This window comes from Megalops cyprinoides, chromosome 2, assembly GCF_013368585.1.
Source record: "Megalops cyprinoides isolate fMegCyp1 chromosome 2, fMegCyp1.pri, whole genome shotgun sequence".
NCBI classification, from domain to species: Eukaryota; Metazoa; Chordata; class Actinopteri; order Elopiformes; family Megalopidae; genus Megalops; species Megalops cyprinoides.
In genome coordinates this window covers 16,150,430-16,277,974 of record NC_050584.1, presented here as the reverse complement: position 1 = coordinate 16,277,974, position 127,545 = coordinate 16,150,430, and the positions used below count along the sequence as shown (strand labels likewise).

General features: G+C 38.2%; 3 protein-coding genes across 4 annotated transcripts; 1 reads left to right on the top strand and 2 right to left on the bottom strand.

Moving 5' to 3' along the window:
• The first annotated feature begins 24,913 nt into the window (after nucleotides 1-24,913).
• On the top strand, nucleotides 24,914-82,517 carry dok6 (docking protein 6). The gene is made up of 8 exons (XM_036522329.1): nucleotides 24,914-25,067; nucleotides 53,450-53,557; nucleotides 59,626-59,740; nucleotides 67,961-68,080; nucleotides 69,969-70,158; nucleotides 71,322-71,460; nucleotides 72,753-72,861; nucleotides 82,230-82,517. Exons 1-8 carry the CDS (start codon nucleotides 25,002-25,004, stop codon nucleotides 82,391-82,393), a joined length of 1,011 nt encoding a protein of 336 aa, XP_036378222.1. The 5' UTR covers nucleotides 24,914-25,001; the 3' UTR covers nucleotides 82,394-82,517.
• A 3,463-nt stretch (nucleotides 82,518-85,980) lies between these two features.
• On the bottom strand, nucleotides 85,981-90,093 carry cd226 (CD226 molecule). Of its 2 annotated transcripts, none has more exons than XM_036522544.1 (6): nucleotides 90,016-90,093; nucleotides 89,051-89,377; nucleotides 88,617-88,955; nucleotides 87,843-87,951; nucleotides 87,325-87,379; nucleotides 85,981-87,023 (listed from the first exon to the last, which is right to left on the bottom strand). In XM_036522544.1, the coding sequence occupies exons 1-6, from the start codon at nucleotides 90,080-90,082 to the stop codon at nucleotides 86,898-86,900; spliced, it is 1,023 nt and encodes a 340-aa protein (XP_036378437.1). In that variant the 5' UTR covers nucleotides 90,083-90,093; the 3' UTR covers nucleotides 85,981-86,897. The 2 variants fall into 2 exon arrangements, with proteins under 2 accessions (XP_036378437.1, XP_036378438.1); XM_036522545.1 differs by having other exon boundaries at nucleotides 85,981-86,230.
• Nucleotides 90,094-91,604: 1,511 nt separating this feature from the next.
• On the bottom strand, nucleotides 91,605-122,469 carry rttn (rotatin). The gene is made up of 49 exons (XM_036522122.1): nucleotides 122,310-122,469; nucleotides 121,647-121,834; nucleotides 121,114-121,309; nucleotides 120,793-120,894; nucleotides 120,446-120,536; nucleotides 120,123-120,237; nucleotides 119,019-119,163; nucleotides 118,749-118,914; nucleotides 117,747-117,928; nucleotides 117,540-117,655; nucleotides 116,694-116,861; nucleotides 116,373-116,585; nucleotides 115,890-116,002; nucleotides 115,595-115,721; nucleotides 115,319-115,444; nucleotides 114,896-115,012; nucleotides 114,306-114,445; nucleotides 113,815-113,983; nucleotides 112,959-113,058; nucleotides 112,040-112,128; nucleotides 111,651-111,768; nucleotides 110,855-110,951; nucleotides 110,584-110,649; nucleotides 110,267-110,458; nucleotides 108,921-109,160; nucleotides 108,576-108,720; nucleotides 107,658-107,812; nucleotides 106,374-106,593; nucleotides 105,576-105,704; nucleotides 105,293-105,403; nucleotides 104,804-104,962; nucleotides 104,445-104,522; nucleotides 103,842-104,028; nucleotides 103,453-103,544; nucleotides 103,118-103,214; nucleotides 102,834-103,026; nucleotides 102,640-102,730; nucleotides 101,543-101,693; nucleotides 101,043-101,180; nucleotides 100,370-100,575; nucleotides 100,097-100,202; nucleotides 99,640-99,737; nucleotides 99,139-99,216; nucleotides 98,646-98,772; nucleotides 94,030-94,223; nucleotides 92,958-93,225; nucleotides 92,227-92,330; nucleotides 91,824-91,893; nucleotides 91,605-91,711 (listed from the first exon to the last, which is right to left on the bottom strand). The coding sequence occupies exons 1-49, from the start codon at nucleotides 122,338-122,340 to the stop codon at nucleotides 91,629-91,631; spliced, it is 6,687 nt and encodes a 2,228-aa protein (XP_036378015.1). The 5' UTR covers nucleotides 122,341-122,469; the 3' UTR covers nucleotides 91,605-91,628.
• Between the last annotated feature and the right edge of the window lie 5,076 nt (nucleotides 122,470-127,545).

Genomic DNA, 127,545 nt, shown 5'->3' with positions numbered 1-127,545 from the left:
CATAAATGGCCATTAAAACTAAAATGACAGCTACTTGTTCACAATGTTGACATATTGTGGATCTCCTTGGCATAAATCCTCCGTGAGACTTCAAGAAAAAAACAATGCTATTACAGATATATAACTTCAGTGATCACCCTGGACATGATCTAGACACTCAGATTTCAGTGCTTGCTGGAACTTGTTTCAACTGTGCCATTTCAGAGTTAATATTTGTTTAAAGGAATAAATTAGGTATTTTTCTTCCTAAAACTTTCAGAGAAAGGTTCGTTTTACATAAAGAAACAACTACAACAGTATAAATTAATGAGAAGAGCATATTTGGGTTATGACCAATGTAGTAAATGCAAATAACAACACTTTGATCTGTCCATCTATTTTTTGCAAAAGATATGGAAGAACTGTGACGTGATCAAAATAAGCTACAGGTGGGAATACACTGAACACAATGTGAATTGATAAAGATTAGTATACCTTCAATGAAATCATCATAAGTCAATTTATTAATTTATTAAAATAGCAAAAAGCATGTCAGCTCAAGATGAAAAATGTCATCAAATGTCAAGACAGCACTTCTGTACTATATCTTTTCAGGTTGAATTTTGAACATATAAGAAAATGTTTCTATTTACAGAAAAGGAAGAGCAAGATGTGATGTGAGTTGTTTGTTGTTTAAAAAGGTCTGAATGGGGGGTAATTGTTTTATAATGTTGATGCTGATATTTTAGCAACAGAACAAACCATATTGCTGGAATACTGTGTGGAAAGACATTGTGTGTGTTTTTGCCCATGGCCATTTGTGAGGTCAGTGTCATCTTGGGAAGCTGAGGAAAGCTGTTGCTCAAGCCCATCTTTGAAAATGAAAACGATTCCCTCCCAGGGTTTCTGTGTATGCAGATGACCCCTTCCTGGGTTAACAGTGACACACTGTCTGCTCTCAACAGAAAAATAGCCTAGAGGTGTGGCAGGGTGTGGGAAAGGGTGTGGTTAAGAAGCGGTGTCTTCTAATTGTTGGCGGCATTTGGTTTCTCTGCAGTTGGGGAGAAGACCCACTAATCACTCAACCATATTAAAATCTCCATTTTGAAGTGTCAAAATAAAGACTTGGGTCTGCACACAATTTTGTGTACAGAGAACCCACTTTTACTTCTACAGGTATCTTCAAAAATATCTTCAAATGTATATTTGGTACATATTATAGGAATTGCTCTTTGCCTCTGTGATGACAATGCAGATTTACAACAGTATTAAATATTGATACAGTAATGGCAGTAATTCCAAACTCACACCACATGTGGTTACAGACAAACACTGCTGTGACTTTTAAGGTAAGATACACTAAACAATAAAATGTGCTCCATCCTTCTCATGCTGGATTCACAGTTTTGGCCGATTGCAATGTTTCTGCACTGCTCTTGGAGCAAATACAGACAAAGTAATGCCTATCATAATGTTAACAGTCCATACAAATACATTTTATAAATACATTTCCATGGTGGTCTCATCATGATATTCCTGCATCACCTAAACAGTGTATGCAGAACGTTAGTCTTCTGGTGATTGATCTACCTTCATTCACTTGTATTTTTTCCATAAGGTTAGAATTTAAACCCTTAATATTGTAAGGAAAGAGCAAGCAACATCATAACAAATGAACTTTTATAGGAAGTGCTTTTGAAGTAAGTGGGTCTCTTGGTTGAACCTCTGGCTTTGTTACTGCCACATGCAAACAGACACAGACTGCAGACAGGTAGAAATCCTGCTATGATAGACGAAGACATTCACTGGGTGAAGGTATCATTCCAGGGGTCCGACAGGCTTCCCTAAAATAGCTGTCCAGATGGAATTTAGCGAATATCAGTCTAAGACCATTTGTGTTGCACCATAAGGGTTCATAAGCATTCTCCATACTTGAAAAATAATAATTTTATACAAAGGTGAAATAAAAGATATTCACTTAGCAACACAGTGTTATAAAACCAAACTATGGATAAAAGTATTTTTATTCCACACTCTGCATATGGAGATTTATGCCATGACAGGCACATATACTGTAGATCACTTCACTGTGCATTATTTAACAAGGTTTAAGGGTTTCTTATCGGCCCCTTATTTTTTTCCTTCAATGTTGAAGGTGCTAATTTATACACTGTCAATAAATCATATAAGTGATACATTTTTCAGCAGCTGTCACAGTACAAAGAAGTTGATTTTTTTGTAATATTCTAGTCACATGTTTCAGACATGGTTCCAAAAAGTTCCACAGGTCCATTTTTTCCTCTTTATTTGTCACATTATCATTTAGTCATGAAATTTCACTGGACAATGTGCAAAATTATTTCAAAAGATGAACTACAAAAAATGCAAATATACAGTCATTGTCACAGTGCTGTATATGTTTTTAATGATAGACATTTGCTTTCAGATTGATCTCACATTACACAGCAATGCAGATCATTTTGTTGGATCTCCCCTAAATCATCAAAGCAGATTTTTTTTCTTTGCTCAGGGACAATACTCTTGTAGAAAATGTATACCCTCTTTTCTGACCATCTGCACAATGCAATGCTACCCCTTGTGAAACGGGGTCAGCTGCATGCTTGGCCTGTAATATGAAACTGTTTCACTGACAGGCATTGATCCTTATCGCCCCCTGGGGAAGGTGGCCTAGGTATTCACTGCGCCACTGTGAACTACCCCTAGACTAAGCATGTCCGGCCTTTGTTTGACTGTCTTGTACCATCTGTTTCTCTCCCTTCAGTGCAGAAGTCACATACGCCATGTTTTGTATCCATACATTTTTAAAATGAGGAAAAAGCTAACACCTTGAATATTTGATTTTATCCTCCATAAATGGTGATGAGGGGTAGCAGTAGAAGCAGGAAATGGCACAGCATATCTCAGAATGACTATATTATCAATTTTATGTCTCTGTTCATGCTGCTCAAAACTGTGATTCAGAGGAGGGACTGCAAAGAGTTGGCAAAGGACAGCTTGCTGAGGGGTTGTGAAGAGAAAGGAAAGTGGCAGAATGCCATGCACACTTTACCATGCAAACCCTTCAAACCATAGGATACACATTCCTTCAGATGTGGATTAAGCACATGCTACACACTTTACACACATGATAATTTCATATTCTGTCATAATTTTGCTATCCTGAACGTCTGTATATAAAAGGTCGGTTTTGACTTTAGGAACCAAATGATATTCTGCTGTCCTAATCATAGGCTTCTCACATTCATACACACCTGAGAGAAGGCAGCATTTCTCAGTGGAGTGCTGTCAGAGCTTGTACATTTCACCAGTGGAAAAGACAGCATCAGCATTACATTTCGTTCTGATGGTGACATTCCGAACCTCCACAGATTTAAAATGAGATATTTCAGTGATCATTAAGCCTCTTTATCATTTATTCCAGCAGTGTATGTTTGGTACTGACGTGAGCTTTAGTGGGACCTCTCTAATATGTGGATTTTCCAAACTGAAGTTGTTTGAGTGTGACAGTTCAGAGAGAGGGTGTGAAAATACATTACATTACATTACTTCATTTAGTGGACACTCTTACCCAGCGTGACTTCCAAATAAGTGCATCACTATGCTGAGTAGTTATCGCAAAGTATTACAAGAGGTCAGTAAAAGTTAAGTGCTAAGCTAGTGTAGAGTGCCTTTTTTTGAGAAAATAGTGATTGATAGGATGGATAGACATAGATAGAGACTTAGAGAGGAAGGTAGGCTAGAGATACAGCTTGAAAAGACGAGTTTAAATTTTTTTTTTTAATTTTAGCAGGTGTTCATTTGGGGAAAGAAATACAGAGTGAAGCATTATGGGGGTTGTAGACAGTCAGGTCCTTCAGGTTGTTCTGCAGCCTTCCCAGCCCCTGTTTGCAGTCTGTGAGAACAGTGGTGTATTTTTGTTATATAATTCATAATTTATCCATATACATAGTATCAGCAGAGCAGAAGAGTTTGGGTTACCCCAGCCAAAACTCCCCAGAGCCAAAGAACCTCATTCTGAGCAGATTTCAGGTTTCATGGACACTGCTCAGATGTGGAGGTTCAGCGAGAAGTGCAGGTTCAGCTCATGAGTTCAGGTTGTTAAAACACAGAGGTCACACTGAAAACATATAAAACCCCTTAGGTGATTTGTGGTGTGGTGGTATTCTGCTCTTTTATTCCTTCATCCGTACAGTATATGTTCACCATCCTTGCACAAAGACTCAGACCCGCTGGAAACAATGGAACTCCACAGTCACCACAGTCTGTGTCACATTTTGATCTTTACGAGTCCTGAGGGCTTGCACATTGCTTTTCCACACTACTGCATTTATTGTAATCAACAAAATCCTTGTGGAACACAGAGCCTTACAGTAGGCATAGTAATGAAGTGGAACAAGGAAGGACCATAGAAAGAGAAAGAAAGCAAGAGAAAGAGAGAGAGAGAGAAAGGGGGGGGGAGAGAGAGATAGAGCGAGTGGAGAGAGAGAGAGATATAGAGAGAGAGAGAGAGAGAGAGAGAGAGAGAGATGATGTAGGCACTCCACTGGAAGAAATGTGGCAAATATTTAAAAATAAAAGGACATGAAATACTCAGGCTCACCTCATTTGACTATTTATGCTTTGAATTCAAATGGGAAGAGAACTACTCAGCAAAATAAATCTCTGCGGCTACACTTTTCCCAATGGGATTGATGTGGGGGTGGTGTGAATCAGGCATTGTTTATCAGCACTTCACTGCTTGATGGATCAAATTATGAATCAAGAGAATTCTGCCCCAAAAATGTACGGAGAAATTCCAAGTTTCATACAAATGGCTGTTTTCTGGCCAAAGTAAATGGCTGAAATTACTAGCATGTGCTTTCATATCCCGAACCTCAGAAATCGCTGTATTTGCAACTTTTTTCTTTTCAGTTCAGGGGCCAATATGTAAGTAAGAAGTGTTATGTACTCCAGAAAAGTAATGACAGCCCCCTAATGTTCATTTTTACTTTGAAAGAAACAAGTAGTCAATGACCTTCTCATAAATCTCCACACCTAATATTTTTTACATAAAGTTTGAATAGCATACAGTGAGATGAGAAAACACAGGGTTAAGTTACATGAAAGAATTCTTTGGTTTTGTGGCATTGGAATAGTGCTTGTTCAGCTATTGTAAGGTATTGGAGGCTAAATTGTTCAGTGTAACTTCATTCTGATGTCAGTAATTTTAAACAATTTTTTAAAATAGGCTTATAGAGGATATCTGTTCTGTACATGCAAGCAACCTGAGCAGTATTCATGCCCTTCAAATAAAGCAAATCTCTTTTGAATATTCATAGGACTACCTTGGCACAGCACCTCAATTTTGTGGAATCATAATCCACTTTATCTACTGAGTACATAATACATTATATTTTGTGCCCTAATGCATCATGTCTATTGTCATCATTTATTGCATGAGTCATCAATAAGCCATTATGAATATAAACAAATTATGCTCAACATTTTTACATATTATGATACACTACAGCTATGGTATAAATGCATGAACTAAGATACAGCATGCTTTATAATCACACCCATCAAAAAAGTGTTATGTGAAACACAGCAATTGTCTCCTAGGACAGTACTTCTTGTACAACTTGCTGCTACAGTACATTACATCATCATGAACTTGAATAGTTTTTTTTTTTTTTTAACAGTTGCTATAGGATATTGAATCATGAGTAGGTTTTGTGGCATTCAATATTTGGTCATAAAATGACATTATAATGCATTATTTCTTTTTGTTACATATTATTTGAGTAGTTATGACAAATTAAGTCTGATCTTAAAATCGTAAGGTATGCATTAGAAATTATTCATATTTTATTATGAATGCATTATAATACCTTTGTGTTATGAATGAACATTATATGTGTGCAGGTGCTTCACGGAAATTTTTACACACATCTTTACACCAGAGATGTACAATTAATATAAGAATTCAAGTTGGTCAGCTTAACAATTCAACCTAGTAAGATATTTTATCATTGTGTTAGGAGATATTTTGACTAATGACTTTGACTAATGTAATGATGCACATGAACAACTGAATCTGAACTACCAGACAATGGCTGTCATTGTCTTTTGTAATGTTATTGTTGGTCTGTGAATCATTACATAATTAACAAGTAGAATATTATTACTGACTTGAGATTTTTAATCAGCCAGAAGAACAAACCATTCCATTGTCTTACCAACACGGGTGGTTTCAAACATCAATCCACTCTTATAACGTTGGCTGCTTGTCACAGTATTTCAAAAAATGTCCCCTTGTTCCCCTGATTATAATATATTTCCAGATTTTGGAAAAAAAAAATAGAAAATGACCAAAAAGGCTTAGAACATAATATGACAATTTAATCCAAATTCTGAGGTAAAATATACATGTGTTTCATAAGAATCTAGTAATCTATTGTGAGGGATTGGATAACGGATAATTAAAATAATTTTTTGGAACATATCATCTAAGGAGGCTGGAGTACTGTTATTAGCACAGTGCAGGTCTTTGTTTGATGTAAGTCTCCTTGCTGCTGCAAACTGGAAGCACACCATGCTCCACTGCCTTTTATTAACTGTTGCTTTGGAACATTTTTCCTAACCCAACACAGCTTTTCCCATCTGATTTCTCTTCCATGAAAGAACATGAGGTGCCGCTGTTTGTGATACAAATTGATTTTTCAAAACCTTTTGTTAGAGTACCTGTACAGCTGTTTGAGAGAACATTTGAATCCTCAGCAACCTGTCCACTGATGACTGCAAGTAGTTTGAAGTGTAGTAGACCAACATAGCTACATTGCCGAGGCAGGTATCAAGGCAGCGTGTGTTGGAAAGCCTTGCCAGTGTGAATTATTAAGGGCCAAGGTGCCCATGTGAAATTCTTGTCTTTTTTTGCTTTTGTACACTGTGAACTTATTTCTACATACATTTTTACAGTCAGAACATTTCTGTTTTCATTTTGTACAATGAACATGAATGATAAAATATGTCCCTTTATTTTCACAAATAACTTCGCTTGAATTTAACATAAAAAGCATACAACCACAATGTTTATTACAGTTTCTGTCTGTCAATCTTACAAATTCATTTACCTTTGATTCTGAGGCAACGCTTGCATTGTTCATTGTCAAATTATATCACATAGCTAATATCTATATAATGACAATCTGCAGCTAGGCTAAGACATGCAAGCTGCTAGTCTTGAAAGATTGTTGTTGTTTCTGGACACAGTCACAATGTAGCTATTTATCTGCATCTTTGTGCATACTAGCTATCTAGCTCATTTGACCTATATTTCTCATTACTGAGCTAACAATCTTTGAATTACTTGTATAAACTTTGATGCTCCCTGTACATAACCTTAAAATCTTATTTGGCAGGTACTTTAGCTAACTTGTAATGCTCTTGCTAGCTAATGTTAACTACTGTACCTAGCTACCTCGGTTGTGTGATGGTAATTTCTGTGAAGTTCCTCTAGAAAATCACACAACTGAAATAAAATCTGTTTTTTAAAACAAAGGCATTTACACCAGGTAGTTGATATAAAAGTTACTTACATTGCCATACAAGCTTCACTGCCTCCAGTAAGCAAGCTCTGTAACCGTGTGTAATGATTCTGTGTCAATTAGCTAGAAATGACATGGTCAACATCAGAGAGAATTGCTGTTATGAAAATCATTCAATGCCCACTAGTCCCCCATCTTACCAGGCAGTTAGCTTATTTTGGGGCTAGCAGTGAAAAAAAAACTCCATTCATGTCTATGGGGGTGCATTGTCAGTAAAATCTAGTTTTAATAAAATCTACAACATCTATAATCCTAATATAATTAAAAGGTACTACTCTGCCACCATATCTATATTCAACTCATTTGATGCAACATGGTTCAATCAAATGGTTCAAGAGGTGCAAAAGCACAGTTGAAAATGCTCATTTTTAGTGATTCATTTATTAAATAAAGCACTTAAATAAATAAATAACTTAAACATGATTTATGCAACCCTGTTTTGGGTTGTCTAATTGTATTCCAGGCTCAATAAAGAAAGCCAATTTGTCCCACTGCTGTGGGATCCCCACCATCATTGGCTGATGACACATACGAGGTCAAACCCAGACCACAGAACCTCAGCTTTTGCTCCACACTATTGTTTTAATCACTGAGCTTTTCAGGACTCCAGCATGATATCTTCTCAAATCAAAGTATAAATTTGTGAAAAACTGACAAATAATTTCTCCTCATCGCCTTTGTTAGTATACAAAATTTCATCAACATTGATGCTGTAGTGACAGAGATTCGGATTTTCCGATTTGAAATAAACATTCTGTCCAAGTATTATCAAGTGCCCTACACTAATTATAATTAGCACTGACTGCACTAAACAATACAGTTAATTAAATAGTGCAATGTTTTTGAAGGGTTTCCAAACATCTCAGTGATCAAACAATTCTATGCCCCAGGCTCAACCCCAGTGGTGTCAGCCAATGATGATCAGGATCCCACAGCTGCAGAACAAATTGGCTTTGTGGGGATAGGTATGGGTAGGTCAGCCAAAGTTTGAGCATCTTGTCACTCACCAGTGACCCCTGCTGGTCCACTGGGTGACCATAAAGTCTGCCTGTATGAAGCTGTGCATGAAGTGTCTTCCTCCACCTTAGAGCTGTACAAGCTCAGCATGGGGACTACAGTGTGTAACAAGAAGCAGTGGCTGAACTGATGTATTTCGGCACAGTGTTTGCGCACTCTTGGATTGTTAGTGGGGGTTGTGATGAGAGGCATCTCTACAATTAAACATTCCAAAAGGGAAAAATGACTTTGCATTTCAAAATTAACAAAGAAATGTTTTGGAGCATTTGTTTGTGTGTAATTTATTAGATCTGATGAGTCTGGGGAATGCCATTTATTAATTAGTTGTGAAATTACCCTTTTATGCATAAACAGTTAATGTAAGAAAATATAATCATGAAAAATCAAGGTAAAAAATTCCAGAAAACAGAAAGTGTAGTGACAGAGTGTAGTTGATTTAACATTTGGGTCTGCAGGTTTTCCACACTCTCACATGCTGTGCACATAAAAAAAACAAGTTAGATGATGTAATTCTTAAGAATTATTGCAAGCTGTTGTATTCGGACGTCATTGGAACCCCTACACGTGGCTTCAGATGTGCACCACATGTAAAAACTACTTAAAACTAACAAACTGAAAGGCCAGTGGTTCCACACCTACAGTAAGGCCAGTATTCTATTTATGTATCAGGTAGTCCCATTCAGCCTCGGGGCTGGCTTTTGGAGTATAGCTATAGTAACACAGACCCAAGAGCAATATGTTTGGCTGGAAAAGCAAGGAGAACTGACATTTTTGATTCAGTATAGTGGTCTTCATCTGCAAAAAAACAACACCATCTTCAATCAACCCCAATATATATTATGGGATTTCATCAAGGCACAATTGTTCATGTCAACAAACTGTTTGGTGTGCAGTCAAACAAAGTTGAGAACTAACTACCAATAAATTTGGTTAAACATAGACAGTTGCATAATACACATTGTTGCTGTATGTTTCCGAGACAAAATGAAAGTCAATGTGCACCATAAATGTTTATTATTATGTTTCATTATTGAGACAACATCCCATTATACAAATCCAATGAGTCTGTTGTCATGGGGATTTTTGACCATTGATCTGCCCTTTCAATTATTATTCAAGGGATGCTTGACTTTTTCTGTGGCATCTGACACTGGATATGAACTGTATGAAACTCCAATCATTTCTATATGCATGATATTTTTTGCTGGGAGAAATGTATTCACTCACATTGTTAAGCACAACAACATAAAATACAGACAATTTTGTGCAGGGTTTTTATACTCTATAAAGCCATATTTTATACTCTACAGTATTTTAATGTTATACAGCTCTCAGTGACACCCAGTTCAGAGGATGAGTGACCCTTCCTTGGTTTTTGTCCTCTCAGATTTCACATTATTTCTGTACAGCATAACATTCTCTGCAGACATAACAGATGGCATAACTGCCAGCCTGGGTCAATGGTATTGTTTTCAGCAGATCACATGACAGAGGAAACAAAGTACAGATGCATAACCAGTTGATGAGATGCACATGTACAGTATTGCTGCTTAATATGCATGCTGTATTAAGACTGCTGCCATGTCTCGACAAATGAGGCTGCTTATGTACTCTTTTAATTACATATTGGGCGGAGGAGTTTTCACCTTATCATCGCGTAGCATTTTTCATTAACTTCAGTGAATGATAAACTTGTCATGATGTTTAAATATATAAGGTCGGTATAAAATACATGACACTTACATAAATGCATTATTTAAAAATATTTGCTGGTGTTTAGACAGAATTGGAAGGACTATATATAACCAAGCTTCTCTACCATATATTCCCCCAACTGTATAATATAAACCTTAATATGTAACTTATCATGCAATACTATACCCCCCCCCCCATGCAATACTATATCCCCCCCCCCAGAAACACTTTGAACATTTCCAATATTGTAGTTCTATGAAAGGTGTATTCACATGCAAGCAAAGCTTTTCCTGAAACTTTATCATTCTACTAATGTTTCCTTATGTGCAAGGATGCATAAAGGGCACTGATTAATGAATAGGCATTATAAGAGGGAACCATAAATGTCAGTGAGTTCATTTTGATCTCTGAAGCTCAATTAATTAAAATAAGAGATGCCAACTCATACATTTTTTTTTTATAAATCTAATGCATTCTGTTTGGTCTTTGTGAAAATGCTGAATGCTGTTTCATCTCTGAAGAGGGTCATTGCACCGGCCGTGGTGCTGATTAACCCAGGCTGGACTCTGGTCACGGTATCGGCAAAGTGGAGCCTGTTATTGCAGACAGCCACGGTGCGGAGTTGCAGCTTTGTCCAGTTCAGGATGTCTCTTGTGAAACAACAGTTTATGCTTGGCTTTACCCCGGGAGGTAACTTCAGTTAAATGAATTATCTAGCCTCACTAATCAACTCGCTACAAGTTGATTAAATCAAGAGTCTAAACAATTATTGGACCTGAGGAATAGCAGTTAAGATTTTGCTTCACAGTTGCCTTTCTGAAATTAATAAAAATGCCCTAGGCAATTTAAATTAGTTATTTATTTATTTATTTATTTGTTCTTTCTTTCTTTCTTTCTTTCTTCTTTCTTTCGAAAGCTCTGGATTGCTGTAGAAACTGAACCCAGTCAGTGTACTGGTAATGGCTGCTTTTTTCCTGATCAGTTCCTTATGAGGCCCTGGGTGGATGGCAGCTATGTTTATCCATTGGATCAGGCAAGGCTGGAGAGATGATGCTAGCTGTAAGCTCTGGCGTGGTATGCAAAATGCTGCTGAAATAGAACTTCAGTGTGATAAAATTCTGACAGTTGATTCAAATTTATCCAAAGCATAAGAGTAATAAAAAAGCCAGTCACAAAGCATTAAGAATACTCCTGTCAGTGACTTCGCATGAGTCCTCATGAGCTCTTCTAACAGCAAGAGTAGCCAGCAGATGGCTACAGTAACAGGACAGACAGGGACAGCTAGCAACAGAAAGAATGTTTTTCAACTACGCATTGTGTACTACAAAAGCACAATCTTAATCAGGAAGGAACTGTGTTTGCCTCTGACCTTTTTGGGATTCCATAACTTCAACAAAGTAAAGAAATGTTGCACTCAAGGCTAAAATGAATGTTGTGGTGACTTTGGGTTTCCTGGTTATAAATGAAATATACCAGTGCATTAATGATGTTTTGGGGCCATCCCAATATATGATCAACAGGGTCATAACCCAAGGGGCATCAGCTTGTTAATTATGTGTATTTAATAAATACTCAGATGTTGATTTTCCAGGACTAGTATTGTCGGACAAACAACATCTGGAGTTTGTCAGAGTTATTACAGTGACATTACATGAAAATTACTGACATGCCTAATTTGCATATGATTAAAATATCACATTCTCTGGTAAAAATGACATTACCTAATATTTTCTGGTAATACTAGTCCTGTCCAGACAGAAATTCTGTGAATCTGTGAATGCAAGGTCCCACAAAAATAGGCCTTGTTGACTTAACAGCCTATATTCATTCTACCCAAAATGAACATTAAATATTGAACATGACTATAATGAGCATTTCTTTCACAAGACTAAAAATAATTTTTCAATTAAATAATAAATAATCAATCCTATGGACAGTATTGTTTAAAAAAATCTTCATATGTGTTAGAAAAACTGTCATATTGCTACATGCTATAATTACCCACCAGACCATTTCATTCTAGCATTACTGTAGAACCATCCTTAATATTCTCAGTACATTATGGAATATTTTGTCATGGTTCAATGTGTCCAAGTAAAATGATACATGTTCTGACCTGTGCTGTCAAACTATAATATCACATCTTGGCAAACGTCCAGGCATAGTAACCTAAATATGCTGTAAAACAACCTACATTTTCTCAATCAAAACACAGCTGAGCTCAACAGAATGAATAACATAGATGTGAATATAAACGGGCGCTAGAAGAAATCCACTATAAACATTATGGGAAAGACTTTATGTTGTGTCTGACTTTTAATATCTGTTAACTTTCAAGAAGTATATATTACACCTAAAGCAATATTGACTGAAGCAATAGGTTACAATGTGCAGAGTGGACTAGTCATATAAGAACTCTTTAAAATTCAAGGGCATCACAGTTTTCACAGATGTGCTATCTGGAATTTGAAGGAAGAATAGTTGTTGCCTATGTGAATGTAGGGTTATTTGTATTCAGAAGTATATTTACTAATGTAAAAGCATCATACTGCAATATAAAATAATTACAAACATAATAGCTTGAAATGGAACTAGGCATTTCCAACATCTGTTTGGAATCTGGGACAAGACAGCCATGATTTGTCTCAGACAAGACAGCTCTTAATAATCTATTCTGGAGACGTGGGACCATTCAGCACAAAGTCTTTCGTGACAAAGGAAATAGCTTAAGATTCATAGACTGATAGAGCCTCCAAATTTAAAACCAGGAAGCGCCACAGAACTAAATCAATTGAAAACTTTGAATGTATTTGAAAAAAAAAAAATGCACAGCTAATGGAAGAATTTGGTTTGGATCTTCAGAAAAAGAAAGGAAACGTAAGCAAAAAAGTTTAACAGCATGGTTATTTAAGAAAGATTATCTCTATTTTGCTGTTTTATTATATTTAAACACATTGTTAAAAAAGAACCTTCTAGAATGGAATCACCCAGTCAGTAATACATTTAATAGTTCTACAATTACAAAAGGGAATGTCAGCAATGCATCAGTGATTCAGACTTAATGTTTCAGGACAGCATAAACATATTGTATACGTATGATGAACTTTTCACACTGTAAGACTTCTTTCCTCTGTTTTTTGCAGGTGAAGTGAGAAAGTTGTAATGTACTCTAGCATCTACTGTTTAATTAAAGTAAGACAACAAATACAATAGCACAATAAGTACAACTGATCAGAACTACTACTACTAATATTTGGCAGCCACCTATATTCAGGAGATTATACAGAAGTTTCATGATATTAAGATTGGAGTAATTAACACTACTAAGTTAATCTTGCAGGAGATTTCTAACTTCTAGTTGTAAGTGATATGCCATTTTAGTGAGGTGCATTCCTTAGTTGAACAAGCTTGCAGACTGTTTTTATGTCACAGCCACATTGGTTCCCCTCTGCGGTAATATGCTGAAAGATTCCTGTAGGTAATGGTCACTGAAAGTGGACATAATGTTTGTAATATGATTGCTACATGCTAATGCCATTTGCCACTTTTTAAATTTAAGTTAGTAAGCTAGCTTTTTCAGGTAACTAATATTGCATATTGAAACAGTGTTTCTGTTTTTTTTTTTTTTTTTTTTAACTCAGACACACTTTTGTTATCTGAATAATTTAGGTGGTGTTGTTCAAATAGGTTTCAATTAAAATCTTTCATAACTAATATATGAAGTCATTCATGTGAGCAATATCAAAATGTCATTTTTCACATTTGCAAATTTAGTTACAACCTACTGAATGTTGCCCAAATGTTCTGCATTCAAAGTGATTTATGAATCATTCAGTGCTGTTATATGTATCAAACATCTGTCTGCTGGCTGTTCATCTTAAAAATTAGAGAGAAATTTATGTAAAGTCATGAATAATGTCATCTCAGATAACCTATAGTATCTCTGTTAAATTCAGTGCTAGAAATACATGACACTAAGGCCAGTTGTTTGTGGCAAATCCAGCAGTCAGGGGCATATAATTTTTTCCGCTATACCACAGCCCAAATGTTGACTGTACAGTACAACACAAAATGCAACTGTACTGAATTTCGATGTCACCTAGCCCTGCGTGTTTTAGGTGTTTAGTTTCTTGGTGTGTAAATAAAATTAAATGCTGCAAATAGACCTTTCCCACAAAATAATATCAGTGGCCAGCCTTCACTGCCCACGTCATCTCTGACCTTTTTATGTTTGCAGAAGTTATTTCATTTCGGGTCTTTTTTTTCCTCATGGTCACACATGCACCATTGTAGGTTTGATGTGGATGTAAAAGAGTAGCTTTGTCTTGATGAAATGATGGCGCAGGCGCATACATTTCTGCCAAACCATAAAAGAAGGTCCCATAATGAGCTGCAATGTGGAACCCCACTGTTGTCACCTGTTTTTTTCTTATCAAACCTGTCAGATCAAATAAAAGCATCAATAAACTTCCTTTGATGCAAAATTTACCAATTGCAACCTCCTCTTCTTTTATTATTTGAGGTTTCATGTTGTAACTTGAGGAAGGGAAACAGACGTTTTTGGACAAACAGTATTATCAATAAGTAGATTGATAGATTTATAATTGTCTAATTATCAATTGCTTTGTCATCTAATAATGCATCACAACAAAGTATTTAACAATCAGTATTATTCAAGGTATTCTCTGTAGACCTTTGTGGTGGGAATGTTTTGAATAATTGACAACAAACTCCACAACAGCTCCTGCTGTGCTTCTGTAGCTATTCATGGAATGCATCTCCCGGAAACATTTCAGCAATCAAACATATGAGGGAATAATTGCCAAGTGTGAGTCACAATGACTAATAAGAGTACAGTATTTTGTTTTGACATGATCAAGTGTAAGTGTTGTTGCTACGTCAAGCCCTGATTTTAAAACACAAATGACAACACCGCCCCCTAAAGGAGACTTCTCTTCAGCACTGAATTATTTATAACAGTAGACTGTTTCCTAAAGGCACTCCTGAAGTTCTGAGGAGAGGGGCTGAGGAGAAAATTGTTCTCCTGACTTCTTGACTTTTACAAAATTGTACTACAGAGCCAGCCAATTTAGCAGACTCAATAGCCATTTATGACAGGAATCTCTGCTGTTCTTTCAAAAGTTGCTGGAGCTGACGTTCTGCTCCCTAAGCAGCATTGACATGAGCATGTTTGGTAATTGCGGTCACAGAGTATATCCAAGACAGGGGAACCTGGAGGAAGCTGCTTCTCCCCTGTCAGTGCCTGTGAATCTACAGTTGTTCCATCTTTCATAGCATTAATTGAATCATTTTAATTTGTTTGATACTGTTTCATTTTTTTATTCACAGTTAGGAACAAGTAGGTTATGCCATTGTGTTTTTCAAAAAGGCCTACTGGAAACTTGATCTTTCAAAATTCTTAGTGATTGAAAAACTGTCCTGTGCATGTTTGCCCAGGTGTGTACTAAAAAAACCCTTAAAACAATCTTCCTTTTTTTCCTGGTTTAGACTGAGTTCAGTTTCAGCATTGCCAATTCATTTGATCATAAAGGACCTTTAACACAGTAACCACAGTCAGGGGTCTAAGTAATGAAACCTGGGTTTCTGACCTCACTGCATACGTTTTAGGCATTTTATGATGCCTTTACCCAGATTATTAAAGAAGAAAAGGCAAATGCAGCAGAACTGTGCTCTGACCCCAGGGAACAACCTTGCGCCCAGCTGCACTGAGAAAATAAACCCAAATTTATCATTCTGAACCTGATTCCTTACCCTCGAATGTTCTCCCTCAATATAGAGCACACTGGGGCTTACAGTTTTGTTTTTCAGACCTACTGTAGTCCAGAACAGTACAGATACAGTTGCTAAAACCCACAAATGTATAGGGTCAATTTTACAGCAAACAGGCACATTTTATGTAGTCTTAGGGATATAAGCACCTAAATTGTTGCCAAGGACTAAAAAAAATCTGCATTGAATTTGTAAACATTTTAATGTGCCAGATGCTGTGAATGAGGTCATAGTTTTACTATGCTTATTGTCTTGCCAATAAATTGTGTTATCCACTCACAAGGACGGATTTTAAACAATTGATTGGCTTCAACTGCTTTGTCTAGGGACTACAGAAATATTTCACCTAGGATTCAAAGCCAGACGTTGAACCCATGAACCTAAGGTTCTGAGTCCGATGCTCTGACTTGGGAGTTAACAAAGTATGACTTCCAAGGGAAAAAATATTTTTTTGTAAACAATATTTCATGATTTTTTAAAGCTAAACTGCCTTTAAATACCATAAGTATCACTGTGACTTTTGGATAAAATGAGAATCCTCTAAAATCCATTTTCAGATTTATTGCAAGCTAATAATATCATTGTGTATACTGTATCTTTAAGAAACTGCAGCAAAATCACCTTGTATTTGATTTTCAACACTGAAAGAGAGAAACAGCAGATAACCAAAGAAAGGTGATCTTTGCCTAAGGAGTGGAGGCATTATCAAGAGACTGGAGGAGTTTTTAGTAAAGCCCTTCAAACCAACCTGAATCCGTCGTGATCCAATGAAACATGTCAGGTTCGGGCTGGTTTGGGCCTGTATTGCATTACAGCATTTGTGGTTCTGTGGGGCAGGCTCAATGTTTCTGGATATAAAAAGGATAAAGCATTAAAATATTTATTTACTTATTTACACAGGAACAACTTATTCTCTGTTGAACTGTTGAGAGGAATTTTCCATTTTTATTTGTTTAGTTGTACAGACTTTATTCACTGTATATTGTACTGTTTTCCTTTTGATTCCTTTTTCTTTATTTCATTATTATCGACAGCCAGCCAAAATCGCCTCAGTAAATATCCATAAAGTATCCATAAGTTTAAGTGGATAAAATCCACGTAAGTTGCTCTGGAAGAGTGTCTGCTAAAAGGCAACAATGTAATGTAAAGTGCACGCTTTCCCATGCAATCCCTCATAATTTTGGTGCCCCCTTCTTTAACATCAACTCTACACATGCAAAGTATACCATTTCAGCTATGTCTACCTAAGCATAATTGCTTGTGGTAGAGGCATTTAGGTATTCCACACACACATGCATTATTTGGAAGAGTCAGCCCAGGAAGGTTTTCTGGTTATTGCCTTTATGGTCCCAAAAAGTAAAGGACAATGAGGCCCTCAAACCATTTTCCATTTTAACAGTCTCATGTAAATCACACATATGCCACTTCAGTCCCCTAGGAGGTATTGCACAATGGGTGTGTGGTGGTCGTGCAGCGTCCTCTGTACAAGGCCAAGGAACTGGCGACAGTTCTCCTCTGTGTTCCCAGCCCGCATACCTAAAGGCATTGACATTTAATCAAACCCAAGGCCCTTGTGCTCATTTAGACATCAGCTTGATGTGCAGCCCTATTAAGCTGGTGAGGGAACCAGGGACCATTACCATAACTCTGCCTGCATGCTCACTCATTAACGGCTTACTAAGCAATGGCTGAATGTTAAGATTTTCTTTTTGGATCTTTTAATTATTTATGGTTTTTGCGTAATTGAAGGTGTGCTAAATCATAATGGCAGGAAGAGCCTCAAGCACAGGACTGCGCCATGAGGCATAAGATGGTTTCCAACGGCAGCTGGGAACACAAAGAAGGACAATTGTTGGTTCATTCTCCGTGTGGCGACTTAGCTGCCTTTACAGTTGACCATAACATTATAGCTGCCTGCATTAAGTTGTGCAGTACAGTGCATCAATTATAGACCAAGCTCAGTGATGTAATAGGTGTTGAGTTTCTTAGAGAGTATGACCAAGATTGCAATAGTAATCACCAAGGACACAGAGGAACCGGATCCTGATGTATAATGTATGTAACAAATTGCCATGCCCATCATTATCATCATTGATGAATTGCCCAATTGAAGGCCAGTGTTTATTTGACCTAAGAAAGCATGAATGTCATTTGCATGATCTTGGATAGAGGTTCTCCAGTTCTAAAATGTCTCTCTGCACACTTATACTTATTGGCATTCTTTCACGGAAAACATAACCATATTAATCTCTAACAGCTGTATAGAATATATCAATGTATACCGCACAATATGTCAGTGATCCAAATGCAATCATAGGTGAAATACATCAGACATTTCTCTCCCTACCTTGCCCTTCATGTAGAGTGTGATGGCTTTGATGTTGTTTTCAGAGATAACCGTAGAAGTCAATACTGAAAACATGAAAACAATAAAATAAAGTGACTCTGATTTTACAGGCAAAAACAGACCAAAATAAATTCATGTAACAGTAATTTAGTCTGAATAGAAAAATATTTGTACATATAAGGTTATTCAGGTCTGTGTATTCTAAGGAATGAGGCATTTCAACATAAATGGCAAGTTGATGCATGTTTAGAATTTAAAAGCTCTTCAGTCTCTTTCATTTTCTCTCTGCAAGCACATATTTAGTGCTGATTATCCACTGATGAGACAACAGCTCCTTTCGCAAATTTTGTCACCAGTATGGGAATTGTAATTGGTCTCACTAAAGATGTAGTATGCACCTAATAAAATTGAGTATCTTCATATGTAAGTAAAGGCTAATAGTTGGTTTCATACTAGCATACTTGCCAGCCGGTACAGACCTTTGATATTGCACTTTTGATCACCATTATCATTTATGAAATTAATTGAAATAAAAAAAAAACAATTCATACAGAATATATAATGGTTATCTGAAAATCACAAAGTCCATGTTCAACGAAAGCAGCTGGGGGTCAATTGAAATATTATGTATGTGAGAAAAAAGCATGGCATTAACAAAGGACTGGAAAATGTACAAGGAAGATAAAGAAAATGAAGAAACTGTGACAAGCGCAGAATATGCTGACACCCCAGGAGAAAAACAACAGCTATCAAAGTCTGCTTGTTTGTTGGAAGAAGGTCTCTGAAAGCATAACAAACATGGAAAATAAAGTGAAGGCACAAGTATTATGTTTTTGCCTTCAGTGCAAGCTGACACTTGACAAATAATAGTTCTCAAAGTGCCAATCATCCATGCTACAGTGAATAAGCCTTGTCTTTCTTCTGTATTGTTCCAAGCATAGGTTAGAAAAAAGCTGCTTTTATTAGTGGAAAACAGAATCCTCAAATAAATGGAAAAATAATGATCACAGACAACGGAATAATCATTCAGTAAACATGTGACAGCATAATCATCTGAAATGTAGTCATAGGTTTTGAAAACAAATTCGGAAACACACTCTTGGGGAATCTAAATAAACTTCTATAACCTTAAATTCTTGCTTTTGGAAAACAATTTGTGTGTGTGTGTGTATGTGTGTGTGTGTGTGTGTTCAAGGCATTGTCTTTGAGGAAACAAGGACTTTTGCTTAATCTCATTGTTTACTTTCTTACATAAATATCCCTCCGCTCTACAAATTCAATCAGGAGAACCAACACAATCCCCTTCCATCTACATTACATACCTGAGCCACCTGCTCATGTAATACCCCGGATTTTAGTTTTCATATTCACATTACCAACAACATTGCTTCTTTCTTCCATATCAGGATTAAAGGTTTTAATGTAATTTTGGATCTGGGGGATGATGAACAGTTTTTATTTTTGTCACCCGCTTCCAAGGAGATATGTGGTTACGAGGTTTCTGGTTCGTTTTCAACTCATTTGATCTTTTAATCCTGCAGATGCAATCACACAATAAAACAAATCTCATGGCAACTATTCACAGTCACCTCATGGCGGCACAAATTGCTCACAGGCAAGAGCAAAATGGGATTTCCTGATTAACGTGATGCATCATGCAATGAGCAGAATAGAATTTAGAGTCAGGCGTCCAAAGAAATTATACAAAAGAGAAAACATATCACAACAACTATGGAACACCAACCAATTTTTTCCAATTTTTGCAATACGTTTTGTTGTTATATATGAACCAAAGGAAATAGTCAGAGGTAGAGAGTGATTTATTATTACATTATCTGCACTTGATGCCATCTAAAGTGATATATTCTTCAGTTGTTCACGCACTCCTGAGCTAAAGTAATTAGACTCCGGGACAATTACATGCATTATACCATACATACAGGTAGTAGCCCTAAATTTATTTCCCAATCATTACCTCTAAGCCCAAAAAAGGATCAAGGCAAAACTGAACATGTGAGAACATGCATATTAGTATATGAAAAATCTGTAATAAATTTAAATCAGTATTTATTCTATACTTTATATTTTATTTTATAACTTTTATGTCAATTTATTTTAAAATGTTATGGAGCCATTTATGTTGTCAACCTAATATAATAGTTACATTGCATTATATTTTTCAGTGTCTTCAAAAATAGATGAACTAATGCTTGTCTCTTACATGAATTTTATTTTCAGAATTGCTCACAATTTATATATATAATCTGTATCCTTGGAAGAGGTTGACCTTATAATACAAAGTGATTGTTTTACTTGATCCCTGCACACTTGAATACAAGCACTGCACCTGGAACTCTGCCAAAGGCCAGAGACATTGATTTTTGAAGATATGTTGGAGAGCCCAAAGATTTTCAGTCATTTTGTCTGTTGTACCCCTGCTGATTGGATCTCCAGAGCCCAAGCAGAAGATTAAAGAGAAAGACTTTAAAAAATGAAAGTGCAAAACCAATACATATTTTCCTTTATTCCTCCTTTTAACAGAGGGAAGGGAGAAAGAGAACAACAGCAATGTATGAGACATTGCTAAAAACAAACAAAAAATATATATGCTGCAGTAAAACAGTGACAAATCATAAATTACTAAATGATTCTCATTATCCAGTGTGTTTTTGATGCAGTGAAAAATGATTGTGAAAATGTGGTGTAACTGGTCACCTCCCACACTGTGGTCCATTATTAATGGATTGTGTTTATCTGCACCTTTTTGAGAGCTTACATTTTGCTGGCTGTGAATAACCTAGCTTGTGTGTAAGAACTGATTTTGTCCAGCACACCAAAGTACCTATGGCTTGAGGGCATTGTGCTCTTGATAAGCGAGGAATATTGGTTACTTTCAGTGTTTTTCTTTCCTTTTCATCACACTTCACTTTGAACTTGATTAAGCACCTCTCGTACATCTACTGTATGCCTAATTTCCATTCTTACTAAAATGGTATCACAGTCAATCATGAATGGTCGATTCGTAGAAATTGACCCCAAACATATTAAATCAATATATAAAATCTTTACACTTACTTTTTATGTCCTTCAAGAAATAGACTGACATACTTCTGATACCCTGAATATAACTCAGGTAGTATGCATGGTTTATGAAGAGTAATTAAATAACCGCACAAGGTTATTGTAGAGGATGGTACAGTGGGATCTGTTAAGGCAGGCAGTTCTGGTAGACTTGGCAGGACTGGTCTTTAAAACTTTTAATATGTATTGTCTGTGTATTATCTTACATATTTGGGTTTCTACAGTCTAGCTTAAATGGTTTTGAGTGAGACCAAGACTGTATGTGACCATACCTGTCAAAATAGAAGGACACCTTTATGGCTAAAAGTCACTTGATAGAAGAGATTGGCAACAGCTAACTACACTTAACATCATACAAGAAATTCACTTTGTCGCAAAGGGATACCTGCTTTCCCCTGAAAAGACATGCAGGACGAGGAGGCTAGTGTGTCAGTCATGGCCCAAATATAATGAACAAACAATCATCTACTTCAGAGAAACAATTAAGCTGGCTTACAAAATGAGAAATTACTGTTAAAGTTGTAAACTTAATATTTCTTCTTCTTATTCTTAATCCATTTGATTTTCTGTATGCGTCTCCTCCTACAGCTTTTCAGCTACGGTTATGAAACTCGGCCAAAACTTTCATTTAGTATGGGAATGCATTGTTTTTGCTTTTTGTGTCAATACCTAAAATACTTTTTCAGATAACTTCCCATTGACTAACATGGATAGAATGCTCAGAATCTGAACATTCGGTCATGCGCAATTGACATCACAATGGGCCTGTTCCAAAGGCCACAGATACAGACTGTCTCTTGAGCAAAGCTTACTTGCTGTAGCAGCCACAGATACAGATCATCTCTCAAGCAAACGTTGCATGCTACAGTGGCTACAGATACAGACTGCCTCTCAAACAAAGCTTGAGACTACTAGCTACCACGACTTTAGGATTTTCCAAAGCAACTTAAAAGTTCGTTCTCAAACTTTCCTTTCTAGTATTTCTTTGTTCCTACATTAAACCTGGTGTTCATCCTTGAAGTAAACTATTCTATCAAAAAGGCTGCACGCTATATGCATTTTATCCTAAAAAATAGTAAAACAGCTTTCATATTTGTACGGTGAATTACCACTAATTTTCATTTACATTGCCAGTGAGAATGATCATTACATTTTTTGCTTATTTTTTTTTTGCTTTAAGGTGGTTATAGAATAGTTGATGTTAGTGTTTAACATGGAGCATAATATTTTCCCCTTAGAGCATTGAATACATTCCCTGATTTACACTATGTATAAAGCAGTTATACCAGCAAAGAGTACTGATTGTGAGAAAATATTTTATATTTTTATTCTTTCAAAAATCTCCCTGATGTTTGATACACATTTTACTCCCATATGTTGTCCATCCCGTTAAAAGACAAACCCACTAAAGGAACACACATTCTTCCTATAATATGCATTTACCCCACTTAGGCAGCATCAGTATTTGAGTTAGTGAGCCGTGACTGTACACTGACTGTGGAATAAATATTTTGACTGGGAATTTATATTTACAAAAATATTGCATGAATTGACTTATACCTAAAAAAAAAAAAAAAAACAATAGTGATCTGCCATTTTGACAACATTCCACTGTCGATTTACTATAAGATGCATGCCAGCTGCAGGATTCGGCATTTTACAGTATTTCCTTTTCGCCCCTACAGTCTATCACTTACAGTTTACAGGATTACAGTATTGCCTCCTTTTTCTTATATACAATTCAATTTTGGGTCATAAATCCCATTATATAATAGCTTCCAAGAATTATAATAGCCATAAAGAGATTATGATTGTTAGATTAATAGTGCATGGAAGCAAACAATCGGCGCCTTCAAGGCTGTTGACATAATGTGCTCACTGTTTGCCTGTGGCATTACCACATTTTCTGGCAGTGATTTCAACCTTTCTGTGTCGAGGAACTTGATATGTACTTGTTTATCTGAATACATTAAGACTTTTATGAAAACATATCAAAATAATAAACAATTCTACATTAACTTTAAAGGTGGTTCCACTAAAATGGGGCATACATTATCATTATTATCAGCATTTTATGCAAGTAACATGCAACATTTTAAGGAAGTTACTTTTATGTAACTGACCACATAAACCTTACATATTTAGAAAAAAAAATCTGTTTAGCTGGTAAATGATGTAAATAAAGAAAAATATTTACAAATTGCTATGAAAAATCATTGTAAAAGCGATAATGCCCTGGCGGCTCTATCATATGGCCATATGCCAAAAGATCTTTATTATCATCATTATTGTTTTATATTTATTTGAATAAGCAACTTAAAAAGATGTCAGGGGAAAATCCATTAAATACCTATCACAAAAGCAAATACACCAGGAACAGGAACATCTAATAACACAGTAAATAAGCATTAAACAGTGGTAGAACATTTGCATACAACAGTCGTTGTTTTAGTGTGCAAATGGTGGCATAACACATGTGCAGCTTCTGGGAACCAAGGTGATATCTGAACAATCTGCCATAGTCAAAACTGGTAGATAATGGAGAATTGTATAGTTCTGACAGTAACAGGTTGCTCATCCCACCACATCCCACCCATCCCAAAAAAATATCAGTCAGGCATGTGGGGGCACAGAAGAACTGTCAGCTGAGGCTCAACAACATTAACTTCAATTTAAAACATTTACAATAAAATTAAATTAACAAATTTAATAGCAACTCAGTCGTCCTCTCAACTCATGCATTAAATTTAACAATGCTACACTCACAGTGACTGACGGGTGAATTTGTGTTTTGCATCATGGTGGGCCATGATTTTTCATGAATTTTTTTAAAGCACAGAACACAGGTGATGTCTAGTCGAACTTAATGTGTAAAACAACCAAGCATCATATGTTTGAGAGCATCAGTTGTATCAAAATACGCATTTGTTCTGTACAGTTGCAATAGATCAGAAATATAGCATATGGAACTAAGCAACATTTTTAGGGTGGCACGGTTTCCTAATGAGATGGATGGGGGCTTTTAGATAACCAGGTTAATTTATTTGTGGAATTAGATACATATAGATGTAACCCATTGAAAGTTGTGATTAACTTCCCTAGTAAACCAGTACATTTCACATTGAACAGACTGAAGCAATCTAGCATGGAAGCCCACGACAGGTCTCTTCGAATGTAACTAAACTTTGCCTCAGGGTATCACACAGTGGCAAGGCAGGGAACGTTAACGGCACCGTCTGAAATTGTGCAAGTCTTACGATTCCACCCCCCGTCCGTTAGGAAAGATGGTGCGATCCAGGAAGCGGCGTTTGTGCTGAATTAAATCAGCTGACGGAATGCGTCTCCCTCGAATCAAATGGAATGAACCGCAGGAGCCGGTTGCTCGAACGCTGTCACCGGAGCAGGCTTGCTGGCTGAATGCTGGACTGACTAAAGAAGGACTCAGCTACCAAAAGGGGACTTTTTATTCGGGGCAGGGAAACACGATGGCCTCCAACTTCAACGATATTGTGAAGCAAGGATACGTGAAATTTCGTAGCAGAAAGCTGGGGGTGAGTAACACTTGCTGTCAGTGCGGCTACTAATTGTCAGCAGCAGCTGGATTAAAAAGGGTTTAATTGCTGTATGGGATGCTGCCCTGCTGTGCGCCCTGGAAAAAAGAGGCATTCTGATTTTTTTTTTTTTTAAGTTGCTGTATTTCCTATTATAATGTGTTTACACGTGTTTGGATTATTATAAAAAATACAAACATTCTTATTCTTCTTATGCGTACAATTTAGGTCCCTAAGATTGGTAACATTAAAAGATTGAACAGTGCTATATTGCAAAAAAGGATAACAAAAACTTTAACGTCACTTTAAAGTGACAAAGTAGTTTTTACAATTGGGGACGTTACCATCCACGTTTTCTGTGATGGTTTGCTTTAAAGTTTTATCTGTTCATGCGGATAGCTGTAACAAAAGTTGAATTGGTTTGCCAGGTTCACCCTACGGTATGCTGTTTTTATTTTAATAATGCTTTGGAGTGTCTCTTAATTTGTTCCAGTTGGTTTACATTTGGAGTAAATTGAACTGGGAAGAATGTTGTAAAACATTTTATTTAAATGTCAACGGTATGCTCATTCACGGCTAGAGTTCTAAGTGTTTGTTGCGGATGGAAGTCTGTTCGGTTTGGAGCATGAGCCATTCCCACATTCGCTGTGTTTACACCGTTATCTGTGGTGCAAGATCTGCTGCAGCAGGTGAGCTCAGGTGAAGGAGTTCGCTGTCAGCTCCAGGGCTGTAGTGATCTGCTGGATCTTCCTGGTAGCTGCCCACATGCCCCTTCTGTAAGGAAATAAACCCGATGATTAATGGTCCTTTGAAATTGTCTTCTACCAAAAGAGATATTGCATTTCCTGCAAAGTGAAAGAAGGGTGATTCAGGAGCCATTCATGCTTTAGGGGTGTCATATTATTCTGGTCTGAGTAAAATTTTTACGAACAGAAGCTTTTAGATGCAGTTAAAGGCTGGAAAGCATCAGAAAAAAACAGCGTTCTCTCTGTTGCGCCCCAACTTGCCAACAGATTAGTTATGTTACCTTCTTTAATGTAACAATATATCAAAGCATTACAATCTGAAATAATTTATATGTTGTGCTACTGTTTAGATGTGTTTTCATTGGCCACATAAAGGCACGTTCAAAATTGTCCTTTGTATTTTTGTTGAATTTCCACAGCCTCACCTGATTTTGAATCTGTTCCAGTTGGATCAGAGGTTAAATGTCACATACCACATGCCAAGCTGTTCAGAGAGTCTGACAGATTTCCGTTTTTTGCTCATCTGCATATCCCTTACAGTTGTCTGTATGGAGACTACCTTATCAAAAATGTGGAAACTAAAGATACAATGCAATAATGATAAATTAGACTCAATTTAGTTAATTTTGCAGCAGTGTGGTGGTATTAGCGTGCAAGCATAGTTTTACAATAAGTTATTTTGCAGTAGGTTTTAATATGCTTATTTGAGGAAATCAAGGATTTATACTTGGGTCATTTCCTGGCTACATCAATACCTTAATGAATGACCATTCGTTGACCACTTAGGAATACGCACTGCCCCTGTTTAGGATTAAATGGCAAACCAAGTATTGCACTCCTAGAATCGATTATTTTATTGTCTAATCCACAGAATGCTGCTGTTAAAGAGCTCTTTGCATTCACAGGCAATTGGAGAGCTGTAAATCCATTACAATATGAGTCAATAAAATGGCAGTTATCTGATGAATTTTCTATTTTCATTTGGTAATGCAGAAATGCCAAATACAGTGACATTTCTGTTCTCCTCTGTTCATTGTTGGGAAGTGTGTGTGTGTCCTCAAACTACCTGATTCTGTTTTCGGTAAAATAAAAAAGACCTTTGGTGTCATTTGATGATTTGGTCAGTCTGTACTTATAGAGTATAGCCAATGTATATAACCAAAACAGACATGTGTCTGTAAACAAGTAATAAATTGTTTGTCATTTGTTTCCTGTGACATGAGTTTACTGTTGAATAGCACATTATAAAATATGGCATCCACTTGTAGATTAATCCAAGTTTTTTTTTTTATTATAATAAATCCAAATATTTATTTTGATTTGCTGATTTAAACGCTGTCATTCTAAATGTCAAGTGACTTAAGATCTTGCTATGAGTTTGTATCGTTGCAGTTCCCAAACACTGTACAGGGAACTGGCACTGTTTTGTGCCAGGGGCCTGTGGCATACTTTTTGTTAGGCGCTCAATCATAAGCAACCGCAGTATGCAACCAAATTATTTATATATGACCACCTTATTGCATATATTTTGTAACAAAATTTATGCACAATCATAATGCAGAGAATAGTTATATCAGTGCAAGATTTTTGTATATTTTTTTTCCCACTTCCTTTTACCTTCATTGTTATCTATTACTGTTATATGTTCATGGCCTTGAATTGAGGACAAGTAAAGCAGAGCATGTGGTCAGCCTCCAACATTACACTGTCCATTTTTATTGGCCCATCTACAGTAGATTAGATACTTAAAAGGTTTTCCCAAACATCTGTCCATATGTACTTTTTCCCTGGAAGATGCTGAGAAGAGTGAAAGATATTTGAAATTGTCCAGATGTTCCCTAGATTCCGGGCAGTAGATTACAGAATTTACTAATTGGTGTTATCATTAAGTTTTATTTTTGGTACAACACGCAAGGTGTGGATGAGGTTTTGAGGTTTTGATTTTCAGGGAGTGTTTTCTACAGTTGTGCATTCAAATGAATACTGATTTTGCACTGTGACAGTGTGCCAACTGCGACGGTTTGTCATGTATAATGAACACTCATTGATCTTAAAATTTAAAACTACTATATTGTTTGAGGGAGTTTATTATACTGTCCAAGAGAGTCTAATTTTCTTTGAATCCATTACAAAAAAATTCATAGTACGTGAAATAAGGCACTTGTCTTCAGGCTCATAAAAGACTCCAAGAAATATTAACTTCTACAATTGCATCCACTTTTTGCTGTAATTAATTACATATAAGCTATTACAGTTGCAGTCAGTTATTTGAGAACATAAAAATGTTTTTTTGGAAAAGGTTACATAAACATCCTGCTGCATACATTTGTAACATTTTCTGTAACATTTCAGTGTAACTGCCATCAGTACAAGCCAGTGGCACTGCAGGCAGTGACAACCATTAAAGACTGGAGACATCTGGAAAGACATATGACCGTGTGGAAAGACATACATTGGGAGACATGGGTTTGTAGGCTAATGTGTCAGTCTTCATCAGTCAACACTGCAGTGATCAAATCAGAAACTAGGAGCAAAGTGTATGGCCTCTCTGAGAAGTGCATGGAACATAGGTCAGATAGGAATGGTATTCAGTCACTGGCTAGGATCAGTATAAAGACACACGGAAAGAAACCTTAGGCACTATAGAATATATGAAGGTTTCAAGAGACACTTTAAAATTTATTTATTTAAAGGGGTGAGGATCCAACACAAGCAGAGTTAATATCTGAGTTATCAGTTGCCGGTAGTGATACCTGTGAGACAGTGAGCTGTTGCAGAAAGGGGTTTGGTGCCAAAGGAGGAGAAGAGTTAGGGGATTGGCCAGTTTAGACACATGTCTCAAGTGAGCGTAGACAGTACACTTTTCTGGTTTTCAGAGAAGACAACATTGTGTGTTCTGTGGATTAAATACATTCATGTGTCAATCCATAAAGAAGTGCCAGGATTGTTAAGCAGCTTGGAGCATATAGCAGTGATTACACAATTTCAGTTAAAGGGGTGAAGGCATAAAGAAGGGGTTGACCAGTTTGATTAGAGCCAGAAGCAGTTAAGTCTCACACATTTGTTAAGAAAGACTTTTTTTGGAACTACTGTGGAATTACTGTATATCATACATGATCCAAAAATGATCCAATCACATGCAGGGAGGTTGAACATGAAGTTCTTCACAGATTATTTCAGAATAGCTTTGCAGCACCTGTAGAAGGGAATCAAAACAGGGTTCTGGATATCAGTCATGCTTTTTGGTATTGTTATACTTTGAGTCTGCAGCTGGTAAGGAGTTAGATTAGGGGTCCCTGGGGAATGGTGGTAATTCCATCACCATGCAGAGCACATTAGGGGAATGTTACAGTTGTGGCAGGATCATCCGGGGTGACAAAATGCCTTCCCTAGCAGTTGGAGGAAATGTTGAGCTGGGCCATGCCGCTGTTCTACAGTGGGTGGATAAGTCAAGGACTCTGATTATCCGCAGGTGGGTGGTTTCAGTGTGTTAGTATACTGTTCGAAAGCAGTGTGTTCCGTCTGTCGTGGAGCAGGCAATGGAACATGTGAGAAAATGGTGAAAGCCAGTCCTGTCATGAGTTGCTCATTCAGCAAAGATTGCAGAGATGTTGCAGGAGTAAAAACAGGTGGACGGAGGGGATAGCGTGGAGTTGGCTACCAGAGGAAACTAAAGGCATGGATGTGTCAACGTGGGGTTCTGGCGCTGGGTTAGCCTTTGCTGTTGCATGACATCACCATGATTGTGGCACAGAGGCTGGAGAGCAGCTTGAGCTGTGTTTGAGGCACCATGTTATACAAGTGTGCCGCTCTGCAGCAGATTTGTCAAGCTAGTCCTACCACACAAGTCAGTGACCCTGACCTGGTGACCCTCCTGTAGCTAGGATAAAATGATGCAGGATTTGTTGAAGAGGATTTATACAGGTCAAGGGTGGGCTTTATAAGAGGAAACAAGAGAGGCAGAGTGTTTAGGGTCAGCATGGAGAGATTGAGGCTGCCCTCTGCAGAGGAATAAGTAGGTTAGAAGACTGTGGTCGGCAGAGAGGTTTGGCAACACAGCTGACCAAGAAAGCTGATACGGCAGAGGGAGGTTCAGGTTCAGGCTGTACAAATGACAGTTAGAAGGAGCCTGGACAAAATGGAAGCACGTGCCTCAGAGACAACCCACATAGAAGGAAATTTGGGAGCCAGCAGCAAATAGGATGGAGCGTAAGGTCAAATCAGTGTATATTCTGTTACCATCTCCAGCAAATCCCAGGCAGTGAGGAATCAGAGGGAGTTAGAAAATGAGAAGAGTCAGTGATGAAAAGGTCAGTAGATGGTCTTTGGATAGGAAGGAGAAAATACAGAAAAGGGTCAAGGAGAGAGAGAGAGGCAGGCAGATTGATGAGTGCTGCAAGAGACTGGAAGCTAATGGTGGGTTTCCAATGTTCCCAGTGCGCAAACTAAGCATTAACTACTTTGGGACAAACAAGCTGTTTTATGTTTATATTTGAATTTTCAAATGACAAGCTTTTCCTTGGTCTGTTGTTCTCCTAATACCTTGGATCCAATGAACACCTTATCTGCAGGGTTTGACAGTTGATTCATCTCTATTTTCTTCTTTAGAGTGCTGAGTCTTTTCCTTCTCTTCTTTCTTCCCTCCCCTCACTTTCTTGAAGCAGTTAATCATTTAAAACAAATACTCCTATGTGGTAGAAATACCCTTACCACTTTTTAAGACCTGTAATAAGCATTTTTGAAGTAGATATTGCCATAGAGTAAAAAGAGGTAGAGAGTTAGTATGAATATAGCAATTAATGTCTAAATGTCACATGCCATCATCTCTGGCAGGACCTGATCAACTCCTGTGGCTCTGCTTCTAATTTCACCTCTGTCCTGGCAGTACAAAAAAGTAAAATCCCACAGTAATAAAATCGTATGATTATTGAGTTTGCCAGCTGGAGATGAGGTGGTGTCAGGCACTGTCAGATCTTTCTATGTTAAAGGTAAATGTTCTGATTACAAAGCCGAGCAAGTGAAATGCACCAAGAATAGGTAAAAGAACTGACCTTTCAAAACCAGACCTTCATAGTGCTGACCTTTCTGCCCAGAACTGTGTATACCGTACATTTCACATCAGAGTGACAAAAGAACTACCCACAGTTGAATTTAATGCCACCATACTGTACATTTCATGGCTAAAGACATGATTCTTTTTTAAAGAAAGGTCATTCTTGGATAGCACTAGAATATGAGAATTAGTTGGTGATGAAATTATTTTAATAAGGATGGGAAACCCAATTACAGTGTTTTAAATATGCACTAAATCTTGCCTGCCTTTACAGAGCTCTGGTGAACAAGTTCCTCATTTTAAGATATTAATTTGTGGAACTTCAGTTATCATATCTCCCAGTGACCAAAGGTCACCTACAGCTTTGATTTCCCTTTGAATAAGTGTATGAAATTTAAAACAGTCAGACTACTTTAAATTTATTTTTTGTGGTCTCAGTTGCTGCTATTTTGTAAATAGGCATTGCAATTATTATTGATACAGAAGCACTGTGAAGATGGCATTTTAAACCTTTGAAAACAAAGCAATGAGATACCGCAGACATATTGGTTGCAATGCCTTTACAGAACACCTTCACAGTTTTGAGTTTTGTATTTTTTTTCCCCATTTTAGTCTCACAGTTTCTCTTCCTAAAATGTGGAGACTGGAACAAGCCACTCAGCCATGCCGTCGAGGCTGGCTCCCTGAGAATTCAGGGGAAAGAACTTGTTACTTGTATTCTTGGATCAATGATGCACCAACTGCAAAAAGAGCAGGGGAGACTCAGCTCACCCTCTTTGGTGTTTAATTATGTATCCCCATTGTTATGGGATGCAAAGACAATTTTTTTTGTAGAATTTTGTATAATTAACACTTCTCACATGAAAAGCAAAGGTGGAGGTGTTTGTCATTGTATTAGTAGGGGACACTTTTTTAGGAATGGCCTAAGAGCACTTGTGAAACCTCACTTGTGGGGTTTGTTGGAAAATAATGCTCACTGTAGGCAATCTCATGGTGAATATTAAGAGTGCAGATACAGACTGGGGTCTTCATCCTGTAAGTGAATATGCATTGGTTTGCCAATACTTCCCACTGGTAATAAAGTTAATCTCCAACCTTAAAGTTCAATATGTCATAAGCAAAATGCCATGCCTATAGATCTTGCTATTTCATTGTAATGTTACAGTGTTATGGATTATGGATTGCATTATTAGATTGCATATTGTGCGTACTTCTAGAAATCGGTAAAATGTCATGCGCTTTGCCTCTCACAGTTGTTAGTGACTCAGCTTGCTGTGCTTCGCACACATTCACTTTCCGATAAACTTTGATGCTCTGTAAATGTGTAAGGGCACATGAAAGACGAAGCTCATTTGGAAGGCTTAAGTCAAGATGACATTAATATAAAAGAAATCTGATTGTTCTTTTGTCTCAATTGAGATTTGAGATTCCTGTCTCTGTAGCATGCATTTGGTATACATTGGGTATATATTAATTGTATGTATCTATTATTTCATAACATTATATTTCATACTGTTTCATTAACCATGTGTGATTAAGTGATTCAGTTCATAGATGTTTATTCTACATTTTCAGCTACAAACATGAAAAACTGACTGGAAAGAAGAGAATACTTGCTGCAGTGTACCGGCCCCATGCTATGCTTATACTGTCCCATTCAACAGTTATTAACTTGCCTAACCGTTTTCTTTTGTTTCTTGAAGGCATCTTTCTTATACAAGGGGGTTTTGTCCTCTGCTTTCAGAGGATTGTATATTGAGAACATGTAATATAATAGAGTGTGTTTTGCTGCCAGCATACTGTAAGTAACAATAGCATTGACAAGTACTGGCGGACAATGGTACTATTGTCTGCAGGACAGTGGACATGCCTATTCAAGAGTGAGTCTTCCCTTGTGCTCCACTAGTGTCAACAACGGCAATACTTAATAGTCAAAAAAGATGGTTGCCTGAAATTTGCAATTATGTACTGCTTTAGGTTGGAACGTGTGAGTGAGAAGAGGGGTTCTGCTGGGTTCTGAATACGTCTCTGTGGGGCCTGGTATGAAGAGGAAGAGAGTGGGGTAACGGCACCCCGAGCACAGACAGCACTGTGCACACATGGCTATATTGTGAATAAAATCATTTGTTTTGGTTTCATCCAATTCATTCGGGCAAAAACCTAAAAATGAATTGGGGCTCCTTATTGGTGTTGATGAATGGCTCCTCCGAGAATTCAGGAACAATATTACTAATGTTATTCACAGTGAAAAATGTCTCACTTTTATGCAGTCGCTTTCAGAAATAAATCCCGTCTGAGACCATAGTCGCACATTTCACATCATTGATTCCCGCTGTTCTTAATTATCAAAAAAGCTTTTACTCTGAACAGGGACAAATGTTACTATTAGCAGTTCACTGTGTCAGGAAGGTTAAGATTGATTAAGTATTGCACAGACAGAAAGAGCGGTGGTCACAGTGCCTTATTGTGTGCATCAGTATTGCTTCTCCCTTGCTTCCATTTTCACATTATCCTCTTGAACCCACGGTTCTCTTTTAAAATTTCTTTTTGAAAAATACACTGTATATCATGGTGACACTCCAAACAACAGCTTTGTGTTTCCATTTTTTTATGGATGGCTTACTAAGTGCAAAGTTCACTAATCCACATGGAGAGTCAAAGCTCATCACTTACTGCTTTCTAACAGCAATTTAATTTCTATAATCCTGGGCCCTTATGCCAGAATAGCACTTAACTGGAAACCACATTTAAAATCACAATATCATCTGCAGTAGCTTCTATAAAAATGGATGAAATATGTTGTTGTTTTTTTTTTTACTTTCTACATGGTTTTGATTAAGTAAATGTATTCCTTCTGTTGATTAGCTCCCAGGTAAAGCATCTTACTTTAACTTGAGGAATTTGTCAGGATATATGAAGTTGAATATAGTCTGTGGATGTAGAGTCCTGTTTTTCTATTGTCAGCACAAAAGCTAGGCAATGCACCAGTACTTATGGGAGTGCAGCCTCAAGAGGAGTCATTTTGATCAGATGGGGACACAACTGCCTTGGCACTGCATCCTGGCACTAAGCCTATTACCCATGAGTAGATTTGGAGATTTGCAGTCCAATCAAGAACAGCAACATACCATGTAAGAGCTCATTAATGTTTGGGCCAGGACACTTACTGGATTAAAGGAATAAAAAGAACTCACTGCGCCACTGTGTCTAGGAAACATTTCCAGTATTCTAGAGGAGGTTACTAACAACAGTAACCCTCGGTGGTCGTGGATGTTTTGTGTGAAAACAAATAGTTCTTATTCGCAGGAGCCTCCTTTACATATGAATATGAAAATGGAATATTTCAGCTCAAAATAAATCCACTGCTAAACTAGAGCCTCCATCTACACAGCTTCTTTAATCCCTTTATCATTTGAAAATCGGCAATCATCCCACCATCCCCCCGGGGCTGTGATCATCTGGGTTTCAGCCTAGTCTCTGAGCGGTAGGTGCTTACAGCTAGACTAATGGCAGCGGCATCAGAGCTAGGGAGTTGTGAACTCAACAGCCTTGCTGTAATGAGATACCATTGCCTCTCTCTTCACATCACCTCTCCGATGACATGGCATACATTTTCCATTTGTAAGGCATCATTTTACTCTCATCCTCAAAAAATGAGTTTTTGTGGTAAGCTTCAGCAGAAAGTAAGTGCATGGCCTCTTTTCTGCGTGGACTCTGATTCAGATCACATCTTATGATGTTCCTCGAGGTGATTTTTCTGAACAAATCCACTTCTTGAGATTCGTATTTCACCTGCCAAATTTTTTTTCCAGCCCACACAAATCATTCATCCCACAAAACTGCTAATAAATCCCACTACTCAATGTCCCATTATTATACTGTTGTTTAATTTTGTCAAGATTCATAAAATCCCCCTCTGCAATAATAACATGACTGTTAGACTGGAAGTATGTGGTGCTGAGGAATGTGAAGGGACACAATAGTTGCTTGTGTATCGTGACCTTCTTATAAAATGTAACAGACATTAATGAGCTACATGATGGTCATGTGCAGAAAAACTGTAACATGATCTATGTAGTATGAGACTGGGTTTGTTTCCGCTGCAGTTATTGTTCACAAATGAATTTTGGAAAAGGGCTGCCAAGGGGAATGCTATATCGGGTATTGTACCCTCCTTGGCAGTGCTGCTTGTGAAAACCATTTATTGAATGTAATAGAGAACAAATGATTCACACAGCAATTCAGTGATGGCAAATAGATCATATTTTTGGACACATCTAAACTAAAGAACATTTTTTTGATAAATGCCATACACTACATATAAACCTTTAATATTTGCAGAACCTGGTAATAGTTTGCAGCCATATATTTTTTTCATTTTCAATGTACTGTTTTTCAACAGTAATGCTTTCTTACGGCTTGGATGACCGTGGCCTTTTTTTTGCTGAGCAGATCATATGACCTACATACAGTGCACCTTTGAATGGACACCCAAGCTAACTCGTTTCCAGCTATAGCCCACGGTTATACTTGGCAAATGTATTGTTTACTTGTATAAAGCAAACTAAACTGTGGCTGAATTAGAACTATTCCCTGAGCTGGCCTGATGGAGGTTGTTGGTCCTGCTTTATTATATATCAGTGCAGAGGATTAGATATTTTAGAAGACAAGGAAAATGTTACAACATGCAGTATTAGATGTTTCCTCTTCCAAAAATAAATAAGTCTGAAAAGTGTTGCTTAAATTGTAACATGCATAATTACTACTACTACTGTTAGTACTACACCTGATAATAGTACTGATCATAATAATATTAATAACAGTAATATAAATTACATATTATTATTACTACTACTGCTGCTGCTACTACCATTAATAATAATAATAATAATAATAATAATAATAATAATACTGATGATGTATCATATGAGATGCAAAATGTAAGTCATCATTATTTGTGCAGAACACTATTCATATATTTCTTCATTTGAAGGGACCTGTAGTACATGTATCTAGTGAATGACACTGGCCCCCTGTTCCACTGTGTCCAGCAGTATTACTGGTAACTGATTACGCCCAACAGTAATTGTGAAAACATGGGTGGCATGGTGGTGCAGTGGGTAATCCTATTGCTCAAGGGTCCAAGCCTTTTGCCCTGTCCCTGGCTTGACTCCAGCTCAATGCAGTCCACTGCAGAATGAAGCAGCCAGTGTAAATGGATGGATGAATGGAAAACAAACATATAAAATGTGAACATCATGTAAAGAGTCCTCTCTATTTATGGGATTAAAAAAAAAAAACTACAAAGTTGCTCTGCAGTCCTACAGTTCAAATCAATGACTCTGCTAAAGAGATCATACCTTTAAATACACATATCCCATGTTGGTGTTTTTTTTTTTTTTTGAATAAATAGAGATTCAGTGATATCAGTGATAGAGATTTTGTGCCAGTCCAAAATAAAGGTCTAATTATATTATATTTTGTTTGGGGTGAAATAATTAGAACTCATAATACTAGGATTTCTGAATGACTGCTTATGACAGCTGTAAGCTCTCTAACTGCTATGCAGTTATTGTCAGCAGTTGTGGATCATTTAAAAAAGCATGCAAGAAAAGAAAACAACATGTAAAAGGCATTCCAGTTAAAACATTTTCCGTAAAACCATTGCATACATCAGTAGTCATGAATATTAATAACTGTATATAAATGTGCTATTTTCAGATTTCGTGCTAGCTGCCAGCTTACAGGAAGAGCTATGCTTTGTTTGTTGACGCAAATGCTGTATAGCAAGCGAATGTTACACATCCTTGACCTTCTCTGACAGCCCTATATGCTTGCAGTCTGTTTGGGTATGAGCGCTTATTCAGTATGAAACTATGATCTGATATACAGTGCAATGCTATGCTGTATTTGCTTTTCAAATGTCATAGCTTTAAGCCAATACAATCATAATTCAAATCTGTGGCAACATATTTCTGTGTATCGTAAATTCGAATAAGAAAGCAGCATCAGACTATCTATTTTTTCAATGAAACTGGACAGACACATCACATCTGTCCTCAAAACCTCTCAGAATTTGAATGAAGACAGAAATCTTGCGCATGCGAAAACTAATATCAGATCTTCTTGTGAGTGAAATGTTCTTCCCTGATTGCAGGGAATGAGCTGAGGAGATGTTTTAACATCTGTTTGCTTACAGTTCCCCTCCTACCATATCTAGCACTGAAATCTTTTGTGAGGTTGTGGTTTGTTCAGCTGCTTTGTCTTTATTGATTTTAGTTTTGGCCTAGATGGGGGAAAAACACCTCCTTGGATAGTCTTCTTAGCCAAGCAAAATTACTGGACAAGTCAGGCAAAAAATAGTAACCCCCTAGATGAGGATATATCTATGTGTACTGTATTCTGACCCTTACATGAGAATCAATGACTTACACATTTTGTGAGATGTGAGGGTATTTTTTCAGAGCCTTAAGAAGCAGATTCTCTGTCAAGCTGTTTCATGACTGCAGTGACCTTCCACATATTTCTCACACAGCAGTTTCAAGTGGGGATTAGCTTCCCACACCTGCGCTGCTGCTACCACCAAATATGCAGATGTAAATGTGCAGAAGGACTCATATACCCCAGAATCATAATAAGGATGGAATATCATCCACACTTTTTTGTGTTCTTGCCCTACTGTTGTACAGAGGACCTCATCTAACATTGTATTGGTTAGTATTTTTCCCCCACATCACTCCTCCTGAATTTAATAATCCAGCCTTTTGGTTTACATGTAAATCAGGCTTTTCATAGAAGTGCTGACCAAGCGGTAGTGTTCCTTTTTTTTTCTGTGATTGAAAATGAAAATGCTCACTTTGTCAGATTTGTCAGATGAGTTTAAATATATTCCAGCAAGATGCAATCAGCAGGTCATGCAAGTAATCGAATATGGAGTCAGTTGCATGACAGGACAGCTGTCCTTGCTGCCACATCTGAAAGTGTCTAATTAAATGTCTAATAAAGTGTGGCTCATATTGAATATGATGTGGAGGTGTCTATTTAATACGTCTTTTTTTCACTAGTACAATTTGGCCAAAAAAACTGAGTGTTTTTTTTTTTCAAACAATTAATTATCTACCTTTTATATCTTGCCACACATTCATATATATAAATATAGCCTACAGTCTCATCAAAATATCAAAAATATACAAAAAGAGAATTTAAAAATTGTATTTTTTTTTCCAATCTAACAATTTCTACCTCCCAGACACCTCAGAATAAAACTGATATATAAGACAATTAGTCTAATCTAAGAGTTAAAATACCCCTGTCCATTATCAGAATGATTGAGTTGAGTTATATATGTGAAATCTGCGTGTGCTATGCTGTTAGTCAGTGAAATCCATTCTGACTTTGACATTTTAACAAATGTCCTTGCCATAGGCCTTCTGGATCAAGATGTTCCTTTGTTTATTTTTGGGTCAGTTGCCAGCCACTATTGGCTAGAATGGGGAAAACCGGGAAACACATTTTTCTGGTTTGTTGACAGAATTTCCCAGAGTGAAACTGGTTATCTAAATTTATGGTGTACTAATGGGCTGAAGAAAGCAAGACATTTTTCTCTTCCCTTGGAAAAAAAATAGCCACATCTGATGTTGCTGTGAGATATATACACACACTTTGGGGTTTGTTTTCTCATCACTCGCCTTTAACTGGCTGTGAACAGTGTTTATCCTGCCTGTTCTTGTCAGTAAATCCTTTTAGATTTGATTTCGATGGACCTATTAATTTTATAGACCGAGTGTAAAAGGGAAGTAGCGCCGAGTTTGACTGGAGTCGAGTGGCTGACTACAGTCATTACAGTTATGTTGTCATTGCGTCGGGTCTGGCAGCAGCAACTCTACCTCAGCTCAGAGCACCACTGTGATCCAAGCTGTGTCACCTCCAGAGCTGTCTCTCCCCCGGTGCTCCAGCTTCTCAGCTCTCTCACTTCACTGCGCTGTATATAGAACCTGTCCCGGCTGCCTGTGCTATCAGCATTAGAGATCTCATAAGGCTTCAGTTTGAGTTAGGCCTGCAGTGTCCTGGCCCACTCATATAAAAATGACTGGATGAATGAATGGTACTGCCTGTGGTCTGTGGCATTCTCTGTGAGGTTTGGTAAAGACATGACCTACCCTTGTTATGTAGGATATTCCCTATCATTGTGACTCTTACTGTAGAATTATATTTCTGGACTTAGTGAGCCTATGAATGTTTTATGAAAAGCTCCAGCCATGCATTGGAAATGAGCCGGAGAATGATACTGTGATTACTTGTATCTGAGGTAGCACTGCATTTTAGATGAGGATAGAAATGCCCTAGATAGAGTAATAAGCCCACCGTCTATGATTAAATAGAGTCAGGCAGTTACACTACCCTAAAGAACAGCTGTAGTCAGCACTAATTTCAAGTAAGTAGGTGAAATATAAACACATTTTATTCAGGTGAAATGAATAGGATTGATTATCGATGGTCAGTCATCAAAAGTAAGCAACGGGTATATCATTTTAATATTGAGAGCATTCTAAGATGAATCAAAGAGGCCATTTGTTTTGGGTGGAGTTGTCAGGTTGAGGGTATGATTTTCTTAATGACTGTTCTTGTCCTGTCCCATTGTTATTCATAAGTATCTAAGATAGTTTTCAGTTATGACCTGTCTGGTTTCCAATATTAACTGTTCACTGACATGAATTGTACTTAGTTCCAGAGCTTTGTCTTGGGCTTGCTTTGGTGTTTCATTTAGCCTCTATCCCAGACATGTTGGATAGCTATTTAGTTATTGAACCTAACATACCATGATAGAATTTAACGATCAACTATATGTGGAAGATGTTAAAAATTAAGTTAATTAAATATTACTTATAATCTCATTTTTAGAACAAGTTCACAGCTTTTAACTTGATTTTATTAAACGGAAGGGTTGTTTTGCGATATTTTCAATTCCTCCCTATACAATTATCTTTTCCATGACACATTTCAAGAAAAGTGACTCCAAGGAAGGAGTGGTCATGTCATGATTGACAGAAACATTTTTATTTTTTTGTTTTTTTTTTACCTCATGCTCTGCTGTGTATCAGTGTACAACAAAACTGTCAGTGTGATGAGCCAGCAGTCAGTTTTTATAGGTGATACAGGTACATTTTTAGAGTGACCTTTCCTGTTGTCAGCATGGACCCCAGAGAACACTGGAGAGACGTTTCTTGATAATGACAAAGCACTCCAGCAGTCAAACACACACATTCTGCTGATTCTCCAGAATTTTCTGTGAAAGTTACATAAGTATAGATGAATAAATATCAATAAAAAGTGAATTCTACAGTTTGGAAAGATGTAAGGCCATGACCTCAGTGTGAGTTTTCAGATACTCTTGTCACGATTCATAAATTATTACCAACATTTGCAGATTTTTCTTTCTTTTGTGACTCTCAGAAGCTTGAAGTGTCACATTACACTTGCTTCTGTCTACAAACGATATAGTTTGTGCAGAGTTTTATAAACATGTACATATATGCCTACTCTTACTTTGCTTGGCGGCGTGTGGTGTAGTGACAACATTGCTCCATTTTTGTGGTCCTTGGCAACTTCCTCAGGAGTGACTGTTCTGTCTCAGCAGTTCGTTGCCAAGTTTGGATTGCTTGCAGTCACGTTAGTATTTTGGTCGGATGAGTGCCTCTGGCTTTTCCAAGCCTTTTGTGGATGTCTTTACTGACTCCGCCATCACTGTGAATGCCGCCGTCAGGGTATGTAAATACGTGGGTGAGCGAACCCTCTGCGTCTGGTCACGGGTGCTCTGCTCGTAGTGTTTGCCTGGCGTGGTTAGCGGATTCACTGCCTCTGATTCTTTAGCCAGAGCTGTTATATGGCAGAGCGAGAGCATGGGGCGAGGTCATCTGCACAACGTAGGTCTTAGCGGGTTGAGAATGTTGCCCATCTGATTCTTCACAGCAGATGCTGTGTGGCAGTAACTTTATTTATTTACTTGGCAGACGGCATTATCTGGGGTAACTTGCATTGCTTATATTTACATATTAGTCAGATATGGGAGGTGGACATTTAAACCAAGCACTTCAGGTTAAGTGCATTGCAGAGAGGGTACAACCACAGTGCCTCAGCTGGAATTTATAACTCTAAACTTATGTTCATGATGCTAGTTCCGTCACCCAAATCGCAAATTGCTGCTGTATCCAGTCAGTGGTAATGCTGAAGAGTTGACTTGACATATCACATGCTTATCTCACACCTGCTTGGACGATGAAGCTGGTTATCCTGATCCTATGTCATATTGTAGGACTACTACTGTATGACGTTTAGTATTTTGTATGATGATATTCCTTTTAGAATTTGCACAAAGGGTGCTTTAGTATTGCACAAGGGCTGTCACTCTGTACAAGACGTATTGTTTCTGTCATTTCTAGTAGTGAACTATTTGGTTACGTTTTGAGTGTTAGACTAAAAACGTCATCTGAATGCGTGAACTCTATTCCAATTCTAAAGCCTGTCAATGCTGTTTGCACTTTTGAAATGCCATTTAAAACTACATTATCATAATACGCATTTTAAAATAAATATGTTCAGTCATTTTTGACTTTAGCAAGATACCATCTCTGAAGGTTTCATTTTGGAGAGGAAAGGGATTAATTTTATTTTATCGCCGGAATTTTTATTTTATCTCCAAAAGCATAATTTACCAATTTATTCAAAATGCTATAGGACTAAATGTGTACTAACTTCATATGAACACATCGTGTTTGTTTGTATTTCCTTTTCATACTGGATATTTAGTCAGTAATGTATTTGATGTGGCGTGTGCCCTGCGGTTGTCTGATTGCGTTCAGGGAACAATGCAGCTGCCTGCATGCTGGTGTGGTGATAACCTCCCTACTGCTGAGGTGACTTGTAAGACAAGCGACAGCCTTTCTGCTGGAAAAGTGAACCTGATTGTTCAAGACAGTGGGGTGGCTGCTGTAGTGCCTTATGTAACTAATGAGATAACTTTCACCTCTGAGCAGCTGGTGACCCAGCAGTCGTATTTGAGAGAAATTACATTTTAGTGAAGTGAAGTATCAGTCTTTGTGCCAACATACATTTGTTCCTGCAACAAGGCTGGTGTATCTTCATGGTGGCGCATGAATAGGTCGTTTTATGGATTTGGTAATCACTGAATAATAACACATTAATAGAAGTCTCTGTTTACACCAGTGGTGTCGTTAGGCCTGGGTGTCTGAGGCTACAGCCCCAAATGTTTTATCAATAGCCCCGGATCTCAAAAAAATTTTTTTTTTTAAGAATAATTTAAAAAATAGCCCCGGATCTATTCTTCTGTCATTCCAATCATGCATTAAATCCCTCGAAAATAATATGATATCGTTGATCAAAAACACAAGCATGTTTTGAGTCCTCTGTGTGTCATTCAAGCAGCAGATCTACTCCACACTACTTGGCACATGCACATTTTGTGTGAACACTAGAGAGAAAGAGGGAGAGAGAGAGAGAGTGAGAGTGCGCACTGGCTACAGGGCTTGTCATTGTTGGCATCTGGTGGTAGCTAGCTAGCTAATTCACTAAGGCAAGACTTGAAGGTTATGGATATAAGAAGCGTTTTCAAAAAGAAAAAGGATGAAGGCAACGAGGCGCAGGGGAGGCTAGAGGAGGTGGAGGAAGAGTTATTTCATGTTGCTGTAGCAGCAGATGAGTCAGGACATGAGAGTGCCACTGCCTCATCTACAAGCTCAGGTTGGTGAAGAAGAGGGCTCTTTAGCTAGCTAGCTAGTCTAGCTCAGTGGTTCTCAAACATTTTTTGTCACAAAGGTACACCATTTATGAAAACAAGTATTTCCAAGGCACAACTTTTCATAGGATTATAGCTATGTAAATCATCATAAAATAAGACCAATTCCAAGGCACACCTGGCCAGCTCCCAAGGCACACCAGTTTGAGAACCACTGGTCTAGCTAGCCTGCACTCACTGTGATATTAATGTGGAACATGGGCTAAGCATAGAAAGAAAGTGGGATGGCCTTACTTTGCCCATGTAGAATCCAATTGATATATAAGTCCTCAAGCCATAAGTTGTTTCCCCTGAAGCATGTGTATGAAGCATATGCATCTGTGCAACTGATTTGGTAATTGAAACATGTATTCCACTCAGATGGGTAGCTAGCTAGGTAGCTACCAGGCTACCATTGTTCAACGAAGTTGAATGAGAACTCAGATTGCACTCATTTTGTTTATTTTGATTTCATGTTGTGAAAGCCAGCCAACGCACCTGACCGGAACCTTTTGGCAGAGCAGTGTCTCACATCTTATATTAATTTTACTCTGAAATTACTTGAAAATGGTGGAATTATTGGGTGAAAATCTAAAGATTTCTGGGCTGGGCTAAGCCTCCAATGTTTCAAGATCCTAACCATGCCTCTGGTTTACATACATATCTATTCCACAGTGCTTCCTCTACACATTGTACATTTTGATGGTGCAACTCCTTTGCACCCCAAATCAGGATTACAGTATAGTCATCTTCTTGTTTTGTATAGCCCATTATCCTTTCTTTTATAACTTTATAGCATATTATTTTGTTTTTAGAAGTTAGACTTTTATGTAGGGGGGTTCTGCACTCATGCTGAAAAGCTAGATAAATTAAATTTTAATAAGTGTAATTTTTCTTTCATAAAGGATTGTCTTTGCATGATTATTCAGTTTAAGTTTTGTTCAGGCATCACAGCATTAATGATGTTTTAGAACTCACAACTGAGAGCTTCACTAACTGGAAATGTGATTAGGAATACTATTCATGATACGATACAACAAATCATTAACTTAATGTCTTGTCAATCTCCCTTTTGTTAAATGACAGCTTCACACCTCTCCGCTATGCTGTTTAATTAGTTCTTGAGGTGTTCCTGTGGTAGCACAACCCATTGTTTACAATTCAGAGTTTATAGCATGTCCCAGGGTTCTGTACATGTCCTGTGCCTTATCGGCGATTTGATCCCAAAGGTTCTTGGTGAAATGTAAGTGGTGACTGAGCCAGCCAGCCAGCTCCTAACCCAGATTCATTTTTTTTTCAAACCATGTCTTCACTCTGCTTGGATGGGGACAAGGAGTGTTATTGTGATAACCTGTGCCTTCATGATGTTCTGTCTGCACTAATCTTAGGAAAGGCTTCACATACTGTGTATTGTGCACTTGGGTCAAAACGAACTGCTCAGCACAGTTATGAATTCCTGTATGTGATAAGTAATTCTTTTTGTTGTGCTTCAAACACATACAGCCATGTGCTTATTCATTCTCCAAAGCATTGTCATAAGTGGAAAATAAGTAATGCTGTATTCTAGATGTATTATAAGCCACATCATAGTTGGCAGTCAGGAGGAAAAAGTATGGGGTACATATATTATTATGCGCCCAATGTTAATGTTTTGTAAGGAGATTACATTCATTTCAGGCACATCTTTTGTGTAATAACACTAGATTAATTAGGCTGATATTTGAATGCAGAATTTGGACAGTGTTTTTTTTTTTTTTTTTTTTTTGTCAGAATCTGTGGCCATACATACACATGGAGATAGTCATTACCAGGACACCATCTTACATCAGGTCTTACCTCACACTCCTGACAAGGCCACATGTTCAAATCCATGGCTCTTTTATATACATTTAACTGGTAATTGTCACACTATAACGTTGAAGAAAAACTTTTTTTCTCTAGCTCATGTGAATGTTTTGCCATGGGTGAAATTCTAACTATGTATCTTTTTTGGAGAGGCTATATGAACTTGGTTTACTAAAATTGAGAGGAAAAGGCTCTCATATGCACTTCTAATTTCACACATTTGGAAAGAACATTGTGCTCCGATTCATAATTAACCAGGCTACTACAGAGAGGGAGTTCTATTCATTAATCAGGCTTTGAATTTTCAGTGTGCAATCAGTATGCTCCTAAAGGTACAGTCCATCTTTAGCTCTTAGACTCCTATTGAGAGACAATGTTAGGCAGATAAAAAGGGCAATGATTGGTTATTCTTTTGTAACCACAAAGGTGCTCCAGTTGTGGCGGCATCGTGATGTGGACATCAAAGGGCAGTTCACTTAAAATCGGTGACCAAAATGTACTAAACATGCCAGCATTGTGCCCTTTAAATTACTTTAGTCTTGATCCATATTGGAAAGATTAGTTCTTTTGGGTAACGTATTTATTGTATTCAGTATGGTTTTTGTAACATTCTCTGCTAACACACCAGGAAAATGAAAGAACCAATTAAAAGAGAAAGAAAATTGCCCCACTGTAATGTAAAATTATGTAACTTTTCATTGGTGGCCAACCGATGAAAATAAAGACAGTGTAGACAATTCACTTCATGACAGCCACAGTTTAATGCAAACCAAGGTTCTCTGTGACCAGTGTTCATAGGTGTTTCATTTTCTAACACTGAAAGCTCTCAACTCCGCATCAAAAGAGGAGAGAGCAGAGCTTCGAACTGACTTCATACTCCAGCCCTTTTCGTCTGAAAATGAGTTAGAATGATCAGTGGCTGGAATCCACACCGGTCTTCTCTCTCTTGCTGATTTACTGCTAGTTGCTTTTGTTTTGCTTGCCTGTTACTTGCCTTTTGGACTTCTGCCTACTTCAGTATTTCTATTTGGTTTCTGTTAACATTTTGGAGATGAGTAATGGTTTTATTTGTTCCTCCATTTTGATTTTGGTCTTTTATCCTTGTGACACAGCTTGTAAATGTATCGTATATGTACAATGTCTCTTCTCCCTGGTCCTGAAAGCTCAAGAGCAGAGTAGCCCATGACTGATGTTCAAGTCTCCTATGTATTGCAAAGTTGACTGTTTAATCAAAGGTCAGATCTTCATTCTGAAGTGCATGGAGCTTGAAAATAAAGGGGCAAGAGAAGAATGTGAGACATGAGGATGTATTTGTAGCGAGCAATGTGGAAGCAATTTGTATAATTAAATGTCCTCAGTGTTTTAAATTTCAGAAGAGGAATGCAGTGACGGACAATGCAGTATGTAGTCTGGAGTCTGAAATACAAATGGAGTAGGATGTATAAAATGTAGGTAATTCTGTAAAGTTGTAAATTTTATTCCATGTAAGATTTATGTTTCTGTGTTTTTATTTACTGTCATAAGTGTAAGCAAAACTACTAATTCAATCAGTTGAACATGACATAAATAAGCCATTACTTTGATTCAATAGAGGTCAAATACAAGAGATTGGTGCAACAGCCTGTCACTTTAACCATCCATATTTCTGTGGAATACAGAGCATCCAGTGAGTTTTTACCCTCTATGTCTGCCTCTCTCTAAGCCCATGTTAGCCCATTATCAATCAAATCCGTAGAGCTAAGGTGCTAAGAACAACCCTGCCATTTTTACTTAATCTGTCATTTTTATTTGACAAGTGCAACTGCAAGTGATGAAAAATGACACATTTGGAATTTGTTTAAGATTAATATGCATTTGAATAGCACTGTTTTAAGTGTTCACTCAGGCCAAATGTGTTATTAATGGAAATATCAGGTATTGGACATGGATGTGTCTGTGAAAATTCAAGCATTGCTTTAAATGCAGAGAAATTCAGAAGCTTTCATTTTTCAATATTTATGGATTTTTTTAAATACTCTCTAAGTCAGACTTTATTTTAACCTTTGAAATTTTCTCTCCAAAACTGTACCTTGGTACTATGATGTTCCATGTTGTTACCAAACAACAAGAAGTGGTTCAGTTGGAGTCTTTAGATGTAAAGTATATTCAATGTGCACTGATGGCAGTGCTCTAGTAATAGCATATAACCTACTTTAATAGTTGTGTTCAATAGTAAACAATAACGTGCCAGCTAAACAGTGACCTTTAAAGTTGTAACACCAGCACTTTCAATTCAGTTTGTAATTCATTTGTAAACGCACTGTTGTCTCTTTCTCCCATCTGAGGCTCAGTTTAAAAATAGAAAATGTTGTGATATTTAGCTTGGTGAAGAATGCATGAAAGGATCAAAGATTATTAAAATAGGTTGCTTACCCCAGAAGTGTCCAAATTTACTAATCCAAAATAACTTTAGAGAAAAGCTTTAGCTTTTTTTTTTATTCTTAATGTCATTATATTTGGCTGTATGGAACAGCTCATGACTTCAATATAAGTGACACAAAATTAGCAGTTTTACAGTACTTTCACATTAATAATTTATATGCTGTATGCATATTTAAGTCGATCATCACTAAACTCAGTTAAGTGCTGGTGAATATATATAGATAGATAGATGTTTTTTTTTTCAGAAAGCTTTCCTCAAAGGTCATGGCCCAGTAAACTGCATCTTTGCGCCAACAGCTCAAGCTGTGTGTCCGTTCACCTTCACAGTTTCACCCGTGCCACAGCCGTGTCCAAAAGGGTGTTAAATTCACTATAGCGAAAAGCCAATCCGCCAGCCCAACAAGCAGGTCCTTTACAAATACAAATGGCTTACAAATGGCTACATGTTAGCACTGCTCAGCATTACCGTGAATCTAACGTAGGCTGAGTGAATTGTATCGAGTGGATGATCATCTTTATATATATATATATATATATATATATATATATATATATATATAATCAGAAAAAAGGAATATGATGACCCTTGTATCCTTTTTGTTGGTAATACGTAGTTGCTAGTCCCTTTCAGCACTTTTGTATTTGCTTTAATTTGCTGTTTCTGTGTAATGTGCTGTGAAGCCCTCTAGGCACTTTGCTTTAAATGGATTGTATTAAATGAATGATTGTTTGAAACCCAAACAAGTAATATATAAGAGGAGAACCAAAACATGCGGTAGAGAAAAATGACTACGAGTGCTGACTTTTCTGTTCTGATCCTCTGTCTCTGTAAAGTCTCTGATGTATCCACTAACATTGAAATTTATATTATACAGTCAATAATATAGTCTTCTATATAACCACTGTTTTGTGTCCTTACCTTTTGAGTATTGAGTCGAAACAAGCAGTTTATGTATTTTATTCATATCTATTTTATTTGTTTACTTAAAATTAGCAAAAATAAATAAAGTACAAACTGCTAATGCTAAACACTACTTGCCCTTAGGATATACATACCTTACATTTTATTTCCAGACACTCTTATCCAGATCCAGACAGGCATAACTTAAAATATTACATGTTATCCATTATTATAGCTGGATATTTACTGAGGCAATTCAGTTAAGTACCATAGAGTTCAACAGCAGTGGACCTGCTGGGATTTGAACTTGAAACCTTTGAGTTGATGATTCATATACAAGATGATTCAGCTGATTTCCTTAATAATGTAGTGCAGTAAGTTAGTTGGTTATTGTTTTTTTTTTCCACCATGCCTTGCCATCAGTATGAAAATTTCCTACAGCAGAAGGTGAACAACTTAATGCAGATTGATATCAATGTGACAGTTGTCACTCTAAATCCATCAAATAAGGCACACTGATGGTTTTCTGTTTACATGCTTTGAAACATTTATTCCCCCGTAGTTAGTTTTGAAAAGTGGGCAGCATGAATTATTTTGCCATAATGGAAATTAAAGTTTAAATCTGTCATAATTCCACAAAAAAAAATCATTGTGCCACAAAAGACAGCAGATACAGTGATTTTATAGATATGGTGCTTATTTAAGCAAAGGCAAAGCCTCCTTGACATAAAATAAATTTCCTCATGCTTTCACATGCTTTTTTTTTACTGCCTCATGTTATCTATGCAAAAAGAGCTACTGTTCACCATTGTAGTGGGTTTTTTAAAACCCATTTGCATATTGTAATGACATTCAGTTTCAGCCTTGTTTTACGTGTGGCTCAATGGACACACCATGAATGGAGGATTCAGACAAAGGGTTTGCAAACTGCTGAGCAGACAGAGTGAAAATGTTCTTTTCACCCCCTTTTGTTCGTGTTCATGCGGTGTTTAGCTGGTCCTCTGTCTCTGTGTTATTGTAATAATATAATTCATGTTTTATTCCTGAAACAAACTGTTCCTTTGCATAGCATACCTTAATTAAGTTACGCAAAACACAATGAAACATAACACAGTTTTTTTTTAAACTGTAGCCTGTAGTACGTAAACTTGAATATCCGCTGTGAAAGGGGACATTCATGGCATAATTCCTCAAGCTGTAAACAACAGATACTTCTGAAATATTTCACATTATTCAAATAAAATAAACTGAAATAATCTCCCTGTGCTTGCATTAGTTTAAAATCCATTTATGGAGGATGTGTGACTAATAATCACAACAGTGCCAAAGCTCTTTAATTTAATCTTCATTCACAGTAAAGTAACATATAATATATAAACTTTTCTGAACTGTTTTTAAAAAATCATTTTAAATTTACTTTTTCTTTGAGTCTATTTACAAGCATACATTTTCAGGCCTTTTCTGCGTTGATGATATTTTGCTTTCGTATCCCTTGTAGGTCAGGTATGTATAACATGAGTGAGTATTTTCTATGTTAAAGAAACAGAGAAGTAGTGTTTATTTATTTATCACATTCCACAATCCAGTACACAATACAAATTGCAAAGAATTAAATGCAGCATGTCCCATACCAAATAATTTCCTAATAGGTAGTGCATCTTATCCATTTAAAAACACACATCCCTGAGTGTAACAACTCCAATTTATACTGTAATTATAATTACTCGTCATCACCATTAGCAATCACTCGTGAAGGAGCAGAGTTGTCTTCCAGGGATCTCAGCTGCCGTGTGCATGTTGCTCAGCTGCCAAATCCTAGACCCACATGTCCTGATGCGAAAACAGGTGTTTTCACAAGCTGCAAGCAGTGTTGCTAGGTGAAGTGTTATGATGTTCCAAATCGCATACTTTATAATAGTTTGTGCTAAAATACTTGAGCAATAAGGGATGTCTTAATATGGACGCTATAACCACCATCAATGACTTGCTGATTTGAACCAATCATGGTTCTTCACAGGCTCAGCGCCAGGAGAAAATACAGAGGGGTGCAGTTGCAATCCACGGGGGTGCACAAAAGGTCATAAATGCTATGTAGACTTTGGGATATAAGGAGACAACTTGGGGTGCACTGAGGTCTGTCTGGGGGTGCAATGCACCCATAAGCACTCCCACAGCACCGGGCCTGGTTCTTCATATGGACACCCTTCTTCTGATTGGTTTATATGAGTCAGAAATTGAGAGCACACTGTGGATCCAACTATTGATTTCATGGAGTATCAGTCTTTGATGTCAGGTATTTTGACAGTCTTTTCACATGCCTCTTCTACACCGTCTCAGTGTTGAGATCCTTCCCACAAAGCCTTGCTCCACTTCAGATGGTCTTGAGCAAGAGTGCAGCAAGTGCCAATATAAATGTTGCACTTTTTCATGGCTTGAAGGCACTGTTTTGTCCCTTTCAGCTGCATCGGCCCTTTTTCAGCTGTGGAAAAAGACTCTCATCAGGGGGTGGGAGTCTGCCAGGCAGATGGCTAGACCTGTCTAGTGAAGTTAGTGGTGGCTGGCAGATTTTGTTTCTGACAAGTTGCTGGTGTCTGTGCACTTATCCTCCCAGCTGATTGTCAGCGTTTGAGTGTTTCAGTGTCCTGAGGTCTATCTAGTGCTTCTCAACTCAAATCAATCAATCAGTCCAATTTTATTTGATATAGTCCGTGTGTGTGTGTGTGTGTGTGTGTGTGTGTGTGTGTGTGTGTGTGTGTAGAACGTGCTGTTTGTGCTGATCAGGGGATGAATTCCTTGCGTGGACCCAGAGTATATTTTGAAGTGTGGGATCTTGATTATCACTGCAATGACCTGGATCTGATCTCTTTTTTTGTGCATTTCATGATCTGAAAACACATTTATATTAAGGACACAGTTACGGATGGTTTTGCCGTTGTGGTGAATGTAAATGTGATCAATATATAAATAATATATTTGTATTTAAGGTGTAAATGGCAACTTTTGTAAATTGCTATCTTGCGCTCAACAGGACTGTGACCTGCTTTATTTTCCCAGCGTGAGTGTGTCTGTTAGAAAGTAGATGGAAAGAGATGGGTTGCGAAACGCATCAAATCTTATTTGCTTTGCAGATGCCCTTATCTGGGCCGGCTTACTGAGCTTACATTCTTACAACTCGTAGAGGTTCAGGCTGCCATTTGCCCAGCTGGGTTTACAGGAGTAATCGTGCAGATAGGCCTTCTGAGCCTGTGACCCTCTAGCTGTCTTAACCACTTCCCCCACTTCCCCTCATAGTTTCTGTGGTATAGACGATGTGCCATTTTTCTTAAAGTTGTTACCGAGTGCGGTTGAATATTATTGAGTTTCAGGTAACAGAGAAGAGGACCTCAAAGGGCTATTCTGTCCTCGTCTGCTTTGTGGTGTGTCAGTAACTCTGAATTCCTGAAAGTATGGAATTGAAAAACTGAAAATGTTATTATTCAGAACAAATGGAAGTGCATTGTGGTTGGATGAAAACATAATTTAGAAATATTTTAAGACATATTTCCTGAAACAGTACTTGGATGAGCAGCTCTGCGTTTTTTCATTCATATATTGAGCTTTTTCTGTTTCCCCTGGGGAAACCTGTCTGATCCATCTAGGATTAATTGTTAAACTGCAGTGATTGACCACTTAACTAATAACTGCCATTGGGCTGATTACATTTTTGGTTGATTACTTTCTGGCATTAGATAATTAATTTACCCATTAATCACTTTGCTGTCATACCCATGGTTCTGCAGTCTATACCTGATGTAATAAAGTAATGCAGTATTTGTAGGATGTAATTCAGTACTCTTTCAAGCAGAGTATCATATTTACTGCATTGTTAAATGCTGTAATTTTGCCCATGCCTATTGAAATATTCAGTAGATTGTTGAATCAATGTTCTGTTCAAATGAATCAGTTATAAGATTGTCTTTTATCAAAGCTTTCCAATCAGCTGTCAAAGCTTTAAAGCAAGTCATTGAATTAGCTTGACTGCATCAGGATCATAGAAAACATAACTTCATATAGTGAGAATGACTTTGTGAGAATGGAGTCTATGATGTGGACTGTAGGATGCAGTGTTTTAATGCTAATATCATTCAGTGATTTAAGTGGGTTGCACAAGATTTTCTGTCCTTTTGTTCTGTGTGCATATCGTGCTTAAACTCCTAAATGGTTGACTGCTACATCAAGAAGAACAGAAGATGACACAAAAATCTTCTCAAATCAATGTTTTTGAATGCCAAGTTCAGTTTTTTTTTTTTTCTCAGGAAGACCATTAGTTGAGTAAACAAAATTAATCTTGCTCATGGAAGCAATTCCAATTGAAAAGCTGTGAAGAATAAGCATACATCACACAAATGAAGATTGGCTGCCGTGAACAGGAAATGCACGCTGCTCCTGAAAATTACACTTCAAGTCCATGCTTTAAATCCCTAATAGGATTGTTGGGCATACATTTATAATGTGTTTCTGTAAGCACGATGATAGCTTGAACATATAATGTTGATGGAGGAATTTATTTTTAAACTACTTGTTTTCAAAGTGCCATAGGAATATTATTCTCTAGCGTAACTAAATCCAGGCAGTAATCAGTGCTGTTTCTGAGACCACTCTCCCGTATTTAGCACAGTCACCGAGTCATCTGCCATGTTTTAAGTATAACCTGTTTAATATGTAACATGAAGATAAGTCACTGGGATTATTAACATTAGAAGAGGCCATGTGGCATAGCTTGGTGAGTATGACACCTACGGTTTTACCGATTACATAAAACAATGTCTTCCCTGAGTGTGCTGGCACTTTGTGTGGGCTGAGTGAGTAAGAGTGTCCTCATTTCTGGGCTGACCTTGGAGCGGTCCAGAGGGTAACAGTAGCTTTAATCTGATAAATCTCACTGGATCCGGGGGGAGGGGCAGGAATACCAGGCAGAATTTGGGGCTTCCAACTACATGTTTAAATCGATATATGGTAACCATTCTAAGAGATGTGGTAGAGCAGCGAACTGGAATGGAAACACCTCTGTCGAGGAAAGGGGGGGGGGGGAGCATTATGAAGATGAATTGCTCTTGGATTGGTTTTAACTTACTTATGTATGCAGTAGTATGGCTTTGAATTTTAAAAAGAAAGAGTGCAAAGAAAGTGAGGCTTCAAGTGACTTAATATACAAGATTTGCTTTCTTAAACTATGATGCTCCACAACAAACTACAACTTTTTCAGTTATCTTATTCAATTAATTTCACTAATGAAAAGAATTCTGCATATGTAATATTAATAAATAAGTAGTGAAGTTTACCATATAATGTTTTAGTCTATTCCGTAATTATTATTCTGTCTCATAGTCATTTGATTTGTCTTTAATTTCAGACATTATCAAAAGGAAATATTTTATCCTCCTTGGTGGAATGTTTTTCTCCCTTTCAGGACTGGTTGACATGCATTCGATGCAGTCCCTCCAACCAAATGAATCCTTATCAAGCTAATGCCATTATATCCCATTGCCTCCACTATGTCTGCGTGTTGTTTTTCGTCCTTTAATTGCTGGTTTTGAAGACTTGGCTGTCAATTTGCTAATGTCATGATTTCCATTTCTTTGACAGATCTTCAGGAGATGTTGGCTGGTGTTTAAGAAGGCGTCAAGTAAAGGGCCACGAAGATTAGAAAAATTTCCTGATGAGAAAGCAGCTTACTTCAGGAATTTCCATAAGGTGTGTTGACTTCTTTATTATTTGGGGTTCCTGATTTAGAATAAAATACTAAGACATAAATTTTACATTGAACTTTTTATCACTACGTTTCACTTAAAAACCAATGACATTTAGATGTATAACCTTTTTCCATCTGAACTATGGCATGAATGCTGGGGCCATGTAAGGGAATTCTTTCACATGTATGTAAAAAAAAATGTATTCTGCTGTTGAATGACATTCCCTCATGTCTGTTTAACTGTCAAACTTCAAATTACATCGACCAGTGTTTGGGTACTAGTTTCTGCAGCAACAGCCTTGAAATGCTGCTTATTTGCAGTAAATCAATCATTGAGGCTAGCATTTTAAAAAGATTGACCTCACATTTATTTTAAATTCCTCCATTAAAATGCTCACACTCTGATAATGCTTGGACAAGAAATATATCATTTCAGAAATTAGTCTGGGATTTTATAGGGTAAAGCTTTTGTCTTTAAAGTCATTTAGCAGTTTTCCCCAAAACATCCATTAGTCTGCAAGCAAAGAAGAGTATGAGAAGAGTAGCTGCATTACTAGCATAATGGCTGAGGGATGCCTTTATTTTCAGTCACTAAGTATTGTAATCAGTAGGTATGATCAATGGCTATTGTTAATTGCTATCCAGCCAATAGGAGTGGCATATGTCAAGTTAGCAGATGTGGTAACCTTAAATGATGGTGACAAATTTGCTGCAGAGTGCATTAAGCACATTTCAGTCTCATTCATGTCATAAAGAGGCCATAACTGTATAACTTTAAGGGATGTGGTGCAAGCCAGACATATACTCTAAATTGCGTGCTTAGGGGGTGATCTGAAGTTCACATTAGAATTTGTAATAGCAAAGTTGTTTTATCTGTGTTATGCCCTGTGGTGATTACTGTCATTGTGATTATGCCGTTAAGTACAATCACAATCAGGCGTACCAGAAAGCATAATTTACTGTTTTTTATTTTTGCTCATTACCTGAGTTTTTTATTTATTTTGAAGAAAATATATTACCTTTTTATACATTGGCTTTTGCGTATGAATTGAAGGAATCTTGCCATACTTGGATCCACACAAAACAACAATTAATCTGGAGGAAAAAACAATTCAGCCTTATGTTCATAACTTTCAGCCTTATTCTCAAAAGCCATAAAAATTTTGAAACGAGGCAAAGGCCTGGGTTGAAGTTAAGGTTTTTGTGGCTCAAGGTAGAACCTGTTTAAAGTGTCTTTAAAATGAATCTTTTGGCTTGTTTCCAATTCAAAAATGATCATCTTTTTAGTCATTTAATAAAATGAATCATAGCCTCACAAAAATGGTAAAAAAGGCTTAATCAATGAAAGAATATTATGTATAGGAATAAAGTATTGAAGCTGAAAAGAAAATAAGAATAATGGGCTTCCTGAAAAAGAACAAAAACATTTGTCAGTACTACATGACATTATGTGACTACTTATTCAACCATAGAAGTAACGCGTTAAGACACATTTATACAATTTGTTCACAAAAATGGGATCAAATTTTTATGTTTGTATCCTGATTTTCTATTTGATTTTCTTCTTTTATTTGTAATAGTAAAACTTGTGCTCAGATAGGTAAAATATACAGTCACACAACTGAAAACACTAAGGTAACAAAATAATACTCACCATGAAAATAATATTCACCATTTTTTTTCTGTCTTAAGTGCTACTTTTTTACTTATTCTTGCAGTTGCTCAACACCTGCTTTATTATCATATCCAGGGCTCTGACAGCCTTGTTAATTCCACATTACCTTTATTTGCATATTGTTTCCTAATGAGAGGTCTCTGTGATGATGATGTTAGCCTGAGGGATTCCTCTGTCAAACCTCTTAGAGAACATAAAGTTATGCAGTTAGCCAGAAGTTGCAGTGCAGTTGGCTAGAACTTCCAGGTGATATTGTCCCAGAATTCACACCTTAACACTTCAAAATAAACAGTACCAAGAGAGGTTTGCAGGTTTTAAAAACTGTTAAAAAGCTCAAAATGTTGTGAAAGTGTCAATTGCTAGGAAAATTAAATTATGTGTCATACAGAAGCAAATTCATGGAACTTTTTTCTTTCCTGAGGTTTTAATTAGTCTGCCATTGTCTGTGAAGATGTTCAATGCAATATTCATCTTTTAATAAGACTATTCATTAAAAAAAAACTGGAAGCATTGCAGAGATTCCTTTGTACAGTAAATTCTACAGATGAATGCACACTTTCTTTTGGAAGGGGGAGGAGAGGTGATTTGACCTTGTCTTTCTGATTAAATACCAGGCTAACAAAATACAAGAAGTAATCTCAGGAATAATCTGGGGAATTGTTAACAGACTGAATACTGTCAGTCATCACTTGACATGGCCTTTTGGAATCTCTTCTCGGTACTCTTTCCTTTGTGAAGTATAATTAGAAGCAAAGTTGTTCTTTGATCTTTGTATCCTCATTTTTTTTTTTTTTTTTTACCATTTTTATATTGCAGATATCCATAATATTATTCCCTCATTAGTGTATAGTTTAACATACCTAACATTCTCATTGTTTTTTGGTTTATGTTCCCTATAAAAACGTTTAGCTCATTGAATGCCAGCAAAATATTACTTTGAGCACAAAGAAAACACTCATGGGACACTGCCAATTTTAGATGCAGCACACTTGACAATGTCCATTTGTCAAAGTTGTTGACCCTTTCAACCATGTCTGTTCATTGCAGACAAGCCATGACCTTGGTTTTCTTCAGGACAAAGACGACAGATTGCAATTCGGTTCAAACGTAGTGAGTCCTTGGATGCTTTTTGTTTCATGTGGTTTTAAGATGTTGTTTCTTTTCTTTTTTTAAGTCAACCTCATGTGATTAATCTATGGAAATTATATGGCTGTTAAAATTTGATGAAGATGTATTGGACAATTTAACAAGTTCCTTCTGGGACTTTTCACATTGGGAAGGAGATAATACTGAATATAATATCTTCTTTTAGTTAGTCATTCCCCTGAAAAGATTATAATTAAGACTTATTATCACACACATTGTCTGCTCATCTTAAATGAGAAACAGGCTGAACAGTCTGATTAAATTACAAGCGAAGATGCAGCCACAGATTGGGACTGTGGCACTACTTCTGATTTTGTTATGTTGTTCCAAAATGTCTCTCAATTAACAAACACTTTAATGAGATTACCCATTCTGCATGGGATATAAATCAAGTTTCTGTAATGTACTGAAGCTCTCAGGAGTCTTTATGGCATATGTAGAATCAGAGCATCATGTAACACTTCTAGTCAGTTGTACTTGGTGTGTGCATACCAGGACATCAGCAGAGTTAATCAGGATATTATGACTTTCAACTACTGAGCTTTTCCACAAAAATTTGCCTTGCTGATGTCCCACTCACATCTATGCTTTAGACAGCATATAATATAGTGAGCTATAAAGGCAGTGGATTTGATCTGGTCTTATCAGGTTTCAATGCCTGATTGCCCTCTGGCTGACGTGGATTAATGCCCGTTGCTGGGTTAGAAAGCTGGCAACACTGGTGGTTGGCATGGCCCAATGAAAAGCAGTTGGCTAAAACCATGACTCTCCTTATGTAGGCATTGATTACATCTGTTCACTTCCTCATTCTGACTGTGGTCTTCAGGGTGCACAATGTGGGAATTTTCAACACTCTTGTGACAAAATAGCCCAGGTACAGGACCCCCAGCCTGCAAAAATTGCACCAAAACCAAGCCCTGTAACAACTGAGCATCTTTTCAATCAAACTGATGCCTTTGTCCAGGTCACTGCCTGGAGCCAGCAGAGCTGGGTATGGAAAGAGCATGCCCATCACACTGCACACCCCCCACCACTGAGCCTGGGTGGATCCTTCGTCCCTTAACAGCAGAGGTGGAAAATGGGACTTCCTGTTGCGGGTGGCAAAACACACATTTACATCCTAAAAAATACCTCTGGCAACTGTTTGTCTGAGTGCACAAAAAATGCGTGCTCTCAGCCGTCCAACCTGGCCTGACAGAAATAATACCATGCAGGAATATAAATGGCATAAAGGAGGCAATATTCTCTCTGTTGAGTCCCACACTTTGCAGACATCTCTTGCCCTCCATACACCATCCATTTGCACATAATGTATGTGCATAATTTGAAAGCTGACTCTCATTGCTCCATGTCTGTTAAATATAGCCTACAGATTCTTTGCAAAATTCATAAAAACCTCTAGCACTCCAATCACCACTAACATATTTCACGTTTTGTTGACATACAGAAGAGATGAAGCAAATGGATACTAGTGAATGTCACACCAATGTACAAGAATGGGGGTTGCTGCGGGCTGTGTACAGGTCGCCCTTTGTCACTGAAATGGCCCAAATTTACTCTGCAGGCAAATAGCCCACATAATTAATCTGCCATGGCATGGGCAATGTGCCCATGCTTTGTTCAGAGTGGAGTACAATCATGTAATGGTAGTTACTTATCAAGAGAGTACAGAGAACATATTGTGAGAGAAAATGTTGACATGGGCAGAATATATTTAATTTAATGTAATCATGTAGTTCTATATTAAACTGAACTTAAAGCACTACAACAAAATCAAGCAAAAGTAGATCCAAAGCAGAAATCATTATTTCATTTATAGTTATTTCATTACTACTAATTGCCATTCCCCATGCAATGCCACCCAATTCATGTCTGTTTATTTAACTGTAAATTTAAGATGCCTCATGGAAACTAGATTTATAATCTGCAACAATGGACTGAGCATTGAGCCCAAGGGTCAGAATACAGTTACTATAATACAAAAAAAAAATTTGGTGTGTGTTTATTATGTGTTTATTCTCCTTCAGGTTATGTGTGATACCCTGCATAGGTGTTGAACATCATTGAGTATTAATACTGCATAGATCTTGAGAAAAGTTTCCAGGTATTACTCAAGAGATTATAGGGTCATGACATACTCCCCCCCCCCCCCCCCACCATTACTAATTAAACAGTTAACACATCCTAAGGACTGACATTGAGAAAAATGTGTTTAGGGTAAAGCAAGGCACTCTAGTAGGGAAAGGTTTTTTATTGAAAGAATCTGCAAAACAGTTCACCATTAATATTTTAAAGGAAAGCAAACATCACAGCAAACAGGGCAGAATGTATGGTTGAGTCAACTATAGGTTGCCTGGAGCCAATTGTGCTATGTTTGATGGTGTAGAACAGAGGTATAGTTTTTCTGGTCTCAGATCCAGGACTGTAGCCCTTGAAGCAAATTAAACGACAATATGACACCTACACAAATCAATGAACAATTCTGATAAACAGAGGTCTGGGAAGGTTGCTTAAAACATGGGAAAATAATGACACAAATGTATGTGAAATTGTCTGTGAAAAGCATCAACATTAGTAAGCATTAACTGGGTCTGATTGGGGCAAAGTTAGTTAACCACAGGCTATTCATTTTAAACGGATGATTAGCAGCTAATTTTTTCCTCATGTTGATGGTGCGAATTAATGTTTGTTTTGCCCTTCTGTCAGCATTGCTTGTAAATGCATTTTCATTAATTACCCATCAATGAAAAATTAAAATTCTGAATGTGATGATTTCATGGGCTTACATGTGGATATAGTAATTATCTCTGATAACAGCTGAGCAGCATCTGTGTGATTCAGTTGTGCTTCTGTCATAGTACAATGGGGAAAATATCAAAAAAAGTTTGTTTTTACCCCCAACTTCACCTTGTACTGGTTAAACATTATGTGAATTATGAGAAATTATGGTGGTGCAAGTTCGGCTACAGTGGTGAAGTGAATTTTGAAGTCTGGTTGTTGGTATTAAAAAAAAAAGAAGCAAGCATATCTGCAGAGGTACCTTTCTGATGCAGAATGTGGGTCTGCAAACATACTCTTAAAGGACAAAAAATAATTCCTCTGTTTAAAACAATCCCTGTTCCTTTATGTCATACCTTTTTATGCTAAACTAATTAGAATGGACTGAATAACCTCAGAATTTACCCTAGACATGGCTTCTTCACTCTGCTAATTCAGTTTGGTAACAATGTTTTCATCTTCAATTTGTAGATAACTGAGCTGCACAACATCAAGAACATAACCAGAATGCCCCGGGAGACGAAAAAACATGCAGTGGCAATTATCTTTTATGATGAGACGTCAAAGACATTTGCTTGTGAGTCAGGTAAGCAATATCTCCTGTCTGATGGGCCTTTCTGGTTCCTGGAACACCAGACTCCAGCGCATTATGACACTGTGCTAGAAACACAGCCAGAGAAAGACGGAGCTTATTCTAGTTGAGTTTCATGGGGATGTATATGAAGGGAGAGATATATTGATTTCCATACAGTAATGTCTAGGTGCTAGTGTATAATGTGACTCAGTCCAATTATACCTTGTTGTAGCAGAGCTCAATTTTGAATTCTAGGCAAGCTTCCAAAAATGGTTTAAATTACCCCTATGGGATATAACAGAGGTGTGCTCTGACGCCTTTCACAGCTTTAAATGAATACATCGTTGCTCTGACTAGCACCTTCAGCAGTAAGAAGACAAAAGAAAAAGACCATGTGCACTTGCTCTAAAATTTGAATGTGATGTCTTTATTTAATACTAACTTCAAGCAACAACCGTATAAACAGATCAAAGGGCAATTCCATCACAGCAAGGTGCAACATAGAAAGGAGTTTACGGTAATTGAGAATATGATTTCTGTTCTTTAAAACTGCATTAAGCCAAACTGTAAATCACTTTTGAAATATAATTAATGTCTCCGTTCACTTTTAAAAATGTTCCCAGGGATGTCAGTCATGGGAATGGAAAAATATAGAGTGGTCCTGCTGAGATGTCATTAGCACCTCAGACTACTTCAGCAGAGCGAAGGGGAGGAGTGGAGTATTCCGCAGAATCATTTCACCGCAATAATTTGTCTTTTGAAAAGCTTTCTCCCTAATATAATTTCAGGAAAAAAAAAGATTGATATCAATTGGGAACTGGGCAGAGTGGAAATAAATGAAGTAGGATGAAGCTTTCGAGATATGTTGTGCTGCTGGAACTTAAAGTTTAGGCCTGCAGTGTGACATTTAAGATGTGTTCAACAAGAGAACCACATTAACCTTGCCACAAGGAATGTCACATATTTTTCTTCAATGTGTGACTGGTATGGCTGTTAATGGCATGGGCAGTATTTATTTATGGATTTTTCAATCCCACAATTTCATATTGAAATATTATTTGAATGGTTTTACCCTGTGTAATAATTAGTGCTGAAATGGATGCACACATTAACAATTGGTAATTTTTACTTCAATTTTCATTACACCATTTTTCCCCAAACTAAAACTGTGACTTAATAAAACATTACACATCACTGTTAATGATGAGATTGCTTAGCGGACAAGCTAAACATAGTTTATTTGTTCATTAGAAAATACTGTTCCTGTTAAAAGAATAAAACCTTTCCTCTCCTCATCATTTTCAGACTTATGTTGCAATAACGCAATTTGATGTTACCAAGATGCACCAGAGTTTCACAGTCTGTCCATACTGGATTTTTAAATGGATGCAGACATTGATAGATAATTGAAAAAAAAAAAGTGTCTCGAGGGTTTAACGGGCTGACGAATGATGTATGACCTGATGGTTCTAAAAGAACCTTTGTGAATAGCACAGTAATGTACTGAACCTTACCAGCGATGAGTCGATTTTTCATACCTGTCACTGTTCACCTCTCACATTCTGTTATGTTTCATGTAAAGATTTTGTTATTGAGGTAGGTAAACATTATGTCTGACAACACGTATCTGTCAAGACCTTGACCTGTTTTATACAGCATCAATCAGAGGTCTCATGACATAACTACTGGCTTCTCGCTGAACCACTGAAGTATCTTGGCAAGTGCTCTTAACTGTAAAAATCAATCCAATCCTGCAAAGTTTAAGCAGTAGTTGTATTGCTTTTGGATGTTCCCAATTAGGAATCTCATTTAACTTGCTTACAATGCTAAAAAAAAAAACCCAGGAGCTTAATGTCATAACTTGATTATTAATAAAATGCAAATTAATGTGTAAATGGATTATATTATTTTTGGCTTGATGTTCTGGAAAACAAATGTATATCCAAAAAGATTGACAGCTCTCAGCCCCCATATTGTTTGTATTGTTTTATAATGTGTAGTGGTAGGGGGTTGATGAATTAAATGCAACCCACCCTGTATTTGTGAATGATTCAAAATTGCTAAGGCTAACGGTAATGCTAAGTGACAAAAGTTGATACATTTGGCCAGAGTAACACCATTTGACAAAGTGTTTGTCATGGAGACATGACTGTTTTTTGTTACTTTAATGCTAATTTAGTCATTATGAAAACAAACTTTACCTCAACAACTTTCTGCACTTATGCAGAAAAGCAGTGAAGTAAGGAAAATGCTGCAAATTTTTTTTGAAATATTCCCCCGGTAAACATCTGTTTCACACACTACACATTCCACAGTGCACTGAAAGAGCCAGTGCCATTTGAAGGATTTGGTGCGTCTCTCACTGAGAGCAACAATTTACAGGTCTTGAGGAAGACGTGATTGTTTTACAGATGTCACCACACTTATTTTTTTTTTACCGCTGATAAATAAAACTAAATCTGTTTCTTAGTGGCTTGTTTCAGTACTTTATTTCTAGAATAGAAACATACCCTCTTCAGGTTTACTGACACTCTCTGTGGTGGGAAAGAAACTGTTAATTTTTTTTTTTAACTGATTGCACCTAGAGTTGACTCAGGAGTGTTGGTGTAGAAGAACGGTGCTCTGCAGAAACAGGTGTAGTTCCATTTAACTCCAGCTTGAACTGTCTACATTCTACTCCGTGAGATTTCTTAAGAGGCCAGTTTGTTCTACCATTGTGAGCTCCCAGTCATTGTGGACAGGTGACATGACTGCTTTTAAACTTGGGCCATGGGCTCAGCTTGTGCTCAAAGCAAGCATCTTGCAAAGCATTTGCGAAGTGAGCCTCTCGGGAGCCTGTCATGGAATGACCGAGAGGCGATAATAAAAAAAATGATGAGGTCAAAAGGTTTGATGAGGTGATGGTGGTTTATTTCACCCAAGCTGTGACCGGTGAAAGTAACAACAAATAATAATAAATTAACAATGACAAAAAAGAAAAAACAAAACAAAACAAAACAAAGAATAACACAAACAAACCAAATGCAAACAATAATTGTCTAAGCAGGCAAAAAGAGAACACATCAATTATACTGCGATTCTCAAACCCACTACACACTTTGCCAGCTTGTCCCATACTGACTGAAAGTTGCTCTTATAAAGGCAATCAGCCATCTTGGACTAAACTGAACAGATTTAAATAAATCAGTCAACTCAACAAAAGCCATACTCCAATAAATACTGGCCTACTAATATCACCCTACCACATCTAAAATGTTTCATGGGTATTTTTGCCCTTCACAACCCAATACAATTCAGTTATGAAAGATTAACCAGCAACCAACGGAAGCTCCCCCACAGTCACCTCCCATGTTGGTCAGCCGCATTTGTCTGCACTCTCCCAAACCTGCAAGTCCCATCAGCCCCCAGCCCTCGGGTCCTTCGGCTGATGGTGTCCTTCCTGCTGGTGCCCTTGGATGCACAGGTAGGCCCTGTTCCCCCCAAACCACAAACATTTCCTTAACTGTAAAACGAGGTGCAATTGACAAAAAAAAATTGTCCAAGATTAGAAATGCTTAATCATTCAGTTGGCCACCCTGCATGTTAAGACATTCTGCCTGTCCTTGTTGATTTGTAGAGTCAGTGGTTTGGGTGTGTTTGGGAGGAGGCAAACAAAGGAGCCGGTGAAATAAAATGGGGATGGTAGATGGTACCATGGTATGTTTTACCCGGATCTTTCTGCTTAGCTGACCTACTTCCATGTAACGGACATGCACTCTGTTACAGAGCCCCATCTTTTTTTTATCCAGACACAGAGATCAAAATTGGCAGTGTACTTGTTAGTTTTGTTCTTTGTGTCATCTGCCTTTTCAAATTAACAATAGTATTGTCAAAATAGCATGTCTGTCATTTCAAGAGCAGTGGTGTTTTTAATTTTTTGCCAAAGTATCTAGATAATAAACCAGGTGTTGTATACACTGTTTAGTTATATGATGTTTTGGCTTGTTAGACAGACAGCGTAATAACATTTTGTTCTTACAGCACAATGCTTTACGTCAAGTATACTGTGTGAATATTGAAAACATTCAACAGTAGTCTGAAGAAGTGCAGTTTTGCACAATAGTAGTACAGTACAGTATTACAAAATACATTTTAATTAGTTGCATTTATATAACTATCTAATTCAATAATATTGCAACCCCATTAAAATTTCACCCTGCTTAATATTAATATATTTTTTATGCATGACAGTAGGAGTGCTAAGAAGGTTATACCCTGAGTTCAGCATGTATGCAATGTATCAGTTTATCTGGAAATAAAAAAAACAGGTTATAGCACTAGGAAAAATCAACAGGAAACTATTTATTAAATGAAATCCCAAGAGCGATTTTATTAAACACTCAATAATTCCCTCTGGTAGAAAGAACTGAAGCAGCAATATAATGAGGAAAAAAAAAAAAAAAGAAGAATTAAACTCCATCAAAATCGGCGTCCGGTCCCTGCTGCAAATTTGGCCGAACTGTAACTCTGTCGCTCCGGTGGGATTAAGTGCTCTTCATGCAGTGCGGTGAACTCTCTCTCTCGATCTTGGCTCAGGTACATGCCCACAGCTGCCATTCTCTGACACTTCCCTTCCCCAGAAGCTCCAGCCATATGGAGCCCCTTTTACTCGGATGTCCACCACATGCGGGGGGACCAGGCCTCCGGTACAAATCACTTCCCTCTCTCTAGGCAGCCGTGTCAAGTCTGCTTTTGCTGGAATAGTCATGGAATGCGTATTACTTAGAGTTTGTGACGGGCTATTTATGGCCTGCTTCTTAGCATTAGGGACTTTTTTCCCTCCCCCCCCCCCTCTTTCGCCTCAGCAGAACAGTGTCAGCACTCGCAGGGTGCAGTAACTTGTTATTTCTTTGTGACACAAGTCCCAGAGCTCAGCTGGATTCCCGCTCGGCCCGCTGATTAAACACCATTTCTCGTGGCTTTTCGCTCTCATGTGGTCCTGTCTGTACCTGGTTAAAACACATAAAAATGTGGAACCCAAAACAAAACGACTGGCTGCGCTTTTTTTTTCCCCATTCAGCCTGCATGCACGCCGCTCGTCACAGTCTGCCATGCTGATGAAGTGTTTGTTTATCCAATTTTCCACTCAGTGGGTCTAGAAGTGTGTGAGAAGTTAGACACACTTAAAGGTCACATTTGTTTATCTCTATAAAAAAAAACTGAAGAAAGCTGCATTTCACTGGGATGTGCCCAATGGTCCAGCCTGTGCAGTACATACAAAGAGGAAAAGCACAGCTCAAGTATTCATATAGTGTTTCCTTCTGTCCTAACCAATAGTTACAGTGACAGATGTGTCAGACATGAAACTTGGCCATGCAAGTTATCTAAAGATTAACACCCTTACTTGCTGTACTTTATGCTTGGATAGCACAAAAATTTACCACAGAACTTTGGAAATGCTTAATGTAAGTTGGCCCATTTTTGCAGGAAGAAAAAGTCACAGAGAAGGTGTTACAACTACAACAAAAAGTTAATGGTGTCATTAGCACCCACTTACTAAAGACAATACAACATTGTTATGACACCAACCTTATTGTTACTCTTCTGTTACCCTGTCTTATATTTAATAGGTATTAAAGATATCTTCTTTTTGTCTTGTGGTTGCAATCTCATGTCATTTTAGCATTATGGTATATTTATTTGTAGAGCAGATGCTGAAAAGTAGGGTGGGGTTATTCAGTTTGTAAGCAGGGATTGCTCCTCTCTTATGGTGTTCCTCAACTGAAGACAGATCATTTAAATGGGGCTGCTCTTTTGTAATAGTCCTGACATAGAGAAGTGTCAGTCATATGGTAATATTTGCCAAGAAATGTGATCCTTCTAAAATATATATACATGTATTTGTTAAAATAAGGTGAATTCTTATTGAATTCTATTGAAGTGTGACTTATGAAATGCTGTTTTCCTCATCTATTCAAGTGAACATGTTTTCAAACAGACAATCATTGATAAGGGTATGATTGGAAAGTATTGGGGTCAATACAGCCATAGTCTCATACACAGTTGTATACAATAAGAGTTAGTCTGAGAAAATATTCTGCACTTCCATTATTATTATTGTTGTTGTTGTCACTGTTTTAGTCCTGATTACCAATTATGAATAAATTCCTGAGACAAACAAAGCTAAACAATCGGATTTGCATAGGATGCCCAGAAGCACTTTTAATATATTGCTGTTGTCATCATTTGCCCACATATGAGAATACTTCCAGGCTTGTATTTTAGTGTTAGTGAACTCGTAGAATTAATTTTCTAAAATGTTCCGCTGCATTCATTTCTGAACCTAGGAGGTGACAGATAATTTATGGGAGTGTCACTATATTGTGATAGAGCACATATTTGCTTGATTAATACAGGGTTACAGGAGATGGCATTTTTACAAATAATTGCTCCTGAATCTGTTGAGTGAAGCTTTTAGGACGCATGATAACTTAAATAGGAAGTATTAGACCAACACAAAAACTCATGAGATTTTTTATGTTGGTTTTTTAGCCTTGAGAGTTATTATTGAATTATATAGTAATGGAAGAATATATCAAAATCTGTAATCTAAGATATGCTTTCTTGGTTCGTCTGGTGTGCCATCATTCTTGGTTTTACGATATCTGTAGAATACCTCCAACTTGAGACTTTTTAGCAGTGTCACTGCTTCCTGTGAAATGACCATCCTTTTCCATGTAATTAACCAGCTGCTCTGGAGCTCTGGGGTAGAGCGCATCTCTGATAAATGCAAACACTTGTTTTCATGTGATACTCTGATTAAAAAAAATGCAATTTTAAGAAAATTACTTTTTGCAGTTCTTTTCAGAAAACAACTGAATTATCATAATCTTTACATTTTCAAACAGAAAAATAAAATGAAAATTGTACCATCTTAAATGTGCTTCCTTTTTTGAATAAGCAATAGCAAACTAAACAAGCCATAGCCAATGCATTTCATTTTGATCAATCTTACACATTACCTTGGATGAATCTGTACCAATCTGGGTTATTTTGGCAGTTCTTAAGGGTCATTTTGCATCAGAAAGCACCCGGAGAAAGGATGTAATAACTAATAGAAAATAGGAGTAATAATGATATATATAATATGGAACTCTTCATTCCAAAATTTCCCAGTGATGTTTACTTCTGGTGATGAAGGAGGCTGTGTATGTGGGTGTAAACATCTTGGGGACGTTGCCAACAATGTCTGTAATATAGAGTACAGCTGGTCATCTATAAAGGCTTTGTATTCCTTGACCTTAATTCTACAATGCAGAGTAATAATGGCCCGATGACCCAATGACTCCCCCAAGATGGCTGCCCATACCATAACAGATCCACCATGATTAACAATTAGGAACAACAAATGTGGGTTAAAGGCTTCCTCAAAACATAGACCCATCCAGATGTAGGAAGAAGAGTAAAAGAGCATGGTATGTCCTTCCACTGCTCAGATTTCTGCTGCTCAGATCTCCAGGTTTTGTGCTTATTACACCAATTTATGCATTGTTGTGCATTGGCCTTGGTTACAGCCAGTTTCTAAATGACTAAATAACTTGTTTGATGTATGCTATCATTATGCTGTTGCCCTTGACACAATAAATAATTTTGCCATTTCTGTGACCAACGCACCAGTAATTTGGGCACCAACTATTTGCCTTCTTTAAATGTCTCATGTCACTTTAGGAACTCACACATTGAAGTGTTGATTATAAAACATCTTATGTAGCAGAAGCATATTGGTATTGACGTTAATATGAAACTTGAGGTAGCTATGAGACCCACTATTTTTATTATTATTATTTTTAATTAATTTTTTGTGGAGTAATAGCAGTAGAGTTTTCCGCTTTCCAGTGATAGAAAGCACTTTCTCTGCCCTCCCTTCAATGTGCATAATAGGCTATTGATTCTCTTGAATTCAGTGCATAAACTAATCTCTCATCTGCTCTGTCGTCTCTGAGAATCCAATCATAACAAAAGCAAAGCTGTATAACTCTGAAAACAAAGGAAGTGCGACAATCAATTATTCTGTGTTCGTGCAATGACTTCCTGTTTTCCTTCGTCTACGGCTTGATGATTTTGACTAATTTCGTCAGAGCTCATCTTCTCTGCCTTGTTTGTATTACCATGAGCAGCAGGCACATGGTTTGTTTGTCCACACGTGTGCCTTTAAAAGCCTAATCCATGACTTACTTTATGTTCTGTTCACAGAGCTGGAGGCCGAAGAGTGGTGTAAACTGCTGTGTGTGGAGTGTCTGGGTACCAGGCTTAATGATATCAGTCTCGGTGAACCAGACCTGTTAGCAGCGGGCGTGCAGAGGGAACAAAATGGTTAGTGTCCAATTAGTCTGAAAAGTTGCAACTTTTGGCTCATTTTTTGTAATGATAAATGATTATATTACCAAATTAAATGTGTTAGCGAAACAAAGGGCTCAAAGGTTTGGCTGGTCTCATGTTTACAGATTATTGGCTCTTACCAAGGTTCTCCATAAGCTCTAATGAGTACTGCTGTGCATCATCGCATTTTCTCATAATGAAGCTTGTCAGAGAGATGGATGGGATTATAGCACTTAAACAAAGTAAAATAAATGTGCTATGGTTCTTCCAAGACATTGCACCCCTGCAGCTGTGTAACTTGAAAGTGAAAATTGGTGATTATTTTGTTGCCATCTTTTAGAATTTAATTCCAATTTGAAATGAAACTAAGATATGAAGCTGCAGTTGTAAGAATGATTGAAGTAGCTGTTACAAAGGTGTGTTTAGTTGTTTTGGTCTGTAAAAATCGCTCTGATTTCTTGGTATGACTTCATGCTTTAACTCGGCTTCATATTTTCTTGTCAAAATACCCTTGACTATCTGAACAAATACATCTAATGGTCAAAATTTGGCTGTAATAGATATAAACCCAGATATGTAAGAGTAATTTACAAAGATGTTCATCCACATAAATCATTGCTTGCAGACATTAAGCAAAAATAGTATTAATGAATGATTCTTTTGAAAGATAATGTACCGTCTTTTAAATAACCCTGGTGGTATGTTTGAAGTTCCTCATAACTGTAAGCAGTTTAAGTCCAAACACAATGAAAGAGTTATACCGAGGCAGTAACTATCTTCAATGATTATTATTTATGTAGTCCTGGATTTTACAAAGGCAACATATTGCAGTTTCTTACATACACTATCTCAGTATTAATTTATTTCTTTGCTTCAGTGTTATTCATGTATTTCCTGCTGGGATGGCCTAAGTACTAATATAACATATGGCAAGGGAATGTTGGTTTGTTTTTATAAAAACAATGTAGTTCATTAGTAATTGATAAGCTAGGGGTTGTTATTTCTTCCATTTGGTGAGTGGGGAGTAATACGAAAGGCTCTGTATTTATACTTCCATTAAAAAATCCCTACCAGCAGGGTCCAATAATTAAATCAGAGTTCATTTTTGCATTCCCAAAATAGCACCGTATTACATAGCCACTTCCTCTCACAAGACACATAGCTTATTTTGAAATATTAGGCATAATTAGCCACTATTAATTTTAATTATAAAGTGCACTCAGCCTAAAATAATTGAGATTGTGCTGAGTTTCAACCCCTTGTTCTTGGAAAATGTAATGACTGCTTGATTTCCACCTCAGCTCCATGGCAACCATCCATTGACCTTCATATTTTCTTTTCAACTTTGGGTCCACACTTGAGAGAAATGAAAATAATAAAGCTCTTGATAAGTACAGCCTGATTTCTCAGAACGATTGTCTTTATCTATTGGTTATATAACATCCATTATACTTTAAAAGGAGCACGCTTCTCAGACCATCTAATTTTTCATTCCTGTTTTTCGTCTAATTTTGCCTTTCTCAGGTTCTCCAAATTGAGAAGTGAATCATTTTAAGAGGAGCCCCTCTTCACAATTCAATATACTGATATGCAAGGGTGGAATGAAACATTTCATAATTAAGGAAATATAATGCACTTCATTTAAAGAAAAAGCCTCAACAGAAGCAAAAGCTAGAGTAGTAATTTGCTTCCTCATTAGTGCATATACATATAAAATGCAAAATGTAAGGGTCCAGTAAGGTAAATAAACACTAAAACAGTGTTTCATAAAATGTTGTACTTGAATTATACTTCATAATATTATAGTGTCCATCATCTTGAGGTGATGATTGATAGGAATTAAACATCTAATGCATTTGTATTGGCATGTTTGTGATTTCAGAGAGATTTAACGTTTATTTGATGCCTACGCCAAATCTGGACATTTATGGAGAGTGCACTATGCAGATCACACACGAGAACATTTATCTGTGGGACATCCACAACGCCAGAGTCAAGCTGGTCATGTGGCCCCTGAATTCCCTAAGGAGATACGGAAGAGATTCAACCTGGTTTACATTTGAATCAGGAAGGTATGGTTCAACTGGTCTGTGCTGCATATATTGTATAAGGATCAAACTGTATGCTGCTGTTGCTGTTATGGATAAGATGTAAATTAAAAAAAAATTGAAACACAAACACATGAAAAAAGTACCCTTTAATTACTTAAGTAAGAAATAAGACAACAGCTATGTTCTCTCTCCATGGAGTGCCTATTTGCGTGTAATACATACTAACTTGTGTATATTTAGCATGTAGACTGGTCAGACATAAAGTTATCATATAAGAGAAAAAACTCCCTGACCATACACGCTTCCATTTATAATCACAGGAAACATTGATCATTAATTGATTATATTAATTAACGATCACCATTTCCTGCCAGTTACAAGTGACAAATTAATACCAAAATCTTTATCACATCTGTTGACCTTCACTGGAGATAAAGTCATGCCCTCAGTGGAATCAACTTTGAAGGAGTTTTGATACATTATAGCTTCACAATCATCCTCCACCTTTTCTTTCTTTACAGCCTCGATATTTCACTGTAATGATAGTGATGATAGTTTTATTTGTGATACACTCCAGTAATCTGTATCTTAAAAATGCAAGTAATTTTAATATCATCTATGTTTTCATCACTCTTCTCGCTCGCACACAGAAAAAAACAATATCCTTGCTGATTAATCTTATATTGCCTCCAAGATACATTTATAAAGCTCTGTTGTTAATCCTGAGATTTCCAGCATGTCAGTCTACACATGATACTGTTCTTATCTGGCTGTCTACTGTGGTGGAGAAGTTAATTTACCACTTCAAAACTGTTTCATTCTTCTCTGTTCTGCTATCTCCCTGTGATACATCTGAAACAAGGCCATAAAGCGCTCTGCCTGCTCCATCCTTCACCTTACCGTTCTCCTCTCGAGCTCATTTTCAGTCGCACGGTAAAGCAGACAGTGGTCTCACGCTTTTTATCAGCACAAATATTGCATAGTTCAAAAAGCAAAGAGTGGCTTTGCTAATAATATATAATTAATTATATATAATATATAAATAATGTGTACTGACATGCATTAAGAGCGTGAAAGTAAAAGTGTGACAACGTCTATGGAAGATGCCACTCTGTGGAATGAAAAAAAGGATACATTATGTTTTGCCTGTGAAGCCACAACGAGGATCTGTTCCTGCATTCCAGAATGTGTGACACTGGAGAGGGACTTTTCACGTTTCAGACGAGAGAGGGAGAAATGATCTATCAGAGAGTACACTCTGCCACGCTGTCCATTGCAGAGCAGCACGAGAGGATGCTAATGGAAATGGAGAAACATTCACAGGTAGGTACCGCAAAACCCTTTGCTCATCATTACATTACATTATTGCCATTTAGCAGATGCTCTTATCCAGAATGACTTACATAGGTTACAAATTTAGTAGTAATTTACCCCACAGCTGGGTATTTACTGAGGCATTTGTGGGTTAAGTACTATGCCCAAGGGTACAACAGCAGTGCCCCAGCAGGGAATCGAACCAGCAACCTTTTGGTTGTTTATATTATATTTATTTTATATTTATATTTAATTTATATTAATTATATTAATTTATATTAATTATATTTATATCAATCATATCAATTTATATTGAAGTCCTGGTCCCTACCACAATGCTACACTGCTGCCACTTTTTTTGTAAACTTTTTTTTTTATATCATGTTTTGCACAGACAGCATTGCTTCACAGATGGTCTATGGGCAGTGATCCTCACATTGAATAACCAGAGTTAAAGCCTACCCCTATCCTGTGTTACCAGTCCTCCACCCTTGAATAAATGACTCACACCTCCAGTGATTGCTGTTGTTGATTTTCTTCCCTCTGCTACATCATTACTCTCCTTTTTATTTTTCTTTATTCGTTTACCCCGCAAATCTCTGTCGGGGGTGGGAGGGTTGGCAGGCCCCATCCATCTGGCCAGGTTTTCAGACCTGTGTCCTGTGGGGTTCTGTGCCAAATTTACTGTTAACTCCAAAATCTATCCTGTTTTGGGCGTTGCATGGACTACATCACAAATCCGCTTCATAGGATCTCGTGGGAGACCCCATTTTGTTCACAGCACATATTGGGATTCATAGGCAGTTCCATCTATTTTTTTGTTGTTCTAATGCTGTGTAACATCTAGGCCAGGTTCCTTCACAGATTCTGAGTATGGTGCTGTTTCATTTCATGGTGAAGAAAAGAGGAATACTGGTATGCTGTTATAATGGAACTACACCAGAGTGTAACGACAATGAAACTTTTTAACAGCAAGATATTCATTGAAAGCCAACCCTTACTATATTTAGTATGTAAACAGATCTTGTTTTTGTTTGGCTATCTTATTGTAACTATTATAAATGTTTACCATTCCCAGTTTGTCCTGATTGAAATGATAACAGATAATATGATGGATGATCTGTTTCCTCTCCTTGAAAATTGCATCAAGTGTACTACCCAGTTAAAAGATTAATGGGCCTCATAAGTCGACTAATTTATCCTGAATACTGAAAAATCCTCGAAAATTAAAAACAAGAAGTGAAGTGACTGTCAGCAGGTAATGGTTTGAAAAATATATAATGATTTACTTTGTGTTCCAGACACACTCAAATGAGACAACATTATCAAAGTCAATATCTCTGCCACGGAGTGCTTACTGGCATCACATCATGCGTCAGAGCAGTGTGGGGGATATCTACAGTTTCCAAGGTAAGACAGCCTGGGGACGTTTCGCTGAATTTGACATTCAGTGGTAATGCAACCTCTGGGTTTTCCTGTGAGTATCATGATTATGGAGAATTTTTAATGGTTTTCACAGATTTCAGTTGACACCGAAGGTGCTGTAGGTTTTGAGGATGCAGAGAGATCAGGCTTAAACTGGAGAGGGGGAAACTGGATGCAAAGGGGATATACAGTTCTTCCGGTATTACAATAATCCCCATAAATATCCAAGCCTATACTTTATGTTCAGATGCCATTTCAGCGGGTCAGAAGGCACTTTTCATGAGCTGATGCCTAAATGTTGTTCATGATTGTGTGTAATATTTTGTCGCAAAATAGTCCACCCACATGGTCCATGGAAAACATTTGAATGTATGGCACTTAAAACCTGTTTTTTAATTGGTTAAAGCTGCCCTCTGTTTAAAATAGATCCTACATCTCCCTTCATCCTTGGCCCACTGTCAATGCTATGGAGTTGAGCTATGCTAAATAAACTAGTGAATAGGAGTGGAGTAATGAACGTTTTTTCTTGAGCTATGCTAAACAAACTAGTGAATAGGAGTGGAGTAATGAACGTTTCTGTCACGCTTGAGAATAATCAAGAATCAACAGTTCATAGTGCATCAGCTACTGTTTGGTTGTGATATCAATTATGGTTTTGAAATGTGCTCAGTCGTATAAATTAGACTACCTTTAGTGAGAGACCCTCTAATAAGTACGGTGTCCTCTGCAAATGAGCACAAGCTTATATTGAGAAAGTGTTTCATTTGTTGGATGTAACTGGTATCGTATTACATGGTTTTGTGTATGTATGTATGTATGTATGTATGTATATGTATGTATGTACTGAGTTCTGACTGATGAGATCATGGCTTTTTTATTTGGATTAATCATATACAAAAATGGAGGGGGACAGAGATTCCATGCAGCAGGTGTGTAAGGTGGGGGTGGGGTTTAGGTTCATGTTTTGAGTGCATGAGTGCATTGGCTTCCCAGGATTTATGTGTGTAGGGTGTCGAGTATTGGGAGAGGGTAGTCAATAAGATTGAGAAGGGAGATTGGCTTTGGAGGGCAGCATGAAGTAGTATGTTGCCTGACAAATCTGCACACATTCTGTTATTTACAATGAGTTTATATGCTTTTGTATAGGATGTAATTTCTGCAGCCAGTTTAAACCTGGGGTAGACTATAACTGGTGTGCCAGTTTAAAGGCTCCACAATTATCTTTACAGTCTTTAAAAGATTAGTTAGATTAGAAAATGTCACATATATGTATATAATATAAACAATATAAACATTTCTCATGATTACACGTTCTGTCAAACTTATGATACAGTATCTGTCACCATAGCCAGTTAATTTTTATATTGGAATGGTCAGAACTTCAAATTTGTGTCTACTCTTTCTTTGGTAACAGTATGGTTTTTAAACTAAAGTTTTACATATATTAATTGAAGCCATTTTCAAGCAATGCTGTTGATCTTCCTCTCGTCAGTTGGTTGTTTTTTTCCCCTGTTTTTTTCATTAAAGAGAGCCATGGCAGCCCAGTAAACCTACAGTGTGGCTAATGGGGAAGACACTTACTAAAGCAAGCATTTGTCACAAAGAGGAACAGAACTCCCTGCAGTCATGAGTTAAAATGAGTTTTATTTTTTCCCTTTGCAATGTTAGAACAAGGTAGCTGAGTGACAGGGAGAAGAACATGTTGCGAGATTTATGAGAAAGTCGAGCAGTGACTCACTGCCTCTGTTGTGTAAAGCAGAGGGTGGTTTGGTCTCATCATGCTAGGACCCTATTTACACCGACTGAGCTGAATGTTCGCTCGAGGCCTTCTGACTCAGTAGAGCATTTTCTGTGTTGGTGGATAAATGTATTTGTAGAATGACACCGAGTGTAAAGATTATATTACATTTAAATTGATATAATCGGGGATGGCATTGCTGAGCTTCGAAAGAGTAGTGTGAAATATTAGTTTGCATCATTCCTTTGTGTGCTATTTTTCCAACATAAAAGACCTTTCAAAGTAAATGTGCAGACCATGATTAAACAATAGGCAATCTCTAAATATGTGCCTCTTAATGCACACATCTTTGGAGTTCCACACTGTTATCACAAATTACACTATATAGGAAAAAATACCACAACTCATTTGTTATTTTTGGCATTGCTGTTGCTTTCAGGGCTGTAAATATCTAATGTAGAAAGCATTTGGCCATCTAATTTGTCTCCATTTCAGGAGATTTAGCAGATTTTTTTTCTGCATTATGTCTACCTTATGAATGTGAATGTAACCTTAACCCTAACCATTCACCATGAAGCTAGATGGAAAAGGTGTTTTAAGAGGTTTCTGATCACAGTGTTTGATTACGCAAGCCATATGCTAGGCTTAATGGGTACTGAGGCCAATACAACATCTTTCCAGACCATGTATCCATTCATAATAAGCATGATAAAAAAGAATCCTGCTACTTTCATTAGATAGTAGTAACTATGTAAAAATTTAAATAGTATAATGGATAAATTTTCCAGATCTTTCATAATTATTAAGCATGGTTAAGGTCATGGCTTTCCTTTCAGAGAAAAGCCATAACAGCAGCTACTATAGTGCCACTGAGTGATACCTTTTTTTTCTGTTTTGGTCATGTGTGCTATTTTTTGTGATACAGTTTAATGTTTTTAGAATCACTCAGATCATAGCCATATTGTTCACAAACAATACTTCGTACACCAGAAAACAGATGGGATGGGTCTTGGTTAATTATGCATTTAAACAATCATTTAAATAATAAAAAAACAACAAATCTACACCAGTATTCTACTTTTTGAAAGTTTTGTGGAAGCTTCTGAAACTATAAAGAGACATCCAAATGTTTCCTTTTTTCCCTGCGGTATAAAATGAGAGAACAGAAATCTATTAGTAGCATGCATTACCATGGTTAAGGTCAGATACCTCTCCAAAGACTGCAGGCAAAATGCTCATTGATCTCCACAATTTGAGAGGAGCTATAAAAGAAATCTCAAAAAGCTGCATCTACTAATTTCCAAGCAGGCAAGTGGTTTGGGAGGCAAATGTAAATCCATAGACAACAGAACCAAACCAAACAAACAGGCATCTACAGCATACGTGTCAAAAAGAAGCATTATTTCTTTCATGAATGTGACAGTCATGGCCAGGTTGTAAGGAATAAGCCTCTTCTGAAGGCAAACCACTTAATGAGGCACATCAGATTTGAAACATGTCTTATGGTCAGATGAAATAAAAATTAAGTCTTTTGGACCTGCCTGCCAACATTATATTTGGTATATGATGTTCATGTTGAGAAAAAAACATGGCCTCTGTGAAATATGACAGGGGGTATATTATATTTTGGGGTTACTTTACATCTGCAGGTCCTGGAGCCCTTGTTAAGATGTAGGAAAAAATCATTAAGTGGGTATAAAACACATTTTTTCAGCTGGCCATCACAGTCTCCAGACCTCAGTCCAATTGCACATTTGTGGGTTAAACTGTAGAAAGCAGTATATAAACCAAAACAAAAGATCTGCCTCAGAGGTGCCAGATTCTCATACAACACTACAGCATCTTACAGTATAGTGTAATCATAATTTGTAACATTGTAATAAATAATACATATTCATTAAATAAAAAATAATAAATTGGTATTCATTAACAATATGACATTTCTTGGTGCAGCGCATTAAAATTAAAGATTAACATAAAAAAAACTAAACAGAAATAATTCCGAGAGGACTGTATGGTGTATGTATATAAAGGTTTGGCCTCAGACCAGTCCGAAAATGTAGTTTTTTACACCAAATTCACAGAAATCAGTCATGACATCACAAAAAATGAAACTCCACTATCTGAAATCCCATTATCTGCTTTAATATTACATGACTTTGTGAATACACAGTTGCCCAAGAGTTGCTCAGACTGTTAAAGGAGAAGAGCAGTCTGCAATGTAGACTTAAATGTCTAAATGCTTTTGTTTATTGGAACTTTGATATTTGTAACTGGTTTGCTTTATTTAGGCTTTCTTTTATTGCACACCAGCTCCAGATAGGCCCACAGGGCTCTTTGTCTCACAGTAAAGGATGGAGGCTTTCCATCAAAGTGCCTCCTAGTGTTTGATCGCACACAAGATGAATTTGCTATCAGCTTGCTTAATTTGCTGAGTCATGCTCTGTTCGAGACTAAATACCCAGAAGCCCTAAAATGCAATTAAAGAACACTGTTTCCTATCCCATTGTGGCTTGCAGAGCTGTTATTTGTTTATTTTTTCATTCAGCTAATCTCTGTTGCTGCAGCATATTTGGCTCCTTAGAGGGATCGTGGATTGTGGATCCTGAACTTTCAATTACTGCATTACACAAATCACAAATGCATATTCCTGTGCCTGGGAAATGACATTTCACTCACTCTCCTGAAGGACCAAATATTTTACCAATTTGGATGCACATGGGTTCGATTCCTGAGTGGGATATTACTGCCATTCCCTTCCCCTCTTTTGTGTACAGTGTAGTGCATATCTAAATATCTGAGTGGGTATTGTTTGTAAAATGCAGGGTGCTCTGATAAGCAAATAAGAAATTGAATGCCAGTTTGTGTAGTTCAAAAAAAAAAAAAGAAAAACAGGTACACAAACAAAAAGCAAAATGATAACCTTGTGGGTAACAGACAATTGCGTAATTTGCTTAGAGATTGGAAATATTAAACAGATGTACTGCTCCCAGAAAAAAAAGGAAAAACGTGTACCTTGGTGGCAGGAAAACAGAAGCTGTGCAGTATTTTCAGAATTTATGCTTATCGCTGAAACAAGGTTAATTTGTGTGAACAGGGCAAACATTAGCAGCGTATAAGGAGCTGTCAATGACTAATGAGATGCTGGAGGCAGAGTGTTCCATACCTTACCTGCTAGCCAGTAAAACAGATAACAGGGCTAATACTCTACATTGGTTTGGTGGTATTGCAGCAGCAACGGTGACCAATGCAACACTGCTTGCACTAAAATGAGGCTGACTGAGATACACAGTGAGGAGTCGGTCGATCTACAGCGTGAATCAGTATAGCAGCGCAGGGCCACGGGACACAATGCATTAATCACAGTGCCAATAAAAACTAACATTTGTTCACCTGGTAATTATTTACTTCTGTTATGAAAGGGGCCATTATTTGAACTGTATTCCCTGTCACCACATGAGAGCCATTTTCACACGTAAAGGTGACTGAACTGAAGTTGTGAGGAAGCACGGCTGTGTTCTTTTTTTCCATCTCGTCAAGGGAAAACTGAGATGTTTTAATAAGGAATGAGAAAGGTGTTAATTTAAAGAAAGATTTAATATCTGTCATACAAAACTTTGTGTTCTTTATTTCTGTTTGTTTAAAAATGGCTTGGGACATAAGCATTTAAAATGTTCTCAGCCCAGACATTAGCAGAAATGTACTGATTATTGTTATCAAGTAATTATCAGATATTGTTATTACGCTGTCATTTCAGCCAAACCCAAGCACCCCAGGATATGATGGCTTCATAACCACTGTAAAGGCAATCCATAAGGCAATATTTTTGTGGAGTTTGATAATAATAGGTTTTATTCACTTTTTTGCCTTAATTCATGTTGTCTGAGAACTAAAGTGAATCATGTACAAGAGGGTATAAATCACATTGTCATGAATGATTTCTCATCACTAAGACTCACATTTTATTAGAACAAAATAAAGACAGACATGCAGACAGCAGTATGTAATTGAAACCTGATGACTGTCATTGAAAATTTTCTCAAGCAGTAAATTAAGTTTGACCTATTTGGACAGTGGCACTGACCTGATCAGCAGTTTTGTTGATGATCGTGTATAGCACATATGGAAACTTTTCTTCAATATGGTTATATTATTATGCAAGTTTTATGATGTAGAAGGTTAAAAAAAAAAAAGATCTAGGGTATTTTTAGTGCTAAAGACTGCTGAGGCGAAGAGATAAGTGCACTTTAAAGTTTAAAGTTGTGCAAAAGAGCCTTTCAGTTGGCCAGAAATGGGTCAATTAAGATGAGTAATTTCGCACAAGGAATAGAAAAGTACAAGAGTGCTATTTTTCGTGGGTTTTAATGTCATTTTGTACAATTTTCACCGGATGATACAGTTGTGCTAAAACGCAAAGTGTCCAACAGTTAACTGTTGTAACATTAGCAATGCTAATGCAGTCTAATCCTGTAGGAGCAAATGAGACGCATTGATAATAGAGGAGCTGGAGAGGGCTATTAGGGCCGGACTCCAGGCTGAGGGCTGAGGGCTGAGGGCTGTGCATTAGCACGGTGTAGCGATAACATCAGCCCACCTGCTAAAGTTACAGATGTGACTGTTGAATCATCTGGAGGTCAGACAGAGGGAAGACGAGGCTGTGTGTTCCAGTGTTTGTGCTTTCCACAATACAGCAGCTGCCTCGGTAGATAGCGGGACATGACCTTCCCTTTTAATGAAAAGGCAATGACAAATCACTGTCTGCCTCTCCCCAGGTGTGGGGAGGCTGGATCAGTCAGTGCTACACAGGGGAGGCCCACGTCCAAAGCCCCCTCACAACAGGGGGCACATTTACAACAGCAAGCCAGCTTGTTAATGGATGTACCGGGGTTTTTTGCTTTCTTTTTTTTTTTTTCCTTTAGCTGAAGTTGACGTACAACTTTGCCCCTTTGCTAAATTGGCATCCTAAAAGATGGTATTGTCTTGGTTGAGCAATGATACCGTTATGCTGCGTTTCGCTCCAGCCATTTCAGAAAACTAATATTGAACGAGGAAAGTCATCCTGCTTGTCATCAGATTGTATCTGTAGACTGCTGATTGCAAAAATCAATGATTGCTGATGAAATCTTTTTTTTTTTCTTTTAAAGAAGTACCCTTGCTGAGAGGTGTGTATGTCAAGACGTCCTGTATTCGTTTACACACCTAGGAAAGAGATGAATGGCGTATTCTCTTGGCATGCATGTTTGGTCTTTCTGGAGTGAGATAATGATGATTTTCAGTGTATCAGGCACTAATATCAACAGTGAAGCATACAAAAGAAGCCCCTACAACACTGCAAAAAAAGAAAACACTCAATGATTTCAGATGTGAGTATGGATGTCTGTGTGTAGGTGATTTTGCTTATTGTGAGGGCAAAACCAAAACATCAGGCAATAAGCTGCTGTTAAAACGAACAAGCTCTTACAAATGACGTTCAGGCTGAAGAAAGGGAAACGAGTTTATCTTTCGGTCTGTGGCCGCTGTGGACGTTGATTGTAATTGCTATTGTGAGTCAGCGCTGCGAGAGCAAGCGCGGCCCACCGCTGAGCGCCTGGCTCCTGCTCCATTTCCCCTCACCCTGTCCTGTGTGCTGCCAGCACCCATCATCCGGCACCTGGGAAGGCCTCTGCCGCTGAAAGCTGCAGCTTGACAGTAATTTCCAAGGTGACAGGGACATGTTTCACGCTGGGGAGCCCTGGCAAAAAGACCGTCCCTCCCAGTGATGGTCCTGGAGGTTCTGTTGGTAAAACGTTTGGCGAAGCGCTGTAGCGCGAGCGGCCGATCACGCAGAGAGGGTGTGCGGTGCGAGGGAAATGTGAGAGATTCCTTTTAGTCGTTACAGAAACCAGCTCCAAACATAAGTCATGATGCAATGGAAACGAAGCCTTCCTTCACTCTCATTACATGCTGTACAGCTCATTTGGCACAATGTGGATGCTTAAACATGGGATCCGGATTGTCTTGTACATTTCGGAAATTATTTTTAAAAATGTGTGCTGCGTTTATGAAAGATAAAAATATTGAAAAGGTACAATAACGGAGATGCATAATATCCTTGTCTGACCTTTTACAGCTCCGTTCTATATCCATAATTAATTATGTCAGTCACTAAGGAAATGTGGCCCTAATGTCTATTTTCCTCATGCAAAGGTATGCTCAATCAATGTGAGTAAGCATGCACCAGACTTTAGAATTCATTTAAGAGAGCAAATACACTTTCAGCTTAAAGAGAACAATGCATTCTTGGAGTCTCAACACTGTTCAGCTAACCATAGATTTTTATTTAAAGAAGCAAATTGACATCATTTCCTAAATATTGAAATACAGTATGTATACTTTAACATATACCGTAATACAATATAACAGTAATACAACAAAAAATAAAGACATGGATAAAAACCAGCAAGACAAAACAATGCATTTAACTGACAAGTTTATTTGACCAAACAGCAAAACTAATGGACAAGACATTGTGCATCACATGGTCCATCCTGGATACAAGGACTTTTTGGCAAGTAGCCTCATGTGTAAATAGATTTTGGCGTGAATTCAGTCCAACTTTAATGTGCTTTCTTCTTAAATTTGAGTAATGAAGGAAAATGTTAACTTTTTTCAAATACTTAAACACCATAATGAGCTCAGCAATTCAAAGCAATGAAAAAAATACTTGAAACACATTACTCAAACTAAAGAACAAATAAAGAACTAAAGTACATTGCTAACTGAATCTTTGCCCTGGTATTTTTGGTATGGTTATTATTTGAATATACTCTTTTGCACCCTATTTTCTTTTTCACTGGTTTTAGGTTCTCAACTTACAATAGCTACAGATTTGATTTCTATAGTTACAGTGCAGTGGCTAGATATTCTTCTGTGAACTTTTGACAACAGAATTATCTTCAGACAGGCCAGGGCAGCCAATGATATTTCTTGGCTGCTCACTACACGGTCATTTTCATTAAAAAATGGCTTAATATAAGATTAAACCTTTTGATAAGTGCACTCACACACACACACACACACACATCAGGGGGAGAGAAGAATTACGTTTGTAAGTGATTGGATAATCCTTGAGTACACACAGCTTGTAGAAGGGTCCAAGAGGGTTCACAACATGTTGTATGTACCAAGGGATTACTCCATCACTGCTACCTTGCACCTTGCTGACCTAACAGTGTTATTTATTTATTTATAGCTTTATTTATTGCTATTTATGGTTTTCTGGTTTAGCCCAGGACAACATCTCAACATATTACAGATAGGTGACAAAAAAAGTATTAAAAACAAGGTTACAATATGTTAATATTTCAAGCTGACTGAATAAATCTTCCAGATGATGATGCCATGTCATCATCTGAGTGGCATCATTTTATTCAGTGAGTCATGTCTCAGCTGGAGCCAACGCTGCAGGTGTGCTACCCCACCTCATGTGTTCTTACTCATCATTTGTAAGAAATGTATGGTTTGCATTAATCTTACTTTCCATATTCCTGACTACATGTAACTAGCAGCTTTGACAACATCACGGCAGACTGGGTGGGCGATATATAATGGAAATCATAATTTCTCTCTTTTACAGGACCAAGCTTGACGATGACACTCATACCCCGAGCGCAGACATTCCCCAGCTTTCTATCAGAGCAAAGTGGCGATGAGCCGCAGCCTCTGACTCAACACCAAGAACAAGCATTGTCTCCCTCTAGTGGCTATGGATTGAACTACACTTCTGAACACATCCAATGACATGTGCTGAAAGGCTGAAAGTTTTCATCAAGCCAAGACAGGACATTCCAATACTTTAGCAAGCTTATAGGAATAAAATGTATCCAATCATAATACTCATAATATTTGTAGAGCAACAACCATACTTGTATGTATTGTAGAGTATGTTTTTGGTACTTCATGGTTGACAACTGTAACCCTAGTTGGCACCAAATTCTGTATTTTTCCCCATAAAGGTAAAAGGTAGAAATAAATTATGACTGCTGCAAGTCCTTGTATTTATTACAGTAGCACTTGTTTTGAAAACCATAGCTTTCCCAAAAATTGAGCAATGTTATTTCTAATACATGCAATTTTATATAATGACATGTCACAAATGTATTCAATCACAGTTGATGGACAGACATCGAGTTGATCTGAATTACATTATAATTGCAAAGCAATGCTTAAAATTAAGATGTTTATTTTATTGATACATTATTGTCTCTCTGTCTGACAATGAGTCGGCTTTTTCATAATTGCTTAATTTATTCAGTTGCAAGTAGTCGACACCATATTTTCAACGTTATACTAGCTGCACCCATCATTTGAAAGTGGGCTTTTTTCCGTGGTCCAAGCTATCTTTCCACTTTCTGTCCAGACTGGACCTTTTAACTGTATGATTCATGTTCTGACACACCATCGTCATGGTGTATAATTTTATTAAATTGTTATAATGAGCCATATGAACAGATAACCCTTCCATCTCTGAATAGGGAACAACATGGCTGTACTGGCTATATCTGACATTGATAGGGTCAATGAACTCTGGTTTTGTCTGTCTTGGATAGAGGAAGGCAAACGGGCAACCCTAGGCCCAAACAAAGCATTTGCTGTTGTAGCATGCACAATCATCAGTAGGTATCTTATTTGTCATCTCTCGCTTTTACTGATGACAAAACATGTCAAAATAAGATAAATAAAACCAGTACTGAATGCCAAAATAAATATTTACATAATGGAATTAATACATATGAAACAAGTATACCAATCAATCAACTCTGAAAATACAGAGATTAGTGCTATTATGAAAGAGATTTCAACATTAATTTACATCATGATTTCATTATTTATTCATACAGTGCATCTGTTTTCTGTCAATCAAATCTAATCAAAATGGTATTGAACAAGACAATGATTCAGCGGTCTTAACGAAGCAGTGTCAGCCTATCAGCCATTCAAGTCAATCTGTGGCTGTGCACTCAAATGCCAGTTTAGCTGTTTCTTCTCAAATCATGCTTTTCTTCTGGGTGTCCCAAGAAATGTGGCAAAAATGTTTTTTATTCTGTTAAATAATGTTAATTTAAATTGCAGTTTACCTATTTCTTTTTAAAGGGAAAGTAGTTGCTAGCCAACTAGTCAGGTTGTCTAGTTAGCAACAGTAGCTAACTACATGGACATGTAATCAGTGTGAGTCCTGGTCAAACCTTTCGCTTTGTTCAGCTTCTGGGAGGTAATCTTATTCCCTTTCTCAAATTTTGAGAATGCTCCTATATTCTGCTATTTCATTGTGTTCCAATAACCAGTTACAAAGATATTCAGAGTTACTTTTTGTCCTCCTACAACTTGTTTTCCTGAATTGAAAAGTCCTGGAGCACACCAAATTGTTGTCTAGCAAGCCAATTGGTTGCTAGTTAGCATACTGCAGATAAGGTAACATTGCATACTGCAATAGTGTTTATAGCTAGCTGGGTAGGATATCTGTAGCTAGGTACTTAAGTACAAAATCACAAAAGGTGCCAAATAGTGAGAATTTGAGGGCCTTTTGAATATGAGACTCTATATGAATATTAATAATGTTTTAAAAAGTGGGATCCCAGCAAGCAGCACATGCTAGATAGACAGTATGTTTTGCTGCTGAATCCAAATAGCAAGCCATTCGCTAGCTATTAACAGTAGCTACTTAGACAGATGGCTGTCATAAGGAAAGAAATTGTATGGCAAGATAAGATCATTTCTATTCTGTCCCTTCAATCTCAGGTGCTTTTACCAACAAGTCATTGTTGATCCTGCATACTAGCATTAATGACAGAGTCCATCTTAAACAAATACTTAAATCAGGAAATAATGTTGAAAAAAGACTGAAATCTCTCTTTTTCATAATAGCATTCATTACCAGGCCTGTTGTAATTATGTATTTAAGTATACACACCCCAAAAACATGTAAACAAGTAGTAAAATTATTTAACGATACTTAAATTTCATTGATTTTATCTTGACAGGTTTCATACTCCAGTAATTCATAAATTAAAATATGCATTCAAATAAATACATATCTACACTACATCAAATTTATGAAGTGCCTTTTTAAACAGTCATGGTAATCTGTGCCCAAACCTACAGAAAATATATAACATACTAAAACAAGTTCAATAATGGAAATGTTTTAATACCAAATCTGGATATGTAAATCTGGATTGGATATAAGAGGACACCAACTGCAAAAGAGCATGTTTGACGACAGAATTAAACATAATCAGATCTAGAAAATCTAAGAGTAGTTAAGTGTGAAATGAAAACATTTGTTGCTCTACTAGTAACCCTCTAACATACAAGAACCCCCTTTTTCCTTTTCCATTTGTTTTGTGTATTTATGAGTACTCTTGTTAACAGATATGTACATATTTCCTGTTTGTCCGTTTATTTATATTTTAACACATTATATGTGAAAGAATTTAACCTGGACATAGGTTTGACTACTAAAGGATGTGCCCTTCTAAGAAAGGTTTTCAGTATTTATGTATGATCATTATGTAATCCAGTTCAAAAGAAAAAATGTTGAAGATCCAAATTTAGTCTGCCTACCTTGAGTATTTACAGTATGTAACACTATGTTACACTATTCCCAAAACATGTTTTCTGCCTGCAAAACAACTGTGTATTGTCAGTTCTTTTTACCTCTGTATACCATTTTATCATGTACGTTATGTTTGATTGTGTTTAGAGACTTTTTTAACATAGGTAAAAACTTCCTGATGATGTATTTTTGTTTTATTGTAACGAGTCTATTTGTTGAAATGGTCAGTACTGTTTATTTGTGTCATTTTATTTTTACCTCATGTTCAGACGAATTCAATAAAATGATTAGAACATTCGTTTTTGGTGAGCTTATTACACTACACTACATCCTCATGCAATTCCCTAATGTAAAAAATAAAACCAAGTAAGACTGATAAACTTCGCTTGAACCTGAGTATGGCAATAGTTGTTGAGTGTGAAACTTTCAAATTTTCCTCTTCTTGTAGCACTTTAGCGCTTCTGTGTTATAATTATACCTTATAAACTTGTACTGCGAGTATTCCCGCTGAATAATATTCTTCTCATGAAGGAAAAAAAAAAAAAAAAAAAAAAAAAACACCAGAGGTTCTTTGGATCCAACTTAACATAAGTGGCATGCCTTTTATTAGCTGTGCATCAGCGCAGTAAATATGTAAATTTAAGCTACATGAAAGACAAAATTATATCACAAAAACATATCTTGGCACTATTATTGTGCCAAATATGCTTTATAGGTATATATATATATATATATATTTAAAAAATCATTTGCTTCCAGTGAAGAACCCTGTTTTCCGAATGAACATTGTCAAATGAAATTGTCTTTTTTTTTTCCATCATCAGACAATGCAGACAAAACATCTCCAATCATTATTTTTTGTGTCCTGGTCCTTGTGGATTGAAGATGAAGCATTTGCCAGAGTTCTGTCCTTTGGGGCTTTACTGTCATTTCTCCAATATGCGACATTGTGAGGACCACCTCAAACACAACACAGTTTCATGCCTGAAACTTCCATGCTAGGGGTTTTGCCCGTGCGTAGCCTGCAAGCACGACAGTCACTTCCTCAGTATTTTGTCCCTCGCGATAGTTTCTCTTTCATTTCCACTCAGTGGATTTTCAGTTCCACCCCAAAGATAACTACAGCACCTCGCAGTCTCACTAAAAGAAAGACTTAAGAAGACGGCCTGCTTGTCTAATCTGGTTGTGTTTTGTTTGGGTGAACCAGTTAGAGAGCACACAGCATTAGAATCAATGATTAGAAAGTATTAGGTTGCCCACTGCCCACTTCAAGCTATATCTAGCAACACTCACAAGTGAGTATTTTATGAAACTGTACTGTCTTCTTTACCTTGTTCCCCCTTCCACTTGTTATTTATAACGCAAAGCTTAAATGACCCTCTCTTAATATCTGCCCTGTGTCACAGTAATTTTCATTTAAACAACACACCTTTGGAGGCTGATGGTAACTGCGAGGCTCCATGAACTTAAGACTTGTCCTCAGTCCTCAAGAAATCCAAATCGGAATTCAGAATATGACATCAGACAATGACATCATAAAAACAGGACGGTGCAGTTCAAGCTGTCCCCTGCAGTGTATGGGGGAGGGTGGCAGGGGCACACTCCAGCAAGTATAAGTTAAATTTCCCTTAAACTCATTCCAATAGTAATTATGCCTCAGATCTGTGAGGTATTGGAAACATTGCGACATTAGGTCTTCCTCTTGGTGTGACGTGGCAGACTTGGAATGTTGGCGTACACTACGTCGTCTTCTACGTGCTTTGTTCGTTTATTCATTCTGTCATAAACAGCTGCTTGTTCATAGTTGTTGAGCAGCTATAAAGACAGACATCGAAGAGATAGCCATTTTTTAGTTTTTATTGTGATTAGTGGCAAAAAAAAAAAGTGTCCAGAGCTACTGTGGTGTTGCTGTTTCTTTTTGGCCATCAGTGGACATCTACTGAGTAAAGTACCTCTGTGCTTGTTTATGCTTCTGGAAGCTTAATCATCAATTATCCATCAGAGTAACTTATTAGTACATTAGTCAAGGTTAATAAGGCCTTTAGCTTTTTTTCCATCTGGCTATATATGAAAAGATAGATCATTGAATGCAATGGAATATTTATTTCATATTTACCCGTCTTTGAATAGGGTGTTGCTTGGCTCTACTTCTTGCCCTCCTGTTCTTCCTCCTAAAATAGAGCATGGTTTAAAACATTATTTAACATCAAATACTTCTTGGTGGGTGAAAGATTGTCTTACAGTGGAGCATACGCTGCTTGATTACCAGGCTCTGTGAAGGACAAAGAAGTATAACCCCTCACTGAGTAAACACGGTGCACACCTTGGAGACAATCTTGACATACAGCCTACAAGGGTAAACTCAGAAACCATGGCCAAAAGAACATTAAATGGGTGGGCCCAGTTTCAAATGTATGGTGTGGAGATCAAAATCTCTGTGAGTCTTGTCAATAGCATATTATTTGACGTGCCTTGATGAGAAAATGCTAAATAATGCTTCCTGTATGTATGCCATGGCAACTATGGCTATGTGATTAATTTGTAATATAAAGGTGGAATCATTTCAGTATAATAAAAAAGTAATTTTTATTATCATAACCACAGCAATATAAAAGTAGCTGAAGTAATACATACCTGTACCAGCAAACTGATGTAATGACCACAGTTAGGAATACAAATCCTGATACGCCACCTCCAATATAAATGTACATGTAGTTCATATGCAGGGGACTTATGGAGCTGTCTGTTATGGAAAAAAAGACCCATCTCAGATTTACGCACCTGTATTTGTACAGGTTCTACTTAAGATGAAAACAGATGTCAATGGCGTTTGTATGTATGTACAGCTAATGTAACTTGCACTTTGCAGTCAGCATTATAGTCTCTTTGCTGATACCATACAACACATGGGTATTCCTTCCATATTATGCCTCTAAATTCTCTGAGCAGCTAGCCTCAAATACAGTATTTCCAGGCAAGGGCATGGACCTTATGCACTGTACTACGCAGAAGTATGGGGGATTTTCCGATACATCAAAAAACAATGAACCAATGATGCAGGCAGTAGGAAAAATAAGTCCCACCATAGTACCCCACATAGCCCCACAAAAGAAACTGTCTTTACCACATCCTGTGAGATTTATCTGAACTTCTGTGAGACGGCCACACAAAGTGTCACTAGTTTACTGCTAACAGGTAGCTTTCTTTTTTCTGCCTTTGTCCTGTATTTAGCACAATGCACTACTTCTGCATAACCCCCAAACTTGATAATGAAGCACAAAAATACAATCTCTTTTAGTTAAAATGAATTTATAAATAAAATTAAAACGTGACCACCTTCAAATGTATTTCAAACATTTAACCAGCCCAGTAAAAATTTCCTCTTGTGTGGTAGGTGTGTTTTCTCACCTTCTCTTGGAACAGTCACAGAGACCGTCATGGTCTGATCCCCAGCATCAGAGCTGAAGTGACAGCGGTAAAGGCCTCCATCCTCCTCTGTCACGTTCATCAGCTGTAGGCTGACATCCAGCACATCGTGGCAGTTGACTGCCACTCTCTCTCGGTAGTCCGCACCCACAAAACTCCCATCCACCACATTACAGAGGGCTATTATGTCTACGCTTTTGTTTCCCACTTTCTCAAAGGTAACTTGGTATACCGTGCCGTTATCCACATAGTTACACCGTAGTGTGAAAGTGCTACCCGTTTCAACAGCTTCACTGTAAGGTGTCGTTGGGTCGATGTCAACTGTAAAACAACGTGAAAAGGAAGGGTTATTACCAGGGAGAGCAACAGAGAGAAATGCGATTTGTTTAAAAGAAAACAATGAGGCTGTGTTGTACCTGACTCTTTCACAAGTATGGTTTTGGTCCATGATCCCTTTGGAAATGTCTGCACAGAGCAGTGATAGAGGCCGGTGTCATTGGCCGATGTGTTATTGATGGAAATGCTTCCGTCCATTGGGGATGACCTGATGAACCCCACTCTTCCATCATATTCTTCAGACAGTGCTACACCAAACTCTGGGTGAAACACAGCAACATGTTTCTTTTGTGGCATCTTCATCCAGGATATCATGCTGAGGTTTCCACTCCAAGGACACACACATTCCAGAGTTATGCTGTCCTTTAGTTTTACAATGGAGTCAGCAGGTTTGTCTTGGATGGCATCTGCAAAATGTAGTTTTGGTACATACTTTAGAGTAATATTTCTTAATGAAAAAGACCCATTTAGAAGTGCTAAAGCAATTCACAATCACCAAAATCTGAAGGACAACTCATTTGAAATTAAATTAAAAAACAAAACAAGAGACCTTGACTCAAAAAAGTAATCGTTTGGTATATTATTTTAACCAATAGTCATTTTAGAACCTTAAAATATTTACATCGTAAATACACAACACACACAAGAGTAACTACTTTAAAACAAAATCATCATTGGTGCTTTAGCTGTAGTTGAAATGTAGTCCAGGGTGTACAATAAACCATTCAAATCTGAGTTGAACGTCTCATGTTATCACAGTATGTGCAGTGATGTGTTTGTATCCAACATTAAACCGTTAAAATTTAAGTCCTAGTAAAATGATAATTTAACACACTATGACATAAACCTTTTTTTTTTTTTTAAATTCAGCTCATAAAACGAGGACACACACCAATCTGGGTTAAAAGCTAGAAGCACGCAAGTCTTATCATGAACTATGGTGGAGACTGAAACTAAACACATTTTAGCTCCCTTCACATTCCCATACATGCTACTTTAGTCACACGCTTTCGGTTAGCATTTATGTAAAAAACAGAACTTTTACCTTTCGTAAAACCCAGCAAAATCACAAGTACCATGAAGTACCAGTAATCCTTTTGTGTCGCCTTCATCGTACTCCTCTCAGCAGGTCAGAAGGAATGAATACAGCATTGATGAGCAGGGAGCTCCAACCACCACTTCCTGTTTGCAGACACTACAAAACGGCACTTCAGCCACACTGGTGTCCCATTTGTGGAAAAGTAGCTTCTCAGACTGCGTCAGATGGTACGTATTGTAGTGCTCCACATCAGTGTTGTCGCTTTTTTTTTTTTAACAGCAGTATGATTTCCTGATGTAAAAGCACATTTTAACCCATAAAGTCATGGCAAATTTATTAATGAAGGCATAAATGAAAGTAGTCCCAATAGCACCAATCAAATATAAATAGGGAAGATTTATTTTGAGCCAGTACATTAATCCACAATAAAAAAATGTAATTATGAGACAGCATATCATTCCAACATTACATTTGTCAATGTACTGAAATAATTATACAATCAAATACACATTCACTATCACAAACATTATCAAAATCTTACATTTTTACAACTTCAGCTCCTCTGTTATAACAGAAAAGGTAATTCAGGTTATCAAAAATAGAGAATCTGTTCATTCATAAATAACAAATACAAACATTTACATTCTCCAAGATGTGTGCGTGTGGAAAAAACTCCAGAGTTTTGAAATTCATTTTTGCCTGTAAGATGATGCTGAAATTCAATTCAGACACCAAACAAATCAGGTGCAGGAATGATATTCTATTATATTTGCCTTTAGCCATAGTTCTGCCAGGTAACATAGATATCGAAGCCCATTTCCATCACAAAAATATGCCAAAGTGTCCTAAAGACATTTTCTGAGCTAGCTAGCTGACATGCCCACAACACATATTGGACAAAATACATTAAGAGAGAGTTCACAAGTAATCTGGCATTGCAAACTATGCTGTTACGCCAGTGATGAGAAAATATTCATGAAAGTGGTAATAATCAGACCCAGGTTCTCTTTAATCACAATAAGTTATGTTACGGCTGGACAAGTGCTGCACCTACACCGCAGGCAGCTTTGTGGTACTATATTGGTAAAGTCTGATATAAAAATATATATTTTATTTCAAAGCCAATTACTCTGCTGGCAGCCAACACTGTGCTATTACAGGAAGTAACTGTCACGTGAAAACCCACAGCGTATAGTAAAGTTTTGCTAATCAGATAGCTAGTGTTTTGGGGGGTGGAGGAGGATAAGTGAGGAGATAGCAGAAAGAGGGGTGAGGACAACAGCAGGAAATCCTGATAAACACCACACTCTTTGATATTCTTACATCTATAACCTGACTGTGCACTGATGCGTATTTGAGGTAAATGAAAGATAAGTGCAGAATTGCACTCAACTGAAGTAAAGGTCATTATTATTTTTCCATGCACAAATAAATGAACACAAAAATAAAAGATGCACACAGATTTTTAACTAAATACAAGTGCTGTCATGCACTTGTTTTTCTGTACTTGTACTATTTATTTGGTAATATTTAGTTATTTGTTCTCCACATATTCACAGATGTACTTGTTGATATATTTTTAATTTTGACAGGTTTAATTCTCCATCTTTCTGAAATATTCAGTTATTTAAGAGATGAGTCAGGTTTTCAAGGCACTTCAGTAGATACAATTTCAGGGGTTCACCTTTGCTGTGTTCCACTTCTGTAAATAAAAAAGAGAAAATGACACTGTAACAATCAGGTATGTGTAATAGACGGTTAAAGGTGGTATGACAGTGATGCTGACTTAAGAACTGTATGTAATGAATGCCTACCTTTTTTAGTTGAGCTATACGCCTCATCCACTTTAAATCTGACAGAGGGACACTTCAAAGTCACCTTTGCCTTAGGACAAAAAAACAGGTATGAAAGAGTTAGACACAACTAAACAACATTACATTATAACAAAATTGCGTCCTGTAAGGTGCAATTATGTCAACGCATGCTCGAGGGTCCATCCTGACAAGGCTGAATAGAGTTGTGAAACATAAAGGATTACCAAAGATTACCTGTACAAGGACTGCATTAAACTGTAATTTTTGGAAATACCATGCAAATCAATTGCCAACATTGCAGGCCAGTTTCTAAATAGTGGATGCAACTGTTTAATGAACCAGGAGAGATTCAGTGTGTGCAGTCTCCCTAATGATAACAGGTCTCTAGGATTACCAGGATTACCTTCTGATTATTGTGCAGGAGTGCCCACAGAGCTGCTGCTCCAATCGCACGAATGTCGAGCTGCTTGCTCTCCAGACAAGATGCCAAAATCCCGACTGTTTTATCTGAAAGAGCATTTATAGATTCTGATCAAACTAAAACTGACAGGTAGGTCAAACTCACCATGTTTACTTTTTAAAATCCCATAATCAAGTGTTTAAAAAGTCAAGATTTTATTGAAAACAATTTTTACACACATTAACGATAATTAGGTAGATGAAATATCTGTATGAAAGGAGAGTTGTGATGAGCAAGGGTTCTTGATAACAAACACAAGTCAGGCCTTATCTGTGCCCTCACACACAACAACAGAGCAAAGCTCACATCTCGTGTTTCAAAATCTACACAATCTACACATCTACACTTTTGGTTGTTTTTATAAGTAGTATAAGCAAGATAAAATATAGTCACCAGCAGCAAATGATCAGAATTCTACTTCATACCCAACTCCTACATTACTCATCTCAAAAAACACAACACAATATGCACGGAAAATATTTTGAATCATTTTAAATAGTTGCGAAATTTCAATGTACCTGAGTATAATGACAATAAAGATCATTCTATTCCATTCTATACAATTAAAATGCCAAATTAAATCAACTGAACATTATTTTATGGACAAAATACTGAGAACCAACACATACTTCTGTGGTTCAAAGCTGCACGGCTGTTGCTGAATGCACACTTACCGCTGGCCAGGACTTTGGGTTTATTTGCAGAACTGAAGCAGATGTTGTGCAGAATGAGCAGAGCAGCCGGTTTGCTGTTGTGGCGTCTGTATTGTGACATTTCAGCCAGCAGCTCCAAACTGCCATTCATCTTCACTATGATCTGCTGGCCATCTTCACAATAGGACAAGTTCAGCAGCACCTTCAACCACAAACTCATTTGCAGATTAGGGCTCTTTGACCCTGGTTTTGGAAGAGGCAGCGACAGGAAATACTGGAGAAAATTGCTCTGGAAAAAGGGGAAGAAACAGAAACTCTTATTTTTGTTGTCATATTGAATCTATAGATAGAGATGAACAAAAAGAGCACACATTTGACATAAATGTATTCACAGTTAAATGATGTATAATTACAGTAGATGTGCCAACAATTCATTGCCCTGGGTCCAAGACCAGTTCTGACACTGATGCAAAGAATGTTTTTCTTAAATATCACCCAGGATTTGACAGCATTCACTAGGCTAATTCTCTCCCACATATGGAAAATTTATTCAGGATAGAATATACACTGTTACAAACTGCTTGTTTTGGCTACAGTTTTTGCATACAATTTCACTCTATGGGATGACTTGTCTCATTTTGGCACATTTATTGTTCATACCGTCTAGATATTTGCAAAATACTTTTTGTCAATCAGAGTCATAAGCCTTGCATATTACGGCCACTTAACACATTTTTCACATGTCAAAACCTTTTGAAAGCATTCACTAATTCTCGTCACGTTTGGCAAACTCATTAAGCACGCACTGTAGATACAGGCAAAGTGCAGATTAAAGCTCTTCATCACTGGCTATGCACCATATGATATATTGCCACAATTTTGTGCAGGTGTTTGCACTCACAAGGTAAATTAATATTTGCCACATTATCTTACCACCGTCCCTGGACAGACCATACCTTCAAGTCCATATGTTTAGCTTTAGATCCTTGGTAAATTCTAGTTCACAGATTACGCAGAATTGATATGAAATGTGTGGGGGTACTGTACATTAGTCACAAAGAGTGCCACAGTGGAGGGACATGTGATGCCTTACCTTCTGTAGGACCCCTTTGCAGTCACGGGATATGGCAAGGTTGGCAAGCAGAGAGAAGGCCAGTTGCTGAACGGTGCCGTTTTCGTGGGCTACATGGGTGGCCAACTTCATGACACTGTGCATCAAGGAGTTGCTTGCTGGGCCTCGTGGTAAAGAGCCCTGTCCTGCAGTGTTCCAGCAAAGTGAGCTGCAAGCTGAAGCAAGAATGTACACAAGAATATAAGAAGTTTAATGATGAGAACATCCAGCCCAGCTACGGTACACTTGTAGCTTTGTCTATAGTCCTGAGAAGGGTCTCCAATACTTTCCTTCCTTCAACGTCTTTGAACTACTACAAGAAATCACACCCCCTACCAATTCTACCAATAAACAGATGTGTGTATTTAGCTTACTCATATATAGTAGGACAGTTTTTACTTTGTGAGAAAAGACTTAACTGTTCTTGTTTCAGTTAATATATTTACTTTATGATATTTTATGTAAATTATCATTAAAATGACTATCATTATCTAAAAGATCTGTAAAAATTATAGTCCTATTCTGTAGTTTCCAATATACAAAAAAGAAAAAATGTTCATGACTGTCAAGACAGGACAATATTGTTTAAAGTTTACATAAGGACATTTCCAGATCGCTACAAAGCCCCAGAAACCCTTTGCTCACAATAATATTAAACTGCAATATGCAACAAAGAAAAATTATCTAGTCGGTCAAAATATGTAGAAATAAAGCCTTTTGTACTACTATTATTAGACTATCATTAAAAAAAAAACTAATCAGCACTGTTCTCTGGACACAATGTCAAGCCTGTGAAACTGTTTGGAGTAGGAGGAGTTGAAAATGGTAGCAGTAGTGATTATAGAAAACAGTTCAGCAGCTCCATGAGTTTTTAGCACAATGTATACAACATCAGAACAGACTGCCTAGCCCAGCTATATAGACAGCTTTGTTGGATGAATGGCTGGTTATCATATATTATTTAACTTTATACATCCTGAGAAATGCTCAGTCAGCTCCTAATACAGTTAATTTGCTAGCGACACAGTGGATGTAGAAAGCAATTAATGTTAATGTTAGCTAGTCAGTGAACAGACCTCAGTAAGTACTCCCATGAATATTTGTTAATCTGCAATCATAAATTTTAATCCTGTGGCTCAAAAGCCATTTTATGGTCATAGGTAGCTAGCCAGTTCGCCACTGAAGGGTCATGCTTGCTGTATTTGTCATTTAGTATCAGTTAGCAAGCTGGCAAGCTATGCTACAGTTTAGAATCATATGCAATAGATATCAGACCTGACAAAACAGTAGCGCCTGTATTATTCTCCCATGCGTATACAGTGGCATAAGTTGGGCAATGTCATAACATCCTGTGCCACGCAATATACTAAGCCACGCTAATTTTCAATGTAGCAGCTAGCTAACTAGCAGGTCACTGTAATGCTTACCAGCTGATGCACAGTAAATCTGAGTTCAATTATCATCAACCTGTTAACTATTTTACTCTGTACACGCTTACCATGAACTGACTTGATGTTGTCTAGTGATGACAAATCAAACTAATCAATCTTTCATCAGTTTAATTCTAGCCACTGTGGCATTGATCATCAATAAATGTTCCAATCAAAAAGCTGTTAAAAAAACACAGTAAAGCAACAAGCAAAAATAATCACCACAAACCATCTTAAATAAGTTAATGGTTTCCAAAACTTGCTCATGACTGTGACTCATGACTGTTTTTTGCACATCCCCAAACAAAATTAAGGGATAGAAAGCGACGTCATTTAGCTTTGACTGAAAAGCTGAATGAATATGAACATTTGTCAAAATCAGAGGTGTAGAGATCTCAGCACTGATCACAGGTAGAGACTGTCCCTGAGCTGAGTGTTTAGACTTGTATCATTTACCCTACCTATATTATTGATTTTCTTAATATCAATACTATTGTCATTTTGTAGTCTTCCGGTACAGGCAAACATGTTTTATCTGTAAGTGAGAACTGAACTTTTCATGGAATAAAAACATTAAAATATGGCCTTTCTGATTTAAATGACCATCAACAACAATACATAATTTAAAAACAGACTGTCCAGATTTCCATAAAAACTAGATTAAGGTGACTATATACCCTATATACCTAGATTGAAACTATCAAGCTTGGTCTTGGGTCAATCATGGGTCTCTGACTGCACCATAAATTCACACCATAGGTATGAATTTCACATTTTACAATGAAACATTCTTAAAAATTACAATATGTCCTTTCACCAAAATTAAGGCGAATACTTTCTTTCTCTCTTCACAAGTAGTCTGTCACCAACCAAAACCAGTTGTGCTACCATTCTCTGCACTTTTTCCAGCTTACATGTCTTTTCATAGTGTGATCACCAAAACTGAACACAATATTCTGTATCTTGTCTCCTGAGAGCCACAGAAAATAAACATTCAGTAACATAATGTGTCAACAAGAAACTGTGGTTTTCTGTGGACCTGGTAAAGCACGGTCCACAGAGAGACGGCCATGAACGGAGAGTGATAAAAACGTAAAAGGGCAAGCTAAAAATATACACTGGACAGGAAGTGTATAATTTTTGCTTGCTGTAGTGAGCGTGTGTGGGCTTATTTTACCTACCCACAGACAACTTCCATGACAACAATGAAAGCATAGAACCTAGAAAGAAACTGCTGGGCAGCTAGACAGAAACAGTTGGTGACCTTGTGTGTCCTGGTGTAATGTAATTTTAGGGTAGCATCACCGACCAGCGGGCAGCACCGTATGGCTCGGAAATCATTACCAAGTCCTCAGATGGTGAAACAGTGATGACACCATGATAACACAACTCCTTGTTTTCCAAACCTGTGTGATGTGTCAGACCCAATTCACATTCAGTAACCTAGTTGTGTATTGCCAGGATAACCTGTCGAACAATCGTTTACGATTTTTAAACTGGTATTGTGTGTACCAGGCATAGGACATAGACATAACATCCATATCACCTCCTTTTATTATTTAACATTTTCTTTTTTTATATTCCACAGTATCCTGCTCACCTTTTTTACTGCTTCAGTGTAATGTCTAGCTGCTGTCAGATTTGTCCACTTCAAATTGTGTGCACTACTTTAGCAGCCCTGTTAAATGCAAATGTCTAATATTCTCATTGCCAGCGTTCTGCATTTCAAATGTCCCTGTATTATTTCAGTAGCTTCCAAAGTCACACGGTTGTTGAGTATTTCAAAATTTTCATAAAAATAAAAATTTTCCTCATAAAACACAAATAAATACTTAGGTTTGTGAAAAAAGCGCTATGCTCCCACTCATTAGATATTTATGTTGAGTCTGAGCATCCTGGAAATACCCCTTTTGGCAACAATGAGATACAGTCCTAAGGCAATTATGACTCTGGTAAATGATATCAGCTTTTATTAATAACAGAAGTAATGCATGCAAAGCACATAACATGCATTTTAAAAACCTAAGTATGAAAATCAGCAACAACACCAATTCAGAATATGAAACCTACATCAGTATATTAGCTGTAAAGTATTTGTTTAGGGTAAACATTGCTGATAAATGGCCTAAACTGCTGCAAGAATAATAGAAGACCAACAGTTAGCCAATTTCAAAACAGTCCAAATAGAACATGAATGAACTGGTTCTTGGTTGATGGTTATATGAAGGTTGATGAACAGCAGAATGACACCCTCAGTGGCAAATTGTATTCAATGCCACATAATACTTTAAAAAAATCCCTGTGTCAAAAAGGACAGATGATTTCATTGTTCTTTTAAATCATGACAATTCCCAGTGTGAAACCATTCAAGCACAGGACGCAAATGACAGATACTGCGGTATCGTGCGAGTGAGGTAAAGGGTGTAGATAATGCAACTGAACTGCGTGGTTCTCACAAAATGTCACAGGTGCACCCACATCCTGCATTGCGTACCTACTACACTATTTTCCATGACTTCACCGACAATTTTGACTCTACATCGTGTATGAAATGCATGAAAGACAGCAAAAGGCAGTTCACACACAATGTCCTTTAAGACTCAACAGAATCTAGTATTTAAGCATTATGTGTAGAAGATAATGCTTAAATACTAAAAACTAGTAAATAAACTGGATTTAAATTGCACGCCTGAACTGAGCTTCCATACAAAGTCACAATACATAAAGCGTGTTTGTATTTGTGGAAGTACACTTCTGAAGTCAAACTTGAGTTCCGGCTCTAATCAAATTTACATCTCATTAATGATGGTGTATATATATATATCATCTCTGTCAAAATACCAGTTAAGTTTAGCATGCTCACAAACTATTATCAGCACTTCTGTAAAGAGAAAAGCTCATTATGCTCCGATACTGAATCCGCCTCTGGTTTACAATCAAAGTACAGTGATGCAGAGAATGATGACATTAGCCCTATTGTGACTGGCTGGCTGGTGAATAGCAAATGGCAACGCGTCAAGAATGGCCAGCAGTGGGAACAATGCTTCCCACACATGAGGTATGATTCAATCGTGTAACTGACTGAACACTGGGAAAAAAAACAGACATGGCATACTGTAGATATGACATATACTCATTCTATAAGATGAAGAGGCGATTTCAACTCACCTGTGGTACAATGAGCTGTATAGACACAGAGTAGCTCCAGAGCTGCCTCCATTCCGGGGTCATCCAGCAGAAGCCACGGCCAGACGGCATGCACAGCGTGCGCCAAGCGGGAGTCAGTCGCTGCAGTCTGGGTGGGCATAGGAACAAACTCAGAGTCGCACACATGACAGCGAGTCTGCTGCTGTGTTAAGATGGTATTCTCTAAAGAGAGAAAAATTTAAAAAAGGATACACTGGACACTGCATGCAGGTACTTAAGGTGTAAATAATGATCAGGTTTCACGGAAATGCCCCACAAGAGGGGTGGTTGTGATGTGGTCCAAGGACCAGTCAGGGCCTACTTATTACCCCAATCAATCAATCAATCAATCAAAATCCAATACATCCATTTATCTAAGGCGTGGTGTAAAAAGGTCCATAAAATTTAATACATATCACATTCTACATAAATAATAAAATAATTTTTAAAAAATTAAATACGTTTTAATACTTACTTTGCATTCACAGTGATTAAAAATGGCATTTCTGAGTATTTGCATAACCATTTTTAACTCTCTCATGCAGCTCTCCTCCTGTTGGCACAGGAATAAGATATTAAACATGACCTGTGGTGTAAAGGGAAGGAACAAGGCTTGTAACCTTAAGTTTGCCAATTCTATTCCTTGGTAGGGCAGTGCTGCTGCACCCCTTGACAAAGTACTCAAACCAAATAGACTCTGTTCGGCCATAAAAAGGGACAACATGCAAAACAATCAAAGCTATGTACATTTCTCTGGAAAAGAGTGTCTGCTGAGCAACTCCAATGTAAAGACAACTACGGCATTTTTCAGTCAATGAAATTATGTTTTTTCATGTCTAGTCTTGAGCTCCTGAGCCAAAAACATGGCCAAAATGCCCAGCTCTGCATCTGTTTGGCCCCATGAACCAAAACTACTCCAAACATCAAACACATTTCTGAGCCACTCAGTATTCATCAAGATCAGCCCAATACCCACCCTTTTCTTTTGTGGCGCTTTTCCAGATTTTAAGGATTCCATGTGGAGCTGTGCATAGATGTGCTTCATTTGCTCCACTGAGCTGTCAATCAGGCCAACTGAGGGACAGAGAAGTCACTTTCAGTTTACACACACCTTTGTTTACACAGTAATACACTACATATCATCACATTCAATGAAAATTACATGGGTAATTATTATGTAATAGGTTCTACATAAACTAAAATATACAGCACACGACAAAGAATAGCTCCTTCTTAAATCTGAAATTCTTCATTAGTGTCACTGTATGGGAGGCAACATTTTTTTTTTTTAACTGGCTGAAAGCACTTCTATGCAAATTGTAGAATGCACTTTTGCATAGAAGTGCTTTGTACTTCTCTACAACAGTACTTAGTATATTTTGCATTATGTACATGTACTATGTTCATTAAGCATACTGAAGCTGAGGCTCTACCTTTCAGGGCATGGCTTTGTGCACTCGGACTGCTCGCAAGCAGAGACATGAGAGCTCTTGCCGTAACTTTCTTCAGAGGATCTTGAAATGTTTGCTTCTCAAAGCACTAGACATCACACAACAGAAAAGCATAGGTGAAATGCACAGCAGCACACTCCCTAAACAACCTTATTAATATTCTAAGATTTACAGATTTATAGGTTTCAAAAATGTCCAAGGCATCCTCTGACGGTACCTGACGATAACACAGAGTATAGGATCAGGCTCGATTACCTCCAGTATGACTTCACACAGATGACGTCCCGGGGAGTCGCTCAGGAGCGCAGATAAGGCCGTGGCTGGTGCTGGGTTACTGGGCTGGGTGATGTCCTGAGAGCGCCTCCTGGCCTCCTCAGACAGAACTACAGTGAGAAACTGCAGGACGGCGCTGTACAGTGCGGGCTCTGTGGCGGAGAGCTGGACACAGATGGAGACGGTGCCTGGGGGTCGAAATAAGCGACACATTTACCAGACACAAGGCAAGCCCGAGAAAGCCTGATCAATCAGTGATATTTCGCATCCGACAGCCCTTTAAAAATCAAGCCGCACAACTTCACAAAACAGGCTGTCGAAGGCGGTTTACAAAACCACTGCAAGAACTCATATGCCTTGGGGCAATTCGGCACGAAAAAAAAATGCACTTGCCTGCTTTAATATAATCTTACAAATATATCCTTACTGCAGAAATCATCATTAAATTTTAACAAGGCTCATCATATTTCCTCAGAGTCTCCATTTGTCAGACGAGGGAATGATGATTGAAAGTGAAGGAGATAATGAACTGGTGTTCTGACGGCATCATTTCTCAGTCCCAAGCATCTGTCCCCCCACGCATAAACCTCCGCCGCACTCCCTTATGGACATGTATTAAATTACAGTTCCGCCATATTAATGGCGCAGGCAGTACCTGAAAATGGCTGCCAGTGCTTTCCTAGAGCGCCAGCGACAGATGGGAACACCACGGCGCTGTTCATCCTCAGCAGCGTAGCCAGGAGCATAAACAACTCGGCCCAGGTGTGAAGCACCGAGCTTCTGGTCCCGGCATCTGGAGGGACACAGGAAAGGCATTTAAAATTGCACCTTGAAAGAAGTTATCAAGCCCAAGTCTTAAAAAATTAAGTTCACACTGACAACTATTTCAGTCAGTCAGTCAGTAACTGCATAGCAGCTTTTCCATGAGGAGGTCTTACTGCCTGCTAAATCAATTAACTGCAAGACAACAGAGAAAGCAGGTAATGGATATCTCTCCAAATAAATGAACAAATACCACCGTATAATTGTTGTGCCTGCAGATGTTTTCTTTCAGAATATTCCAAGAATATTCCAATGTATGTTACATTGGGCTCCAGACATTTCCATACACATTTGCATTTAATGTAACAGTTACTCAAAAAATAGAGGCCTTACCAATGTCTTTGATATTGAGTGTAAGGAGATGAAACACGTTGGCCAACAGGGGCTTGATAAACTCCAGTTGAGAGACCAACTCTGGGTTTAAGATGACAGCTGACTGAAGTAATTTGGAAATGCTGGCCAGGAACTGAATAAGGCTCAGCACCTGGAGGAAAGTTTTGGAATTACATTAATATTTAATGAACAGGCAATGTGTACAGTGAGGAAAGCAAAGAACAGGTTAATGTGTCCTGCAAGTGTTCTGATCAAATGCAGGAGGGAATTATGCCTAAAATGTAAAAAGGAAGAAGTGGAAGTTTAAAGTAAGCTTGTAACAATGAAGTACAGACTTGACTGTGGCACAAAAGACTGAGCTCAGCGTTTTCCCTGGCACTTCATAGACAGGGCAAAATCAGGGCACATCTGGATTTAAGAGAGCTGCGCATATTCAACTTTGACAATTAGCTGTATTTGCACTTTGGTATCTCATCTTTGCCATCCTATTTGTCTTAGTGCAGCACCTGTAAGGAAATTATGAAATCAACAGTGCCACTGTAATTTTGACTTTGCAGAAGTCAAGTCTTCAGCATTCATGAACATGAGAGAAGGAAGTGAAACAGATGCACTACTATTTTGTGTATATAAAAATATGTATATATTCTGATGCATGTTAGCAAATACATTATATTTCAAATATTATCTGGCTAGATAGCTAAGGAAATACAGTTATTATTACTTCAGGTATATGTTTTGTTCAAGTTTTTAGTATTCTTTATTATTGTGTATGTAAATAATTTTTAAAATATATTATGCAAAACAGGATTAAATTTTTTATCATTGTTGAAAAGTTAAAGTTCCTATTCTCAAACATTCACCATTCTTTTTTCTTATGTATAACTCATTTCACTTGATCACCTACATCTGTCTGGCTCCTGAGGCTTTTAGGGGAAATGGTGATCTGTATCAAACCTGGCAGAACTAGAACTAAGAAAAGTGTAATAGTGAAAACTGAAAAGACGACGACATCATAACTCTCCGCTTCCTTCCCACTCAAGTGAAGGCATGTCTAGCAGCAGAGTGAGTGACGATCATTACCAGAATATCACACCAACCTGGTTTTTAGCGTCTTCCTTATCACCAGGAGGCAGAGCGGGTGTCTTTAACTCACACAGGGATTGGTCTATTGTTCCAGCATCAATCAGACTAAAATACAGATAACACTGCATCAAAACAACGGCCAGTACAAGGAAGATAGGGATTTTGAAGAATACGGCTGACAAACACAGCAGAAAAAGGATGAGCTGACCTGGCAAAGGCCGCCAGGATCTGATTGTGCTGGATGGCATTGAGGGTGAACTCTGGCAGGACGGCCAGCAGGTTGGTCAGCAGCCCGCTGACAGAGGAGGCGAGGTGAGGGGTTACAACAGCGCACTGGTCCAATGGCTGCTCTCCAGCTCGAGAGTCCTGGGAACTCACAGAGTCGCTTGTATCGCTCTGACCTGGAACATAAAGCCAGCAGAATTAGGGAAGCCTGACGTTTCACTATGGCTCGACTTGCAGCTACTTTTGACGTGGCACTTCCTCAGCTACCTTGAGCCACGAGTCTGCTGGCAGGAGTGTGTGGAACAGGGACCCTGGAAGCTGAGAGGGCAGGTGTGGGGATTTCAGCAGACCCTTCAGGAAGGATCTAGAACAGTTAATCATCAAGACATTCATTATCTAAAACAAGGATTCATTGTATCAAATGTGAATTTATAATTCATTCTTTGTTGTTTTTAAAGTGTCCTTCCACTGACACAAAAAGATACATTTGAATTGTGAGTCCCTAAGTTATAATAAAAACAAAATACTGTACAGTAGCTAGTGACAGTATCATTAATATATGTTGCAGATAAGCATAATAGAACATGTTCACTGCAACTCACCACAGTGCTGGAAGTAGACTGAGAGCCTGACGCATGGCCCTGGTTTAATGGCCCTGAGGGATCTCTCCAGTGCTTCACAGAGTCATCAAAATCTGATGGAAATGAATGCATTAAAAATACAAAATACCACCTCATATCCTATGTTTGATCGAATGATTGAGTTTAACAGCTTTCAGAGTTTGCTGTCCTTCCTTTATTCTGGACTGTATCAGTCACACAATGACAGGGAAGGTACCATGTACTACCGTATGTTTTTATTATATGACCTTAATGAATCACTTCTGATGCATGCATTTAATAAAAAGAAACATTTTTGAAACTGGGACACAAGATATCTTCCGAATCTATAACTGATGCTGTGTGAGTACGGCTAAGTGTGGATGGAATACCTTCTGTCATGCTGCCAAGACGACTAGGAGCTCTGGGAAAGTTCAGGTCAAACGTGTACCTGCCCTGGTAGCAGGATCTGATCATTTGGCCGACGTGTTCAAAGAACTGACAATGATAAAGAAGTGCTTGTAGAGCCGGCAGCCCGACTAGAGACAAGCCAGAGCCTTCATCATGCACACATGGACCCTGGGGTGAAAGACAGGGCAATCAGAGCACATTAGTCCTGATGAAATCATGCTGCAAAACCTGAAATGTTACTAAAAGCATAAGAAGTACTTGAATCGAACACAACAACATTACGCAAGAAGGTAAGGCTTAGGGGATGATTAAAGGAAATTGCTATATTCGACAGTTAACGGTTGAATAAAAAAGAACAAAGATCAGACAAATGTACGACTGTGAAACAACAGGAAATACAGTAGATGAGAGGAAAACCACAGGTATGGCAACCGGTTCAAATGAAGATGAGCAAATGGAAGAAACTTTTCAGCTGAAAAGAACAGGCTATTGAACTATTGTCCTTTGAGCGTTGTACTTTTTCCACAATTGTGTGTAGTCTATAATCACATGCTTAAAAAGGATCTATTTTAAATGTCACTTGCCTGCCAAGTGCAGTCTTTGGCTTCCTCTGTGTTGACAGGCATTGGCATCACAAGCAGATTTTGCAAAATAAAGGCTGCCTGGAAAAAAAAAAAAAATAAAGTATCAGCAATACTGCCCTCTTGCTGTAACTAACAAGCAATGCATTCAATATTCTAAAATTCATTTGCAAAGGAATCAGAACTTTTATTTTGCCATACTTATTCAGCTGGAACACGTTTTGTTTTCCAATTTATTTATTTTTTGGAGAACACTTTAATCAGTGGTTCCAGTGGTACCCTACACGCTTCTGCAATGTGACTTACAATGCAATGAATAGGTAAGATTACATCCCTATGCCGCTATTTTGGATGCTACTCACCTCTCTGCGAACCATACTGCACTCCTGCTGGTCCATGAGGATGTTCAAAAGTGTCCCCCATAACCCTCCAGAAATGTTCTGGCAGCTGGCAGCAAGGGAGATGCACCCACCCTGCACCGAGGTTAAAGCAGAGCCCACGCCGAGGCTTGCAAACCTCACCTGGTGTGAACACCAGAGAGAAAAAGGATTTCAGTCTGCTGAAGGTCTTCCAAAGTTCACTTCACAGTTACCACATCTTCACCATTTTACGATTCTTTGAAATTGTGTTTGTGTCTTCAGCATCATGCTGGAAATGCTAGTCATCTATTTTGTTTAGGCTTCTGCATAAACATAACTCATTTAAATATCTAAAACATGCCTCCAGGCAGCTGTGACAAGATCATCAATGCTACAAAAACATTATGTTAAAAGCTACACTGACAACTGAAAAAGGCCTCTACAAAAATGCTAAATCTCTGTCTGGTTTTTAATTTCTATGAGTAAACTCACCTCAGGGTCCCTGTCCACCCATAATGGAATGAGCCAAGCCAAGCCCAGATGTGATGCTGCCTGCTCATCTGTGCTCTGGTCATGTGACAGAGACCAGAGTGACATCCAATCCTGTAAGAAAAATATGCAATCCACCTTTAATTAAAAAGACTGCAGCACAAATAAACTCTGTCCACACCACAAATATATTCTCAAAACCTTTTCAGCTCCTGAAAATGCTTCATGAACACTAACAACCTAAAATGTAAAACTGTTTCTTGTACACATTCATAAATATACTGACCGCATCCTTGCTCTCTGACATCATTTCATGAGACAAATGGAGCAAACACAGGACTGCATTCTTTGTGACTCCTTTTCCCATGAAAGACATCGAGTTCCCTCCCCATTCCACATAGAAAGAGGATATGACCTGAAATAAAAAAGCTGTTTATCTCACAACTACCAATGATATGTACCGAGGTCTCCACATTTACTCTCACCCTTAATAAACTAACACAAAGACAGCTGATCAGAACTGCAAGCAAGTGTTTTGCATTAATGAATGAAAATAAGTAAAAATGTGAAAATATAACCCTGTGTAAAATTTCAGAGCAGCAACATATGCTACACAAATAATAGCATTTTCTTCCAAAAGAACACTTTTTGCAAAAGTTTATCTGGGTTATTAATAACTGGGGCCCACAATCTAATTGAAGCTTGAAATTACAGTTAAAAAAGGCGATAACTGCTTTAAGAGTGAACCCCAAGGAAAGCTGCAGGAAGGCAATAGCGCTTACAAAACTGCAAGGCATCAATTATGTGGTGCGTCCAAGCAAACACGTATTCCTGGGTTTCATTTCCCCATTAGCACCCTGTGTGTATTTTGAGAAATCTCAACACATTCGCCATGTATCGTTCCAGGAAAACGTTCAAGAGGAGCTTCAGCTGACATTTCGACGTTAATTTTTCACAGCCTTAGCTTGTTTGCCAGGGACACGGCCATGCCAAGTGTCGCAGAGGCATGTGTGGGCACGAGGCGAGGGCTCAGTAATGCTGGGAGGAAGAGGAGCGGGGGAAATTAAGTGGATTATGCACAGACCTCTAGGAGCCCACTCAGGTACTTGGCGCAGAGGGAGCGCGAGTCCAGAGTGCGGGAGTGAGAGCTCCACCCGGGGAGGGCGGTGACATGGACCATCCCCCTCAGCGTCCTCTCCAGGGAGGGGAGGCCGTAGAAGTGAGGCGCGTCAGACACTCTCAAGCACTGCAGCAGACCCGCAGCCAGCTGGGTCTCGAAAGGCCCTGCCAGGGCCAAACACATCCTGCATTTCAAACAGAGGGAGGGGGAAAAAATATGTTCGCCATTTAATCTCCTTAAGTGCGTCACTTCAACCAAGTCTGCACGTAGCAAACACATAAAACCACATCAGAAGCAGTGAGCGCAAAGCCAACAAGCGATACAAATAATGGCCCAAATGAAGAAACTTACACTGCGCACAGGTGTATATGTAACTTGTACATTTTTTTTTTTTTAAGTGTTCACTACTTCTTGTGAGAAGAGCACATTTGCTGATGAAAAATCAATGCTACTTGTATTGCTTCTGGCTGTTCATGCTGAGGCAGAATGGTAGTTTAATAGGGTGGTGATTAAAGACACCATTGTCACCATTTATCAATGCACAAAGCATGCATCTCGCCACACTTGGTCAGCTCATGAATTTTCAGGAAAACAATTAAGGAATTCTGCCTGAAAACATGCTCGTTGAGTACTGCGGGTGGTAAAACAAATAGCTGAGGGGAAATTGTTAGTCTCATTTATTATATTTATTCAATTTGTAACTACACAATGCACTTGCACTTCCCAAAGCACTGCATCCAGCATGCATTCCACCGCAGATGTAATACCCAGTCAAAGACAGGAGAGAGCCAAATGTAGGGCATTTTTGTCATTCGGGTAGAAGATTTCGCAGGATGTCTCCCACCTGGATCAGGCTTGGATTACATGTCTTGATATACTTTGACCACAGTAAAATGTACTGTACATGTGTCACAGAGCTCAGAAGTGCACAAGGGTTCACAGCAGAAGATAATAACTCGTAGAGTCCACACAAGAGCCTGATTAGTCCTCTGTGGTTAGGTACTTGGGTCTTTGACTGGGTCAGCTGACTGCATCTCTTTTCAGCAGGTGTGGTTGTGAGGGCAACCAGGTCAATTTCCTGCTTGGACCACAATTGTTGCACACACGCACGCACACACAGACACACACAAACATACACTTAAGTTCATCAGTTCATTCAGCTCTGTTCTGAAGAGCAGACACAAGCATGCACACAACAGCTCACACCTGCTCTATAGATAGAGGAGGAAATCGTTGGGGCTTCGATACCTGTCAGAGGTGTGCGTGAGGCAGTGCAGCAAAGTGTTGAAGAGTGCTGTCAGCTCCTTCTGCAGTCTCTGGATGACGAGGACCTGGGCCTCCTCTAGCTCCCCCTGCGCCGGAGCCTCTGCCCGCACCAGCAGGCGCAGCAGGGCGCTCCTCTCCTGCACCACAGAACAGGCACGCACTCATTCTAATGAAGACCGAGGTCAATCGACACAACCCTCTGCTGTACAGTTCTGAAGTAGACCAAGCGGTTTAAAGGCCATTCACCTGGTTTTTCACTGCAAATAATAAAATGAGTCTAAAATTGTCTCCTTGCAAATAACAACGAAAAAAATCCCTGACACTATGTTTCAACTGAAATAATGACTAGTAAAGTGGTGGAATTTTTCATTGCAACAGTTAATAACCCATTCCCAGACCACTACAGACACAGAGACGCTTTGAAAATACCTCAGTGATTAGAAACCCTCTCCACTTCCAAATCCCTGCAAGGCATTGTGTCAAAGTGTCTTTTATTAGCTGAGAACGGCACACCGTTTGCATGCATATTATTGATAGTCCAGGTAGCGCTGATTGAATTCCATTCTAACTTATGTAAATGAGAGGGCCATAAATCTTGTGCAGAAAACAAAACCAGTGGAATGAACACAATTTTAAAATGACAGCTGCGGTTCAGACACTGCACTCCATTTTCAGTTGTTATATGACATTAATGCACTTCTATGAGTTGACAGTGTGATTTATACTACCTCTCCTAAATAAACGTACTCTGTGTTGTCTGAGGGAGGAAAAATGCCCTGGCACACCAATAATTTCTTTTTTTATGTTCTGAAGAGCGACCAGTGTGATCACGCCATGGCAGGAATGCACACCTATAGCATTTCTCATGTAACCCAACCTTGAGAAAGTTTTCAAAATTACCTGCTTAAGAAGTAACTCTAATATCCACCGCAGGTCAGTTTCATCAGCCTCCGACTTCTGCTGTTTGAAAAATGTGTTGAGAAAGGCCACTAGGTCCACCAGAAGCCTTTCATCTTCTGTACAAGCTGGCTGAACTTGAAGAAACCTTCAATTAAAATTTCAAGAGGTAAAAACTTAGAACTGAACAGAACAAATGTATTATTTATCCATAAAAAAACCCTTACATAAATAATGACTCCCGGTTCCTAATTATGCTCAGTTGCCCACTACTATTCTTCTTCTCTGCCTATAATTGAAACAAATTTAATTCAATTTTAATCCAAGTACTTAAGCATAAAAACTCACCTCTCAACGGCAGGTTGCCACCTGAGAGTCTTCAGGACGGCCTTGGAGCTGTCGGAGCCCAGTTTGAGGGCCAGTCGGTCGGTAAGCAGGTAGAACCTCATTCTAGTGAGAGCAGAGCTGACGGCACTGTGGGAGGCAGCGTTGTGAATAGAGTCTAGACAGTCCTGCAGACCACTGCTGATATGGGTTACTTTCAACAGAGGCCCCCGGGCGGCAGGCAGGTTTAAATCAGCAAGGAACCTGGATGAAAACAAACAAGAACAGAACGGAATTATGGGGTGGAACCCACCCCCCATTCCGAGCAACAATATGCTCACCTGCTTTCTGTTCAACAACTGACATGACGCGAGTAATTCTACCTTCATTCGTGAAAAGGCAGCCGGTATCTCCTGTGTCGTTTGATATTCAGTGTTACACAGCCTACTAAATTAATCTTGCCATTCTGCACTGGTTCCAGGCAGAAGATACTGGCAGAACAAAACCAGGGATCTCAACAGATAATTGAAATGCTTGAACACATATGGGGACCTTGAGCTTTAAAGCAGTAATCAGAGGCGGTTATCTTGTGTCTGAGGCTTTGCCTTAGAAGTGCTCCCTTGGGGAATAAAGAATTGCTTGATGCACTAAAAATAGATTCTTACTCATTTGTTAATTCTAAACAGGTCGTTTATAAGGCTAAACATTCTACATATATTTTCAACATCACAGGTGTATTTTGTTTTGAAGGGAACGTTCATTCTGAAGAAACAAAAGTTAGCCTCCACATAATTACCATGCATTTTCAATGTTTACACAAACGTTTTCATAACAAATTGGGTTTTATGACAAGCGGTGACATTTGTTTTTCCACTAATATCGCTGTTTAGACTAACAGTTGAGTTAATTTATCCTTGTGAGAGCTACGTTAAACAGTCTCATTACTTTAAACGACTACTGCAATGATGCTCTCATTTGTTTTTGTTTAGTCTTACCAAACACAAGTGAAGAAAAATTAGACACAGATGCGCATGTTATGAGACTACTCCCTCATTCAATTCCTGATGACACATCTGCAGCATGCAGTCACTAAGATGAGAAAGCAACGCACAGAAACTCCGTTTTTAAATCACTGCAAAGTGGATTTAGAGAAGAGGGACTATAATGTGAATATGCTGAAGAGCTTCGGGGGGGAAAAAATAATGATTTAAAACGCATAAAGGTAAAATGTACAAATAGGAAACTTCCGGGGATGGGAAGATCTCCACATTGCATACGTTTCAGGTGGGCGCAATCACAAGAACAGCTGTTATTAGTGATGATCCTAAACCGTGGAAAGTATTTTCGCCGGAGTTGCGCGACAGACTCACTCTGCGATGTCACTTCTGTGGCCCTTCAGCTGCTCTATTAGGTTATCAATGCCAGCATGCCATGCTTGGCTCCAGGCAAACTGCAGCATCTCCCAGGCCGGTTTCAGACCGAGCAGGTCTGAGTACGGCGGCAGCACGGTGCAGTGTGGGCTGACCGCGTGGTGGGACATGGCTTGAAATGGCAGGTTATACCTTTACATCAAAAGAAAACAGTTTCAAGGCATAGGGTCACGCAATACGCGTAATGAAATAGTTATTGCACAGTCTTGAATTAATTAACCGTGGAGTTTTGAGATGTGGAATGCGGGAGAGATTACCTCCTTGTCACAGATATGGGGATTGAGAACGGAGTGGGAACAGCACGGGCATCAGAATTGTCTGTCCTGATAACGGTAAGGATAAGTAATACAAAATTACAATATGTGTAATCATAAACACGAATGTTACACCTGCCACAAAATGAGCACATTCAATCACCTCAATGAAAAATTAAAACCAACATTCCAGGCTATGCAGCAATACTTGCTCATCTGCCATTTCAAAATGTATCACAAAACTGAAATTGTTCACACAGGAAACGGCTCTTACCACACATCAGTTCTTGCAATTTCATCAAACAGCAGCAAGCACATCAGAGCGGCAGCTTCAGACACATCGCCTTTATTTTCCTTCACTATCACTGAAGCTAACAGGAAGAAAAAAAAAAAAACTCCAGTTACCACAAACTACATGGATATGAATATGAATGGCATTAAGAAAGCACAAAGGGAATAGAAATATTATCTGATGATTCATGAGGAAAGTAACGGTGAACTCTGTGAAGCTGCCCGGAACATCTGGTGAAAATGTGCCCTTTGGCACCATACAGCAGGCACAGGGATAGGACCAAGGAGAATGACACAGAACTCGTGAGAGAGAAGTTAAAAATTCTAACAGAGCCAACACTAAGCCGTTCAAGACACAGTAAATGTGTCAGTGGAAAACGGCTGATGCGACTTGACAAATGTTGTTTGAGAAAGATGAAGGGCAGAAATGCGTCTGAAAGCGGGCCTCCCGCACAAATCGGCGCGCACGGTACGCTAGTTTCAAGAGAAGACAGATGAGCCGATATCTGCAGCGTGGTGACTGTCGGAGGAGACCGAAATCCATTCCACTTAAGGTGGAACTTTTTTTGCAGCATGGAGACAGCTCAGACAAAGCATGAAAAATTGAAACATTTGTCATATTACAGTTCCCTGGTTCCCCCCTTATACACACACACGTTCAGGTGCAGCCCGTGCTGATATGGCATCAGATCCAGTTTTACCATATCTGATGAGAACTTCAAAGGCTTCGTTAGGGAATGGCAGACATATTAGGGGTGTTTATGGCAGTGTAGAGGTACCTCTCAGAAGCGTGATGAGGAAGGCAGGTTTCTGTGCCAGGGTGTGGCGCAGAGAAGACTCAGCACAAACAAGCTTTCTTAGTATAGAGAAGCAGGGCTCCAACAGGCAGTCCATATTCTAGACAGGGGGAAAAAATAACAACAATCATTGTAAACACATCAAACATATGGAACAGACATGGTCCAGTCCCTGCCACAGCCTCTACAATACGGTACTGAGGAACCACTTCAGTTCCACAGCATTACTGCAATAAACATTCCCAAGTACAAGAATATTTTAGCCCTAGGCCACAGATTCGTTTTGAGCCGTTCTTTCATTAAAAACAAGTGAACTGAAGTTTGCTGCATCTGCCAAGTTACAAATTCAAAGTGGTCTGGGGGGAATTTACCTTCATGTTGTTGTTCACACAGTCATTAATGAAAAATGTCACAGTTTCCGACAATCCCAGACTCTTCAGAACAGCATGCATTGCTGTATCTGTGAAGAAAATACACCAGAATCAGTAGGTGAACTAAATGAATCACCAACAACCTAATAAGTACATAATAAAACCTCATAAGCAAAAAAAAAAAAAAGACTCATCAGCCTTTTTCAAGCTTCAAGTCTTAAACATATGGTCGTGGGCAGTAGCTCACAACGCCTTTGCACAGTAGCTATGCCTCAGGAATATGAATTTTCAGAATAAAGTGTGCTGTGACAGGTTCTTTTCAGGACTTGAAGTTTATTTTTAATTGCATAACTTGTTAATTTCAGAACTCACACTAATATTTTTGTAATAACTGAAGAACGCACCAACTTTTTACCCTTCTGGGAAGTCCAAAAACAATAGTTTTAATATGCAGCACAATTCTCATTCTGTAATGCATTATAAATAGGGGTTCTGTTTTTATTATTTCCAAATTATAAAATTGTTATTCACAAACCTAAGAACTGTCAGTAAAGCTCTGAGGGGCAACTAATCATACCTATTTTGCAAGCACACACATTAACTTCACGTAAATATTACACTATTTCCTTAACTTGCATAGCTTATATTTTTATATATTAGCAATTCAGTTCAAGAAACTTGCCCTAGGATACAATGTTAGTTCCCCACCTGGGAAACTACCCTCCAAGCACTGGGTTACAAGCCCAGCTTCTTAACCACTGTCACACATAACACATATTAACACTGATTACAATTCACCACACTGTACAAAAGTGAAGAGACCCAGCTTGTCTCTCCCTTATTTGTTTGGCTATATCTCTAAATGCCTGCACACTGGCTCACAGAGGAAGTGGTTTCAAAGCAAGTGCTGATTCTTTACCCTGCAAAACAACAGCCAGTTGTTCTGCTGCAGATCTCCGGAGAACCAGGTCAACCGTCTCCGATGTGAGGATATTGTAGAGCCTGTTCACCGACTCCACCTAGTTAACAGTGAAGCCAGAGCATTTTTCAGAGCTGATGCTGTTAGTTGGTTTACAACAAACAATCTGGATTTATGATAGATCCTGGAGTTGGAAAGAGCAAAGAACAAAGACAAAGACAAAAAATAAAAAAATCCCCCCACCCACGAAAGAGGGGTCTTTGAGTTGTTGTGTCGACTTTCAAACTTCAGTTTGTTGTTTCCATTCAGGGAACCCATGAGTATCTCAAGATGATTTCTTTCTTTTACCCTTTGTTTCTGTGTGTGCCTTCAGGCTCATCCTGTCAAATGCCTGTCCACAGACCATGATTCGCATTTAACTGTGCTTCATGTCCTGTTTATTACTGAACCATCAACCAGTGCACGTCACCATACTGAACATTTATACTGTACTTTATATGAGTGCATATATTTAAATATATAAATATTTATGCAGTATTAACAGCTGATCAATATTTGACTTAATCCAATATGTAGCATTTTGATTTCCAGCCCATGCACAGGAAAGAAACACCCACTTAAAACATTTAATCTCTGGAGAAGAAAGATTCAGATGTCGATGATCAAGTCTACCACAGGGATTCTGGACATACGTTGTTTTTTTTGTTGATTTTGTTTTGTAGCCCCCGTCTCTACTTTGAAACAGTTTATTAGACATATGGCCTTGTTTTCAAATGGCACAAGGACAAAAGCTTGTGATGGAATAACACTTTCAGCTGATCAGATCTGTCTTTCACTTAGGATTTCCATTATTTACCTTCAGCAGTGACCTATGTGAATCATCCAGCTTTATGTCGATCGCCTTATTCACAACGTACAAGGATGGCAGTGTGGCCACAACACCATGCTCTAAAACTGGTCGTGCAATGCGCCCATCCCTGTTCGTCAGGTGAGGCAAAAGATGCTGCACTGCAGTGGCCCGAACCCTGAAACCACAAAACAACAAACATACCCCAGAGAGCTTATGTCACTGTGTGTCACAGACTTTGAGCTAAAACACAATAATTCAACCTTACACTGGTAATTAGAGGCTTTACACAGCAGTAACTATCAACAGAAGACTGCAACTAATTAAAACGGCCAATGACAACTGCGCAGGCCTGTCTGCAGTAAGTAAACAGCAGCGTACGTCAGGCAGTAGCAGTGGAGCGCAAGAATATGCTGCATTTTAAATGCTATTCATACGTAGAAAATAATTCCCATTACGTGCTTGCCACTGTTCAAGTGTAACTCTGCAGACCCACTTACGCTGGCTTCTTTGTGAAGAGCAGTCGGATAGCAGCCCTCAGTCTGGTAGTGCTTGAAAACATTCCATCTCTCGTTTCGTTTGAGGCTTCACTTATCAGCAGGATACAGTTTCCTAACGCGTCTTCAGTGCCTGCATAACTCTAATATACGCAGCGGCATTGTTTCAAACCTCAATATACCCAACACACAATGGACTATCGTGGGGATTTGTGTTGACACAAAAATACATAAATCTGCTTAGCTGAGATTACAAAATATTTTTATTTTCTTTATTGACATGGTTGTGGTAGTCCAATTACCAAGTGTTTGCCACAAACTAAATCACACACGACAACCTTGTCAGGCTCTTATGCATATTTAGAATCATTTGCAATGAATTGTTGCATTTTAATTGGTTTATCCTGGCACTAAAATGAGTAAATGAACTACACTACATGACAAAATGTAAAATTTAGGGATGCGGAGAGACAAGAAGGCGTGGCAGCAAATAGATGTAATATGGTGACATGGTATTTTCAAGTGTAAAAAATTTAAATGGCTTTTTAGCAAATGTCAAATGTAATCAACTTTTGTGTGTGGGTAGAGGGTACCTGTAAAATGGGGATGACTGGGTAAACCGCCTCAATCAATTTGTTCCAAGCTGAAGCTGTCATCATCAATTGCCCTTTCAGAAGAAAGAGAAGGATATCCCTGGCAGCAGAAGTCACCTACGTATCAAACATAAGCTAAATCAGGCACTGATGACATTGTGGTTCATTGCTTTATGCCCAAAAATAGGTTAACAATTCCGAGACTCAGATCTACCATTACATCTTCTACCTGACTACACAGTCAGGTATCAAATCTTAATTTGTCTGGCAGGAAAAAGAATGAACAGACACACCTGTCTATCTAAAACAGATACCAGTTAGTAAGAATATCAGCATGTTTATTTCAAAAAGCACCTTGCCCATAAAAAACCACAACAGATTTTTAAAAAGGTATTTACTAGAAACAGGTTACTCATACATTACCTTCTCTGCTTGATCCTGAATACCAAATGTACAGATTTCATAGAGGACACGCGGATGCAGGACAAAGTTCACTCCATTACAGATGGATGACACTGGTTGCTTGACATTGTGAACTCCCAAGCAATCCTGACAGAAAGAAATCTCAATCAGCTTTTCTTTAGTTGTTGAGTTCACCGGGCCAGTGTTTTAGGTAGAGAGATCAACGACCTGTAAACTCCATGGCTTGCCTGTTTCTCCCACCCCCACCCTCCCCCCATATCCTGGCTTTTATCTTACCTTCACAATATTCAGGGTGCAAATGTAAGTGTCAGTCTTCACAGCCTGCAGAGGGTGGGACAAAAGCTTCAGAAACATCTTCTGGCTTTCTGACTGAAGCAGTGGACTGGCCTGTGCAAATTTCCACCTATAATGAAGAAGTGGGGTACATAAGTCCAGTGGATTGTAGAACACCAGACATTTACTTCTACTATCTAACAAGATCCATGCTCCCCTTTGCCATGATATTAATTCCTCCTCCTCCCTGGATGTTAAAAAGAATCACAACGAATACTATGACAACTGAATGCCTTACAGGTAGGAGCAAATCTGTATGCACTCCTTCACAACTGGCAGGTGTTGATGATATGGAAGGCCATATATAGCTTGATCTGCCAGCTCCAAGAGTTCTGACCAATTCTTTTCTCCCTGTAAACAGAGGAAAAAAGAAAACTAAATGTCTTCCTCGATCAAAACATTTATATGGAAACTCATTTCCGAAACATGCTTGTATTGACCTTGTAAACACATACAATTGCAAAGATATGCTAGTACGATTTATTTAATGCACATCATCTTTCTTCAGTATTTCAGCTGAAATGAAAACAGAACATTATTTGTTTGCCAGCAAGCTTATCTATGACAAATGGAGTAACCCATCTACTTATACAGCTCAAAAGTTAACTGAGGTAATTCAGGTAGAGTACCTTGCTTACAAGTACTGTTCCACGCATGGGACTTGAACCAGAAACTTGTGTTTAAAAGCCCCAGATGACAGGAGCTGAGTGAATCCACCTACCTCAGAGTGTACTTCTTTTAGGAAGGTGCAGGTAGACTCCATTGCTTGTGCTGCCTGGGTCACCCTTGTGTAGACTCTGTGGTTGTCGGGGTTGACTTGCTCCAGGTAGGCCACAGCAGACTCATGAATACTGGGGAAACCCACACTGAAGGATGAGTCCATGCAGAGGAGGAAGAGGGCCCCCCCTGTGTTCTCTGGAACATTTTCCCCTGCCTGCAGCCAACACAAATCAGCCAACACCATATATGCAAAGACCGTACGCCCACACTACGACTCTAGGGCGTTTAAAATGTGGTGTATGGATTTCCAGTGTGTACACACCTTTTCTACAGGGAGGAGAGTCTGAAGCAGACGGACGGTGAAGATCGCAGCACCCACGTATGCCAATCTGTGGTAAACCAATGCAGTCTCAGGCTGCTCAGAGGAACGGGTGTTGTGATAGCACAAAATGTCTCCTAAAGAATCCATGGATCCCTGTAGCTTTTCTTTCTAGAAAAAAAAGACATGTACATGGCTAAAGGATTCTTCCCCAAGCAGTTCAAATACACAGGCCAATAGCAAGTCACGAACAGCAGGGGGCAGCAGCTGCTCTAAGATTATCATCACAAGCATTTTGGATGGAGATGAAAAAATTTCTCCCTGGATCCATTACTGTGGGCATGCATTACAGACCAATAGGGAAAAGGGCCTTGGCTTGACAGGTACATAACTCTTGCCACATAAAAACCACGAGCTCTTTTATTGCCCACAAAGGACAAATGACATCGCAAAGAAGGATCATCAGTGTAGATGCAGCTCAAATGCAGCTAGTAATCAATAGGTAAAACATTAACTGTACACACCGCATCAATACTGTGTGCTATTTGGACCAATTAAATGCATTTCCTGGATCAGTATCGAAAAAAAAAGGATGCAAGATTAGAAGCACTGCTGTATGCACTAGAAGCACAGTTGACAGGTGAGACTTTTCCTTCACAGGGTCAAAGTCATTTTGTTGGGGTTTTCCAGATCAAAGAATAAAAGGGTGCAAAAAGGTCAGAGAGAAAGGTGACAAGCCAGATGTCTTGGTGCAACACGTCAAAATCTGGAGTTAAAAAAAAAAAAAAAAACAATTAATGCTGAGCACTATGAGGAACAAATATTAAGATGAGAAATGGTGTGACTTGCCAGCTCCTGTCCAATTAGGCTGCTGTCCTCCCACACCTGCTCAGACACGCTGTCTCTCAGCAGCAGCAGAGACTCTGACAGCAGCTCCAGGACACTCAGGAAGACCTTCATTCTCTCTGGGAGGTAAAAAATAACCCCCCTGAATGTAAAGCAAGCCACATCTGCGTCGACAGCCTCTTCAGGCACTGATTCGAAAGGGCTTCTCACCTGTCTTGAGGAGAGGCAGGGCGTGCTCGACGACGGCCGCGCTGAACTGAGCCAGGCTCAGCTGCTGGAGCTGCAGCTCCAGCACGTCCTCGCCCTCCATCTCAGGAAGCTCCAGATGGGCCGTGTCCAGGGGGGACTGCGGGGGTGGCCTGGAGGCAGGGCCTCTGTGAGAGCTGCTGCCGCTGAAAATGCAATGGAAAAAAAACCCCACTCGCCGACATTTCACACAGCAAGTGATCGACTTGGGACTAGTTTCAGAGGATACAAACAACTGACAAATGCACATTTCGTATCTAAAAACAAGTGTGTGACATTACAGATTCCAGCGGCCGGCATGTTTTCAATAAATGGCGATACATTTTTGAGATCCGAATCATTTGTGGCTCACCCAGATATGACCAGTTCTGCTCCTCAGATGTTAGCAAACTGGCAACAGTGCATTTGTAGTTGTTGAAATACATACACAGGGGCACGTTATCGCCCTTTGCTCAGAGAGACTTTGGAAAAACACAGAACCGCAACGCCGCCTTTTGTCTGCGCTCTATAATATGCACACGCGCCAAGAATAAAACACGCAGTCAAATCAGTGCGTAGGATGGAGAGCAGCATTTAAAACATACCCGATCCTTGTTACCTTAGCAACCAACAGTCATCTATATGATTACCAACGTAAATGTAAAGAAATGACCATGTTCGTCTTTAGACCATGTTCATCTACAATTTGAGTCAGAGGATCAAAAAAGGTAGCTTTTTTCCCAGTGAAAAGAAACGGTGGAGATTTCTAGAGATTTGAAGAAAGGGAACAGTCACATTCACATACTGGTGAACAACCTTTGCACTGCAGCAGCACCTCTTTGAGCATTAACATAATTGATTTTAAATGAATTTAACTCGTGGAGCTAATATGCATGAATGGTAACTATGTGTGAATGTGTGCGATTCACATAATCCAGTCATGCAAATCAAGCCCTGATGGGGATATGGCGGGACATCACCACAGACCTGGACGAGGCAGCGTCTCCATCCTGCCCATCCCCTCGGGCTCTCTGCCCTGTCCGGCCAACCACAGATGGCCTGGGACTGCACTCGTCCGCGGAGGACACCAGAGACTGGTGGGTTCCACGGACGTCCTGGGAGTAGGACATTGACGAATTCTGCGACACCGTATCTTTGGAACCAAAAATCAGATTAAATTTAGTATAATACAGTGAGAGACAAAAAGTCAGCTTTGAAGTTTATTAGCAAACACACTCCACAGCAGCTGGGTCATACCTTGCTTGGCTGAGTAGAAGCCGGGATCTCTGTGAAAGCGAAGACGGCTCCTAAGATTTGTACACAGCTGCTGCAGGCAGGCAACCGCATGAAGCATCAAGTGGTTGGCGTCATTTCTGCCCAGCTTCAGCAGAGAGAAAAGATTCTACAAGAAAGACACTCCTTAGATGCGAAGAAGGTTGCAACCAGAATTACATTACCTGTGTAGGGAGGTACTTACAGAGCATTCAGTAGTAGGGTTCTGGCTATTTTTCAGTACAGATGAGCATCAGAATTTCCTTTCTTACACTAAAAATATTCTTTTAATGACTCCTGGGGTGTTTTTTTAAGGTATACTTTACGCATTAACACATATATATTATATCCAAATAGTAGGGCTTTAATTTATTCAAAATTAGATGATTACGTTTTCCATAACAGTTTATTAATTAGCTAATTAATTAGATATCTTTGTGTCTTAATTCATCAATTTCTTTTTCATGCTGGCTATGCTCGTGTTCGGACATTCCCACAGACAGTCCTACTTTGCTTACTATGTTTTGTCAAGGGTAACAGTAATATCTTGTTGGCTAGAATAACATTACTTCTTGCAACATTGGGACTGCAATAAAGCCCTTCATTGATGTGCTCACATTGTTTTTGTTAAGGAGTTTTAGTTTAGGATTTTGTGTTTAGGATTCCATATTGGCATTTCTGTGATTCAGAAAGGACAGAAAGAACTACATCTTACCCTGCTAAAGTAGCTAAATTAGCTACCCAAGTTAGTAAGATATGGCAACAACACAAATTTATTCATTGTACTACATCAAACCTGTACAGCCAGCTAAGTCACAAGTTGTGTCTTGCCACAGACTGATTGATGACTTGTCACAAGTTTGCCACTTGTGAGTGCCCTACTGTAATTTTACCTATCCAGTTCTAGCTGGCTAGCTGTTACCTCCCCTTGAAGTACCAGAATGCAGGTCCAGGTAGCAATGTCTATTAAAAGCCTCTTAAAGATAGACTTCATCTGGCTGGATGCACTGACCTGTCTTTTACCCTTTACCTTAAGCCAAGAAAATAAACACGGATACATAGTTCTTCACATTAATTTATTTTGCTTACATGGACTATGCTCGGTCGTTGAAGGAATATTTCTGCCGGGAAGTCCTGCATAATGACATCCTGCAGGAGCTCACAAGTGGTCCGAACTAAGTTGCGGTTGCTACTTCTGAGAGAGCTAAAGGAAAAAAAAAGATGGCTCTGACAAGAGAGATCAAATACACTTAAGGCTGAAAGACTGCTGGCAGCCGATGTCAGACAGAATTTGCACAGCATTCCTTGTCAACCACCACTGAGAACTGAAATGGAACTGTATAAAAATTCTTACAGAATCAGAATCACACAGGAAACACATTAAATGTTTATGTATGGCTGGTGTCACTTACCTTTCATTGGATGACAAAATATGTAGATCTGTCGTGGTCAAAGCCAACCAAGGAAAATTAGAAAACTTCAAGCATCTTGCTGAATCCTGGACTGTACATGGGCATTAGAGATAAAAGAAAAAGAAATAAGGATATAGTTAAGCAGTACAGCCATCATACTAAATCTATTTTATGATAATCATGTAATTGTATAATTTAAACAATTTGGCTATACCTTCATAGTCAATTCATTCATTTTAACAGTAAACAAAGATCTCATAACTCATCTGACAAACATTTCTCATGTTATTTAGTTTCTGAAATAGAAAGCTAAACAGCAACAACAGCTGAGCAGCTACATAACTTACCTGCTACTCTTTGTGGAGGGATATCTAAGTGCCCAGGCTTGCATGCACTTTTCTGAAAATATCCAATCACTGGTGACTCCTCTTCCAGGTTAACAAAAGCACCTTCAAATGTACACAATTGCACATGAATACAACATAGCTCAACCAATACACTAAAAATCATTAATCACTGTTGCATTGTCACACACATTAATCTTTGTTTTCCTTCAAGGTAATGTTAACTTAAACATAAACAACACAGAAAAGGAAGAGTAAGTTCAATTAAACCACTAAAATGTACAAATGAAGATAATATGATATTTCAGTGACACTCTTTCAAACCTGAATTATGAGCAGATGCCAGCTGTTGTCCATGGGATAAGACAGCTGGAAACTGTGGAAGCAGCTCAGGGAGCTGGAACAGCTGATCCAGGATGCCATCGATAACAGCTTGCAACTGTGGCTCCACATTTGGAGAAAGCTGGGTCAGGAATTCCACTGCTCCCACATCCCTGAGCATCTGTGCAGCAGTGGGGTGCTTTGAGGAAACACAGGTCAATAACTGTAACATTAGGACATAATTATATCCCTTGTTATTGATATTGGATATAATAAATAAGGCACTGCACTGTGAGGGTCATGGTCAGTCTGATACCCATTTATTTCCTCCACACATTGTTCAGAGGAATTACTCCTCCAATTGATAAAGCTATTGTCCAGGGAAATGTCTTGGTTGCAACTGTGTTTTAAAGTGTAGGTGTTGATAACAGATTTGCTCGTAATGTCCTCCTTAAATTCAGATAAGACATTTCAAATTATACGAACATTCCATTATTTTATGTTTAAGAGATTGTTTGGCCCGTTAGTGAACTTACTTTTGCTAAAGTGCTCAACAGTTCCAGGACCTCTCCCTGCATCGGCACTTCTGGGAAATTAAACCACTCAAGTAGGCACACGAACAGCATTTTTTCTTGTACAAGGTCAGGAACAGACACTAAGCCGTGATCTAGTTTGCATTTTATGTTTTTGAGTGCCCGTACTCTAATTTCTACCAGCTGATGGCCTGGTCAGAAAGACAGAAAAAAGACAGTAAAAAACAAAACATTATTAGCATGCTAACGCTGTCCAACTGAAAGCAGTGACTATTAGCTAGTAGTGGCTAACAAGATACCGTTAGCTACCCACAGTGACATCTCAAATAAATTAGTTAGCACTTTAGTTCGAGAGACATAACAGTTAACTAATCTCAAGGAGTTCATACCACGATCCATAACGTTAATTAATGCAAATTAACCAGCAAGCCAGTATCACTGGCTTGCAAAATATGCTAGCTTGGTAGCGAGCTGATCCAGAAGGCTACTTGGCGACCTGGTAACCACAAAACACCACATAACATCTCGACAAACTGTAGTAGTCATGCTTAAACGAGCAACATTAGGCTGGCTATATAGCTAACGTTGATTAAGTACCGTCACCCTCGGTAGCTGGCTAGCAATGATATGATAATTTAACTAAAACAACTAAGTTAGCTACATTACCTGTTTTCTTTATGAGAGCAGATAATTCCATGTTCAAAACCGAAATTCTGTAAACACATAGAAGTATTGTCAAAAGTCTGAAATTTGTTTAAACTGTCAAGCACTCTTAAAGCTGCCCTACGGTTGAAGGGAAACCAACTCTTTTCATATCAACAACGGCTACCCGGGTTTGTTTTCAATAACCGCGCCAACGTCACTTGGGACTGTAACAGCCAGCTACTTCCGGGTCAACACAACATATAAATTGACAATACAGTATATTGGTCATTTTAATTGTGTGTGTGTATGTGTGTGTGTGTATATATATATATATATATATATATATATATATATATATATATATATATATATGCACTTAGCATTATTTACTCATTTTAACCAATAACATCAATAACAATCAAATGCCTCAGTTTTTCAATTTTTTATGTCTTGGTTGCACAAGTCTTCATACCCTTAGATTAATACTTGGTGGAAGCACCTTTTGCTTTTATAACTGCAGTGAGTTGGTTTGGATAAGTCTCTACCAACTTCTCAAGTTTAGATTTTACAATCTTCTTCCATTTGTCTTAGCAGTACAGTTCGACTTTACTTAAATTGCAAGGGGATGGCTTATGAACAGCTCTCTTCAAGTCAGTTCAAATATTTTCAATGGGGTTGAGGTCAGGGCATTCATCTTCCTTTTTCTCAGCCATTCCACTGTGGTTGTGTGCTTTGGGTCATTGTCATGATGAAAAGTGAAATTCTTCCCTATCTTTAGCTTTGTTTCAGAGGGTAGAGGGTAGCATAATGTTTGCCACATTACGACAGGTAGTGTTTAGGTTAAAAGTAAAGGTTAAAATCAGTATCTGTGTGCATAGAATGGTTAAAGTAAGGAACAGGGGACTGTAAAATGAGCTCAGACAAACGCTCTCCAGGCCCCTAAGTGAGAATTGGCGAAATCATGCCTTGGAGGAGTTTCAGACAACACCCCAATCAGTCTACTTGAAGTTAGCAAACACTGTTTAACTACAGGAATTCTCTTGGCTCTCGATTTTATTGCTGTTCTTTTCCAAATACTTCAGGGAATTCACAGGCGATAGTAAAAATGTACTAAAGGACGTAAACTCTTGTTAGCTATCTAAAGCTGCTAAGTAGACTATTTGTTGTTTACTGTCATAGCGAGTAAGGTGAATATCTCATTAAAACACAGCTACCTATATAGTCTGGATAGCTAACTAGATAAACACTACTTGTGCCAGATTTAATGTTTAGCACATCTATCCTCGGTATTGGTTTTGGATTAAGATGGAAGATTATTTGGAAGGAAGACTGTCTTGTGAAATAAAGCCTGATACAAATCTAGATAGCTTGCTAATCACTATAAATATTAATGAACTAAGCAACTGTTTGCCTACCTTTAATCACAAAACCAAGTTGTTTTTAGGGTGTAATCCTTTTCTTATATTTAGCTAGCCAGCTAATTTTGGACCACACATTAAGGGAGGTTCCTGGCCTGGTATGCTTTCATATGTTCATCTAGAAGTCTGGAGCACAAATAATTTTAATGGTGGTGGAGACAAGACAGCTCACAGAGGCTGATGCACAATGAATCCCTTGGCCCTACTTAGATAATATGGGGGTGAGAAAGGGTGTATCCTATTTTTTGCCTGGACAGAATGGCGATTCATGTTGTCTCCAAAGACTCAAAAGCAGAATAAATTGTCACTGTAATCCCAGGTATGCTGAAAATAACCTTGGTTCTGGCCACAGGGTTCATCCCAGCAGCTGTCAAGGTATGTCGCTGGCATCTACCAAAAGCCCTTGTCCCCAAAAGTGGTGGTAATATTTTGTCTGTAATGGTCTGCCCAATAGTATGCTGTCTGTCCAGCAGTGGTCAGAAACACTTTTCTACTGCAGTGTCAGTTCTCTTACAATGTTGTACATGCCAAGCCATATTAACATGTTTGCACCTTTTTTAAAATCTCCATGGTGTTGTTCTATGAAATAGGTGGGAAATGAGGGAAGGATTTACCTTTCTCTGAACACAGTTTCATATGAATTTTCATATTTCATATGAAAATTCAAAAACAAGATAACTAGCACATACAAAAGGTATTTGTTTTATTACAACACATTACATTTTAATGATGTCATGTTTAAAACGGGTGAGTGACATATGAATTCATTTGTCGTTTTGAAAATCCTTTTTAAGCACAATGGGGTCATATTAGTATTTCATATCATCCAACCCAGAGCAATTCAACAGCAAACTGTCTGATACGATATGATATGACAATCCTTTATTGTTAGATTTATCAGAAATTTGTTTATCCACCACGAGCAGCTCAGGTACACAGCACATGGTTACAACATACAATTAACATTAGCTAGACAGACATTTCCACATGCATATTTGTTTTAAGTCACTCTGTACGGGACTCTGTCTTAGATGCACAAGGACCATCTTCTGAACTCTACCGCATCATTGCTCTAAACCCATCAGATTGCATAAGCCCACCTGACATATTGCAACAAGCCCTTTACATTGCATTTTGCCAACATCATTCATTGTGAAAGATCCCCAGATTGCCCAGATTGCCTGTACTATCGTGAACTCATTTGTTGGTTGAGTAGCTTAATTTACTGGGAGATAAAAGAGTTCTTCTTCCTGTTGAATCTGAATTGTGGGAATCTAAAGTGCCTGCTTGTGCACATGAATTGGTAGTCTCTATATAGCACATGAGAGGGTTCAGAGGAGAAGCTACCAGCTAGTTGTAACATGCTTTTAGTATAGGCCATCTGGTAAGTCTGCTGTAGTGGCTGACCTTCAATCTTGGAGCATTCTCTCATTAGTCTGGACAGCCTGGCCTGAAATTGTACAGAAAGGCTCTTGTACCATACTGTTATCCCATACAGCACAACACTTTATATCACTGAACACAAAAACAAAAATAGCATCTGGCAAATAGCACCCCAAATAACCTTAACCTGCAGAGAAAATAAACTTGCTGTTGTACTTTTTTGCAAATAAAATCAATATGTACATTCCAGAACAGACTGGCATCTGCATCTATTCTCAGGTTTTTGCAAAATATGACATGCTTAATTTGTTCAATGTGAATTATGACTAGGGGTGGACATTTATCAAATTGGAGATCAATGATAGAGGTTAGAGCCAGAGCATTTTGGTCACACCACTCAACCAAACTGTTAGTAATGATGGAGGAAGAGAATGTACTGTTAACCTTAATAAACTGTACTCTTTTTTAGGAAATAAATTATACTAGGTGATGAGATAAGGACTAATCAGTAGCTGGAGCATGTTTGATAGCAGAATATCTGCCCTAATTGTGTTAAAAGCTGATGAGATACCAAGAAAGAGAACCCTTGCATATACTGTCTGCTTATCCAAGCATTTTGAGATTAAGTGTGACTAAGAGTGTGACTGCATATTCTGTGCTGAAGCCTTTTCATAAGCAAATTGTAGATCAGGTTTACAGCTTATTGACCTAGCAAGATAAGGAACCACAATCCTCTCTAATCATTTCATTAAAACTGATATGAGGGCAACTGGTTGAATGCTGACATGTTCCTTGGGACATGGTTTCTTCGGGAGATTTTCCATGCTACTAGAATATTATGTGTGCCTAGAGACAACTAGGGAAAAAAGTGGTTGCCACACCAGAGCTAATTCTCTTGCAGAGGATTTCAGAGTAAATGCACTTAAATTGTAAGGACCAGTTTCCTTACATTTATATGTTTAAAGGTATTCATTACTTGATCAATAGTGATCATAACCCTGTCTGAACTGGCAAGGGTAATTGTCTTTAGTATATTAACACATTTTATCAACAGCGCCATACCTGGTAAAGAATGAGTTCCGATTATGTACAATGTCAAGTTCATTGTCCCAACACAGCGAGTCTCCTTGATGAAGACATTCCTGTGGTGCTCATAATGGTGTCCCAAAGCCTCCTGGAGTCATTTGTTCTAAATGCATCCTCCAGTCTTTGCCAGTGTGCATGTTTTGCCTTTCTCAGTTTCCCTTTTTATCCCTTCTGTATCTGTTTGAGTTCACCAAAGCCGTAGTTCTTAACGACATACTTCCTCATGGTGTGTTTAATCCTTGTATGTACTTATTATAGTTTGGATAGACCTTTTTCCTTTTTGTAGGGATGGCTGACTGTGCACAAAAATTAATGTTCTCTGTTGTAACTGTTGTTTTATGTCTGTCTGTCTAAGGTATCTTGATGAAACACATCACACTTTATGCAGTCAAAACAAGCTTTGTGTTCTTTTTTTTACACTCAGGTGTAACTCCACATACACCAAAGACACACTCCATGTACATCAGTTTTACTTACCCCGCATATCCCATGACACATCCACCAGCATCCATTCAAATAAATCACTTCCATTTATGGGAGCATGATGTGTAATATGCATTTGCTAGTGTCAATAAATTGATTATATTATTTCGCTAACAGTGTATTTAATATTTTCCTCACAGCAATCAGGTAAAATCAAGCCATTGTCTGATCTTACCTTTTTCTATTTGAATTTTTTCAGCTGCTATATTTCAATTGTCAAACTATTTGACATGTAATTATATGTAATTACTCTATTGCAGTGGTGGCTGATGTTCAGGCCAACACAAAGAGGGTACCAGCATGGCCACTAAACAAACTTGATATACAGTTGTGCTGGGAAGGTTTCTGAGAAGTCTTTCATAGACTTAGAACAATGCAAAGTTGTGACAGATGAGTCAATTGTTAAAATGTGGTTAAATACCATATAAATACAATTTTATATGGTGTGAGTGCATCAGCAAAATACAAATTCATTAATCTCAGTTAATACTGTCATAGGCCAGTATGGCCACCAAACACACATTAATTCACACATTTTTACTCATTAATGACTTCCCAGCATTCACTCATTCTTCCTGTTCATTAGGCATAAAATGTAAGAAAGTACAAACTGCTCACCATGGTTCTTGGTCCCTGGCCATGCAAAATGTTTAAAATACATTGCATAACTTTTCTCAGCATTGCTTGACTGAACTCAAAATTGGTGCATGTACTGTTCATAGAAGTAAATGTACACTTGTTTATAGTGATAATGAACATGATAGAACCACAGAAAAAAATACAGTAGTAAAGGTAAGCAGGGACTGAATTTCTTCATTTTGATGTGCCTGATCTATCAGAGGAAATCCAGAAGCATGTAAATCAGTAGCTATGCTTGGAGGAATGTC

What these genes read in the sequence shown, in the direction of transcription:
- cd226 (XM_036522544.1), bottom strand. Translation starts at nt 90,082, where the DNA reads ATGAAGGCGACACAAAAGGATTACTGGTACTTCATGGTACTTGTGATT. An exon ending in CATACTTGTGAAAGAGTCAG is followed by an intron (nt 88,956 to 89,050) that starts GTACAACACAGC and finishes GTTGTTTTACAG; the next exon opens with TTGACATCGACCCAACGACA. An exon ending in TGTGACTGTTCCAAGAGAAG is followed by an intron (nt 87,952 to 88,616) that starts GTGAGAAAACAC and finishes TTTCCATAACAG; the next exon opens with ACAGCTCCATAAGTCCCCTG.
- dok6 (XM_036522329.1), top strand. Translation starts at nt 25,002, where the DNA reads ATGGCCTCCAACTTCAACGATATTGTGAAGCAAGGATACGTGAAATTT. An exon ending in ACTTCAGGAATTTCCATAAG is followed by an intron (nt 53,558 to 59,625) that starts GTGTGTTGACTT and finishes TTCAATTTGTAG; the next exon opens with ATAACTGAGCTGCACAACAT. An exon ending in AAATGGAGAAACATTCACAG is followed by an intron (nt 71,461 to 72,752) that starts GTAGGTACCGCA and finishes TTTGTGTTCCAG; the next exon opens with ACACACTCAAATGAGACAAC.
- rttn (XM_036522122.1), bottom strand. Translation starts at nt 122,340, where the DNA reads ATGGAATTATCTGCTCTCATAAAGAAAACAG. An exon ending in GCACCCTGAATATTGTGAAG is followed by an intron (nt 115,445 to 115,594) that starts GTAAGATAAAAG and finishes TCTTTCTGTCAG; the next exon opens with GATTGCTTGGGAGTTCACAA. An exon ending in AGTCTACTTCCAGCACTGTG is followed by an intron (nt 103,215 to 103,452) that starts GTGAGTTGCAGT and finishes TAACTGTTCTAG; the next exon opens with ATCCTTCCTGAAGGGTCTGC.